Below are 144,179 nucleotides of genomic sequence, written 5' to 3' on the forward strand. Positions count from 1 at the left end.
ATATTGCTTTTACAAATTGCTCAGCTGGATTGAATGATTTGGATCTACATTGAGATGCCTTGTGACCATCTTTTTTGCATTTGTGACATTTACCTTCAAATTTTGGTTTCTCCTTGCATACATTGCCTTTGTGACCATGCTGATTACAATTGTAGCACTTTCCATTGAATTTTTCTTTTCCATTACTCCATTATTTGTCTGATGTATGACCAATTTTCCCACAATGATTGCATAAGGGTTTTTTATTCGTTTTTGAACATTGCTTAGAAGATTCACCTTGTTCTTCAGTGTATCCAAGTCCTACTTTACCTCTTTGCCTATGAAGATTCTGCTCATTTTGCTAATTCAACCAATTCATGTCTTCTTGTGATTTCAACATTCTCTCATTGATTTTCTTTTCAGCATTTAGGTCATTCTTCAATTTTTCAACTATTTTCTTTTCATATCTCAGTTCTCTCATTAGTCTTTCATTGATTTCCCTTTCATAATTTAGATCACTTCTTATTCTTTTATTCTATGCTTTGAGAATAATGATTTCTTCATTTTCTCCAGTGATTTGATCAATGAGGTATTCATGCTAATTGGGTTGATTATGTTCTTCATTGTTTCTTTCCTGAAAGTCTTCATTTTCCTTATTCCTTTGTTCCAAAATTTCACATAGCCTAATTGATTGGATTTTTTGAACTCTCTTTTGAGTTTCCTTACTTCTTCTTGTAGAGAGCCATTCTTTGCTAGGAGTTCCTTGATTGCCTCACTGGCTTCATTTGAGCTGCTTGATGAGAAAATGCATTTCAATCTTTTCTTCAACATACTGATGGTTATCCATTTGTCTTACAAGTTCCTTTCTTCTTTTTAGGGATTGGGAAAGATGCACCTTTGCTTCTTTGAGTTGAGTTATGGCCATCTCTAGATCTAGCTTTTCATTTTCAATTGCCTTGTCAAGTTTGAATATCTCCATTTTGATACCAATTGTTGGAAATATTCAAGATATGAAAAGTAACTGAGAGGAAAGGGGTGAATTAGTAACTTTAAATTTTTCCTTTTAAATTTTCCACAAATCAATCTATGCTACTACATTCATTAATACTAAGAGTTAAAACATTCTTCACACAAAAGAACATAATATTTTGGTGACCTAGAAACCTTCCAAATAGAAATTAAAAATAGGGTGGGTATGATACCCACAATACTTCAATAATATAGCATAAAGCTGGCCTATTAAAGCTTACATTGACCACTTTTGGTGATCTACCCTATTAGGAGCACAGAGGACTGCTCAGTCCACCTTGTTAGAGGATTTATAAGTATACAATGAAGTATGCACTTGGTTAAGAGATTTGTACAAAGATTGTTAAGTCTACCTTGTTAGAGGATTTAGAAACTAATTCACCTATTAAGATGAAGCAATGGATCTACTTACAACTGATTGCTGATAAGATCCTTTATGAACTGATCACCTTATGTGATGGATATAACCTTTCTACCTTTGTAATGACCTTGATGTATTCCTTGAATTGTTGCTGATAATATTTTGCATGTACTTCTCAAAAATATTTAATATTACTTCTCTATTGCTTCATACATATGATATCTTACAATACACCTTACATATATACCTTTCAAGTTTACAAAATTGCAACGTCAGCCAAAACACAAGTGAACAAATACATTACAAAGTCAGCTCAATAGTAAATAATTCAGGTTCACTAAACTGACTTGGTGACCTTCTAATACATGGCATCCACTGCATTACTTGGCATCATCATGTAGTCATTAGAAGTGAAGGTTCGGTCTATACTAATCACTCAATGTAGTTCTGAACTCAGTGACCACTAGTGACTCAGCAGATGTAGTGTCACTCGATAGATACTACACATTGAGTTTACCTTTCTTCACTCGGTAAACACTACTACTTCTAATGCTTAGTTTACACTGAATCTTCATGAAAAAAGCTTACTACTCAGTAGACACTACTTATCTTCACATTTCTTGTATTCACTTGGTAGCCACTATCTACTCAGTGTAAACTATTGAACTCTTCAAAGCTTGGTTAACACTAGAATGCTTGGTGAGTGTAGAAAATTAAGTGCTGAGCTTGGTAGCTATATTGATATGGATAAGTATTGTCACTAATGGAAACACTAACTTAATAAATGGTTGACCTATTTAATTGACTTGCAATTAAAATCATCAGTTGTTAACCCTTCACTCCATTCTTATGATATCCCTCTCATATGCCTAGAAGCCATATCAATTTATGGAATCATTTACTTAATTCCTTGAATTAAAAGAAATAATAAATTTGTTGGCATTAAGTTAGTGTTGCCATTAGTGACAATACTTATCCATATCAATATAGCTACCAAGCTCAGCACTTAATTTTCTACACTCACCAAGCATTCTAGTGTTAACCAAGCTTTGAAGAGTTCAATAGTTTACACTGAGTAGATAGTGGCTACCAAGTGAATACAACAAATTTATTATTTCTTTTAATTCAAGGAATTAAGTAAATGATTCCATAAATTGATATGGCTTCTAGGCATATGAGAGGGATATCATAAGAATGGAGTGAAGGGTTAACAACTGATGATTTTAATTGTAAGTCAATTAAATAGGTCAACCATTTACTGGTGTGACTTTGTATAGAAATGGATAAGGCATTGGTCATGAGTTAAGGTGAAAATTGATGTAATTATTTGGTTACACAAAATACATTTAAATCAAAATCAATATTTACTTTTTGCAATGAAGATATAAATTTCTAGTCATTAGTTATTTGTAATTATTTTCCTCTGAGTTATAGTTGGCTACTATAATCAAGGAATTAATTACAAGTCCACAAATATTGGTGACCATTTTCTACTATAGGGGATAGATATTTAAAGACGAGTATTTTTGAATGAGTTTTGAAGAAAATATCAAAGAATAAATCATTTCAATCCTTGAGGTGCACCCACCTTGGCCCTGTAGAGCCTAAACTGTAGAGTCTTTGTACTCTATTGAAGTTGGTTCAGATCTGAGATAGATTTGGTTGAATATGGGAATTAGCTAATCCTTAGACCTTGTTATATCTTCTCTATCCTAGTATTGTGTTTTTACAACATGGTAGTTTTAAAACACTAACAAAATGGTGAATATACTAGGGAACCCATGAAAAGAACTCATATCTAAAATACTGGAGTCTTTGCTTTGAGTCACATATTTGCGGTCATATATCTATTATTTTATAAGCCCACATTTTTGTATTGGTCACTTTGTAGTGAAAAACCTTGAGAATTTACAAAATGTCAGTACCATGGAAGCAATATGATATATGATGTGCTTGCATAGTGCCTTATTTTCCAAATATAGTTTGCATTTCCCTATGTATAATATAAAATCCTTTTTGGGTTAGACTTTTGTTGTTATATCTATTTCTAAAAGTTATTTCCCATGACCTTTTTCATCTTAAAATCCATTTTAAAAACATTTTTCTTTATAAGGTGGCAACCTAGTCTAGATTTTGTAACTAGTGCTATATTTTTCAAGTGATTCCAAAAATGTTAGATAAAAGAAAAGTTACATGAGCATTTATAAAGGCTAATCTAGAAGTACCATTGTACATAGATTTACCTCATGAAGGTAGGGAAAACTAAGAAAAAAAGAAGGTAGATCCTAATCCTACCTAGAAACCTAGAGTTAGTTTGTCATTATATTCTCAATACCATTATGTGGTAGAGAGAGAATCCTCTCCCTTAAATTCTAAATTAGAAACTACTAGACTTTTGGGATGGATATTTACCACCCCATTACAAGAAGAAAAGGTTTATCATGATAAGAATGTCTCTTTTGTAGAGGATGTTCCTTTTAGAATAGATGTGATAAAAGAAATGAACCATAGATTGGGATATAGGAATACTCTGAGTACTAGTTTTAATTGTAGAAAAATCCTGTATGTTGAAAGAAACCTTATAGATTTGGATGACCCAATTGATTTAAAGACCACCTCTATAGACCCAAAAGAATTATTTGTAGAGATTGAAGTCCTTAAGAAAAGGGTTGCTAAGGAAGAAGCCAAACTATCATGCCCAAAATATAGGGCAAAAACACACCAATATTTTTTTTTTAAAGATAATAAATTTACTATATAAATATATGCTATACTAATTAGGTTATGGAAAGATGAAAAAGGACTAAAGTGAGTTTCGAATACACGTAACTAAGATGTAGAGTTGACATCTCCACATATTGTATGGGTTTTCAAGTTCTTAGATTGACTATGATGCTATCTCATTCTCTAACACTAAACTAAATTAGTCCTTAGGAGAATCTAATTTTTCTTTTTCCACAAGTTTATCTAATAAATTAATACTTGATCCCCATTATTAAAATAACTATAGCCTAATTAAATCATTAATTCATTATTATTAAATTATTTACAACATTCATTTCATCTTCATACATAATCCAATTTCAATTAACCAAAAGATATCATACATTATCACTTTTATATACTTTTAAAATAATATACTCACAAAACAAAGCATATCGAGCTCTTTAGTAAATATAATCTTCAACTACTTTAAAACTTGTTAGCATTAATCATTAAATCCTCAATTAAGAAAAATATCAATTAACTTATACAATTAATTGGTTTGTTTGACCATTTAAATACTATAAATATAATTATTCAAAACATAAATAACAAGAACTTACTAACTAGTACTTTAACATTACATAATTTATACTAGATTTAATCTTAAACTTTTAAATTGAAACTAATTAATATCCTAAAAATAATTAATTTCCTACACTAATACTAAATTAAGCTTTAATATAATCTAATAAATAAATTTTATTAATCTAAAACCTTAACTTTATTAATGAAAGAAATTTAAAATATAACTAAACTAATAACACATAATAATTCTTACAAAGAAAAACTAACTATACTAATACTAAACTAAATTTATAAATCTTTAATTAAAGATACTACTAAAATCTTTCCTAATACTAAGAGCTAAACTAACAACTAATTGCTTAAAAAAAAATTCTAATATTAAACATATACTAATGTTAAAAGGCATACTTATTTAATTTTAAAACTTTATGTAACATACAAATTTGCCCACACCCTAAAATTACCAAATCCACAATTCTCACCTAACCTCACTTGACCACCCTACTAACTTCTAACTTTAACCTCTAACAATAAAAAATATTAAAAAGTAGCACTAACCTAAAACTGAATTCAAAAAAAATCTAACATCAAATCTAAAAGATCCCAAGCTGATCTAACTCACCTAAACACTAACCCATGCAACCATCCTAGGCCACTTGGACACTACCCAACACCCCTACCCAATACCTTGGGTGCACAACACAAGACTAGGTGCACATACCCAAGGAAACAACTTGCCATCCAAGCATACGTTGGCCAAGGCAGATCCTGACAAATCTCGCAATACGTGTTGCAAGAATGTTAGCAGAATTACTCTTCATGTTTGGGGCTCTCCAAGGCGATTGGGTGGAGGGAAGACTTTTTAAAAAAAACCTTTCATTACCTTGGTTGACGTGACCCTCCAATGGGAAAGTGTACAATTCGCATGGGAGGAAGGAAGATGCAGTGTTAAACAACTTTTGCAGGGTTCTCCACCAATCACATCAAGTGCCAGAGTTAGCTTTATGGAATTGCCTAAGGTCATAACTGTCTGCGCCCACATGGGAAAGGAGTTATGGTAAAAATTTAGTTGATGGTCAAGATAGGATAGGAGTGTATAGATTTGCTTAGATAAATATATATTTATAGATTTATCTTATATTTATTAATTAAATTTCTATTTTAAAATTGCAAGAAGAATATACTCTGTAATTTTCTTTTTCTTTGAGACTAGTTATTACTTGCGCATACATTTTCTAGAGAGTCAATATGCTCTCCCAAAAAAAAATGGAGTTTCATAATTCTTATTTTCTTATCTTGTTATCAACTTCCAATATAATGATTTAATTCATTTGAGTTGGGTCATGCATTAGAATGTTAATTAAAATAGTACTAATACCTAGGGAAAAAGTTCTTAAGGTGTTATATAGGATTACTAACTAATAGTCTATTATCTAATCCAATAAAACAATAGGATCAAATACCGAGCATTTTATCATACCCCAAAAGTGGGTTATTCCGAAGACTATGTTTGCAATCTAAGTTGCACTAAATCTCATATTAAAAAAAATTTCACCAACCATATATGTAGAGTAATATACCATCATTTCTTCATCATTTATTCAACTACAAAGGATTAACTTCTTACTCTTACTATAATGTAAATTACCAAATTAAATAGTCATGTCATTTAACTTTATTTACTAACAACTACCATAATGGAAGATCCTTAGAAACAATACAATAATCAATGAAATATTTCTCCTATTTAAGGGACTATCATTTTTTTGAAACAATAGTGAACGAGCCACTTCATACATATTTTACTCAATCTTCTGATTCAAGGACTCCCTCGGGAATGGACCAGGGAAGAAAACCCGAGATCGTTGCCATTATAACAAAACATTTTATAAAAAAAACACTTTACACAGGATTTCAATCCCAAACATAACTGAATTCCAACAATCAATTTAAATTTCCTTTCATGGCCCTTAACAAGGGATTCCTTTCATTTTATGCAATACGTCACTGAGATCGTGGAGAGAATGAAAACTAACTAGGTGACAAACAAACATAGCAAGGAGACAACATTAGACATTCATTCCTATACCAAGTTTTCAAAATAGGTTTGACATTAAATGAAAACTAGGGAGAAGTTGGATTTTCCAATAGGAGATGTTAGACACAACACCAAACTAGGTGCCCACTCGAGGCTCTAACTCAAGAACTTCTGTTCTTCCATTCTTACATGCCAAAACTCATACATGATTTTTGCTAACTGGTAGGGGCCAATAACACCCTACCCTCTCTCCCTCTTCTTATCCTGAGAAGAGACTCTACACTATTGGAGTCCAACTAAAGACCTTTCCCCAAAAATGGCCACTTCTACCCTATCTGAGGGTGAGTAATGCCAAACACCCATGAAAAAAAACTTCAAAATTCAAAACAAACACAAATGAAAAATGTTGAAGAAAAATTGTTTCCAATCCCTCCCAACATACTCAACACACATACAAACATACATAAGTAATAAAATTGAAACATGAAACACTACATAAAATCAAAATGAGATAACGTATTCCTACCTTCAAGAAAATAGGTTATGATAATGAACAAGTTTGAGAAGAGCTAGCTTTCCTCTCCTTCTCCTTCAATTCTCAAAATCCCTCTAAGACTAGAGATTGGGTGAAAACCCAAAAAACCCTCAAAAATGCCTCTAAATAAGATCCAAACTCAACCACCAAAAAAAAGCAATAACTTCCCCCACTTGCCTAAAAATCTAGAGGTTTCTAACTCAACTGAACTTGAGGCTAACCTCAAGGTGGGGTTAGGGTCTTTCAACCCATGGTGAAATAATTCTATTTTTTCACTAAAGGAAAAATGGACTTTTTGAGTGACCTCAAAAGTCAACAAAAGGGGCTAGTGGGGTAGAAAATGCCCCCAACCCATACCCATACCCCTTGGGTATTAAGATTTCATGATTTAAGGCCTTAGGAATTGATTTAGAACCAAACAAATGCTAGGATTTTTTAGGATTACCTGACAACTCCAAAAAAATGTAGATTAAGCACTAATCTAGACTAGGGGTAACTAAACTCGATTAAAATAGATTAGCAAAAAAGGGCACTAACTTAGTCTGACTTAGGTCCTTAGGTTAAATAGTTAACCCTTACTAGAATGCTAGAATGCCTAAACAATTCATGAGTATCAAGCGACACGATAAAAATACTATTACGAAATGTTAACATTAACTAAATTATAGAATGATACATTCATACATCTCACAATACAATTAAGATACGAATAACAAGGTTTCCACAAATGGCACATAGGGATCAGTTTTGTTTCTCCATTGGATTTCTCTGCTAAAATATCCTGCACACTCATTACACACATCAGTAGCATTAGAAAATCACATGCATATATGTATATAACATATTAGGGAAATTACATAAATTAAAACATCCATCTTTCAAATAAATTAACTGTTTAATTCATTTCTACTCACATTTAATCATTAGAAATCACATAATCAATATAACATAACTTATTCATTAATTTATATTAAAATGCTAGAAAAATCATCGTTAGGCATGAATATACCTAACATCATAACATTGCCATTTAAGGAATACTAAACTATCTAGAACATAAAACTTAATCATCGGGGTATCAAAATCAACACCCTTATCATCAAGTGAAAATAATTAGTGTCATCGTTAGTGAAATTTTAATGTTTAAATATTCAAGATAATGTAGTTTGTGCTTGAGTCACTGACTATTTAAACATGAACGTATTATGATATCAGTTCTTATTAGGACATTAAAACCATAAAACATTATTTCATATCCATTCTAATCTCCTACAACAATCTTAACAGAGAAATACATATTCAATAGGTACATGTGAGGAGGGACCTCACACAAACACATACATTTGGAGAAAGAAGAGGAACAAATTACTATGAATAATCTCATTGAGAGAGATAACCTACTTAGGAGAATGACTGCTTTGCAGGAGAAAAATAAAAAGTTAGAAGATAAATATTTTAAATTATGTCCAAATGTGTTTGGGGATTTAGAAGTATTGAGGTCCAAAGTGAAAAATCAAGAGCATCTTCTACAAGAGAAGGAAGGACTCGTCATCTCCTAAATACAACCCTACAAGCATATTGAACCTAAAGTCATAGACTTAACTATAAAAAAAACTTGATAACAAAAAGAAAAAGGTTGTAGGGATATAGATAAATAAGCCCCAAGTTCTTCTTAACAAATGTGCAAGTCTTGTCATGTCTAAACTAGATTTAGATTTAGAGAAAGCTAAGAAGGAAAGAGAAGAGTTGGCCAAATAACTTAAGAAAGTTAAAAATGAGGCCTAGGCAACTGAGACTAGAAGGAAAATACAATTTATCAAATCCAATTTTGCCTTTGCATCTTGGCCAAATCTATCCTCACAAGCCATGTCCTCTATTCCATCTTGTGGACCAATAGTGACTAACCAAAATACATCTCATAAAACACCTACTTCCTCCTCAATGACTACCACTAGCCAAAAATTTGTTGTTTAGCAACCTCAAATACCTATACAAACTCAAGGGGTTGGACCAAGCATATCAAATATTGTTGGTTTCCAGAGAAGACCAATTTATATGAAAATAATAAGCAAATGTCATTTGAGGGTATTCTTGTCTTTCCCCATCCCATTTCAAATGATCTAAGAGATAAGGGCATAAAAATTTTAGGCAACCATGCCATAACTAGTGAAGAGCACCTTAGAAAGTTTATTGACATGCTTAATGATTATCAAGTAGAGCACAAGGACACGATAATGAATTTTTTTGTACACTCATTAATTGAGGATGCTAGGGACTGGTTTAGAAGATTGGTTGATGACAATATCGGCTCATGGAATGATTTGGAGAAGCTATTCAAAGAGTTGTACGGTGACAAAACCAATTCTAGTTTTACGTTAAATAATTTTAACAACATTACAAAGAGCCCAAACGATTAAACCTTTGATTTCAATGTAAGCTTTCAAAAGGGAATGTAAATATTATTCCAAGTGATAAGACTTGGCAAAGATGTGTGTCTTACAACTTACTTCAATGCATTTGATAGTAAGATGGCTTATACTCTCAAAGATAAGGACCCTAGGACATTGAGAGATGCTTATAAGATAGTTGTAAATATTGAGAATAATAGAAAAGTCTCCAGTAAGTTAGGGAGAAGGGATGAGCCAAAATTATTTAATCCAAGGGAAAATAAGAAACAAGGGGACAAGCCTATTGTGACCAAGAAACCAGAAGAGGATACAATGGGTCAAGACTTGAGTCTTCTCAAAAATATGAATCTAACAAAAAATTATACTAATAAGCCAAATATTTTTGAGAAAACTCAATTTAATACCCATTCCAATAGGTTCAACCTATGATACATAATTATTCTTATGCAACACAATGGAAGGATGGGAAGTGTGTTGTTCCTCCTACTAAAAATACTGGTGAAAATAGTACACCTGATCCCTTACAAAAAACATCTATCACACAAGGTTGATGACCTTTAGTGGTGTATGATTTGTTAGTTACCTCATGGACCTAAATATTGTGTTGTTGCATTATCATTTGTTGGTAATTAGGATAGAAATGAAGAACAACCCAGTTATGATGGTGGTGTTGAAGATGTTGGATGCAATATGGTTGGGTCATATTGTGATGATATTTTTGAAGGTGATGATAGTGATAATGATGTTCATGATAGAAGAAAATTCAATAGTGAAATACATCAGCAAATCTTCTCACATGAAGATGAAGAGGACAAGACTTGTAATATGGTGTCATGAAAAAATGAAGTGACCTTTAGGATACATACTAAAGAAGAAATTGATCAGATTACTAAAAACATGATTTCTCAAGTGTAGATAAGAGGAATGATACACAAGACTGAAGGAAACAAGATGTTTGATATTTTTATCAAGAAGACTAATCGAAAGAAAATATAGATTAGTGAGCCAAAGGATAAAAGCAATATCAAGGTTAAAACTATTAGTAAAAATTGGGAAGCCAAGAAGGAAGATATTGCAAAGGGTGTTGAAGTTCAGGCCAACGACAATAGAAAAGAAAAGGGATCATTAGTAATCACTACTATGAGTGAGAAATAGAAAATTCAGATTACTCCAAGTTCATCTAACAAGCAAAAGGAGATAAAAGGTACGTCTATTGATAATTTCATCGTTCGTCTTATTGATATGTTGTCATTATTGTCACAACTCACAGTAAAAGTTCCTTTATCAAAAATTTTAAGAATCCCCAAGCACAAGAAAAAACTTATAGCATAGGTTAGGGGTGTAGAAAATAATGTCAATCATGATTGTAATACTAATCAAATTCATCTACATCTCAGTTCTTGTATTGCAGAAACTATAATAGCATAGATGGGCAGAAGTGTTCTCAAAAATTTTCTTACTATAGTATCATAATATATTATACCAAAAGGTCCTCTTATTGCATTAACAACATCTTTTATCCTAGAGAAAATTAATATTCTCACCTTCTTGCATTCTCATATCATTGAACTTACCTCTAAGACTTTCAACATTGCATCATAGAACATTATTGTCACCTCCATAGATAGTGTGTAGAGCATCCCACATTTTCTTTGGACTACCACAACCTTTGAAATCATCAAACTTGGCATAGCTTAGGGAAGAGGCAATCTCCAACATTGTCTGGATGTGTTATTTCTTCTTTTTTAGATCTTCAATAGTTAAGACTCTAGTAGGATCAACATGATCAACAACAATTATAGATTCTGCATGACCTTCAAGACCTCCTAGGTGTAGCTTTACCAGACTTTTCCATGCACAAAATTTATCCATATTAAGCTTGGGTGCCTATCTTTTTGACATCTTGATCTTGTTGCTTCTAGTACTTTCAAACTGGTCCTCTTAAGAAGATGGCTCTAATACCAATTGTTGGAATTCTCTAGAATAACTAAGAGGGGGGGTGAATTAGTTATCTAAGGTCTAGATGTACAATTAAAACTTTTTACAGCTTAGTGAACCCGTATCCATAAAATATTTTCACCATGGATGAATCCATTAAATTATGCAATCACTTGAACTTGTAGGTTACTATCAAATCAACTTTGTAGAAATGTAAACATGAAACATAACAGATTCAATAATACATTTGGAAAAATAATTTAACATGAAAAACCCAATTTGGGAAAAACCACCAGTGACATGCTACTCATTCTAACTCTTATGATATGATGCCCTTTGAAAGGCCAAGCCTATTAAAAGTTACAATGCACATTGTTAAATGTGACCTAGTTAAAGAATTTCAATCACCCTATTAGGAGTGAGCCTTGTTAGAGGACTTTAGATGATTCACTTGGAATTTCACCTAGTTAAAGGATTTAAAAATGACTATTAGGTACAATGATTAGAAAGTAACAATAAGGCTTGATCTGATAACAACTTACAACACACTTGCAGATTACATATCTTTGTTTTAGTCCTCCATTCTACTTGGCTTTCACACACTTCATCTTTGATAGCTTGTTCACCCTTCAAGCATCCATACCCTTAATCCTTCTTGCTTTTCTTTCCAATGTAGTCTCTTCTCTTAGGTCATTGAATGAAACAATACTTTAGACTCCTTGTCTTCCTTAGGTTCTCACACATGACAACATTTTCTTCTAACCAGCCATATCTATTAATAAAGAATTAAGATCTTTTTCCATTCATCCTCCATCATCCATTTTAGGGTTAGGTTAGATTAGGTAGGATTCAATAAATCTACCTATTATTTCATTTCATTCCCTTATAAAAATTTCTCCTTCAATCCTCTTTGAATTTGCCTCAAAATGGTTCACCATGAATTTGGTACCACTAGCTCATCAATCTTATCTTCTACATGGTTCACACAATTATAGAAATCAAACTTGTTAGCTGAAATTCATCAAATTCATGATCTTTCTCATAATGTTGACACTCAGCACTAACTGGCTTTTGATGCTCGACACATACTATGTTGCTTGCCATCCTCTATAAAATCACTCGACACAAACTAAAGCTTATTGGTGCTCAGCATCAACTAAAATTTTACTAGCTTACATTTAAATTGACTTTGCTTGGATCCAACTAATTTTCTACTCGGATTCCACTAACTTTTCTCGGCACCTACTATGCAGATTATTAAGCTTGGTAGACAAACTATGTTTAGCTTGTTTTTTTGAACTTAATCAATGTAACCAACCTTTGCAACCTTAAGTAGATTATCAATGCACTATAATATCACTATGTTAACTAAACCTTATACCCATTTTCCATATCATAACTTAACCTTTCCTCTAAGTGCTATTGTTACCTCATTTGATCAAATCTTCTTCATCAATCAAAAAAATTATAGTACTTAAATCATATAAGCAATTGTCTTACCAACAAGTAGTAGGTTTGACATCAGTGACAAAAAAATGATTGAAACACGTTTACCATACTTGTATCAATCTATTTTCAACAACTAACTGAGATCTACATGTATATATTTTACATTTTTCACATTTTGACATCCATTGATAAGTGTCTTTAAACATTTCAAGCTAGTAGTAGCATTGTCGAAATATTTTAAAACAAGTGACAAAGGATGAGAAATGTCTACCACATATTTCATTGTGAAATGTATTCAACAATTTCTTTTGCTATTGTTTGTCTATGCATCTAAGAAAAGTCTTGTCTATAGATCTTTTGCATAATCTGTCATCCTAGATCACATATTTGGAAGCTTTTAGCCTAAGATCTATCCTTTGTTTCACCATCAATCCTTTAGGGAATTATGCATATGTTAAGAGGAGACACATGATATTTTCAAACTAAGGATCTTGTAGTCTTATAGCCAAAACTAACCCTTTTTCCTTTGATTCTTTGTCATTTCCATTTTCTACTATGGCTTTACATAGTACATTATCTCTTACCAGTTTCATGGGTTTAATCTTAGTGTCATATTCTTGTGTCTTTTCTACCCATGTCCCTCTAGTATTGCACCCTTGTAGTGCCCCTCCCATTTGACTTCTGTAAGTCATCCTGATGGATGCAACCTTGCTGATCTTTTTTTGTGATGGATCATGATTCTGACCATGAGTGGTCTAAACCGTTGAGGTGTTTGGATTTATGTTTCTGTATTAGTTTCTTTGATTATGCTTTTGTCTGATCTATGAGATTATGATGTGATTTTTGGTTCACTGAGGTTTGTGCCAGTGGTTACCAGGATTGAGGTGGTATCATGAGGTTGTTCCATGATTACCCTGAGATGTGTTCAGAGATTGCACTGTGTACTTTTACCATGCTACATTGGACTAGGTTCCTATAGTAGTGGTTAGTCATGTTTATGACTATCATTTTTTATGTGTTTTTAATGCAAAGTAATTAATCATTATTAAATGGTTAAGTAATTAAATGGATTGTTCATGTTGGATTCTTTGGTTATGCATTGCTGACATTTACCTTGTTATGATCTTATTGCATGACGATGCCATTTTGAGATGACAGTGTGTTTTATGATGATATCTGGTTATTTGGTATTTAGACATACCTCTGATTATGTAATGTGATGGATTTAATGCTATGGTTATTTACTTCATTCCTGCGTTGTTATGTTTTATGTGAATGTGAGTGATGTAAATAGATTATTTTAATATAATTAAATAAATGGTTAAATTAGGTGATTTAATGCATTTATTGCTTCGACTATGTTATTATATGCAATTGCACTTGATCGTGCTTTTTAGTGTGCAAGATTTATATCCTTGGTAGTGGCACATGGAGTTAGTGATTTAGCCTTTCATATTTTACCAATGTCGTCCTTGTATAGTCGATGTATCCTTAATTAAATGTTTAATTTAAACCTTTCGGTGATTATTAAATCTGAACTCATTTGCATTATGTGATTAGACTAGTAAGCGTGTTTGTGCATTTAGAGGTTCACATTGTCGTAAAAGTTGTTAATTAGATTTATGTGTTTTTGCATTTTCGAGTTTTTTAATTGATTTATTTTATTTTATGGTAGCTTTGCCATAGATGAATTCCTATTTATAGGAATAGCCTATTTTTGTTTGAGATTTAATGTATCCTATTTATGTGTATGAGACACTTGAGCTAATCATTTTTGAGTCATCGATCAGTTATGCTTGGATTGCTTTCTAGTAGCCATGATGGGACTGAAATGTTGATTTATTTCTTGATGATGTCATGTTGTGACATGTTTGACTCAACCATTTTGGAGTCTTTGATCAGTATGATTTTGAGATATTCTTGGTTTCTTGTTGAGAACTAATGGATATTGTGATTTATTTTGAGATATATTTTGGTTATTGAGAACCAATGGATACTTATGATTATTAGTGATGCCTTCAATTGCCAATATAGAACTGTTGTGGTCATGATTTTCTATGAATGCTTTTAAGATGCTCATGGAGATTTGATGATTCTTATTGTGGAAATTTGATGCTTTTATCATGGATATTTGATGATTATTTTTAGGGATTATCTTTTGGATTTTCTTTCCAGTCACTTGTATAGGACTGGGGTGATTTTATGATTCCATGAGCCTAGGGTAGGTTATCTATTTGTATTGTCGGGAAGTGGCTTGCAATGGAGGCCGGGGCCCTAACTGGCTGCCAAGGTAACTCATTGTAAGTTTGGTTAATAAGTGATAACATTTACACACTAAATGGGGATTAAATGAACATAAAAAAGATAATTGTTTTGGTTCTCGCCCATGCCTCGAGTGCTTGTACAGACTAGGATGGGAGTAGAGAGAACACATGGTTGCGACCTTGCATTCCATAGTATGCCTCACCAGTATGAGAGGATACTAGTGGCCACATGAGGATCAATATAGACCCATAGAGTTTAGCTAACTACCAGGGTAACTTGTACATGATATATGTAATGACACTTCCCGCTTGCAGAGTAGGTTTCCTACATGTCATTTTTGTGCCTTTGGGAATTAGATGTCAGTTTTGTGTGATGGAACCTTTGAGTTAGTGTACTTTTAGGATTCTTGGACTTAGAGAGTATCTTGCTATGTGATTTTTGATAGCCTATTTGGGACTTGAGATTATCTCCTTAGCACGATGGGAGTGGACCATTTAGGTTCCACGCGGTCAGGTGGTAGTGTTTTTCCACTCTTATCATTTGAGATCCATCTGAGACACCATGGTTGGAGTATTCTTGGTTGGTATTTATCTTCATTCTATTCTTGGATCATTATGATAGATAATATACCTTATGATGGATATATTTACTGGTATGTTTCTTATATTGATGATTTTTATATGTTAGATGATGTTATCTTATGCTTATATTTAGATGTTAGATTTCCTTCTGCATATGATGTAGTATGATTTAGGAGTGACATTCCTACTATGTTAATAGTCAATGATATCTTTGGTGCTTTGGGATGTTATGCACGGAGAGATGGCTAGGATCCACAATGGTCTAATGATGCTATTTATGGTTGGGAGGAACCATGCACTTAATTATTTATGTTTTTGATGTATGGTTATCTCTTATGATGGATGTTTATATCTTTTGTGATGATGTATCATGTATGATATGTGGTTTCATTTACTTTAATTGCATCATGGATTAGAGATAGTATGATGATGTATTTTATTTCACACATGTATATTCTTTTAAGCTTTTCATACCCTATGACATATACAGTGGGTGATTGAGCAATCTAAAATGTAATTACAAAAGGACACTTGTATATTGTTTAACAACATTGGATGTATCATTGTTGTTTCATAATGATGTGATGAATAGTTATGATTAGATGTGATTCAACGTTCAAGGATTCTTTAAAGAATGTAATCTGTTATGTTATGTTATGTTTACCTTCATTTGAATTCTTGCTATTGCTTCTGCTATCATGTGGATGGTTTATCTTTCATGGTTAAAATTATTTTTTTGGCAAACTTAGTGAAATTTTAGATTAATTCTTTGGATCCTTTGGCGGGGCATTACACAATTACTTAGGATGAAGAGATAAAACCTACAACTATTAGGAAAGAGTGCACATGTACATAGACACAAAAATTTTGGATAGAGAAGTAACAAGTGATATAGAATTGTCTATGGAGCAATGTGAAGTGAAGCCTCAAATTGGCTAATTGGTAGGCAAAGAATCTAGTCATGCACTTCATTCCAGCACCACAAATGATTCAATTAGAAATGTCTATTCATCAATGGCCTTGTATTTATAGGACTTGGGGAGCTAGGATAATCAAGCTGGGAATGATCCCTCAAAGTTCTCATCGAAATATATAAATGATCTTAATAGAACAACAAAAATCTCATTGCCACCTTTAAATGGATACTTCAGTTTAAATGGAGATTGTCAATTCCCAAACATGTCCCAGTCAAGTAGATGACTGGTTTACAAAGAAACCAATAGGAAACGGGGTCATGGAAATGAACTAAATGCTCAGGAAGGTTCAACAACACTAAAATAACATATTTCCAAATGCTCAACCCTTCACCAATTCCCAAACTCATGCCATTCACAAATCACACGCTACAAGAAGTCAAATCCTTCATAGTACTTGACCTAGGGCTTGATCGAAAAAATCACAAAACACATCCTCTAGACTTGAAACCCTAGAATCTTAAAAATGACCATACTAACTACCATTTCCCAAGTGGCCATGAAATTTCAACCAAGAAAATTGCAGTTAGAGGCCCATTTTTGTTGTGTGCACCAAAATGTTGTCCTAAAAACCTAGTTTCACTAAAAATGCAATAACTTGAGTTAGAAAACATGTAGAATGATGAGACAAAAAGAAAAAGAAACCTGATTCAAAGAACTATCTCAAAAATCTATCATATCTAGTCTAAAAGTCCTTACATTTTGTACAACATGCAAACAACAGTAAAAATGGCTCCAAAACTAAAATTCTTTCTTTGCAACTTCTTCCAATCCATACATTAATTCCGTCCAAACCTAAAAAGTGAGGTATATATATCTCCTATGTCTATTTTAATGGTTACAACCAATATTTTAATATTTATAACCCTTTTCCCTCTAAGTTGCAGATTTGAGCAACTTTTACAACTTTCAACAATGCAAATTTGCACAAAAAGTGCAATTTTTACATTTTCCACTTGATTCCACTTCTAGGACTTGGAAAAGGTTCCAACATACCTAAAACCAACTAAAAAAAACTAATATTAAGATTTCTTGACCAAAAACATTAAAAATCCCAAATTTTCCTAATGAGCAACTTTTGCTTATAAATTGCATAAAGTGCCTTAAGAAAACAAAATGGTGTCTTTCTTTGACAACCATGGACTTATCATCCAAGGGTTGTTTATTCTAGCCTAAGTAGGTCAATTAAGACTCATCTAGGTAGTTAATATGCCTTTTAGGCTCTAAAATGTAAAAAATGCAATAAAAGTGCAAAAGTTGCTATGCAACTTTACTACTTTTTGTATAACTAAGCAAAATTGTTTGTAATCATTCCTCCAACGATCACAACCTTTTAGATTTGGTTGGATCAGTTAGAGAAGACCTTCATATAGCCCTTATAGGTGGTTTAAAGGTATAATGTAACGATTTGGAATTAAATTCAATAAAGACAACCCTATTTTCTGCATTTCTAGTGAGTTTTTTGAATGGTACAGATGTTTATGGATACCTAGGGATCTGTGCATAGTATGGTTTTATGTGTGCTAGAATAAAATTTCTAATGCAACTAGTTTGAGGTTTTGAGACATTGTAAAACTTAAGTTATACCTATTTTTGTGCAAACAACCCAAATTTTGAGGGTTTGTAGGGTTTTGAAGGAAACTGGGTTATAACTGTAGATTCCATCATAGGAAATTTATGGCCTTTGGTGGAATCCTTTTATTTCTAATGCACATTGAAATTATTTTGGTTTTAGGTTTTCATATGTAGGGACAAGGGAGAAAGGTGATGCCCTAGATACATATATCTTATATGCATTAGCACATAATCCTATTGTAGCAGCATTTTATGACTCCAAAACTTGTTCCTAAGACCTGTAACTCTAAACTTAAGCTATTTGAGATGTTTTCCATCTAACCTATTTTGTCTAAAGTTTTTACTATGTGTTTAATTAGTACTTCCTTTGAAAAAAATCCCTAATTAGCCTTTAGGCCTAATTGCTGATTTTAAGTGTTTGGGTAGTATCATTGATGATAGGGTCTTATCACTTGGAGATCCTTAAGTACCTTAGGAATAAAAATTGTTGGGTGGTTAGTTTCATTATTCCAATCCTAGGTTTTCAAGTTGTAGACCTTAATCCACTTTCTTGGGCTACTAGCAATCCATGGGAGTATTGAAGGAACTATGCATTATTTTTGTTTTGGACTCCTCAAACTTAGTAAACATGACCCTACTAGTGTAAGAAAAATATTTTTTGAGCCTGGTTTCATCACTCCATGTTGGTAATAGGTTTCATTCATCAAGCAATTTTGGTGATTAAGGTGCAAGGGTGGGGTCTTAAGCATTTTTTGGGCTATCAAACCTTGTGAAGGTGTTCTTGTGGTTGATCTCTCCCAACCTACGTTGTCAGTACCTTGACCATTTGCATCAACTACACAATCAAGGTCAACAAGACAATCAGAGGATAAGGAAAATTAATTGGGAAATACTAAAGCCTATAATGGCTTTTTGATTCCACAAATCCTAGAAATTGTTAAAAGTCCTAAAGGGACCAAATTTTCTTTCTAAGGGGGACCAATAGAGTCCTTGGGTTAAATTGGACTCTTTAGGATCTAGGAAAGTTTAATGATCATAAAAGATCAAAATGAGTAAGTTAGTGGTCTTTTTGTTTAAAAGAATTCAATAAATTGTATGTTGCAATTTTGAATTTTCAAAATCCAATGGCTAGTTTAGGATTTAGAGGGAAGTTGGAGTTGTTATTGTTTTAAAGCATTAAATTTTCAACCCAACTGATGAGAGTTGGTTGAAATAGTTTGAAGAAGTTATTTTGAAGTTTTAATATATGTGAAAATCAGGTGTATGGATAGATACTGTGAGATTAGTGAAATGTAACAATAAAACTCTTCGTGTTTGCAAGTTTGTTCATTCTTGAGAATCTCAGCTCAGCTTGTTTTGATATGCCAAAGAATCAATAAATTTATTCACTCAGCATCACTATTTCAAGTAATTTAGGGTCCAATATTCATGGGATGTCCAAACTGACTTATATTATTAAGTGCTAACTAAGCATATGCAGATTAAGACAAGTTTTAGGTCATTTCCTTGGAGCATTTAGATTGTCGATAGGCCCAAATGCCTAAACCATTGAAATTTCTAAAACTTATTGTATATTGAAGCCCACCACCCTAGCTTGTTGCATCATTTTGCCTTCAAATATCATGCTATAGCATGTTGACCATACACAATGATATTAACTTCTCTCATTTTAGGGTTTGGAAAGTCTTTATATCTCCTCCTAGGTCTTTCCCCTTCATCCTTATGGTTTGCATCGACCTCCTTCAAGTTTTAAAAAGAAAATCCACAATTTCTTGCAAAATTAGCATTTTACAAAAATTGCAAAATTGCAATATAGCAAATTTTGGATTTTTCTTGCTTGCTCAAGTCTTAACACTTCCAACTTCTCTCATTTTAGGGTTTGGAAAGTCTTTATATCTCCTCCTAGGTCTTTCCCCTTCATCTTTATGGTTTGCATCGGCCTCCTTTAAGTTTTAAAAGGAAAATCCACAATTTCTTTCAAAGTCAACATTTTGCAAAAATTGCAAAATTGCAATATAACAACTTTTGGATTTTTCTTGCTTGCTCAAGTCTCAACACTTCTAACTTGTTATTTAGGCTATCCCTTAGCAATTCCATGCTAGGGACCCTTCCCTAAGCTAATGAATCATCCCTTAGTTTACTCATTTCCCTATGGCAATGTATGCCTTGATTTTTAGGACAAAATAGTGACTCTTCTAAGGACATTAAATGACATCCAATACCCTAACTACCATACCTAGGTCCAATGACACTTATTCTACTTACAAGGCTCACTTGGAGCATAACACAACAAAAATGAAAAGGTGAGGGCCCTATGATTGGTGCAGGAACACCCCTCTTATGAAATCATGTAATCAAGTTGTTTGTGTCATTTATGACCTCTTTCTAGTTTTCTTTCCATGTTTTCAATAACGTCGTGATTTTAGACTGCTAGATTTTCCATTAACCCTTTTATGTGGTCAATTAGCAATATTGGTTGTTTTATAAGCCTGTTGCTCAATGAGGTCACAAGGGCACAATTTTTTATTTTGAATTTGTATGCTTGTCATCTAGGGTCTAATAGTTGTATTGAGTCAATTAGGTATCATTCACATAGTTAAAATGCCTTTTAGGCATAAAAATGCAAAAAAGCAATAAAAGTTGCAAAAGTTGCTATGCAACTTTACAACTTTTTGCATAACTAAGAAAATTTGTTTGTAATCATCCCCACAATGGTCACAACCTTTCAAATTTGGTTGGAATAGTTGGGGAAGACCTTCATATAGCCCTTTAAGGCTGGTGGAAGGTATAATGTAAAATTTTTCTTTGAAATCAATAAAATATAACCTATTTTGCTGCATTCTAGGCCATTTTTCTGCATGGTACTAACCTGTATGGATGAATAGGTGTCAAAGCTTGGTATGGTTGGATGCATATTTAAGTTACCCTTCTAATGCAACTAGTTTGAGGTCTTGAAATGCTGTATAACTCAAGTTATTCCTATTTTAGTGCTAATAGCCTAAAATGCAACTATTGTGAGGTCTCTCTCGCTCTCCCTCTCCCACTATCTACCTACTCTCCCTCTCCCATCCCCTACTCTCTCTCACACACTCCAATCCCCCCTCTCTGTCTCTCTCCCTCTCCCACTACCTACTCTCCCTCTCCCATACCCTACTCTCTCTCTCCCCTCCACCATCCCCTACTCTCTCTCACTCTCCCTCTCCCACCACCTACTCTCTCTCCCATCCCCTACTCTCTCTCACCCTCTCTCCTCTCCCATCCCCTACTCTCTCTCACACACTCCCATCCCCCCTTCTCTCTCTCTCCCACCACCTAATCTCTCTCTCCCATCCCCTACTCTCTCTCATCTCCCATCCCCTACTCTCTCTCACACACTCTCTCTCCTCTCTCATCCCCTACTTTCTCTCACTCTCTCCTCTCCCTTCCCCTACTCTCTCTCTCTATCCCTCTCCCTCTCCTACTCCCTCTCCCACTGCATACTCTCTCTCACTCTCTCACTCCCATCCCCTACTCTCTCTCTCTCTCCTCTCCCATCCCCTACTCTCTCTCACTCTCTCTCCTCTCCCGTCCCCTAATCTCTCTCTCTCACTCTCTCATCTCCCATTCTGATGCAGGAGTATCTAGAGGTATAAGGGCAATCCTGTGTCACCAAAAAAATATAATTAGACTTTGTTTCTGTTTCATGTGTTTTCATTTTTGGATACCCATTTGGGTCAAATAAAGGTTCCAACTCTCACAATTCCACTATCAGTGTGTTTGAAAATCCTGAAAAAATAGGAGCATGCAATTTGGCCATCATTTTGGTGACCTAGAAGGTGTGAATTTTCCAGATGAATGTAATTGTGATTTAGAGCATTCTAGAAAAAGAATCAGGTCAAAAGGCCCCACAGTTTGAAAGTTATTGTAGTTTTTTAGGTTTTGGAGACCTCCTAAGAATGCTTCAAAGTCAGGTTAGGGGCATTAAATGGCCTCAAAAAGGGCTGAAAAATAGGGAATGAGTAAAGCTGGTCCATAGGGCTATAGAGCACTTTGAGAGCTTTCCAAAAATATAAGCGGTTCGTCAATCGGAGCTACGATTCAAAAGTTATGCCTCCCAGAAGTTCGGTTACCGTTTTTGGATTCTTCTAGATTTGCACTGACCTCTAACGCAGCTTCTGAAACCTTCTATTTGGTTAGTGGATGCCTACTAGAACTTTCTAGAATGTACTCCTAGTCCTTAACCCTCTGAGGTCTATTTAAGGAGATTTTTGGCATTGTAAAAGGCAGTTCGAAGTGGAGTTTGAGAGGAGGTATTGAAAGGAGAAATTATCTCCAAATTTATGCTATTGTAAGCCCTTAGGGCATGTTTTGAATTTTATTTTCTTTGTACTATTTGTACTAGCTTATTTTCTTAGTTAATACAATTTCCCTTTTCTATTGTGTCCATTTTGTTCTTGGGTTGTGTCCCCATCAAGTGCTATCAGAGTTTGTTTTCCTGAGTGTGTAGATAGAGCACCGACTGTGAGGCAGTTTGCACCAGGACTGTGTGGTTGTGGGTTTGAGTTAAGAAGATGCCTTCACAAAGAGAGCATGGTGGAAGGGCCAGAGCTATCAATCCTGAGGAGGTTAGAGCCCTCCAAAGGTAGGTACAAGCATTGCAAGAGGAGCTCCGAAGAGGAGCAAATGTTGCCCCTGGTGACGACAGTGAGGATGAAAATGAAGAAGAAGTTATGGGACCAGAAAGGGAATTTGATGGGGAAGTTCTGAATCATGCAGAGGAAAGGATTTTTAGGGCCATCACTAAGTTTGGGAAAAGACCCACAATTGAAGTGGGTGTATTTTTAGGAAATTTGAAACTAGATGAGTTGATTGATTGGATCAATGAACTAGAAGGATACTTTGAGTATGAGGATATTAGGGACCCAGATAGGGTTAAGTTTGCAAAGGCCAAACTGAAAGGCCATGCCAAAATTTGGTGGCAAGAGGTTCAATTGGAAAGAAATAGAAGAGGAAAGGAGAAGATCACAAGATGGGATCGCATGGTGGACAAATTGAAGAAGCAGTTCATTCCTGTGGACTACGAGCTTGATTTGTTTAAGAAGATGCATGGGTTAAAGACAGTAGGAAGATCAGTCCAAGAATATATAGAGGAATTTTACCGACTCTTGATTAGAGTGGGGCATGCAGAAGAAAATAAGGAGAAGGTTGCTCATTATATTAGTGGGTTGCAACCTAGCATCCAGGAGGAATTAAGTCTAGTAAGAATTACCAAAATTGAAGAGGCATACCAATTTGCCCTACGAGTTGAAGAGAAGCTGAATAAAAGGTTTGAAGGAAGACAAAGAGGGCATGGTCAAGGAGGAATGGGAAGCGGTAGATCATCTGGAGGCCGCAATAAACCCAAAAGAAAAATGAAGATGTGGGTACTAGCAAGAACCAAAGGAATGAGGGTTTCAACCGCTCCCATTATCAAGACTTTGGAAATCAAAGAGGAAGAGGTAGAGGACGTGGACAAGGAAGAGGAGGCTTCCATGGTACCTATTTCCATTGCAATGAAGAAGGTCATCGTGCTTTTGAATGCCCTCAACGACAAGGAAGGACAGATAGGAGAGTTGAGGGCCAAGCTAGGGTTGCTCATGTGGATGAAGATGCACAATCATCACATTCAGAGGATGAAAAGAGAGGAGAGACCTTGGTAAATGAAAGAGTCCTACTAAGTGGAGAGATTGAACCAGGACAATGGAGGAGTCTATTCTGTACCAGATGCAAGTGTGAGGATAAATGTTGTGACGTGATCATTGATGGTGGTAGCACTGATAACTTGGTATTAGAAGAGATGGTCTCTAAGTTGAAGCTCAAGAGGGAGAAACATCCCCAGCCCTATCAGATTGCTTGGGTAAAAGATGATCGTAAGGTCCTGGTAAGTGAACAATGTTTAGTGAAATTCAAAATTGGGAGTTACCATGATGCAGTTCTCTATGATGTTATTTCGAGGGATGTTTGCCATCTATTGTTGGGTAGACCATGGCAGTTTGATAGACATGCAGTACATGATGGACATGCAAACACATACTCTCTGACAAAGGATGGAGTTCGCCACAAATTGAAGCCGATGAAAAAGGAAGGTAAAAAGGTATGTAGCAGTGCTAGGATTTGTCTTGTTGATGAAAGGAAGTTTTTAGATGGCGTGAAACATCAGCATATGTGTTATGCTTTGATTCCTAGGAAAGATAAAGAAGGTAGTAGTGAAATACCACTTGAAGTTTCAAATTTACTAGGGGAGTTTGGAGATATTATCTCTAATAATGTTCCAGATGGATTGCCACCAATAAGGCAAATCAATCATCAGATAGATTTGATTCTAGGAGCTAGTTTGCCTAAAAAGGCTACTCACAGGATGACTCCTACTAAAACAAAGGAGCTAAATAGTCAGGTTTAGCAGATGTTGAGGAAGGGCTTGATTCAAGAGAGCCTCAGTCCATGTGCAGTACCTGCAGTACTCACACCAAAGAAGGATGGAGAGTGGACGATGTGTACAAATTCTCAAGAAATAAATAGGATAACCATCAAGTACCGATTTCCTTTGCCAAGGATGAATGATCTTATGGACTGCTTGAGTGGAGCTCAGTACTTCACAAAGATAGATCTGAAGAGTGGTTATCATCAGATATAGATTCGAGAAGGAGATGAGTGGAAAATAGCCTTCAAGACCAAGGAGGGTCTTTATGAGTGGTTAGTCATGCCCTTTGGATTGACGAACGCCCCAAGCACCTTCATGCGGCTCATGAATGAGGTACTTAAGAAGTTCTTGGGAAAATTTGTTATTGTCTATTTAGATGATATTTTAATTTTCAGCAAGACTTTGGAAGAACATTTACTACATATTCGTAGTGTCCTTGGAAGGCTAAGGGAAGAGAAACTATTAATTAATCTGAAGAAGTGTATCTTTGCAAAAAGGGAGTTATTCTATTTGGGGTTTGTTATATCACCTAAAGGTCTCAAAATGGATCCAGAGAAGGTAAAAGCCATCTTGGAATGGCCTACTCCAAGGTCTGCTACTGAGGTAAGATCATTTCATGGTCTGGTTAGTTTTTACAGGAAGTTTATTAAGAATTTCAGTGGCATATGTGCACCCCTAACTGATACAATAAGAGGGGATAGAAAAGAGTTCAAATGGACTGCAGCAACTGCGAGAAGTTTTGAATTGCTGAAGAAGAAGTTAACAGAACAGCCTATGTTGGCACTTCCAAATTTTAGAAAGGTTTTCTAGGTGGATTGTGATGCCAGTGGCAGCACTATTGGGGCTATAATAAGCCAAGAAGGTAAGCCTATTGCATATTTTAGTGAAAAATTGAATGATGCAAAGAAGAAGTATTCTGTTTATGATCAAGAGTTCTATGCAATAGTTCAGGCCTTAAAGAAATGGAGGCATTATTTATTGCCAAAGGAATTTGTTTTTTATACTGATCATCAGGCATTACAGTACCTAAATAGACAAGGTAAATTGAATCAGAGGCATATGAAGTGGGTAGAGTTCTTGCAGAGTTATACATCTCTGTTGAAGCATAGAAGTGGAAAATCTAATAGGGTTGCAGATGCACTAAGTAGGAGATAGTTGTTGCTTACAGTAATGTAGGTTGAAGTAGTTGGGTTTGATGAACTCAAGAATTTGTAACCTAAGGACCCTAATTTTGCTGAAGCATGGAAATCTTGTAAAGAGCTTGTTGTTGTAGATAGAACCAAGTGGTTAGACTATTTGATTTAGGATGGCATGTTGTTCCAAGGTAGTTAATTGTGCATTCCAAGGAGTTCCATGAGGGAAAATATGATTAAGGAGAAACACAGTGGAGGGATGGCAAGAAATTTTGGTCGAGATAAGACCATTGCCATTCTTATAGAACATTATTTTTGGCCTCAAATTTCACAAGATGTGAAGAAGTTTGTACAGAGTTGCCAGGTTTGTCAAGTTTCCAAGGGGTTTAGTCACAATACTAGCCTATATCAGCCATTTCCTATTCCATCAAGGCCATGGGAGGACATAAGTATGGATTTTGTTCTTGGATTGCCAAGGACACAAAGGGGTAATGACTCAGTATTCATGGTGGTTGATAGGTTCTCCAAAATGGCACATTTCATTCCATGCCACTAAACTCTGATGCTATCCATATTGCAGACTTGTTTTTTAGAGAGGTGATGAGACTACATGGTCTCCCAAGGAGTATAGTTTCTAATAGAGATACTAAATTTGTGGGGTATTTCTGGAGGACATTGTGGAAAAAGTTGAGAACAGACTTGAAATTGAGTTCCACGCATCACCCACAAACTGACGGCCAAACAGAAGTGGTAAATAGAAGTCTAGGCAATTTGCTGAGATGTTTAGTTGGGAATAAGCCCAAGGGATGGGATTTGATTCTACCACAAGCAGAGTTTTCTTACAATAACTCTATAAATAGGAGTACCGGAAGATCACCATTTCAAATTTTAAATGGGAATAGCCCAAGGACTGCACTAGAATTGAGGAAGATAGAGCAAGGGGAGAGGACAAGTGTTGAAGCGGAAGAATTTGCTGAACATATCAAGCATCTACATGAGGAGGTTTAGGCACACATTACCAAGATGAATCAAGAGTATAAAGCTAGGGCTGATCAAAGGAGAAGACATAAGGAATTCCAAGTAGGGGATCTAGTCATGGTACACTTACAAAAAGAAAGATTTCCAGCCGGTACTTACAGCAAGCTGAAAATGAAGAAATTTGGCCCCTGCAAAATTCTGAAGAAACATAACTCAGGAAATGCATATGAGGTGGAGCTGCTAGATGGTATCCACATTTCTTCCATTTTCAACATTTCAGATTTAACAGAGTATCATGATGATGGTTCATATGAGGTGCTGGTGTTAGAGCCATGTCCAATTCCTACTTCTAAGAAGGAGGAGATAGAAGACATTCTAGATCATCATGTGGGTAGGAGTACCAGAAACAGGTAGTATGAAGAGTATTTGGTCAAATGGAAAGGATGACCGATCGAGGACTCAACTTGGATTTCAACAGCTGAGGTTTCCCATTTGGGATTTCCTCTACCATTCATAAAGTGACAGGGTCACTTTTCAATCTACCTTGGGTGTCTGTTGTAGGAGCATCTAGAGGTATAAGGGCAATCCTGTGTCACCAAAAAAATGTACTTAGACTTAGTTTCTGTTTCATGTGTTTTCATTTTTGGATACCCATTTGGGTCAAGTAAAGGTTCCAACTCTCACAGTTCCACTATCAGTGTGTTTGAAAATCCTAAAAAAATAGGAGCATGCAATTTGGCCATCATTTTGGTGACCTAGAAGGTGTGAATATTCTAGATAAATGTAATTGTGATTTATAGCATTCCAAAAAAAGAATCAGGTCAAAAGGCCCCACAGTTTGAAAGTTATTGCAATTTTTTGAGTTTTGGAGACCTCCTAAGAATGCTTCAAAGTCAGGTTAGGGGCATTAAATGACCTCAAAAAGGGCCAAAAAATGGGGGATGAGCAAGGCTGGTCCATAGGGCTATAGAGTGCTTCAAGAGATTTCCAAAAATGTAAATGGTTCATCAATCGGAGCTACGGTTCAAAAGTTATGCCTCCCAGAAGTTCGGTTACCGTTTTTGGATTCTTCTAGATTTGCACCGACTTCTAACGTAGCTTCTGGAACCTTCTATTTGGTTGGTGGATGCCTACTAGCACTTTCTAGAATGTACTCCTAGTCCTTAACCCTCTGAGGTCTATTTAAGGAGATTTCTAGCATTGTAAAAGGTACTTCGAAGTGGAGTTTGAGAGGAGGTATTGAAAGGAGAAATTATCTCCAGATTTATGCTATTGTAAGCCCTTAGGGCATGTTTTGAAGTTTATTTTTTCTGTACTGTTTGTACTAGCTTATTTTCTCAGTTAATACAATTTCCCTTTTCTATTGTGTCCATTCTATTCTTGGGTTGTGTCCCCATCACATTCCCTACTCTCTCTCTCTCACTCGCCCTCTCCTACTCTCTCTCCCCTCCCCTACTCTCTCTTACCCTCTCTCCTCTCCCATCCCCTAGTCTCTCTCACTCTCTCTCTCCTCTCCCATTCCCTACTCTCTCTCTCTTTCTCTCCCTCTCCTACTCCCTCTTGCACTGCCTACTCTCTCTCCCATCCCCTACTCTCTCTCTCACCCTCTCTCCTCTCCCATCCACTACTCTCTCTCTCTCTCACACACACACACTCCCATCCCCCCTCTCTCTCTCCCTCTCCCACCACCTAATCTCTCTCTCCCATGCCCCACTCTCTCTCTCAGGATACTCTCTCTCTCACCCCTCTCCAATCCCCTACTCTCTCACTCACACACTCTCATCCTCCTCTCTCTCTTTCTCTCCCTCTCCCACTCCCTCTCCCACTTCCTACTCTCTCTCTCCCATCTCTACTCTCACAATCTCTTTCCCATCCTATTTTCTCTCTCTACCACCCCCTACTCTTTCTCACACTCTCTCCCATCCCATACTCTCTCTCTTACACACAATCTCATCCCCCTCTCTATCTCTCCCTCTCCCACTCCCTCTGCCACCACCTACTCTCTCTCTCACACACACTCTCTCTCTCCCATTTGCTACTCTCTCTCTCTCTCTCTCTCTCGGGCTATTCTCTCTCCCCTCTCCCATCCCCTACTCTCTAGATCTCTCACACACACTCCCATCCCCCCCTCTCACTCTCTCCCTCTCCCACTACCTACAATTTCTCTCTCACTCTCTCTTCCTCTCTAATCTCTCTCTCTCCCATCCCCTACTCTCTCTTTGCTACCCCTAATCTCTCTCACACTCTCTCCTATCCCCTACTCTCTCTTACACACATTCCCACCCCCCCTCTCTCCCTCTCACACTCCATCTCCCACCACCTACTCTCTCTCTCTCTCTCCCCCCCATCTCCTACTCTCTCTCTCTCTCTCTCTCTCTCTCTCTCTCTCTCTCTCTCTCTCTCTCTCTCTCTCTCTCTCTCTCTCCCCCCCCCCCCCATACCCTACTCTCTATTTCACACACACACTCCCATCCCCCTCCTCTCTCTCTCTCTCTCTCCCACTCCCTCTCCCACCACCTACTATATCTCTCTCTCAATCTCTCCCTCTCTACTCTCTCTCTCTCACATCCCCTAATCTCACTCCCTCTCTCCCATCCCCTAATCTCTCTCTACCACCACTACTCTCTCTCACAATCTCACACTCTCTCCCATCCCCTACTCTCTCTTACACACACTCTCATCCCACCTCTCTCTCTCTCTCTCTCTCCTGCTCCCTCTCCCACCACCTACTCTCTCTCCCATCCCCTACTCTCTCACTCTTTCACACACACACACCCATCCCCCTTCTATTTCTCTCTCTCCTCTCTGATCCCCTACTCTCTCTCTCACTCATTCTTCGTCTCCCACTCCCTCTCCCACTACCTACTCTCTCACACTCTCACACTCTCCTTCTCTACTCTCTTTCTCTTTGCCACCCCCTACTCTCTCACACTCCCTCCCATCACCTACTCTCTCTCTTACACACATTCCCATCCCCCCTCTCTCTCCCTCTCCCACTCCCTCTCCCACTGCCTACTCTCTCTCTCCCATCCCTTACTCTCTCTCTCTCTCTCTCCCATCTCCCATCTCCTACTCTCTTTCACACACACACTCCCATCCTCCTCTCTCTCTCCTCTCCCATCCCCTACTCTCTCTCTCACTCATTCACTCTCATCCTCCTCTCTCTCTCCCTCTCCCTCTCCCACTCCCTCTCCCACCACCTACTCTCTCTCTCTATCTCTTCCATCCCCTACTCTCAATCTCTCTCTCCCATCCCCTACTCTCTCTCTGTCACCCCCTACTCTCTCTCTCACTCTCACACTCTCTCCCATCCCCTACTCACACACTCTCTCTCTCCCATCCCATACTCTCTCTCCCATCCCCTAATCTCTCTCTTACACACACTCCCATCCCCCCTCTCTCTATCCCCCTCCCCCACTCCCTCTCCCACCACCTAATCTCTCTCTCTCTCTCTCTCTCTCTCTCTCTCTCTCTCTCTCTCTCTCTCCATCCCCTACGCTTTATATCTCTCTAACACACTCCAATCCCCCCTTATCTCTCCTTCTCCCTCTCCCACCACCTACTCTCTCTCTCTCTCTCTCTCTCTCTCTCTCTCTCTCTCTCTCTCTCTCACTTTGCCACCCCTACTCTCTCTCTTACACACTCCCATCCCCCCTCTCTCTCTCCCTCTCTCACTCCCTTTCCCACCACCTGCTCTCTCTCTCTCTCTCTCTCTCTCTCAGGGTACTCTTACTCAACCCTCTCCCATCCCCTACTCTCTCTTTAATACACACACACTCTCTCTCTCTCTCTCTCCCATCCCCCTCTCTCTCTCCTCTCCCATCCCCTACTCTCTCTCTCTCACACACCCATGCTCCTCTCCTTCTCCCACCGCCTACTCTCTCTCCTCCCCTACTCTCAATCTCTCTCTCTCTCATCACATGCTCTCTCTATCACCCCTACTCTCTCTCTCTCTCACTTCCCCTACTCTCTCTCACATCTCCCATCCCCTACTTTCTCTCTCTCCCTCTCTCCCTCTCTCTCTCACACACACACACATCCCCCCTTCTCCTCTCTCTCTCTCTCTCTCTCTCTCTCTCTCTCTCTCTCTCTCTCTCACACACACACACACACACACACACACACACTCACTCTACCTCTCTCCTTCCCTCTCTATGCACTATTTAGGTCTTAATAGTGTGTGCACTAAAGTGCATATGCACTAAAGTGTGCATGTGCTATTAAGACTCAAATTTTATAAAGCTTTAAATAGTGTGCACTCTATAGTGCACATGTGCTATTTAAAGCTTTATGTTATACCAAGCCTAAGGCTTGGTTTTGTCTTGGGGATCCAACCCAAAGGTTTGGAGTCTATAAACTAGTCTAAGATGTGTTTTTCTCTAAACATACAAAAAATGATTGATTTTCTTATGTGCTTTCGTTCAAGTTTCCTCGTGGTTGAGCATCGATAAAATTAGGTTACATGACATTGTAGGTCTCTGTGTTAGCTATATAATCATATAATTTATTTTTTATTTGAACTATTTCAAGCCTTTCAATTATAGTTTCTTTTGAATGTATGTCCTTTTTTTTTTGTCAAAATCCAACATGTACTAATTGGGCTATAGATTTTAGCTCATTCATTGAATTTTGTAACAACTTAGTCCTTTAGAAACTAGACTCCATTCTACACACTTTAAAAAAAAGAAGTTTTTGATTTTAGATTAGTTTTCAATCATTTCTAGGGGGAGCACACAAATATTTCACGTTTTTGGGATTTGTCTAATTAAAAAATTTATTTTAAAAAAATACACATTATAAAATTACCCAAAAACTTTGGGATAAACTACATAATGTTAGGTAACTTTTGACTAGAGTGATTAAAGAATTTTAAAAAAGAAGCTAAAATGTTAGGGGTTTTTTTTTGGAATAAATAGTACCACTTTCTATGGCCCCCTTTTTTGAGGACCTAAAACTAAACCATTTTGAAATAAAATTAGTAGTTTAGAAACTAGATTCAAAGGACTATTACTTTTATTTTTGTCATATCTTAAAATTTTGAGCATAACTATCTTCACATTCTCATTGAAGTTCAGAAATTGCCGATTTCAAAAAAAAGGTGTCCACTTATACCCCCTTTTGGCACCACAACTTGGTGCACTTACCCTGTTTCTACTTTTAACAAGGGAAAGTCATCATGTGATGCATATTTTTATATATATAAAAACTATGTTGCATCATTCAGTGCAATTTACAGAGCCCATAATATCTTTCATGGGTGAAAACAATAAACACATAGAATACAACAACTGAGACCACCTTGTAATTCTTAGTGATTTATGAATATGATTGTACTAATTTTTTTTATTGTTTTCATTATCTTCATATCTTATAAAAAAATAAAATATTACTTAAATTTAATAATGGTAAAATAATTAAAATATATAATTTTATAAAATATAAATAAGATCATAAAATCAATATTTATTATATAAGATGAAATATAAAGAAGCATTAATGTAATTTATAAAACATGTTTGTGACATTACAACATCCATGTTATAAGTGTTAAGTTAGACCATGTTCTATATTAAAATTTATCTTTGGATTTGACCTTACTTATAGCATATGTATATATTAAATTGGTCAAAAAAATTATTTTATAAGTATATTTCTTTTTTTTCAAATATATTCTAAACACGAACTTTGTAAAGCTATAGTCCCACCTTGTGCAATAAAGGAGAAGTATAGACCATTTAAATAGTTGTTTGAATAGAAGAAAATTGATAAAATATTTGTCTAACAATAAAAAATAAAGTGACAAATAAAATTTCAAAAGTGATAATTGAAATTTCAATATTGAACGTTTTGTTAAATTAAAGGAAATATTGTAGAAGACAAAGTTTTATAGTCAGTATGTAGTAAATTTGAAAGGAGCAATTATAACAAATGTTAAAGCATATCTTGTATATAACATTATATTTTGGCATAATATTCTCCAAAATTGTGAGTACTTGTAATGTTTAAAGTTATACATTCTAATTATTTTTAATATACGATTCTTTCATAGATAATAGTTTTTTATTTAATTTATTTTGACATTATTTAAACATAAAATTCATTAGTAATAGTAATAAAAAAAATTTAAGTTAAAATAATGTATTATAAAGAAATCTATTATACTTATTATATTATAATAATTTGACATTTCAATAATAAAATCAACAAGGTGCATCTTTTTTCTTTTTTGAAGAATTTTCTATCTAACATTCATTCTAAGATTCATTACTTCCATGTTCTTATGTTTTAAAATTTAAAATATTTTTGATTAACTAATTTTAGTTATAAGCTTAAATTTTTGTTATATGTATATGTATATGTCTATGTATGTATATATATATATGTATACATACATATACATGTATATATATACATACATATATATATATATATATATATACATACATACATACATACATATATATATATGTATGTATATATATACATACATATATATATGTATACATATATGTATACATATACATATATAGATAGATATATGTATACATACATACATACACACATACATATATACATATATCTATATATATGTACATATATATAAATATATGTATATATATATATATATATATATATATATATGTACATATATATATATATATGTACATATATATATATATATATGTATATATATATATATATATATAGATATATATATCTATATATGTATATATATAAATATATATACATATATTTATACCTATATTTATACACACACACACACACACACACACAGATATATATATCTGTGTGTGTGTGTGTGTGTGTGTGTGTGTGTGTGTGAGAGAGAGAGAGAGAACATATATAAATTTTTAAAAAATTGTAATTTCCACAAATCATGAGCTAAGGTTAATTTATTTCATTTTGTGGTTTTTTAATTCTTGTTCTTTTAATTATTTGCATGATAAGTGCACATGCCTTGGGTTGATGGGAGGAAACTAGGTTGTAGATTAAATGTTTGACATTCTTTATGATAATCCATATCCCTTGTTAATATATTTTCATTTTGTATTCAAATATGAAGTGAAAGGCTAGTCATGCAAGGATAGTGAATAGGGAATGCTTTATTAATGTTAACATGTGCATTTTCATGGGTAATAGGAGGAATTCTAGATTTATTATTATTATTTTTTAAGGTTAATTATTTTTATGTGATCAAGTCACACTCAAAATAAGAGTCTAACAAATTACCATTGTGTTTGAGGCTCTTGCATTTATATACAATTAATTTTAACATAAATATTTTTTTTAGAAATTAATCTACATAACAAAAATTAATTATATTTTAATTTAAAATATATTTAAAATAATTTAAATAGAAATATTATATAATTTAAATTATATATTTGATAATTAAAAATTTCACATTTTAAACATATATATTTTAGTTAATGCATTTAATTGAGGATCCAATTATTCTTAACACAAAATTTTTAATTCATGACAATATTTAAGACAAATATTTAATGTGAAAATCAATCTAAGTTATAATTAAATCAAATTTTTAAATTAGACTAGTAAATTAAAATATTAATAAATTTTCATCATTTTAATGAAATATTTATTAAATATTGTAGAAAATAATTACAATTTCTAAATTCATCTTTATAATATTAGATCTTCTTAACCATGATTACCAGCTCTTAAATTTATTTTTCTCCTATTTTTTAAAAAGAAATTTTAAAATAATTATTCAATAATTTTTTAGATTAAAAACTTCTAGTTTTAGTTTCTAAATTTTTGCTACTTCTCTCTTCAAAATATTTTTAAAAAATTAAAAATAAGAATGAAAAATAACATATATATTTTACACTTTTATACAAAAGCATCTCTGAAAAATAATATATGAGTTGTTTCTAGCACTCATATGGCTTATTCTTTGTGCAATTAAACAAACTTAAATGAAAAAAGTAAAATAATCAGAGAAGTTGGTCTGTGACGCATGTCTTTTATTTTTCCTACACCTTGCATGGATCATGGATGTATCTACAAGTGCCTTTCTATGTTTTCACCATTTTTAATAATTGTACTGTAAATTTGATTTTTTATTGGAAAGACATACTTTTTAAAGATTATTATATATGCCTTGGTTTATTTATGTCATATGGACCAAAAGTTCAACATACTTGCTTTCATAGGAAGGTGAAGGGTAGCCAATAGATCCCACATGCTGGTTGTTGGGTTTTGATGAGGACACAATGAAGGTGAAGATGATTGGGCAAAACATCCTGATATTTAAGGATCTAGCTAGTGCTCCCAAAAGGTGGCTGATAACTACAATTGAAAGTTTTAGTGGATTCTGCATATGAATGGTGATATGAATTCAGAGCTATTGCATTATGATAATTTCATAAATTTCTACCATTAAACCTATAAAATATTTGTAGGGTTTCCACAAACTTCATTGATTAATAATTCTTTTAAATTTTGGAGTGCAAAAAAAAAAAACCAGCATAATTGTACAAGCCAATAAGAAAAAAAGAAATATTCTAAAAATAATTCAAAATAAAAATAAAAACTTTATCAAACATTAGAAAGCATTGGTAAATATTTCATAATGCACATTTTCCCATGCAAACTAATACAAAGGCATGTGATCAAAAACATTAGTCTCTGCCTAGATAGGTGGGACTAAAAAGTGTTTGGTACTTCTTTTTAGTCAATTTTAATAATAATATGAATGTAATTAGATTTTTCATATATTATTATCATTTTTTAACGATAAAAGAATGAAACCTCAAAATTGTACTTATTAATTTAAAATGATAAAATTGAACTTCATTTAGTGTATGTAGCATTAGAAAAGAACAAAATTAAAAACACTTCAAGTCCAAGACTTAATAGTACATAATACATATTTATTTATATAGTGCTTACCCATATAAGACCTACAATCAGAAATTGTTAAGTTTTTAGACTATCATTACACATCTAGAAGTGTCTCTATCTTTATAAAGGGTTTTTGAAGACCATATTATAGAAGCTATTGTCATGTCCCCTATTCAAATAATAAAAAAATAATAATCTTTGCTAAGGCAGGCAGGCCCAAGAAAGTGAAGTTTCAGAAAAAGGGGGTTAATGTTTGGAAACCGTTGGACTAATAAATGAAATTATTATTAAAATATGTTTCATTAACCTCTCTTTGACGTGAGTTACGTTTATGCCCTCTTTTAAGGGGTTTGGAGGCATTTTGGGCAGATTGGAGAACTTGATTTTTGCTCATTCTTTGTTATTCTTCAGAGGCTGCCAAACCTGTGGAGAAGGAGACCCAAGAATGGGAGTTTGCAGGTTTCCAGGGAGACCCAAGAATGGGAGTTTGTAGGTTTCCAAGAAGGCTAAGGATGGGAGTTTGAAGCCATTCCATGTGCATGCTCATACAGAGTTTGCCTTTGTGCTGAACAGTGCAGATTTGTGGGTTTTCAGGTGTGTTTTTTGTATGAGTTTGGTGTTTTCAGTTGAGTATTTCATATCAGTTTGGGTTACTGTTGTATTTCAGAATTTAAGATTTTAAAATAGAGCTGAATATATGTATTGGGACATGATTAAACTTTTGAGATATATTATTAGTGTTTTTGTGCTGTTTCCGAGCATTTTTGTGTTAATTTTGGGAGCCCGATAAGCATAGTTTTTGTCCTACATTTTTGAACTATTGTGTAAAGGCTATACGGATCTGGAAATGTCATTTTTTAGGCTGTTATGCTACTGAAATTTCTATAAAAATTTCCACTTCTAGATTTATTAATAATAGGTGAAGCTGTGAAACTTTTGGCACAATTTTTGGCATACCCAATTTGGGGTTTCTTGAGAAATTTGGTGGATCTTTGTGATATTAGTTGTTTGATTTTAAAGATCTGATTTGAAGCTTGAAATATCATATAAAATCAGAAAAGGGGACATTTCAGTGGTATCAGAGCCATGATCTTGCCAGCCTGAGGGTTTGTAAAAGTTGCATGTTAGTTTTGACAACTACCCAGATCTTGCATTTCAGTTTTTAGAACTACCCAAATCTTGCTTGTCATAATTTATGGTTGCATGTTGCTTCTAATTAGCTACAAGTCAAAATTTATGGTTGCATGCTACTTCTAATCATTTTCATGTTAGTTCTTGGTGAATTTGGTGGTTGTAGAAGTTTGTATGTCAGTTTTGACAACTACCCAAATCTTGCATGTCAGTTTTGACAAGTACCCAGATCTTGCATGTCAGTTTTGACAACTACCCAGATCTTGCATGTCATAATTTATTATTGCATGTTGCTTCTAATCAGCTACATGTCAAAATTTATGGTTGCATGCTACTTCTAATCATTTTCATGTTAGTTCTTGGTGAATTTGGTGGTTGCATGTTGCTTCTAATCAGTTGCATGTCAAAATCTATGGTTTCATGCTGCTTCTAATCATTTGCATGTTAGTTCCTGGTGTTTGAAGAAGTTATATCCTATTGGAGTTACACTCTACTTTATCTAGAATGGATAGGTATAGTACAGAGTCTCAGAGGACACGATCTTGGACAATTGATATCCAGAGTCAAAATAGTAGAAAGGATGGTTATTTAGACATTCGAGATAAACTTATGAAAATAAGCCATGACATGTCTGAACACTTGGTTGAGCACCACCGTCTAATGAATGACATGTTGTCTGACCTAGCTAAGGTGGATAAGTTGACTAGATTTCTATTTGGCAAATTTTCTCATAGGACAGATGACACAATTCCCAAGAACTTGCATGAGGAGTTTGAGAAACTAACTAATAGCTAGGTAGAGGTCTCAGATTCTACTTTGCCACAGGAGGCGATGGCAAAGGATATTACACAGATTGATAGTAATGGTCAACTTGATACTCAAATTGAGACAATTGTTTATAGGTCGTCAAAGGGTGATGCCACAGGTATTTAGGATGGTATAGTTACAATAGGCAGTGACTACAATGTAGTGGGTTCAGATGATGATTATGAGGATGTTGTTGTGCAAGATGGTGAGATACCTGGTAGAGATGAGCAGACATTGAGCATTCATGACTTTGCTAAGAAAGAGTACAAGGCACAGTTAGATGCTTCATCACATGAGGTTGAGGCTGATAGTACTTCACATGATTTGTCCAGCCAGCTGAAGGTGAACAAAGATAGTATTGTGACTTCATTATCTCATCATGACAGGTATGTGGAGTTAGTTGGTATTGGTCATATTACTCGGGTGAGGAGTTTTCTTGAGTTACCATTTGATTCTAGTTTATGGATATGGACTTGAGATTGTTATATTGGCATTTGGGATTCAATTGACTAGAGATCTTTAACACTTTTTGGTAGCAGTGTTTGTTTGGGTGCTATCATGGATTTGATTAGCAAATTATGTGGTGTTGTCTTTTCTTGTTCCAGTATCTTGTCTGATGTTGGTATTAGTTTTTATACACTGATGTTGGGCTTTGTTCATATATCCAGTCGACCATACTTGCTGGAATGTGTTGATGATATTTCATATTTGGCAGTGTGTATAGATGAGTCCCAGGATCATATTGGCATTGATGACATCTAGGAGGATGCAGTGGGCAATTTTGAAGACTTAGTTTCCTTGGGTATAGAGGAGTTGGACAGCAATGCTAATGTTTTTGATACTCTGTATGTTGATATGAGTTTTAGATTTGATTCACAGGATATGGATGGTAATACTCTAGAGACTAGTAACTTTGAGGATACTCCTTTAGACAGTGCATCAGAGGAGGTTTGCAGGAGACAGTCAAGCCAGTGCCATCGTGTGTCTAATCAGTTGAGAGTTAGTGACTGAGACATTGCTATCACTTGCCAGGATTTTGATGCTGCTTGTCAGTTGTTAGCAGTTTATGGATGGGGTTCTCTTACTAGTGATAAGCAGGGAGGCAGTTATCTTTCCTTGATAGAGTTCCACTCTTTATGGGAGGCTATTCAGATTCTGAGATAGGATTATATGCAGTTGGTAGCCGATAGAGATTATCTTATGAAGTGGGGTAGTACAGCATATGATGCATTGTTGGCCAAGGAAGATGAGGTGAGTGAGCTTACTGAGTAGCTTGAGGTGACTTCTGAGATTCTTGAGAGTACACAGTTGGCTTTCAAGGAGTCACAGTTTCATTTGGCTAAGGTGACCATGGAGTTAGAGCAACTACAGTCTTTACCTGATTCTATACAGTCACAAGTTGTGGTGTTTGGTGATCCGAGGATGTCCATGGCCGAGATTGTCAGAGACAGTGGAGATGGGGATGCATCCATTCTTGATACTAACATTGGCATATCAGGTTCATTCCCACTAGAGTCAGGTTCAGTTGAGTTGGGTGTTGTAGTAGATTGTTGTATGCCTAACATGGTGGTGGCCTCTAGTATTGATGTCATAGAGACTAGAGATGTATCAAAGATCATGTGTGATGTTGGTGAGTCGACAGTTGGCATGGTTCCTGCTAGTAATACTACTCCCTTGGTGATATCTTCGGAGGTAGTAGTCAGTTCCAACATGGTTAATGATCAATTGCAGTTAGTTTCATCTGGATTATAGTCTGAGCCACTAACTGAGATTGGCGCATTCTATCGGCATTACACTGTGAGGCACGCTCATCAATTTACCTTTGATGACCATGTTGATGAGATAATGATACAGAGATGTACTTTGGTTTCTAGTGCTTATCATCAGTTATGGGACAATTTGATGCCTCAAGATGAGAGTTGTGATGGGCATGACATGGTGATAGGTTCTGCAGTTGACAGCTTGATAATATGTGACTTAGAGCAAGAGTTTGGGAGTGATGCTTCAGTGGGTGTTGTTATTGATTCTACTCCTTTGGCTATGACATCTCCTGACTTAGGTAGTGATCAGTCACAGTGGGTTGTATCACTTGTTCATGGTGAGCTGTTGACTGAGGTTGTTTTTTTTAATCAACATTATATTGCAGGGTATGTACATCAGTTAGCATTTGATCCTTGTTTTGAGGAGTTGATGGCAGGCAAATTTGGTTTGGATTCCATTTCTTACTCTTTATCTTGTAATTTCTTTTCACCATCAGCAGTGCATGGGAGTTATGGTAATGAGATAGTGGCCGGTGATTTGCAGAGTTGTGTTGAATGCATGAGTTGTACAGTGTGTGGATTCTCCATACTTGGTATAGTTTCATTCGAGAGAGTTCACCATTGTTGCAGAGTTGGATTGTACATTCTGTATAGGCCAGTGGGATGTGTTGATGGTATTTACTATGTTGGTAGTTTGATTTGTCCACTTTACTTGGGTTCTAATGTTCTAAGAGTTTGTGTCTCATGGGTTTTTGACTATGGTGGTGGTGATTTTGGAGTTTGGTTGAGCTATAATTGTCAGTTTGATTATGGATTCCTCTTGGTCATATTGCAGAGGATATTGCAGGAGCCTGTGTTAATTGGTAGGAGTATAGTTCATGACTACATTTGGGATCCAGGCGGATTGATTGGTTTATTTTTCAGCCATTGCTTGAGGACAAAAAATTTTTGGGAGAGGAGGACTTGTCATGTCCCCTTTTCAAATAATAAAAAAATAATAATCTTTGCTAAGGCAGGCAGGCCCAAGAAAGTGAAGTTTCAGAAAAAGGGAGTTAATCTTTGGAAACTGTTCGACTAATAAATGAAATTATTATTAAAATATGTTTCATTAACCTCTCTTGGATGTGAGTTATGGTTATGGCCTCTTTTAAGGGGTTTGGAGGCATTTTGGGCAGATTGGAGAACTTGATTTTTGCTCATTCTTTGTTATTCTTCAGAGGCTGCCAAACCTATGGAGAAGGAGACCCAAGAATGGGAGTTTGCAGGTTTCCAAGAAGGCTAAGAATGGGAGTTTGAAGCCATTCCATGTGCATGCTCATACAGAGTTTGCCTTTGTGCTGAACAGTGCAGATTTGTGGGTTTTCAGGTGTGTTTTTTGTATGAGTTTGGTGTTTTCAGTTGAGTATTTCATATCAGTTTGGGTTGCTACTGTATTTCAGAATTTAAGATTTTAAAATAGAGCTGAATATATTTATTGGGACGTGATTAAACTTCTGATATATATTATTAGTGTTTTTGTGTTGTTTCCAAGCATTTTTGTGTTAATTTTGGGAGCCCGATAAGCATAGTTTTTGTCCTACATTTTTGAACTATTGTGTAAAGGCTATACGGATCTGGAAATGTCATTTTTTAGGCTGTTATGCTACTGAAATTTCTGTAAAAATTTCCACTTCTAGATTTATTAATAATAGGTGAAGCTGTGAAACTTTTGGCACAATTTTTGGCATACCCAATTTGGGGTTTCTTGAGAAATTTGGTGGATCTTTGTGATATTAGTTGTTTGATTTTAAAGATCTGATTTGAAGCTTGAAATATCATATAAAATCAGAAAAGGGGACATTTCAGTGGTATCAGAGCCATGATCTTGCCAGCCTGAGGGTTTGTAAAAGTTGCATGTTAGTTTTGACAACTACCCAGATCTTGCATTTCAGTTTTTAGAACTACCCAAATCTTGCATGTCATAATTTATGGTTGCATGTTGCTTCTAATTAGCTACAAGTCAAAATTTATGGTTGCATGCTACTTCTAATCATTTTCATGTTAGTTCTTGGTGAATTTGGTGGTTGTAGAAGTTTGCATGTCAGTTTTGACAACTACCCAAATCTTGCATGTCAGTTTTGACAAGTACCCAGATCTTGCATGTCAGTTTTGACAACTACCCAGATCTTGCATGTCATAATTTATTATTGCATGTTTCTTCTAATCAGCTACATGTCAAAATTTATGGTTTCATGCTACTTCTAATCATTTTCATGTTAGTTCTTGGTGAATTTGGTGGTTGCATGTTGCTTCTAATCAGTTGCATGTCAAAATCTATGGTTTCATGCTACTTCTAATCATTTGCATGTTAGTTCTTGGTGTTTGAAGAAGTTATATCCTATTGGAGTTACACTCTACTTTATCTAGAATGCACAGGTATAGTACAGAGTCTCAGAGGACACGATCTTGGACAATTGATATCCAGAGTCAAAATAGTAGAAAGGATGGTTATTTAGACATTCGAGATAAACTTATGAAAATAAGCCATGACATGTCTGAACAGTTGGTTGAGCACCACCATATAATGAATGACATTTTGTCTGACCTAGCTAAGGTGGATAAGTTGACTAGATTTCTATTTGGCAAATTTTCTCATAGGACAGATGACACAATTCCCAAGAACTTGCATGAGGAGTTTGAGAAACTAACTAATAGCCAGGTAGAGGTCTCAGATTCTACTTTGCCATAGGAGGCGATGGGAAAGGATATTACACAGATTGATAGTAATGGTCAACTTGATACTCAAATTGAGACAATTGTTTATAGGTCGTCAAAGGGTGATGCCACAGGTATTCAGGATGGTATAGTTACAATAGGCAGTGACTACAATGTAGTGGGTTCAGATGATGATTATGAGGACGTTGTTGTGCAAGATGGTGAGATACCTGGTAGAGATGAGCAGACATTGAGCATTCATGACTTTGCTAAGAAAGAGTACAAGGCACAGTTAGATGCTTCATCACATGAGGTTGAGGCTGATAGTACTTCACATGATTTGTCCAGCCAGCTGAAGGTGAACAAAGATAGTATTGTGACTTCATTATCTCATCATGACAGGTATGTGGAGTTAGTTGGTATTGGTCATATTACTCGGGTGAGGAGTTTTCTTGAGTTACCATTTGATTCTAGTTTATGGATATGGACTTGAGATTGTTATATTGGCATTTGGGATTCAATTGACTGGAGATCTTTAACACTTTTTGGTAGCAGTGTTTGTTTGGGTGCTATCATGGATTTGATTAGCAAATTATGTGGTGTTGTCTTTTCTTGTTCCAGTATCTTGTCTGATGTTGGTATTAGTTTTTATACACCGATGTTGGGCTTTGTTCATATATCCAGTCGACCATACTTGTTGGAATGTGTTGATGATATTTCATATTTGGCAGTGTGTATAGATGAGTCCCAAGATCATATTGGCATTGATGAAATCTAGGAGGATGCAGTGGGCAATTTTGAAGACTTAGTTTCCTTGGGTATAGAGGAGTTGGACAGCAATGCTAATGTTTTTGATACTCTGTATGTTGATATGAGTTTTAGATTTGATTCACAGGATATGGATGGTAATACTCTAGAGACTAGTAACTTTGAGGATACTCCTTTAGACAGTCCATCAGAGGAGGTTTGCAGGAGACAGTCAAGCCAGTGCCATCATGTGTCTAATCAGTTGAGAGTTAGTGACTGAGACATTGCTATCACTTGCCAGGATTTTGATGCTGCTTGTCAGTTGTTAGCAGTTTATGGATGGGGTTCTCTTACTAGTGATAAGCAGGGAGGCAGTTATCTTTCCTTGATAGAGTTGCACTCTTTATGGGAGGCTATTCAGATTCTAAGACAGGATTATATGCAGTTGGTAGCCGATAGAGATTATCTTATGAAGTGGGGTAGTACAGCATATGATGCATTGTTGGCCAAGGAAGATGAGGTGAGTGAGCTTACTGAGTAGCTTGAGGTGACTTCTGAGATTCTTGAGAGTACACAGTTGGCTTTCAAGGAGTCACAGTTTCATTTGGCTAAGGTGACCATGGAGTTAGAGCAACTACAGTCTTTACCTGATTCTATACAGTCACAAGTTGTGGTGTTTGGTGATTCCAGGATGTCCATTGCCGAGATTGTCAGAGACAGTGGAGATGGGGATGCATCCATTCTTGATACTAACATTGGCATATCAGGTTCATTCCCACTAGAGTCAGGTTCAGTTGAGTTGGGTGTTGTAGTAGATTGTTGTATGCCTAACATGGTGGTGGCCTCTAGTATTGATGTCATAGAGACTAGAGATGTATCAAAGATCATGTGTGATGTTGGTGAGTCGACAGTTGGCATGGTTCCTGCTAGTAATACTACTCCCTTGGTGATATCTTCGGAGGTAGTAGTCAGTTCCAACATGGTTAATGATCAATTGCAGTTAGTTTCATCTGGATTATAGTCTGAGCCACTAACTGAGATTGGCGCATTCTATCGGCATTACACTGTGAGGCACGCTCATCAATTTACCTTTGATGACCATGTTGATGAGATAATGATACAGAGATGTACTTTGGTTCCTAGTGCTTATCATCAGTTATGGGACAATTTGATGCCTCAAGATGAGAGTTGTGATGGGCATGACATGGTGATAGGTTCTGCAGTTGACAGCTTGATAATATGTGACTTAGAGCAAGAGTTTGGGAGTGATGCTTCAGTGGGTATTGTTATTGATTCTACTCCTTTGGCTATGACATCTCCTGACTTAGGTAGTGATCAATCAGAGTGGGTTGTATCACTTGTTCATGGTGAGCTGTTGACTGAGGTTGGTTTTTTTAATCAACATTATATTGCAGGGTATGTACATTAGTTAGCATTTGATCCTTGTTTTGAGGAGTTGATGGCAGGCAAATTTGGTTTGGATTCCATTTCTTACTCTTTATCTTGTAATTTCTTTTCACCATCAGCAGTGCATGGGAGTTATGGTAATGAGATAGTGGCCGGTGATTTGTAGAGTTGTGTTGACTGCATGAGTTGTACAGTGTGTGGATTCTCCATACTTGGTATAGTTTCATTCGAGAGAGTTCACCATTGTTGCAGAGTTGGATTGTACATTCTGTATAGGCCAGTGGGATGTGTTGATGGTATTTACTATGTTGGTAGTTTGATTTGTCCACTTTACTTGGGTTCTAATCTTCTAAGAGTTTGTGTCTCATGGGTTTTTGACTATGGTGGTGGTGATTTTGGAGTTTGGTTGAGCTATAATTGTCAGTTTGATTATGGATTCCTCTTGGTCATATTGCAGAGGATATTGCAGGAGCCTGTGTTAATTGGTAGGAGTATAGTTCATGACTACATTTGGGATCCAGGCGGATTGATTGGTTTATTGTTCAGCCATTTCTTGAGGACAATAAATTTTTGGGAGAGGAGGACTTGTCATGTCCCCTTTTCAAATAATAAAAAAATAATAATCTTTGCTAAGGCAGGCAGGCCCAAGAAAGTGAAGTTTCAGAAAAAGGGAGTTAATCTTTGGAAACTGTTCGACTAATAAATGAAATTATTATTAAAATATGTTTCATTAACCTCTCTTGGATGTGAGTTACGGTTATGGCCTCTTTTAAGGGGTTTGGAGGCATTTTGGGCAGATTGGAGAACTTGATTTTTGCTCATTCTTTGTTATTCTTCAGAGGCTGCCAAACCTGTGGAGAAGGAGACCCAAGAATGGGAGTTTGCAGGTTTCCAAGAAGGCTAAGGATGGGAGTTTGAAGCCATTCCATGTGCATGCTCATACATAGTTTGCCTTTGTGCTGAATAGTGCAGATTTGTGGGTTTTCAGGTGTGTTTTTTGTATGAGTTTGGTGTTTTCAGTTGAGTATTTCATATCAGTTTGGGTTGCTGCTGTATTTCAGAATTTAAGGTTTTAAAATAGAGCTGAATATATGTATTTGGATGTGATTAAACTTTTGAGATATATTATTAGTGTTTTTGTGCTGTTTCCGAGCATTATTGTGTTAATTTTGGGAGCCCGATAAGCATAGTTTTTTTCCTACATTTTTGAACTATTGTGTAAAGGCTATACGGATCTGGAAATGTCATTTTTTAGGCTGTTATGCTACTGAAATTTCTGTAAAAATTTCCTCTTCTAGATTTATTAATAATAGGTGAAGCTGTGAAACTTTTGGCACAATTTTTGGCATACCCAATTTGGGGTTTCTTGAGAAATTTGGTGGATCTTTGTGATATTAGTTGTTTGATTTTAAAGATCTGATTTGAAGCTTGAAATATCATATCAAATCAGAAAAGGGGACATTTCAGCTATAGTCCAAAATATAGAGGAATTGGAGCAAATTTGAGCAAATTATTGCAGAAATACTATTTCTACACAATTTATTGAGATCTACATATCCCTCACAACTTGCCAAATTGTAGTATAACTTGTATTCAAATTTTGAATACACAGTAGAGGAGCCTATGTTTCAAATCTTGGAGAAATTGTGGAAAAGATAAGCAAGTTATTACAAAATTAGGAAAATTCACTCTCGAGGTAGCAAATTTACTAAAATAGAATTCAATTTTTTATTAGTAAGGGTATCTTGGTTGTAGTAAGTTACAGTAAAAAATAAATAAATCAGAGAATTTACATTTCATTTGTGTGATTTATTTCAAAAGTATTGATTCCCGTCATGATGGGGCCTCCAACAAGAGGGAAAAAGAATGCTACCACACCAGGGAAATCCTTTGATCAGGATTGGGAAACAACAAAGGATAGTCATCCCAATGAGGAAATAAGTAAATTTAGGGGAGAGGGTAAGAGGGATATGTGTGACCTAAGAGGAGATATATAAAATTTATGAAGCATGTTAAGAAACTATACGAATGAAACAAGGAAGGAATTCTTAAACAATCAAGGTGAAACCTTCAAGTCAACTAATAATGACACAAATTTTATGGGATCTAGGAATTTTTTTTTAAAGGTGGATATGCACAAATTTGATGGCAAGGATCCTCTAACATGGATAAACCAAATGGAGATTTTTTTTGAAGTACATCAAACCCCATATGGACAAAAGGTCATGATGGCTTCCTTATATCTAGAACCAGAACAATTCATTTGGTATCATTGGCTTTGTACTCATAGGAGGGAAAAGGGTCTCACTATATCCTGGTCAACTTTTACAAAAGAACTCCAAGCACAATATAGCAATAGTGTGACCAACAACTTCTTTAGCCAACTTGCTAAGATTCAACAATCAAGGTCAATTAAGGATTATATTCAAAAATTCCAAAATCTATCCTTAAGAATGGATACAATTATAGCTCAGAGAACTTGAATGATTTATTCTTGGGTGGTCTCAAAGATCACATTCAATATGAGCTACACATGTTTAGTCCTAGCTTAGTAAATGAGTCTTTTATATTGGCACACAAGGTTGAGGAGAAGTTCTTGATTCCTAGAAAGCAAGGGGCTAATTTGACAAGAGAAAAAGGATATTCAACACCTTCTCTTCCTCAACCTACTTGGTTGACTCCACAATTAATTGAGGAAAAAAGAGAAAAATGTTTTTATTTTAATTACGATAGAAAATATAGTTGAGGACATAAATGTAGTGAAAATAAATTGTTTTATATTGAAGGTCCAAGTGAGGAAGAAGAGGATGAACCCATATTAGAGGAGGATAGAGAGTCAAGTGAGGAATCACATGATTCTCAACCAATCATTTCTAGTCATGCACTTTCAAGTTTCAGTGCACCACAAACTCTCAAGGTAGTCAGTTTCTTAAAGAAGAAAAAATTAATAGTGTTGATCGACTCAAGTAGTACTCATAATTTCATGAACAAAAAGTTGGCAACTCTTCTAAATTATTTTATATATTCAGCCCCATAGTTTTAAGTTTCGATTGCAAATGGGGGTACAATTAGTTTTTTAGGGAAGTGTTGAGTAGCATCAAATTATCCATGGGAGATTATCAACTTGATATCCTAATATATGCAATATCCATGGGTGTGATAGATATTGTTTTAGAAGTACAATGGCTTACTACATTGGGAACAATTGAGATGAACTTCCAAGAGCTATTCATGAGATTTCATTCAAAAGGAAAGGTAGTAGAGGTAAGGGGGTTGAAGGAAAAATCCCCACAGATGGTGGGCTCTCATCAAATGCAAAAGTTTCTTAAGAAAGGAGCAGGTGGATTTGTGGCCCAACTATGTTCATTGGAAGTTTCTCATTCTAATGCTCTATGATGCCTTGCCAAGTGACCCAAAAGAAATCAACCTAAAGTTTCACTAAGTTTGCCAAACATTTTCTTTTTTGAAAGATAATAACTTAACAACAACAGATATAATATAGCGAAAGCATTAACATTCAAATAAACGCATACCATAAAACATATTACAATTCTTAAGGGTCCCATGACATTGAATCACAATTTTAAGTTTTAATTAATACTGACTCCAATATATAACACATCCATATTAAAGAATAACTAGAAGTATGAATTATATTTAAATAATATAAAATTATAGGATGCCACTTGGCAATAAACATAATGCACAATCATCCACTATACATGTCATAGGGTATGGAAGTTTGAAATAATATACATCATGAAATAGATTACATCATCTCATAAGATCTATGAAATCAAATACAATACAATAGAGTACAACCATCCATCATAGAAATATAAGATTAGATAGAAAGGAACATCTACACAAACACATCTAGCAACAACATTCGATTACTGAATCTCAATGGTATTGTTCAAGGAATCACTTGAAAGGAAACTATCTCAAGGGTACTGAGACAATAGTATCAACTAAACCCAGAGGCAACACAGACATGTAGGAAATTTGCATTGCAAGTGGGAAAGTGTCATCATATGAGCCAACTCTAATGTTACCCTGATAGCCTCTCTAGATTTTGACCCCCTCGTGTCTCTATGCAGCATCAGTATCCTTTCATATAGACAAGGCATACTAACAAGTCAACTCTAAGGTTACCTTGGTAGTCTCTTAGGACTCCGTCCCCCTACTAACTTTATGTGGTACCATATCTTATTAATTTATTTTAAACCCATGTAATGAAATGTTTTCACTTATTAAAAAAACCTACAATAGGTTACCTAGACAACCTCTTTAGGGCTCCGACCTCCATTGCAAGCCACTTCCCAACATGACATATAGATAACCTAACCTAAGCTCAACAAAAGAAAAAAATCACAAATAACCATAAACCAAACATTAGTTCTTAAGCAAGCAACTAGAACATACTGAAAACATCACTAATCAAAATCACAGATTCCACCTAAATGACCATCCTAACAAGACTAATCCAAAATCAAGTACACATAAACCAAATCCATGTCATAACGTGACATCACCAAAAAAAAATCATTTAATCACCTTAGTCCTATACAAGTAATTGGGGAACAATCATAGATAACTGATCAAAGGCTCAAAAGGTTATATTAGAAAAGTCATACCATTCACTTCAGTTCTACACAAGAGAAACTGAAAGTAATACACAACATCTGATCAACTCATCATAGAGGACACACATGATACATCACCATGGTCAAGTATAAAAGATTGTAATCAAAACATCATCATGACATCACAAAAAAAATCCCAAGCCTCTAGTATTTACATCTTGACTAGTCAAAGCTAAGTCAAACCTTGATTTAACCCAACACCAGTAAAAAAACACATCACATAATGTACATAGAAAAATTATTTTCATAATTCCTAAGGTTTTGAAAACACCAAGGTTTAATTTTCCCATATAGGTTTTCAAGTTCTCATTTTCAATTTCAAACACAAGATTCGATGTTCAAAACAAGGGTTTCATTTTTCATTTCCAAGTATTACTATTTCTAGAGTTTTCAATTTTTAGACAAGGTTCACATTTCTATTTCCAAATATTATAGATTCGCTAAAGTTGTCAAATCCACATGAGTCACAACACTTAACAAAACATAACAAGTTGTTTAAGCATATTTTTCATAGTTCAATTCATTTCCAAATACAATATTCAATAAACAATTAGTTAACAAATTTTTTTGTCTTTTCAAAGTGTTATATTTTTTATAGGGTTTTCAAAACACAAGAACATTCAATGTACAAACAATGTTCTAGTTTTCTCATATACAAAGCATTACAATAATTAAAGTATTCGAGTTATCAAAAGATGTAATAAATTTCCTTTGATAGTAGAATTCATTTTCACAATTACATCATCAAGTAATTTATGAGTTTACTTAAAAATAATCATTTTTCCCAAAATTTACAACTTTCGAATCTACTTTACATAGACATTTCAATTTTCACTTATAGATTCATTCACCCAATTGCCACTAATTCACACCATCACGTCTTTGCTAGGATTATAAAATGAACTAAGTAATAAAAAATGAATTTTATTAAATTAATTTCATTCTAACATTCTTTTAACAAATTAATTAATTAATTGTTAATAACATAATCCTTCAATAAAACACATAGAAAATTGTAATAAGAAACTATAAATAATACATATATTAATAACTAAATTTTAATTAAATTAAAATTTATATTAATTAAAAATTAAATAACTATACAATTTAAATACAATCTAAATTAAATAAATTAAATTTAAATAGAATGTCGTTTAAGGCCCGTCGATGGACCTTTAAAAGGGTTGTTGTTGTAGCAGTCTACGATCACAGCAACAATGCAATGTACTGTTGTTGGTGCCGTAGCCAAACTGCCACTAGGAAGGTATGGAAATTGGGGGGAGAAAGGGGAGGGGAGGGTGGCTCTCACCTAACTAAAATTAAAGTTTTATTTTTATTTTATATATATTTTTAAAAATTCTGTTTAGTGAAACATAAAACAAAAGCCCCCCACAAACAATTAAATTCACATTCCCCTTTATTAATATTTAATAATGTAACTACATAGTAATTACAACCACTATGTAATTATATATATATATATTCTCCAATATAAATCTGGTATAGAAACCCAGAACAAATAGTCACAATTTATAAATCAAAATTGGTTTTTCTTTTCAAAACCTAATCTCGATTTCAAAACTAAAATTCATTCACAGATATTTTCAAGAAATAAAGAGTGATAGTTTCAATATGAGAGGGTTTCAAATTCTCAGAGCATAAACAAATATTTCTAAATCAAAGAACAATAAATTTCCATACAAGGGCTTCAACCCAAATAACATTCAGAAACCAAAATATGCAATAGACACTAAGAAGATAGAAGTTCAAAGAACAAAAACCACTGTACAAATAAACCATGAGATCCTACCTAGATCTTATACTAAAAAAAGACAATTGTATGGAGCATGCAAACATCCCCTTTTTTTTTGAAATGCTTCCTCTTGAAAAATTGCTCTTCCAAAACCTAGCCACTGAAGAAATGAACTCTAGATCTCTGATAAAGGATTCTCCCCTAAATTTAGGCCTCGGATTGTGCAATCATGTAAGGGAACTCATTGATCAATTATCTTTTATTATTTGATTACCTTTTTACATTTTCAATCACAAACTTTTAGATATTTAATTACAAAATATCTTTATCTAAATAATTAGCTCTCTCCCTTTAATTAATTTAATATATTTTAATTTCATGCATAAGCTTTATGTAATTTAATTAAAATAAACTTTATTAAATTTATGTTTTCGCTATTTAGTTAATCACGGGATATTTTAATAATATATTTATTAATTCAACTAATAATATTATTTAGAGTTTATTATTAAAAATAAAACTCTTAAAAAATAATTATTAAATTAAATAAATATAAATATGCCTAAATTAGAACTTTAACAAAATCTTTAAATTTAATTATTTTATTTAGTTAATTTCTCAATTAATTAAATATAATCAAATATTGAATTTTCTTTATAAAATTTCCTTTAAATTAAATCATTAAATTATATTTTAACTTGATTTAATTATAATAGAAAATCACAAGAGACCCACAAAACTAAATACGATAACTCAATTTCAATACAAAGAGCATAATCAAACTCTAGGGTCAAAGTCACGAATTCACGTCACTTGACAAATTTGGACGTGTAAAAAACTTAGATACTTATCCTACCTTTTAAGACAATTGGCTTAGGTTAGGATTTGGACTCAAGAGTTATCTCTGCACTTATACCATCGCAATATTGTAATAGGGTATGGTCATCTTGACAATTCAGGAAAGTTGATACATGGTACTTATAATCTGCATAAAATCCATGCATGTACAAACACATATATTCTAAACTAAATAGGAAATGGTAGAAAGTGGTGCATCATGTAGATCCCGACTAGCAAGTGACTATGACTCCCTTACTCAACCACATCAGAAATGTCACACATAAAGTAAAATAGATAAGTGCACCATATAATTGCAAGTATCAGGTAAGTAATCATATAAACTGCATATAAATCATTCCTCTAACTAACATCATGAAATAAATGAAATCACTCAATGAACATACACCAATCATTATCAAAATAATCATAAAATAACTAAAATAACTAAGTAACTCGTCACATATATAAACTGGGTATGAAATAAATCTAATCTAATCCGGTAACCAAGTGCCACTAATCATAAAATAGAATCATAATACTAGCCTAAAAGAATCTGACAATACAATAGAAAAGTCAACTAAGTGTAGGCATTACATCCTCTACTCATCCAGATTCACAAGCAATAATTGATCGTCACTCAGTAATTCTTGGAGATATTCCTAAAGGAATTCCTCCTAAGAGGGATCATGACCATGCCATACAACTAGTTCCAAGGAGCCAACCATGAAACATTGAGCCTTATAGGTACCCAAACATACAAAAAAGTGAGATAGAAAAAATTGTTGAGGAAATGATAGAAGCAGGAATCATCAGGCATAGCCAAAGTGCTTACTCCTCACCTATGGTGATGGTGCATAAGAAGGATGAAACATGGCACATGTGTCTAGATTATAAAGTTCTCAACAAGTACACCATTAAAGATAAGTTTCCTATTCTAGTCACTGATGATTTGCTAGATGAATTAAATGGAACTATGTATTTTACCAAGTTAGATCTTAGATTAGGTTATCATCAAATTTGGATTAAGGAGGAAGATATTTGCAAGATGACATTTTGAATTAATGAGGGTCACTATGGATTTTTGGTGATGCCATTTGATCTTACCAATGCACCGTCTACATTCCAAAGTTTGAAGAATTCAAATTTTATGTAGTTCTTGAGAAAGTTTGTGTTAGTAATTTTTGATGATATATTGATCTATAGAAAGACTTGGGAAGAATATTAGCAACATGTAGATCAAGAATTACAATTACTCAAAGATCGTCAACTCTATGCCAAGCCATCCAAGTGTGCTTTTGGTCTTAAGGAGGAGGAGTATTTGGAACACAGTGTTTCACATGAAGGAGTAAAGGTGGACCTTAACAAAATTAAGGCTATCATGCAATGGCCTATTACAAAAATCATTAAGAAGTTGAGGGGTTTCTGTGGATTGAGAAGGTACTATAGAAGATTTGTGAAGAATTATGATCATATAACAACACCCGTCACCACTCTATTGAAGAAGGATTCTTTTCATTGAAATGAATATACTAATATAGCATTTGAGCAATTGAAGAATATTATGTGTACAACTCTAGTGCTTTCCACTCTAGACTTCACCAAGGAATTCATTGTAGAATGTGATGCTTCTAAAGATGGGATAGGAGAAATTCTCGTGCAAGAAGATTGACCAATTTCTTTTGAGAGTCATCAATTGAAAGGTAAAAATCAACTGAAACCTATTTATGAGAAGGAAATGCTAGCAATCCTTCATGTAGTTAAACAATGAAGGCCTTATTTAATGGGTCAACACTTCAAGCTTAAGATAGACCATGATAACTTGAAATATTTTTTGGAACAAAGACTATCTTTGGAAGAACAACAAAAATGGGTCACTAAGATGTTGGGATATGACTATGAAATTGTATACAAGAAAGGGAAGGAAAATATTGTGGCTAGTGCACTTTCCAGGAATGATGAAAAAGATGAAGCCTTATTGTGTTCTCTTTCAATATTGCAAGTGAATTAGGCAGTAGGAGCCAAAGAAGAGTGGTAAAATGATGTTGCAACAAGTAATCTCATCCAAAAATTAAAAAGTGATCCTAGTAGTTCAGATAAGTTTTTTCTAAGGGGATATTCATTGGTATAAGAGCACTTGTATCTCTGTAAGAATTCCTCTCTTAAACACAAGATTCTCACAAAACTACATGAGTCCCGAGTTCGTGGTCATTAAGGATTTTTGAAGACATATCAACGGGTCAAGCAAGATTTTTTTTAATGGGAAGGGCTAAAAGATGATGTCCAAAAATTTGTAGCTGAATGTATGGTTTGTCAAAGAAATAAGGGGGAAACAATTAAGACACCAGGTGTCTTGCAGCCTATAGCTATTCCTAGCCAGCGTTGGGAAGAGGTATCTATGGACTTCATCATAGGGATTCCCAAATCTAAAGGTCATAATATCATCATGGTAGTAGTTGATCACCTCACTAAATATGTGCATATTATTGCATTATCACATCCTTTTACATTAAGTATAGTGGAAAAAGTTCTCTTGGAGAATATTTAAAGCTACATGGTACACCAAAGGTTATTGTTAGTGATCGTGATCCTATCTTTACTAGTCACTTTTGGAAAGATTTATTCTCATGTTTGGGTACTCAATTGGATCATAGTTTTTCATACCATCCTCAATCAGATGGGAAAACTAAGGTTGTTAATAAATGTTTGGAAGGATATCTATGTTTTTGCACTTCAAAAAAAAAATCTCAATGGGTAGATTGGCTACCTCTTGCAGAATGGTGGTATAGTACTTCTTTTCATAGCTCATAAAAAATATCTCCATTTTTGGCACTTTATGGATATTATCCTCCTTTGATCACATCATCATTAAAGGTTTCACCAAGAGTTCAAGTAGTAGAGGACTACTTGCTTCATCAACAATAGGTACTTTTAGGACTCAAGGAGAATTTAGCTATGGCACAAAATCGAATGAAATAAAAAATAGACCAATATTGTAGTGAAAGAAATTTTGAAGTTGGGGATTGGTTCTTCTTGAGATTGTAGCCTTATAAACAAATCTCAATGAAGCAGCCAAAAAAGAATAATAAGTTGTCTCCATTATCTTATGGACCATACCAAATCATGTAAAAGATTGGTAGTGTTGTCTACAAGCTAGAGTTGCCACCAACAAAAAAGATACATTTATTTTTTGATGTTTCTTGTTGGAAGAAGGTAATTGGGTAGATTATTCCTACTCAAACAGTACTACTAGAGCTTGATGAAGAAGGAAGAATAATTTTGGAACTGGAGTGCATTCTTCAAACACACACAAAGAAGCTAAGGAATAGAACACTCATCTAGTATCTCATCTAATGGAAGAATTTATTAGTTGAAGAGGCCACATGGGAAGATTAAGAGTTCATTCAAAAGAATTCACACTTGGTTAGCATTGAAGAAAATGCTTCTTTTAACAGAGGGGGCATGCTATGCCCTTAGTATTGGTGTGTATAGGGTTATGAATAGTCAATTTGTGGCTATCTTAATCCTTAATTAATTTATGTTATCATTATTATATTATTATTTAGATAGGTAGGTTAGCCTAGATGTTGTGTAGGGTTGTATCTAGTCAACCTAAGCATAATTAGGTATATATATAGTAGGTTGTGAGTCTTATTTCAATATCATATTGTGAAGTGTGTTCTCATTAAAGATATTTGGAGGTTTCCCCCTCGAAGTGGCCTATTAAGATCAATTATTTATAGAATATTTTATATTATCTCTTCCATTGTGCAAGATATTTCATTACACTTCATTTAGTTGCTAGGGTAAGAAACTAATTGCATGATAGTAGTAAGGATGGAAAGGTGGAATTTTTTAGTGAATTACAAACATATGTCTTCTTTCTTGTACTATAGACATAGGATAAGTGTCTTTAATATTGGTATTATGAAATTATTGCATTTTTGTAATATCTATCAAATTATCAACATCAACTTGGCGATGGTGCTCTGGACAACATCAGCTTTAGGCTCGTATTATCACCCATTAATATTTTTGTAGTGCTGATCCTTGCTCTATTTCAAAACTTCCTCTTGAAGGCCATGGCTCTATGGTCTAGCATTCTCTAAAGACTAGTGTTGTGTTAGTCAAGAGAGGTTTGTTTTGGATATGTAAGGGAGGCTTTGAGTGTTTTTTTGGGTTTAATTCTTGGGATGGATTCCCATCCATATTATCCATGCACCCTCATCTTCAAACTCTTTGTGATTCTTTTCATGATGCTAGATGGGATAAAGTGGCATTTTAGAAGACTCATTATCAATTGGGACCTATTGTTGGTTACAGATGGAAGCACTCTTCTGATTGGCCTCCTAGAGGCACAAAGATGGATTGTCAGGAGCTTTCTCAAATTTTAGCCTTTAGGGAGTGTTCCTCTTTGCTAGGACTAAATGTTTTGGCTTGGGGAGGTACCTTGTCTGGTAAATATCATGTCTCTACTAGGTATCAGGAGATGACAATTATTTCAAGATGCTGAGGTCTCATGGTGGAAGCGAGTTTGGAATAAAGTTTCTTGGCCTAAGTACATTTTTTTCATGTGGCTACTAGCTCACAACCACTATCTTACATGTGATAATATTTGTAAACGTGGATTTTAGGGCCCCTCTTATTTTTTTGTGTGTGGTAATGGGGAGGAGTCTATCTCTCATCTATTCTTCCATTGCTCCTTTTCTACTTAGCTATGGCACCTTTAGTGGAGTGCTTGGGTGGAAGATCTCACATTCTTTTCAGGAAACTATTCAAGTGAAGTGTGTACTAGATGGGGGTATGGCTCAGGTTGATCTTGTTATATGCAATTGCCTGAATTTTCATCTTCAGGATGGGGTTATAGCTCAAATATTTTAAAGAGTGCCCAGGAAACCTTGGCAACAAAGTAAAAGATGGGTGAATCAAGATGGGCATTGGAATCCTCCTTCCCATGGAGTTCTAAAAATTAATGCTAATGGTTCTTCATGGGGGAATCTAGGCCGTGTTGGTATTAGGGGAGTGGCTCATTGTAGTTCTGGTGATGTTAAATTCTTTTTCTTAGTGCATAAGGGTTATTACACTAACAATCTCATGGAGGCTCAGGGCATTTTACATGTTGTGGAACAATGTTGTTTGCGGGGATGGCACAAGATTATCTGTGACTCTGACTCCCAAGTGGTCATGAACTTGCTTTCCTTTTAGGAGTTTGAGGATGTTAGTTGGTAGTTGGAAACTATTGTTAATCAAATTCTTCTTTCTTGTACCTCTCTTGAGTTCATTAAGTTTACTTACATTCCTCGTGAATGGAATAGAGTTGGTGTTTTTTTGGCCAAATGGGCTTCTAGTCATGCTTCGGGCTAAAATATTATGGATAGGGGGAAAATTTCCTTTGAGATGGTGCAAGAATTTGATGAACTTGTTGCTTAGGATAGAGCTCCTTGTTGAGCTCTCCTTGTTGTTATCCTTTCCGTCTTAATAAATTTTTACCCCCTTTTCAAAAAATTATAAATATTAATTTAAAATATTTTGTGAAAAATTTCTATATGTTTGTAATAATCATTATATACAATATAAAATCAAGTGAAAGAAGACAATATGAGACCATAATTACATTACCCTAGGAGATGAGGGACGATGGAATGGGGGGACAAGTTTTTGAGATGGGGGATAGAGGGACCTTAATTTGGTGATGACACAAGGATGCTAAGGGGATAGTGGTGGGAGGAAAGGGGTTGTATATATTATATATGTGGCACTTAAAATGCTATTTATGAAAATATGTACTGCAATATTAGATATAAAGATGTAAAAGAGTAAAATGCTTGAAAATTGCATTGAATTGAGACATCAAACACTAAACATTGAATATGAATAGTCAAATTAGCAAATAGTAGATTTGGGACATCCTCCTCCCCTAGGCAAGGTGGAGAATCTAGTGGCATCACTGGGGATGGGGAGATGAAACCCCTCAAGTCCTCGAAGCGTACCTCATCTCTGAAACATGGGACAAATAGAGGGGGATGCATCTTTTTGTTACTATGTATGAGAATATAAAGAAAAAACACAATAATCATGACATAAATCATATAAAAGAGTAATTAAAATAAAGATATTAAAAAACTAACACAGTAGAGATAGTTTGGGGATTAATCAATTTATGTTTTCTCTCTGTCAAGGCCAATCTTACTTACAACTTGATGGAGGCAATCTGAGGCAACTGCTATTTTGTATGGTGTGGAAAATGCATGTTCTTTTGGCTGGAATAAACATTACCTGTGAGATGGGATTCGTAGGTGGTTGTGCACTTGTTAACTTGGCAACATTTTGAGAATGGTTCTTGGCAGTTGACTTCAGATTCTTGAGATGTTTATTTTATTGCATTTGATTACTTTTAGTCATTATCTCTAGGGAGTGGAATGATGTAGCAAATTGTCTTGTTAAATGAGCTACAAAACATATGCAATATTGGAAAATTGAAATATTGTGGATAAGAGACATTTATGTTTAGATTTGCATCAACATGTCAGCCACTTGGTGAATCTTGATAGGGTTGTGTGATGCCCTTATTCTGTACTTTTGCTAAACTTAAGTAAATTTTAACCCCTCTTTTATAGAAGAATATAACTTAAACACTTATGTGAGAAAATTAGTATATAATCAAAACATTCCAAAATACCATCTATTTAAAGAATTGTATCTACATGTAAAATTTAAAATCTTAGCCTAGTTCTTTCAATTTTTCCAAATTAAAAAAATTTTTTCTAACTCAAACACAATCTTTGTTTTACGACTTTACAATGAAATGAATTTTACCAAATTAAATCAATATATCAGAGGGCTTCTCTCATTATGTAACAATCAAATGACATAAAACAAACTATTGATTATAATCTTCAACCCAGTGAAAACATAAATTTTTAAAATGAATGTTTGTGGATCCGATCTTTTATAGACTCAGTCATCAATAGTGACAAGCCATATTTAATTTATTCTTCAAATATCTGATCTGGTGAGCAACATCATGAACAGCACCAGGACCATGAGGTATGAACAATGCTGATGACTTTGAATGTGCTCCAATCTCCTTCATTGTGTCAAAATACTATGTCATCAACACCATGTCCACCACATCCTTTGCACTTGTGCCAGGTGCATTCTCTGAGAATGCAAGAACACTCTCTCTCAGCCCATCCACAATTGCTTGCCTTTGCCTTGCAATGCCAAGTCCTACCAGATACTTTGACACTACTTTCCCCTCTGCTCTCTTTATTTGTAATATCTTCTTGTGTTGCCACCCACATTCTTGTAGCTATTATGAAATGGTAGAACATTCAATGAACCATCATAGAACACAAATAGTACTTGGATGAACAAACAATAATGAAATAAAGCTAAAATATGAGCAAAGTTGAAGATAATTCCCCTAAAATCAGCTATAAGAGTGTGAAGAAACAACTGGTTATGGATTTTGGGATGGGTAGTAGCTAAGTTAAATTTAGATACAAGCAGAGAATTGTTTCAAATTTTTAAGGGAAATAAGGATTTCCTACTTGGGAAAAGTCTAATGAATCAATTATGGAAAAGATAGTGGAATTGTAAGCTTATAAAAACAATAAAAGTTAATACTAGGCACCTGGCTTATCAAAGCAAAATAAAAAATCATAACAAATCATGTTCATAACTGAGTGTGAAATTCCAATTTGACTACTTGCCTGCATTTATTTCATTCATTGCTCTCTTTACAAGCATGTCAAGTTCAATATCTACAATAAGTGTCTGCACTATCTTAAATCCATAATTTGACATTGCCCGTAATCACAAACAAGTAAGATTCAATCATACATCATTCAAAATTCTCTTAATACTTGCTCCTTTTTAAAAAAATATGAAAATAAAATCAGAGCACACAAATTTCAGAAACATATTTTTAAAAAAATGATTCATCATTGTATGATATTTGGTTATAGTGCCCAGTTGACAACATATAATTCAAAAATGAAATTAAATGGACTTGAAACTTTCCCAACCTTTCCAAGTTCATCTTCAACAGCTTTAGCAATCTCACTCTTTTGCTCAAAAGCATCATCCAAATTCATCAGTGGAACACTTGAATGGATAACTGTAGATCAAACATGGAAACATGTTAATGGGCTCAAATCATGCTTCTTTAGATCATGTATATAAAACAACTATTATATAACAGATGTGGGTCACATATTTCATATTAATTCTAAAAATCACTAAGCAATTTCATAACATATTCATTTACAATTATACTCTGAACAAACAAAAATTCAAAACACTACCATCAAACACGTAGGCCTGAATCTGTCTCCCTTTATCACTTAGCTTATAAAAAGCATCACAGGAATTTTATGCAAGGGCATAGTATTGAATAGAGGCCACCACTATCACAAAAACATTATCCTGCAACAAATTTTTTTTAAAAATTACTCTCAATATCCCCACAAATTGCTTAATCATATCTCAATATTTCATAAAAAGTTTCAATTTGCAACAAACCAAAAGAGATTTCAAACATTGAGATATCAGATCTCGAAAATCTATGGAGATTAGTATAAAATTTTCAAAGTAAATTGTATTAGAAGTTTTTTCATCAAAATTTTCTGATCTATGTATTATTAAAATAATGATGCAAGAGATTATTTGAAAGGAATACCTTGGTCTTTGTTTCACAATGAACATCCAGTTTCTGTAATCTTAAGGAAAGATGACCTCTTATCCAAGTTCCAAGAATCCAAGGCACACAGTGCAACCCCGACTCAAACACTTGCTCAAACCTTCCAAATCTCTCCACCATGGCAACTATTGATTGGTCCACCTTTGTGCAACAAAATAGCTGACCCATTTTCTTTTTCCCTGCAACAATCAAGTGAAAAATAAAATCTCTAACATAACAGCAAAAGTTCTAGCAACCTCTACAAGTAAACAATCAAAAGGGGTCATGAGAAAGCCTATGACAACTTTCAACACATTTCATCACAACATATGTCTCGAGGGTTCCTAGGATCCCTAGGGACATATTATAATCATTCCCTTTCAACATATTTCATGGCAACATTTTTCTCTATGTGTCCCAGGACCCTAGGAACATGTATTATAATAATTTATATGGGTCAAAATGTATCATAGGATAACCTATAACCCCTTTTAACATATCTCATCACAACATATGTCTCTAGGGGTCCTAGGACCCATAGGGACATATTAGAATCATTTGAATGGATCAAAAGGCGAAATAGGATATAATATTACCCCTTTTGACACTTTTCATTACAACATATGTCTCTAGGGGTCCAAAGTCTCTTAGGGACATATTATAATTGTTTATATGGGTTGAAAGGGGTCATAGGATAACTTATGACTCCTTTCAACATATTTCATTACTACATATGTCTTTAGGGGTTGTAGGACCCCTAGGGACATATTATAATAATTTATATAGGTCGAAATGGGCTATAGGATGTCCTATGACCCCTTTCAACATATTTTATTACAACATATGTCGCTAGGGGTCCGAGGACCCCTAGGGACATATTATATTCATTTATATGAGTCAAAAAGGGTCATAGGATAATGTATGACCCCTTTTGACACATTTCATTAAAACATGACTTTAGGGGTCCTGGGACCCCTAGGGACATATTATAAGCATTTCTATGGTTTAAAGGGGGTCATTGTATAACTTATGACCCATTTCGACACATTTAATTACAAAATATATCTTTAAGGGTCTCAAGACCCTTAGGAACACATTATAATTATTTATATGGGTCCAAAGTGGTCACAGGATAACTTATGAATCTTTTCGACACATTTCATTACAACATATGTCTCTAGGGTTCCCAAGACCCCTATAGATATATTATAATAATTTATATGGGTCAAAAGGCCCTTTCGACACATCTCATGACAAAATATGTCTCTAAAAGTCCCAAGACCCTAAGAACATATTATAATCATTTATATGGGTCAAAAGGAGTCATAGGATAAACTACAAGCTCTTTCAACACATCTCATGAAAACATATATAGCTAGGGGTCTTAGGACCCCTAAGAACATATTATAATCATTTATATAGGTTGAAAGGGGTCATTGGATAACCTATGACTCCTTTCAACAGATTTCATTACAACATATGTGTCTAGAGGTCCCAGGGCCCTAAGAACATGTATTATAATAATTTATATGGGTCAAAATGTGTCATAGGATAACCTATGACCCCTTTTAACACATCTTATCACAACATATGTCTCTAGGGGTCCCAAGACCCCTAGGGACATATTAGAATAATTTCTATGGGTTAAAATGGGACATAAGATATTCTATGACCCCTTTTGACACTTTTCATTACAACATATGTCTCTAGGGGTCTAAAGTCTCCTAGAGACACATTATAATAATTTATATGAGACGAAATGGGCTATAGGAATTCCTATGGCCCTTTTTGACACATTTTATTACAACATATGTCTCTAAGGGTTTTAGGACCCCTAAGGACATATTATAATCATTTTTATTCGTCAAAAAGGGTCTAGGATAACATATGACCCATTTTAGATATTTCATTAAAACATATGTCATTAGGGGTCGTTGGACCCCTAGGGACATATTATAATCATTTATATGGGTTGAAAGGGGTCACAGGATAACCTATGAGCCCTTTTGACATATTTCATTAGAACATATGTCTCTAGGGGTCATAGGACCCCTAGGGACATATTACAATCATTTCTATAGTTTAAAGGGTGTCATTGTATAACCTATGACCCCTTTCGACACATTTCATTACAACATATATCTTTAAGAGTTTTAGGACCCCTAGGGACATATTATAATTATTTATATGGGATGAAAGGGGTCATAGAATAACCTATGACTCCTTTCAACACATTTCATTATAACATGTCTCTAGGGGTCCCAATACTGTAGGGATATATTATAATAAATTATATGGGTCAAAAGGGGTCATAGGATAACTTACGACCCCTTTCAAAACATCTCAATACAAAATATGTCTCTAATGTTTCTAAGACCCTAGGAACATATTTTAATCATTTATATGGGTTAAAAGGGGTCATAGGATAAACTATAACCTCTTCCGATACATTTCATTATAACATATGTTGCTAGGGATCTTAGGACACCTAGGGACATATTATAATCATTTATATAGGTTGAAAGGAGTCACAGGATAACTTATGAACCCTTTCAACACATTTCATTACAACATGTCTCTAGGGGTCCCAAGATACCTAGGGAGATATTATAATCATTTATATGCATCATAAGGGGTCATATGATAACCTATGACCCATTTTGATACATTTCATGACAACATATGTCTATAGGTGTCCCAAAACCTCTAGGGACATATTATAATCATTTATATGGGTGAAAAGAGGTCATCAAAAAGCCTATAATAACTTTCAACACATTTAATTGCAACATATGTCTCTAGGGGTTCCACGACCCATAGGGACGTATTATAATTGTTTATATAGGTCAAAAGGGGTCATATGATAACCTATGACCCATTTTGACACATTTCATGACAACATATGTCTCTAGGGGTCCTAAGACCCAATCAACATATTATAATCATTTATGTGGGTCAAAAGAGCCCATTTGATGACTTGTGACCTCTTTTGACACATTTCAATATAATCATTTATATTGGTTGAAAGAGGTCATAGGATAACCTATGATCCCTTTTGACACATTTCATGACAATATATGTCGCTAGGGGTCCTAGGAACCCTAGTGACATATTAAAAGTATTTATATGGGTCAAAAGTGGTCATAGAATAACCTATGAGCTCTTTCGACATATTTCATTACAAAATATGTCTCTAGGGGTCATAGGACCCCTATAGACATATTACAAATTTTTCTAATACCTATGACCCCTTTTGACAGATCTCATGGCAACATATGTCTCTAGGGGTCTCAAGACCCATAGGGACATGTTAAAATCTTTTATATGGGTTGAAAGGGGTCATAGGATAACTTATGACCCCTTTCAACACATTTCATTACAACATATGTCTCTAAGGGTCTCAAGACCCCTATGGACATATTATCGTCATTTATATGGGTTGAAAGGTGTCAAAGGATAACCTATGACCCCTTTCAACACTTTTCATTACAACATACATCTTTGAGGGTCGTAGGACCCTTAGGGACATATTAAAGTCATTTATATCGATCAAAATGGGCCATAAGATGTCTTCTGACCTCTTTTGACACATTTCATTACAACATAGGTCTCTAGGGGTCCTAGAACCCCTAGGGACATATTATATGTTTATATGGGTTGAAAGGGTTCATATACTAACTTATAACCTCTTTCAACACATTTCATCACAACATAGATGTCTAGGGGTCCTAGGACCCTTAGGGAGATATTATAATCATTTATATGTGTCGAAAGGAGTCATAGGATAACCTTATGACCCCTTTCAACATGTTTCATTACAAAATATGTCCTTCGGGGTCCTAGGACTCTTAGGAACATATTATAATCATTTATTTGGGATGAAAGAGGTCATAGAAAATCCTATGACCCCTTTCAACATATTTAATTATAACATGTGTCTCTAGGGTTCTAAGGACCCCTAGGGATATATCATAATCATTTATATGGGTCAAAAGGGGTCATAGAATAACCTATGACCCCTTTCAACACATTTTATGACAACATTTGTCTCTAAGGGTGCTAGGATCTTAAGAACATATTATAATTATTTATATGGGTTGAAAGGGGCAATAGGATGACCTATGACCCCTTTTGACACATCTCTCGACAACGTATGTCTCTAGTGGTCCTAAGACCCCTACGTACATAATATAATCATTTATATGAGTAAAAAAGTGTCATAGGATAACCTATGACCCATTTTGACATATTTAATTATAATATATGTCTCTAGGGGTCCAAGGACCCCTAAGGACATATTATAATTGTTATATGGATTGAAAGGGGTCATAGGATAACCTATGAACCCTTTCAACACTTTTCATTACAACATATGTCTCTAAGGGTCCCAATACCCCTAGGGACATATTATAATTATTTATATGGGTTAAAAGGGGTCATAGGATTACTTATGACCCCTTTCAACATATTTCATTACAACATATGTCTCTAGGGTTTATAGGATAGCCTATGACCCTATCTTGACATATTTTGTTATAACATATGTCTCTAGGGGTACTAGGACCCTAAAAATATATTATAATCATTTATATGGGTCAAAATGGGTCATAGGAGAACCTATGACTCCTTTCGACACATTTCATCAAAATATATGTCTCTATGTGTCCTATGACTCCTAGGGACATATTATACTCATTTATATAGGTATAAATGGGTAGGACCACATATTTTATTAGGGGTCCTAGGACCCCTAGGGACATACGTTATGTGTTTGAATGCATTGAATGGGATTATAAAGTTTCTTATGACCCCTTCTAACTCATTAAATAAAAAAATACATTCTTAGGGGTCCAAGAAATATATATTATGTGTACGAATGAGTCAAAAGGGGTAATAGTGTATCTTATGACCCCTAAGCACACTTCATGTTATTGAATGGGTCAAAAAGGTTCATAGGATATTTGAAGCCTATTTTGAGTCATTAGATCACATCATTTATGTGGTTAGGAGTCCTAGGATCATAAGCACACATATTATGACTTAATGGGTTAAAATGTGTCAAAAGGTACTCTATGACCCCTTTTGATCCTTTGGAACCATTATATGTATGGCTAAGGGTCCTAAATACTTTAAAAATAAAATTAAGTATCCTAAAAGGGGTTATACTATTATAAAAGAATTTTAAAAAATTAAAATTAAAAAAAAAATTAAAAATTAAAATTTAAAAGTGGGTATCTGATTGTGAATGTGTATTCGATTCGGGAATGGATACCTGATTTGGGAATGGGTACTCAATTAGGCTTGGTTTTTCTTTGGATGCCAACCATCCATGGTCAATGCCAAAAACATCTCAAAAACACATTTTTGGTGTGTTGTGTATTTCTAACTTCAACGATGTAGCTGACGAGTTTTTTCATCCAAATTTGATGAAACGAAAAGGGTTTCTTGAGAATGTTCTCTGTCACAAGGGGAGAATTTATTTGTTTCCCATAAAAAAACCAGAGAGTATTTTTACTCTAAGAATTTTTATTTTTTTTCTAAGTGTTATAATTGCTAATGCTAAAAATTGCCAAGGGGAATATAATTTTTTTTTTAAAGTTAGATTAATCAAAGAGTGTAATGGCTTGCTATCATAATAAAGCAAGAGCAAGTTTTTTTCTCCTAATAAGCACAAAGCCAAATCAAGTTCCCAAAATAAAATAAAAAATTGTCTTAACATTTTAAAAAGTGAATTTTTGCATAATTCAACCTCATCCTTTATCTCATTTTGATATTCATTCCTAAAACTGAAAGAAAATACGAAAATCTCATGCGAAGCGATATTACTCAATCACTATTTTATTGACAACCTGATTCAAAGCCTCGGCTGGGAAAGAACCAAGAAGAAAACTCAATGTCATTTCCATTACAAAAAAGCTTTTAAATACAATTTACATAGGATTCCAATCCAAAAATTACAACAATCAAATTAAATTTCTTTCATGGCCCTTAACAAGAGACCCATTTCATTTTCTGTAATACATTGCTGAGGTTGTGGAGGGAACAAAATCTGACCAGGTGACAAACAAACATAACAAGGAGACAAAAAAAAACATTCATATCCATACTAGGCTTAAACAACAGTATTCAACATTGAATCAAAACTAGGGAAAGCTGGATTTTTCCAATAGGAGATGTTAGACACAACACCAAAATAGATGCCCAATCAGGGCTATAACTCAAGAACTTTCATTCTTCCATTCTTATATGCCAAAACTCATAGATGGTTTGAGCTAATAGGTAGGGGCCCATAACACCCTACCCTCTCTCCCTCTTCTCGTCCTGAGAAGAGACTCTACATTGTTAGAGTCTAACTAAATACCTTTCCTAAAATTGGCCACTTCTGCCCTATCTAAGGGTGAGTAATGCCAAAAAACCCATACAAGAAAATTTTGAAATTCAAACAAAAACATGAAAGAAAAGAATTCAAGAAAAACATGGTTTCAATCCTTCCCAAGCATATCCAACACACATACAAGCATATCATTAAACAACACAATAGCATAAGCATGAACCAAGTATGAAACATCATGAGAAACATGAACAACATGAACAAGGAGATGAAGAACTCCTACCTTTACAAAGAGGTTATCGTAAAATGAACAAATTGAGAAGAGCTTTCCCTTCCTTGCCTTCAATCTTCCAAGACTCCTCTCTAAAATTAGAGATTGGGTAACAACCAAAACTACTTCAAAAAGGGCCTCTAAATAAGATCCAAACTCAACCACCAAAAGAGAAATAACTTCTCCCACTCACCTAAAAATCTAGAAGTTCCTAACTCAACTAAACCTAAGGTTAACCCTTTAAGTAGAGTTGAGGTTATTCAACTCATGGTAACAACTTTCAATTTTTGCACTAAGGTAAAAATAGACTTTTTGAGTGACCTCAAAAGTCAACAAAAGGGGCTTAGGGGGTGGAAAACGCCCCCAACCCATACCCATACCTATACCCCTTGGGTATAAAGATTTCATGATTTAAGGCCTTAAGAATTGATTTGGGACCAAAGAAATGCTAGGAATATTTAGGACCATCTAACAACTTCAAAATGCAGATTAAGCACTAATTCAAATTAGGGGTAACTAAACTTGATTAAGAAACAAATTAGCGAAAAGGTCACTAACTTAGTCTGACTTAGGTCCATAGGTTACAAAGTAAGCCCTAACAAGCATGTTGGAATTCATATATAATTCACGAGTGTCAAGTGACACTATAAGAACACAGTTACAAAACATTAACATTTACTGATCTTAGAAAGATACATTCATATATCTTACAATACAATTAAGTTACGAACAACAAGGTTTCCACAAATGACACATAGGGATTAGTTCCATTCCTTTTTTAGGTTCCTTGGCTAAAATATCCTACACACTCATTGCACACATCAGTAGTCCCATAAAATCAAATGCACATATGTATATAGGTATCAGGGAATCACATAAATTAAAACATACATCCTTCAAATCAATCTAGGTTTCTCTCATCCTACTCATATTCTTAATCATTACAATTTCACAATCAAAGTGTTAATCCTACATTTACTTATTTCATCAACATACATATTCATAAAGCATTAAATAAAAAACTCAAATATCTAAAAGTAAATATCACACAACATGAAATAATATAATATGTTCCAAGCATCAGATAGTGTCTCGACATCTTGAGTCAAGAGTATCAAAATAATAATGTATCACTACGCTACGATGGGTCAGGGCGAGGCCTCACATCCTCCCCCACTAGGCATGAACTTCCTCCTATAGCTCATCAAAAAGATAAGGGTACTGAGATTGCATCTGTGTTGCATCCTCCCATGAAATCGTGATCTCATCGTAACAATCCCACTAGACCCAAACCTAGTCTAGCTCTTGACCTTGAATTGTTAGGGTCCGTCAGGAAATAATATGGATAGGCTTTAGTACTAGCTACCTATCTGACTCCAGCCATAGCCTTGATAACTATAGCCTGATGCTCAGCTTGGTGGTTATCAACTGCTACAAAAACTTTGTGGGACCTATCGATGTCTCCAACTGTCGCCTCTAAAAAAACCCCTCTCTAACCACTAGATGACTATCCCTACGGACACTCTCTAGCTATATGACCCATGCCACCACAAGTATACCATGGTATTCAAGTATAATATCGTGCATCTTGTGATCCTAACTATTGTGGGCCTCTTGACTTACTAGACCCAGTGTATCCACCCCTAGAAGACTATTGAGTCTTCTCTGGCTGTGGTTGTAGGGCATGTACTTGTTGATCCTGTTTGGGACTCTAGGACTGCCACTGCTTGGGCTTGGAGTCTTGATAACCCTGTGAGGGTTCTTGTTGATACTGTTGTTGAGATTGTTGGCCCTTAGAGGACCCTAGTGTATAGTTCTAATTCCCTTTCCAAGGGGGTTTCTGTTGGGCAGAGTTTTAGTTCTAAGACCGATCCTGTGACTCCTATCTACCTTAAGTATCCTCAGCAACTAGTGCTATCTGCACTACCTATCTGAAGGTGTTAGGGAAGACCATACAAACTAGACCCTGAAGTGAGAAATTCAAACCCATGATAAAGCGATGCACTCCCAATTTCTCATCCTTAATGTACTCAACATAAGGAAGGAGCTCAAGAAACCTACTCTCATACTAAGCTACTGTAAGATGCCTCTGATATAGAGAATGAAACTCCTCTATCAACTTTTTTCTGAAATGCTTTGACAAGGACATCTCTTAGAATCTCTCTAAGAATGAATCCCATGTGAGGGTATCCATCCTCACTCCTCCTATGGTCTTCTCCTAATGCCACCAATTAGTGACATCTCCTCTTAGCTGATGGACTGCTAGACATGCCTTTAGATTACTTCCATAATGACATAATCCAAAACACCACTATAGGCTCTATAACCATGCCTCTGCTACTGTCCCCTCAATGGAACTTGTAAATAATGGTGGCCCGAGTCAAGTCAATTCCCTAATATCATCTCCTATATGCCTAGGAGGTCTTTCAAGTGGGGGTCCTCTCTGGTGTATTGACTCATCATCATGCTCACCCTATCCCTCTAACTATCTCAGTGGGGAACTCCTAGTCCTCTCTTTGCCTCTGAGCCCGCCTCCTCCAGGTACCTTTGCTTCCACTACGGCAATCTGCTGACCTGGATGAACTACAAGTACTACCCTTTTTTGAGCTACACTGATCAATGTCTGAAAGGCATCTATAATTTTTTGGTTTGGGTTTCATGGTGGTGAAGGTGGTGGAGGTGGTGATGGTGGACGTTGTCCATCCTCCTATCTCACTCTACCACCTCTCGCCCTACGACCTCTGCCTTGCTGATTGCTTTGAGTAACAGGAGGCATCCTTCAAAATTTAAAGTTTAGTTTTAAGTTTTACAAGCATAATGGTTTTAGGTTCCTAGTGTTGAAACTAAGCTCTGATACAAAAATTTCATGCCCAAAATACGAGGGCAAAAACACAATTTTTTTTTTTCAAAATAAACTTACTAGGTTCACTAGGGTTTAAGAATTGATTCACAACAATAGATTTACTACGTTCATCTTAAATTTATAATCATGAGAAGAAATACATTGATAAAGTTAAATTCTTGTTATTAAATTTGTATCAACATTTAGTTCATTATTACATTAATATTTCAATGATATACTGAAATTATTTGAACAACAATATAAATTAGTCTTAAATTTAACTACGCAAAACAAATTACATTACCTTAGTATTCTGACATAACTTGTTATGTTTATAAACATAATGATTAACTTTCTTAACATCTAAACTAAATTTATGTTTAACCAAATTTTTACTAACCATTAATTAAGAGTGTAACATGTATGAATTGCAAAAAGAATATCACTACCCATATTTTACTAATCTAATCAAAACTAATTAATATTTATAAACTAAAACTAAACTAAGTAACTTACATAACTTTTAAACTAATTAACTTTCTATTGATTAAATCTGCTAAGCATTTTAAATTGATAATAATTACTAACTAATATTAAGGAAAACATATAAATTTATTTACTTAACAAAGCTCTTAACTATAATTCAAAAAACTTTATTACTAACATACCAACACTAAACATATTAATATTTAACATCATTAAAATTGAATACTACTGATTTCCTAATTTTAACTAAATAACATAATACTAACATTTAAGATGACAACTAAATTAAATTAAAAACTTTAACTAATTTAAATCTTGATAACAAAACTAACTTATAAACTTTAATAAAAATAAACTAACAACAACTAAATCTTAAACTATCCTAACAACTAAGCTAACATTAAATTAAACTAAACTATCCTAAATCTTCCCACGTGATTCCCATCCCCTACACAACTCAACATACCTCAACCCTCAAACTAATCTTAAACCTAAACTTTTCTACCCTCACTCCCTTCAAGTGGCACCCAATTATCAAATAACTCTCATGCACTTCCCAAGGCTGAGGCGCACTGCCTAAAGCAATCAACACAAAACTTACTCCTTAGTACCCATGTGAACAGTCTCCTATGCTAGGCACTCAAGGCAAGAGATGGAATTTAGTTAAAAAGTTTTGTTTGGAAAGTTGCTAGGTGACTTCTAAACTTGTTTATTTTTTTTAAACCTAAAAGTTAGCGCCAACAACACATGCTAAAGTCTGCTCCACTTGCTAGACTTATCCCAAGTGGTGACCAAGGTAAAAGAAAAAGGTAGGTTCAGATATAAATAATACATTCTCCAAAAGACATAGGAAACTCTAGCGCATCCTCCAAAGAGATTGACTACTACAAGGAAGGATGGGGAAAGTATAGGGGTGATGTCACCCAAAGCATGCTTATTTTGACTTTTTTTTAAAACTTTCTCAAGCCCATTCCAAGAGGTGGCACCAAAGTAAGGAGGAGTTAATGCAAAAGTTATTTTGGTAGAAAATGGATATTTGTTATATGCTTTCATATTGATTTATTTATTTATTTTGTCTATTTAGTTATTGAAATTAAGTTTATTTATTCACTTCAAGGATATAAAATATTCCTCTAAGATTCTCTATCACAAGGGGAGAATTTATTTGTTTCCCATAGAAAAACTAGAGAGTATTTTTACTCTAAGATTTTTTAATTTTTTTTAAGTGTTAGAATTGCTAATGCTAAAAATTGCCAAGGGGAATATAATTTTTTTTTTTTAAAGTTAGATTAATCAAAGAGTGTAATGGCTTGCTATCATAATAAAGCAAGAGCAAGTTTTTTCTCCTAATAAGCTCGAAGCCAAATCGAGTTCCCAACATAACAAAAAATTTGTCTTAACATTTTGAAAAGTGAATTTTTTCATACTTCAACCTTGTCCTTTATCTCATTTTGATATTCATTCCTTAAATGAAAAGAAAATACGAAAATCTCATGAGAAGCGATATTACTCAATCATTATTTTATTAACAACCTGATTCAAAGGCTCAATCAAGGAAGAACCAGGAAGAAAACTCAGCGTCATTTCCATTACAAAAATGTTTTTAAATACAATTTACATACGATTCCAATCCCAAAATTACAACAATCAAATTAAATTTCTTTCATGGCCCTTAACAAGAGACCCATTTCATTTTCTATAATACATTTTTGAAGTCGTGTAGGGAACAAAATCTAACTAGGTGACAAACAAACATAACAAGGAGACAAAAACAAACATTCATATCCATACTAGGCTTAAACAACAGGATTCAACATTGAATCAAAACTAGGGAAAGGTAGATTTTTCCAACAGGAGATGTCAGACACAACACCAAAATAGATGCCCAATCGGGGCTATAACTCAAGAACTTTCATTCTTCCATTCTTACATGCCAAAACTCATAAGTGGTTTGTGCGAATAGGTAGGGGCCCATAACACCCTACCCTCTCTCCCTCTTCTTGGCTTGAGAAGAGAATCTACACTGTTGGAGTCCAACTAAATACCTTTCTTGAAATTGGCCACTTTTTCCCTATCCAAGGGTGAGTAATGCCAAAACACCCATACAAGAAAACTTCAAAATTCAAACAAAAACATGAAAGAAAAGCATTCAAGAAAAACATGGTGTCAATCCTTCCCAAGCATACCCAACACACATACAAGCATACCATTAAACAACACAATAGCATAAGCATGAATCAAGCATGAAACATCATGAGAAACATGAACAACATGAACAAGGAGATGAAGAACTCCTACCTTCACAAAGTGGTTATGGTAACAAAACAATAGCATAAGCATGAACCATGCATGAAACATCATGAGAAACATGAACAACATGAACAAGGAGATGAAGAACTCCTAACTTCAAAAAGAGGTTATGGTAAAATGAACAAATTGAGAAGAGCATTTCCTTCCTTTCCTTCAATCTTCCAAGACTCCTCTCTAAAAGTAGAGATTGGGTAACAACCAAAACTACTCCAAAAAGGGCCTCTAAATAAGATCCAAACTCAACCACCAAAAGGTCACTAACTTCCCCCACTCACCTAAAAATCTAGAAGTTCCTAACTCAACCAAACCTAAGGTTAACCCTCTAAGTGGAGTTGAGGTTATTCAACTCATGGTAACAACTTTCAATTTTCGCACTAAGGCAAAAGTAGACTTTTTGAGTGACCTCAAAAGTCAACAAAAGGGGCTTAGGGGGTGGAAAATGCCCCCAACCCATACCCATACCCCTTGGGTATAAATATTTTATGATTTAAGGCCTTAGGAATTGATTTGGGACCAAAGAAATGCTAGGAATATTTAGGACCATCTAACAACTCCAAAATGCAGATTAAGCACTAATTCAGATTAGGGGTAACTAAACTTGATTAAGAAAGAAATTAATGAAAAGGTCACTAACTTAGTCTAACTTAGGTCCATAGGTTACAAAGTTAACCCTAACTAGCATGCTCGAATGCATATACAATTCATGAGTGTCAAGTGACACTATAAGAACACAGTTATGAAACATTGACATTTACTAATCACGGAAAGATACATTCATACATCTTACAATACAATTAAGTTACGAACAACAAGGTTTTCACAAATGGCACATAGGGATCAATTCCATTCCTTTGTTGGGTTCTTTAGCTAAAATATCCTGCACACTCATTGCACACATAAATTAAAACATACATCCTTCAAATCAATCTAGGTTTCTCTCGTCCTACTCATATTCTTAATCATTACAATTTCATAATCAAAGTGTTAATTCTGCATTTACTTATTTCATCAACATACATGTTCATAAAGCATTAAATGAAAAACTCAAATATCTGAAAGTAAACATCACACAACATGAAATAATATAATATGTTCAAACCATCAGATAGTGTCTCGACATCTCAAGTCAAGAGTATCAAAATAATAATGAATCACTATGCTATGATGGATCGAGGTGAAGCCTCATAGGAGATCTCACCTCCCATTTTAGTCCTTAAAAGGCCACCCATCGAGCTAGGAGAACTAGTAACTAACTAGGTGACATTCAAAATCCAACAAAATGACATAAAACAAGATACAATTCCCATCTAAGGTATGAATAACTTGTTTCATAATGAACCTATGACTATGGAGAAGCTGGATTTTTCTAGGTAGGAGATGTCAATGAAGAACACAAATCATATACCTCGTCCAAGGCTACCAAATCACATAAACTTCCATTTCTTTCTCTCCTTATTTCCCCAGAACAAACTCAATTTTGCAATGATAAACAAGGGCCAATAACACCTTGCTTACTTTTTCTTCTCATCATGAGAAGAAACTCTACATTGACCTAGAGTCCAACTAATCCCTTTTCCTATACATGGCCAGTTCTTCTCTATCTAAGGGTGAGTAATTCCAACACACCCTTCACAATTTCCCCAACAAAACAAGGAGAAAAAAACATGAAATGAAGCAAGTAAAATCCCACAATACCCATCCCTCATATGATAAAAAATACAACATGTTGCAATATGCAAGAAATTTACACATACAAGCAATGAACAAATGAACATAACCATGACAATGGAGAACCTACCTTCACAAAGGTTATGATGAGTTTGAGTTTTGAGATGAGATAAATCCTCTCCTTGTTGCAGTTCCAAACTTGAGTTCTCTAAATATAGAGAATGGGTGAAAAATCTTCAACATTTCTAAGGGACTCTAAATAGCATCTAAACTTATATTCCCAAAATAGCAATAACTTGAATCTTGACTTAATGTCTCCTATGGTCTTCCCAGTTGCCCCTATTGTAAAGGCAACCTTTTGGAAGAGTAAAAACTTGGGTAACCTTGTGGAGATGGTCCATTTTCGTAACAAAGAGAAATTGGGATATTTTAGGGGTCATAAATGTTGTTAAGAAGTTCTAGAAGGGTGGAAAAGGTTCCTAACCCATACACATACCACTTGGACACTTGAATTACATTGAATTTCACTTCTAGGGTCAATTTATGACCTATACAAGTGGCTTGAAATCTTTGATCTTCAAAACCCTAATGATGCAACCTTTCCACTAAACTCTAATTAAGGAAAACTAATTTAGGTTACTACTAAATCAATCTTAGGTTAATGGGTTACATTGACAACCTTGATTGACATGTCAGTACACATATGCATATAGTGAGTGTCAAGTGGCACTATACAATTTACTTTAACATAACATTTGACATGTTAAAAATTATAGAATGATATGCATACATTCAAATTATGATACAAATTAGACACTTGACTACAAGGTTTGAATTACTTTATTTGATTCAACCTTGGTCTCATAATTTGCACATAGAGTCAATTACTGGTTCTCCTATCAATTCCATGGTTAATTATCCTGCACACTCAATTTGAATATTAGTAGTTCAATAACATCACATTCATATATTTAAAAAAAATTTACATACTCACATTGATAAAAATATTAAAATTTTCATCTAAATGACCTTTCTCATTTCTGCACACATATTTAATCATCACTAATCTCATAATTGAATCATCATAACATATTCATCAGTTTGAATTAAAATACTGAAATAATAATCATAATGCATACATATACCCAAAACATCATAAAAATCATCAAAAAAGAATAATGAATATCTAAATGCATATATCCTAATCATCAAGGTGCCATAATTAACATCATCATCATAAGGTGAAACACCGCATATCATCATTAGTAAAAATAAATGTTTAAACAGTCAAACAATATAGTAACTCTTTAATCACAAAGTATCAAAACATGAACATATCAACTAATCTCAATTTCCATTAGGACACCTAAACCATAAAATATTAATTCATATCCATCATCATAATTATTATACATAAGATAGCCATAATTTATCATGGTGTCTTCTACATGGTTTCTAGCAAGAACAACAATATTTCCCCATACCATTGTCTTGCCATGCGCATCTATTCATTCAAATCTTCTATAAATAATTTCACAGAGAAACTCATTTAAATAAGTACTTATGAGGAGGGGTCTTATAGAGAGAAAATGCAATCACAATCATCAAGCTATTGTGGTTCCTTTTCTCATTCATATCTTCTATAGTTAGGGGACCAACAAGAGTAACATATTCATGTTTTGACCGATGTGTGACATTATATCCAATGCTAGAAAGATGTGGCTTCATTTTGTATTTCCATGAGGAAAAGTTCTCCTTATTTTTCTGCGGTACCAATCTTTTATACATCTTTGATCTTTAGCACAACTTGCTTTAAAATTCTTTCTCCAAGCATAGTTCTCTTATACCAATTGTTAGATAATTGAGAGGCATGGGGGCAAGAGGTTGAATCAGTTATGTACAATTACCATATAATACTTTCAAAAAAAATTAGTACTATTGGTTAAAGGTTTGCCTTGCTATTATATTTTATAAGCTAACTCTTTGATTCCCAATTTTTTGGAGAGAGAAAAGGGTTTTTACCAACAAATGGGTTAGTGTATGTATTCTATCACTGCTCTCTAAATTACTAGGTATAGCTCCTTATGATTTGCAATAATATGCAATGAATATGTTTCTATGAGATAGGAAGTTTTGACATTATAAGCTCTTAACTTGAGAACAGTAAATGATAACCAAATTGTTTGTACATACAGACAATTCAAGAAAGATGAATTTGAATAACCTATCAAACTCAATGGGATGATTGTAGTAGATAATCTTGATATTCTAACCCTTACTTCTATTCTAAATATAGATTAACCATCTAAATTTAGAAGAGGAATGAAGGAGATCTGTACATGAGGGAAAATGGAATTGCTTTCAATATCAGCCTTTAATGAAATGGAGTCCAACCAATAACTAATAGACTCATGCATATTTATCTTCCATTTCCTAATGAAACTATCTAACATGTTATGAAACTAACAAGAGAAGAAACAAAACCATATATTAAGAAAGTAAATGAAATCACTATACTACAAACCTCAGAGTGAAATGAAATTCATCTGACTATTCATAGAATCATACATGATTGTCTTTCAACTTTTAATGCAAAACTACTCTATGCATGGGCCACAAAACATGACAAAGAAATAGATCCCACTTGTTCCCTACGTCACATCACCATTATGTCACCTTGAATAATGGTTGAGAAACTTTTTTATAATGATATAGCAGACAACCGTGGATGCCCTTTTGATCTAATGACTTAACTCACTAATATCCTTTTTTGTATGAGTCCATCTATTCCATGTGTCACATTGTCATTATGTTGCTTTGTACAATGATCAAGCAACTTTTTATAGTGACATAATGATGACTATGGATCTTTGTGAGATTTGATAGCTGAGGAAATGCCTCATTGAGTACTTATAATTCTATTTAAAAGTATCATCTAATAATTTGGTCTTTGTCTAACGATTTGGATTTAATGCTTGAGCCATTTGACTTGTCAACTTAGCTATATAGATGTATAGATTAAATATAATTTATTTATTGGATTATAAAAAGATTCATACCACCTTTGACTTGGTCCTTTCACCATCTTTGCATCTTTCAATGCTCACTTTGTATCAAATTCAATTATTCTTGCTTCTAGCTTGTTTCTACAATTCACATATCATCTTTAAGTATCAGTCCTCAATGTTATCCACCATATTTTTTTCTAAATATGCCTGTGATCTCTCCATTCTACCCATATTATGCCCTTATAGAACACTTGATCATAGAGTTAGGGTTTCTTATTAATAGAACATATTCTCTCTCTCTCGCTCTCTCTCTCTCTCTCTCTCTCTCTCTCTCTCTCTCTCTCTCTCTCTCTCTCTCTCTCTCTCTCAGCTAGGGTATGCAAAAACTTACCCTCACAAATCCTAGTCATTTAACTTGATTGATTCCATTACATTGTTCTTGTATTCCCACCTAGGTAACTCAAAGATAAAGATGAGAGAGAAAACCTTAATGGAAACCTAGACTAGACATAAACAAAAACTATTGAAACAACCCTAATCTTGAAAATTATATGGGACTAAAATCATGGCAACAAATACTAATAAAACTTCAAAAGCTTTAAAAATAATCACTCGATGTACTTATTCAACTTATTATTTAACTCTATGAATCACTCTATCCCAACTATTAACTTACTATTCTTTGCATTACCAAGAGTTAGTAAAGTAACTGAGTTATTACCTTACAATTACTTAGTTGTTACAGAATTTTAGTAAACTATCAAAACATGAAAAATAACTTGGAACACAAATAACATTTACAAATTTAAAACCATGATTTTAAAGTGGAAACCTTGTGAAGGGAAAAACCACTTAGGATTGACAACCTAAAAATATTCACTCTTCTAAAGTAAGCTCTACTAGGAGCCAAACTTGTTAAAGGTTACATACACGTTGTAAATGTGACCTTGTTAGAGGATTTCACCAAAATATCATCTAGACACTACTAATCCTTAATCTTATCCAAAGAGTAGCCTTCTTTAAAGGACTTACAAACACCACTAATTGATATTACCATATAGTATTTCACATACTTTTTAGGTCCACTTGAATTTGTGATTTTTTTGGTACAATGTTAAAACTAACAGTAGAAATTATTTGTTAAGAACAACAACTACCTTTTCTTGTTCATATCTTTATTCCTTACTCTTTATTATGTCTGGTTTCTCTTTTTGATCTCCATTCTCTCTATACTTTTGACTGGCTAATTTACACCTTCTCTTTCCCTTTCCTTTTGTCAGTTCACCTTGCTTAACTATCTTCTTTCAACTTCTTCAACTTCACACTTTGATCTCCTCTCTTTCATTCGATCAAAAATATCAATATCATAACTGTTGAAGTTGATGAAAGATCAACCCCACAACTCTATAAAATCACCTACATGCAAATACCTATCACAAAAAGAGATAAGAAAAAGATATGGAGGCTAGAATTCCTAGATCTACAGATGAGACACTCTTGATGAGCAAAATTAGAAATCACTATTATCAAAAGTGAATGAATTATTACAAAGAGATCAATCCTTATAAAGGATATCAAAACCCTAAAAAGTAAAACCTATGTTGCATGATAATAATTAATAAAAGAATCAATTATTATATGCCTAAAGTTTAGCTTAAGTAAACTAGAGATAATAAGTGACTTAATAATTAAATTAGTATGATTTAATTAATAAGAAAATACTTTATTACTCTAACACCCCCTTAAGATAAACTTAAGGAGTAGCTAAAAACTTAGAAACTACTACTAAAAGTAAATTTGGGACTTGACAACAAAGGCCAAATGACGTAGCCAAGCACAAACTAATTTTTACAAAGAGGAAATATTAGAAAACCACACGAGAAAAATCCTACCCCAAAAAATGATCGAAAGAACACTGAAAGAACTATCAAAGAACTGAAGAATCCTCCAAACTAGTGAATGTCCTAGAAGATAGGAACAAAAGGTGATCATGTAGAACACCACCGAAGCATGTAGAGGCTACAAAATTCTATCAAAATTAATTTTTGATATAAAGAACCTCAACTAAAATAGAACTTGACAAGGTAGAGATGACTATAATATACACAAGTACTCTAAGAAGATAGTACTCAAATTACAAGGCACACAAAGGAAAAAAACTTAACTTTAAGATACAAATTGCATAAAATACCACATCTTGAAGAGTTGATCAATTTAGCATGGAAGGCTAGAAAAAAAGTAGGAATAAAAGAAAGAGTATTTATATGGTAAATGATCCATCTCACTAAAATGCATAGGTACCTAGTCACTGCACCTACCTAGTACATAAGAACTGTTGGAATTACAATAGGAAAGTTAAACTCTAAGGGAGGTGGTGGGGGGTGAATCAGTGCTTTAAATTTTAACCTATAAAAATATTCACTGCACATCCATCTCACATATTCAATAAGTAAACTAAACTACCATGTAAAGCATATACATTTAAAGTATGTAAACTAGTAAGCATTCACACATATATGAAACAAGATATGGTTACCCAAAAACCCTCCAATGATAAAGTAAAACTAGAGTGTGGATGAAACCCATAGATCTTCACTACTATAGTAATAAAGTGTATCCAGTGAAGGTTACAATATTTGATCATAAAACATGAGTTACCCTGTGAAAGTTTTTCCCTATTGAAGCTTACAAAGATTATTAGGTCTCACCCTATTAAAGGATTTCAACACCCTATTAGAAGTGTGCCTTGTTAAAGGACTTCAACTCACAATTAAGTAAGCACCTTGTTAGAGGATTTCAATATAGCCTATTAGGACTACTGGGTTAAGAGATTTAACTAATATACCTGTTAGAGTTTCTAAGCAATGATCCTGTGATTAGCACTCTGATGCTTGGTGACATATCACCCCTATACTACTGTGTACTTGATTTGTCTTGATCATATGTCTCTCTATTGTTCATTGTTTCCTTCCTATGTTCTCCTTTAACTGATTCTACAATTCAATTCATATCATAATGCCTTGGTTACCATGAATGTCTTGGCTTGTGCTTTCAAAACTCTACTTGATCATTTATTCATTCCCTTCCACACTCATAAGAATTTTAGGGTTTTTCCTCCCTAAGAGGACCTAGGTGACTTCAGGTTAGGTATGAATCAACGATTGTGATTCATCCATATTGCCACTTAAACCTTCCCTTTACCTAATTGTGTATATGTGATACATAGAGATTCCAACTTAAGATTCATCCTTATCACCAAAATATCATAATTCAATCCTTAAGTCTACCCAAAAATAGTTTGCATAGTAGTTTGTGCCAATACAAAAAACTATGACAAAACTGTGTTACTCAAAATTTGAAGTCCCTAGTGCTCAACACATACTATGGCTTCAATGCTATCACTCGGCATATAAATCACTTGGCATGCACTACTTGCTTAGCTCTTGAATCACTTGACACATACTATCTGATCCACACTTGAGTGACTTGGCAAATAAGTGACTTGTCACTCACTATTTACTCAACATGCTCTAACTTATATGTTGTGCTTAACATATATTACTTGTTCAGGATGGACTATGTAAATGAATTAAGTGCATAGACACTCGCTTGTTAAAACCAATCTGAGATTAACAATCTTCTCCTTTGACATGAGTGTCAAAAACACTTGGTCATACATTAATACTCTTATTCTTATGAGCATAACATAAATGACTATTCGACTTCTATACAAAATTTCAAAATTTTGCAACATGACTTATACCTCAAAATCTCATAACTCCCCCTAAGTTGTTTGATCTATTTTGTATTGTACTCTATATCAAAATCTTTCTCGTGCTAAGTATATTGGCCTCGACTGATACTCTTTCTCTTGTTTCTACTTTCTTGCTCTCCTACTTGATCTTACTCCCCCATTCTTGCTGCCCCCTAGCTCTTACTCCCCCTTTTTGACATTGATGTCAATGGGTTATACACTAATAGTGTATTTGTCCAAATAGGATTTATGAAACTCAAGTATAATTTTAAGAGTTGCATTCCAATTATCACAAGCTACCTCCAAAGACTTAATTTTGATGGCTAGTTTGGCAACAAGGTGTACTAAGCCATCTAATGTAGAAAGATTGGGGTCTTTCTTCATAAGTATTTTTGCATAGGCTAGCTCCTTGTGTAAAATCCCTATGTGAGGAGCCAATGTACACTAGGTGCTAATTATTTTAGCCCTTATGTTGGCTTCATCTACTTGTAGTGTTGCTAACTAAATTTGGGATTGCAAAAGGATCCTAAAATGTTTCTCACTTTGACTTGGAGTCATGGGAAATTTTGCACTAGATGATTGCACTTGACTTTCCAAACTCAGGATGTGATTTCTTATCTCCTATGTGAAAAGTGTAGGATTACATAATTTGGTTTATAGTGAGAAAATGTTCTCTAGTACCTTCTTCACACTTTCTATCTTAGTTGCCAATGTAACTTGTGTTAGTGCAATATCACTAGATACCTTCTCATTCACTTTTTTTGAAACTTCTTCTCAGACCATTCTAATAATTTGGCATTAGTATCCAAGTCTGTGTCACTTACTCTTTCCACTATATTGGTCAGTTGTTCAATGATTGGCTTTGTTTCATCTAGAGTAGGTAGACTAAATGTATCTAAGAAAATTTCTTTGATCTCAATCAAATCTTGCTTCTGCCTATGCTCCCTTCTAAGCAGTTCTTGATGTTTCTTCCTTGCTATGGCCTCTTGTAGTATACACATTTTCTCAATTGTTATTGCTACATAATTAAACTTGGGTAATACAATTTCTTCAACTAGGCTAACATCTCCATAAGTAATTACCTCTTTTACCTTAGATGATCTAGGACTTGGCACTAAGAATCGCAATTGTGTTGCATCTGTGCTCGACCTCTAAAGGTGACTAGAAGGAGTGTGATTTTGGTAATGTTACCAATGCTTAAATTTCTACTAGCTCCTTCAACTTGGGTTTCAAGTGTGTCTCTTCAATAAACTTGTCTCTTTCTACCTCTTTAATTTCAGTTGCACCTTGAGCTTGTACCAAAGGTGCAGGTACATCTTCTTGACCTATTTTACTTTGTGTCTATTCATTTACTAGTTTTAGGTTCTTGAACATTTTTTGAGACTAGAGTTCCTTTCATGAGTGTACTGACAATACCACCTATTGTCTCCTTCCTTTGATATAAAACTAGGAGTTGTGAAGGTTGTACACTTGTGACTTGAGAAGTGACTAGAGATGTTTCTTGTGTTTTCCCTTCATCCCCCATAGTCATAATCTCTAACTTTTGAATTTCATCAAAACTTAACAATACAAGGTTTTCATATAAGTTGGCCTATAGTATAGATTGGATAAGTATCTATTTTATATCTTCCTCTAGTAGGGGATTGATGTTCTGATTAGTAGGATTAGAAACATCCTTTACAATGATAGTTTTAGTACTTGCACTTATCACCTATGAAGGACTTGCACTTGGCATTTGTGTATCTTATATACTATGTTCTGGTTGCTGCTCTTCCTCAGCAATTTTCTTATCATCAATATTCATATTAGTACCTACCTCAACTTTTCCTTCTTCATTATTTTCCTGTTCATCATCTTTTACCTCGATAGGTTCTTGTACATCATCTTTGGTTGTGGCTAGTCCATGTGTAATCTTCCACATTTTTTTGGTCTTATGAAAAACATCCTCTGTGTTGCTCTATAATATACTAAATTTCCTCTACATAGGTACAAATCTCACAACATATTTCTTTATGGCTTTATACATTTGTGCCTTGCTAAGTTCTAACATAACTTGAGCAAGGCTATTTCCCTAATTTTCTTCTCTATGTTTAAATAGTTCTTCCATTTTTGTTTAACTCTATCATATAAACTCTTAGGTATGAATTTGAAAATTTCTAGAGGAGCTTTCTTAGAAGTAGCCATCATGGCATATATTGCCTCCTCTACTTGATTCTTCTCAATCTTTCCAAGGTTATTGAATTACTTGTGAGAGAAACCTAGAAAATCAACATTGTTTCTAATGTTCTCATATAAATAATCTAGGTCTAAGAAGGGACTATGACTCACCACTTGGAATTGGCTATTGTCATCAAATTTAGTCCTGTCCTCATCAGATTTAGCCTAAGCAACATACTTTATTCTTGGCCTTTTTTGTGCTGCACCTTCCTACTCTTTAGGCTTGGCTACCTCTTTGGCCTTCTGTGTAGTGACTCTTGTACTAGCCCTTGTGGTAGGTGCTATGGGATTAGGTTGGCTTGGTTTTGAAACCTTATTTGGTTTTTCTACTACTTGTGTCTTTGCTTTTGTTTTCTTCTTGTCAGTAGAAATAGGTGTTTCCTTAACTTCATCTTCCTCAACACCTTCTGTAGTTTCTAATTCCTCTTCTTATTGATCCTGACCTTGACCTTGTGTTAGAGCCAATGGTTCTTGAGCTTGTGTGTCTTCTTCTTCTTCTTCTTCCTCTTCTTCCTCTTCCTTGACTCCTTCACCAATTTTTTCTTCCAATTTCTTCACCAATTTGTTCTTTTTCTTGATTATAGAGGTAGTCTTCAACTCTATAGTGATTTTTGATTTGGCCAATTCATAACTTCCAAATACTTTGGCTTCTTTGTCCACTTCTTTTGCAAGTAATGTTGTGATTTCTATAGAGGCCACATCAACATTTATCTCATAACCTAATGGCCTTAGCCATCTCACTTTAGGAATCACTACTTGAACATATGTGTGATCAGTATCAACTAGGAAACAAACATCATCATTATATTTCTCCATAAGTGAGATTGGTATCCTTAATCTCTTCTTCATAGATTTTTTGAAATCTTCAAAATAACTAGTCATTAATAACTCAAATTTATCACCTAATTGTTCAATGAATTCTCCTATATGTATTGCAATTAATCTACTTGTCTTCCATTCAACCTTATGAAATGTAGGAAATGTATTATGCAAATAGAAGAAAATGCATACCATAATAGATTCAAATTTACACTAAGCACTCTTTTTTTTCCTTATTGCTCCTAGAGTTTCAATCGATTGTTGCAAAAAAAACTTGGCAAGATCATAAGTATGATCTTTCTTCACAATTTTATAGCCCATATCCACTGAAATGCAAGGTACACTATTTAATCTACTTGACTAATAAAACTTGTGTGCTATTACCCTCACTACAAAAGCTATCAGGGGATATGTGACAGTGTTAATTGTCATTCCCCTTTTGTTCCATATATCCCTTGTGTTCTTCTTAATGACTTCCTTTGACACACTTCTCATAGTATTTGGTTGATCTAGGGTTGGATACCTTGTTACCTTATGAACAATTTTCTTTGAAATTTTAATTGGCCCATCATCTAACCATATTGAACTATCATGAATTCTACTTAAGCTAATCCTAATCCACTTAGTTTTGAAGACATTTAGAAAATCTAGGGCACAAGTTAACCTATTCTTCTTGACAATATTCTATTTTCACATAGTCTTCCATAATCTTCTCTAATTTCCATGTCACATATACTTCCAATCTTGCAAGTATAATAATTCCTAACATCTTGAATCATCAAGACTTGTGGTGGTATCATAGACAACGCACTAGAGGGATCCTACTTATATGCTATATCTAGAATAGCTTTGAAAATAGGTTGTTTAATCTCATTTCTAATTAACTAAACATTTAAAACCTCTTTTCCCTCTACATCTTTCACTTTGGAAGAACTACATTCCATTACATATATCTAGGGTTTTTGAAATTTGGAACTGCATAGCTTGGCATATAGTAAATACCGTACAAATCCTAATGAAATGGTGTCAAACAACCATTCAAATCTCTTAGAAGCACTCAGATGAAATTCTCCAAATCTCCTTTAGCTCTTCTTCTTCTTTCTCACATTCAAATGATGTTAAATTAGTATAAATCAATCAATTTGTCCTTAAAACACTACAATTAATGCTAACTACTTACACAATTGTAAGCTTGGCATGAAGTAATTTTTGGCTCACTCAACATCCACATGTCTTTCAATCTGCTTGACAACCATTATGAGCTTGGCCTCAACCAACCAATTTCATTAGCTTGGCATCCACTAACATTTCACTCGATAACCATAAGAAAATTTTCATGCTTGGTATTAACATAAAAAGGATGACAAAACTTTAAATATTTTTTCTTGATTTCTAATAACACTTTGCATCTTTATTCATGCACATGTAATCTTTTCAAAACCAAATCCTTGGAACTGATATATGGCATAACTTTTAAATATCAGTCCCACATACCTCTTGATTGCTTAGTTTGATGAGGTGCAATCACCTAACCCATTGGGTGAAGTGATCCCATCTGCACTTAATGTGTTGCAATCCTCCTTTCTTTTCCATGGCTTGTTCATCTCATTTCTAACATTTTTGATATTTTTCTTGCCTTTGCTGAACTCACAACTTGGCGCCTTTGACCTTGTTGGACAATATTGACTGATGTGACTAGTCTTCAAATAGCTAAAACATGTGGTTTGACTCAACCACCTTTTGTACTCACTCCTAAAGTGTATTTTAATACAATTCATGAGAACATGTCCATACTCTTGATAGTAATGACAACTATACCTTGTGTTATAATCCTAGTTATAAAAGTTTCCATTTTTCTTTACCATTTTTTTCTTGTTTGATGACAACATGGGTTTGGATTTGCACTCAAAAGTTCTATGTCCATAATTCTGATTGTTATAACAATATCCTTCAAATCTTTGAGTGTGCATGGTCTTGGTTCTACATTCATGTGCTCGATGACCTTATTTGTTACACTTATAGAAATGACCCATGCTCTTTTTCTTCAAATTTTGATTTGCAGTCTTGCTCTTGCACACATTAGCAGTATGTCCTTTCTTACCACAATTATAACAAGAAGGTTTTGAGTTCTTACTTTTGTTACTTCTATCTTGAGAACTTTTGGATGATTTTCCTTCTTCAATACTTGTGTATCCTAGTCCATATGTATCGTTGTTAGATCTAGGAGATCTCATCAATTGTTAAAAGTTCTTGATAGCTTCATTTGGTTTATTAAATTTTTTAGCAAACTTCTTTTCCTTTTTAAGATCATTGCTCAATTTTTCATTCTACAAATTCAGTGTTGTTATCTCAATGTCTTTACTATTTATTTCATGACTAGCAATCATGACTTGATTCATTGTTTCCAATTCCATGTGAGCAATTATGTTTACTTCTGATTGATTTCTCCTCCAATCTGTTAGTCAAAACTCTTTTTCCATCTTCAACCATGACTTTTTCTTCCATAGCTTTCTGCTTTTTTTAAGTCACCTCACATAGTAATATGGCTTGTGATTCTTGCTCTATTTTAAGTTTTGTGATCTCTTTAGCTAGGATTCTATTCTTTTCCATTAGATTTGCAATTGTTGCACCAAATTCATTAGAGTTTCCATTTGCAAATAGCTTATTAGTGTCCATCTCTTGGTATTATGTGTCATTCTCCTCAATAGAAATTTCCTTTCTCACTAGTACATTAGGCCCCCATTTTCGACCAAAATTTTTGACCAAAATTTTTGACCAAAGACCTATTTGGGTTGTTAAATTCATTTTTTTTTTTAAATGGGCTAGATATGGTTGAAATTTTGACCAAATTTTGACTATGATAAAATTGTTGAAATTTTGACCTTCAGAACATAAGAAAAAAGGTCACGACAGTGTTAATTTTGTTTTGGGGTGCACCGTGACTGCAATGGGTGGGAGTTTGGTGCAGGGTCAACAGGAGAGGAGAAAGGAGGTAAGAATCTAGTCATTAGATATCATTCCAAGTTTGTTAGCTATCAAAAAGTTGCAGAGGTGGATTCCAAAGCTATTCAATGCTTTTACATTTTATCTTTCTCTTCTACTCATCGCAATTTAAAAAAGAAAGCCACTATTAATTTGTTAATTCTTTCAGGTCACAAAGTTGTTTTATAAATGATGTTTAGGTTCAGGTTTAGCATATATTTAAGTGCAAGGATAAAGCTGTGCAAAATTTATATTTCTGATATAATGCACTATTCATTTTTTGTATTTCTTTTGCATGCAGGGAATCTCGAGATGTCTTGGTATTGGAAAACTCTAGATCGGAAAAAAAGAATATAATATGCCATAGCTGCTCCCATTTGCTTTTTCACTCAAATTAGCAACATTACCTTTGACAAAATTTGATCTAGACCCATTCACACAGGTTTGTGGCCATTTTACTATAGATTTTTTTGCAAGACATTAAACAAGAACTCATTCTTTTGGAGGATTGATATATTGTAGAACATTTGTATCTGCATTCCTTTCCTCTTCATTCCAATAGTTTATTTTCATCTTTCTGAATGGCTTGCATCCACAACATGGCCTTGTTGAGTTAGGAGTCTTTTTCACTACTTTATTTAAAGAAGAAAGGAAGTTTAGCTTGCAAGTTTTCAAAAGAACTTCATTGCAGAGTTTGGAGCCCCAACAATGTAAATACTATGAGGAAACTATACGAGATGCATTGTTATAAGTTATACAAGCTTTCCTGGTGCAATCTAGAAGTACCATTTTAAGGAACTATTTCTCCAAAATAGAAAATGTAATGTAATGATTCTAGAAAATGACGTGCAGATGGGTATGCTTGTGTGGGAGAAAAAAGAAGAAGAAAAGAAGCAATTTGCTTTATCATCTCTGGCTAAAGACGCAGCTCATACTCTTGAAGCTGTGTTATATTCTCTCACAAATAGTCCTGCTATAAATAATTATTCATTTTTTCCCTCATGCTTGTGTTTTGAATGATTAGGAGTAGTGTGTATCTTGTTGGTGTTTTAGATTGCTGAAACTATCAAGCAACAAAATGCTTAATATCACAGTGAAATGACTCACACAATATAGGGATTAGTCGATTCCCAATATCAACTATATGAATGAATCACTATAACCCAACTTCAACAAAACCAAACGATGGTTTCCTACTCTCCTGGCTCTGCTAAACCAAGGTGGGTATACCTAGGGATAATCCTAATACAACTGTGTATGAAATTATCTTAGTTTCATTCTAATTCTCATATGTTACCTTCACATACATACACGACTCACTTCAATTCTTCAATGCTCTCAAACTTATACACATCCCTTATCAGTAGATCTGGTCATAATTCTCGTAAAATTTACAAATATTCCTGGAAATAACAACTACCTAAGACTCAGGAATTAGATATAAATGAGTTGAGACCAGCATTTATAATTCTTGAATAGGATTGAAATAATTTTGATTTTATAAGATGACTTGATATGCAATAGCAGAATTCATCCTTGTTTACTTCTATTTTATAGGATTAGTGCCTTATCCATTGGGCAAGAAATTGACTATTGGCGAGAGATCTAATTTAATCCTTGTTTACTTTAATCGTGTGGTAGATAATTGAAACAACCTTTAAGAACACAATGGTGGGTCCCTTGCTCGTTAACTCGCTATAGTTATTTATTGTACATCTCCTCATAGCGAGTTAATGAACATTGTCGATCTAGATTTGATCTTGCGGTCAGCAATTTACTGCAACAGTGGTGGGCCACCACTTGCCAACTCGCTATACATAACTTCCAAGCACTTCTTCATAGCAAGCTAATGATGGCCTTTGATCTTGGCTCGATCTCATGATCAGAAATCTTTGTACTTTATACACGAGAAGTGGGTCCATGATACCGCTATAGTTAAGCTGGCTCAACACATTGGCACATCTATATATTTTTTAATCTCTTGATAACAATCTAACTAGCGACATGGCGAGCTCTGACGAATCAAAGTTTTTTGGCTCAAAGATATTTCAACAGGACACCACCATGTAATTTGATCTACATAGCTCAGCCTTATCACATCACTCATTCGAGGCCCACCTTTGACAATTTTTCAGTTACATTACCATTTGTTGAGCAATCGCTACATCACTACTAGCATAAAAACCACAAATCTGGCTAGTGATATGGCGAGTTTCGGTAAGCACTTTAAAAAAAACACCCGAAAAAAGAAACTACAAAAGACAATAACCTGTAGAGGGACAAAAGTGGAACATGCAGCATATCTTCCTTGAGATCCTCAAAATTACTTCTGATCTCAAAAAGACACCATCTTTGGAAAATTTGAACATTTTCTATATTGCCACCGGCAAGTCGCAAGTTTTTTCAGTTAGCTACTTGGTAAATTGCCAGATAAAATTAAACTCTGGTGACACCACTTGCAAATATTTCCATGTGCCTTTCTTCTTGAAACTAACTGGTCTGGGACATAGTACATGGTCAATAGATCTTCCTGCCAACACATTTCATGGCACCAGACTCCACTTTTCAATGTCACAAATAATTCTCCGATGGTTGCTACCTCGCTATGCGTAACATACAAGCATCTTGCCATAGCGAACATGCACAAGCGTAGATTCAAATCAAATTAGACGGCAAGATTAAAACCCCTTTTTCAAAAGACTTAACAACGGCGATGAATCAGGCAAGAAAAGAATATTCGCTCCTTGTTGTTTGTTTTTTTCTTTTTTTTAAAAAAAATTCATGCTAGGAAAAAGTTAAAAGGACAAACCTAAGGCTTTTCATAGATTTTTCAAAGGTATTGAAATATACTATGCCAAAACCTAAAGCCCTATGACTTATCAGAAACTTCTCATCTGATTCTTTTATGATCCTAAGAAAATTTGATTCACAAAAAATCAGACCAACATATCTAATGTACTCATTAAAAGATACTTTGTCCTCAATTGAGGGATCATTTTTGTACAATTTAATGTGAATAGCACACAAATTGTATTGCACATTTATCTACTAGATGTTGGGTACGTTGATTTGACATAATAAATTTTTTAGAGGATATAGAAACTTACTGACTCTAAACAACAGGTATGTTCTTAAAAAAAAAATCCATACTCATTGTAAACAACATGTATGGACTTAATGCATATTTCATGAGTTGTGGTTCATAAAAACCCATACTCATCAGCTTGATTTTTTGTTTAATACCCAATGCATTGAGGTGACTCTTACAATTTTAATTCATAACAACTATTTCTCATCAACTTAAATTGTTTGTTTAGTACCCATTGCATTGACATGACACTTACAAGGTTGAAGTATTGCAACTTCCTAGAAGGTATGCCTACTCAATTCCATGATGATCCAACTTTCCTTGATCCTTGGGAGAATGATGCAGGAGCATCAAGGTCAAGGTTGAAGGCATGAGAATACATTAACATCTCAAGATAACCAACATGACCATGTTAGAACAGTTGATGTAATAAGACCCTGTGAAAGTCCTTTTTGATATGTTTGTAATCATTTTAGTTACATTTGAGAACATTAATTAACAAAAACCATATGTGCAGATATAAACATTAATCACAACATGTCCAATTTATTTGTAGGTATATTTTCCTGTGAAGAAAGACCATGCCTAACAATATGAACCCAGAACAAAATAATGAGACAATGGCTACATTATGGGCTTAGTTCTGAAGAAAACTTGATAAATGTTATTGTCCTTGCAAAAAGTGTAAGGGCTTAAAGAATCAAAGAATTCTAATCACAATAACCCAAAGTCATTGTAGGCAATATGGTTATGTTGAAGGGGGCCACGATTTTTGTCCATTTCTGAATGTGGATTTCCTACTAGAGGAACATGGAGATGTGAATATCCAAGCTGAGGATAACACTCCCATGGAAGAAGATGATAATGTGCCAAAGGACATGATTGAAGAAGATGGTATTGAGGCAAGTGATGAAGAGGCTCACAATGATGGTACTAGCGAATCTGATTATAATGATGAAGATGGTCTTGATATACCTTTACTTGAGAAGGCACACGAGCCCTTATATGAAGGCTCCCAAACAACTCTGTTGTCGGCTATAGTGTTGTTGGTGAACTTAAAGGTTATGAATAGTATATCCAATGTAGCAATGTCACGTATGCTAAGGTATGTAATTTTTTTCATCTTCATTGTTAGCATACAATTACTATTCATTATATTAACAATGCATATTTGTTGTTGTAGGTTGACTAGTGATTTTTTGTTACCACCATCAAAAATTTTGCCTCATTCGTACTAAGAATTATCTAACATTATGGATCAGATTGGAATAAAGTATCAGACAATACATGCATGTCCCAATGATCACATTCTATATCATAAACAACATGAATTTTCAATAGAATTCCCTGATTGTCATGTTAGTAGATATCGATCAGATCAAATAACAAAAAAAGTGCCTCACAAGGTTCTTCGGTACATTCCCATTATTCCACATCTTGAATGATTATTCAGGTGCACTAACTTGGCATAATTTATGAATTACCATGCACACAATAGAAGTCAGGATGACATTATGCGAATGCCTGCCAATGGTTCTGCATTTAAAGAGATAGAAGAAACATGGTCACACTTTAAAGAAGAACCTCATAATTTGAAACTTTCATTAGCGGCGGATGGTGCCAATCCATATGGAGATATGAGATCTATTACCTAGTATGGCCTATTTTTGTTATTAACAATAACATTCCTCCTTGGATGTCCATAAAGAGGGAGCACATAATGTTGTCAATGATTGTGCTAGGTATTTTTTTATTTTATAGTTATCTAAATTAATTTATAAATAGTGCATGAAAATTTTTATAATAATTATGCAATGTTTATGTTCATTCAATTTCTAGGTAAATACCAAGTTAAAGATATGAACGTGTATATTGAGCCCCTAATTGATGAGTTGTTGAAGTTATAGAATGACATCACTATGTATGACATCTCTAGACTGATATGACATCGACAATTTCAATTCCATGCAATGCTTGTATGGACAATACATGATGCCCTTGGGCTAACTCATTTTTGCGGTATGTTATATTGTTAAGATTACATATTTTTGGTATGTTATAGTGGTTACACATTACTATCGAATGCTTAAGTTGTGCATGATCATTGTATTTGATCCAATTATACATGATCTTTTAGGTCTTCAAACAAAATAAAAATTTGCATGTCGAGTTTGTGGTCTGAAGATGAAATGTCGTCATTCGAGAAGTTTAGGAAAGCAGGTGTTTGATGAATTTAGACACTTTCTCCACCATAATCATAAGTATCAAATTGCCGAAAAACATCTTTTCAATGGGAAAGAAGAGACATCATCAAGGCCACAAAGAATGACACCTCATTTATGGAAGTTGAAATACGATCGACTAAATTGTCAAGGTAATATCCAATTGGTTGTCCGAAGTTTACAATTTGTATTTCGATATTGTCTTATATTTACTAATGCTACAACTGATGCTCATGAAGGTTGTCAAGGCATCAATGACCAACTTCCTAGAGGAATGAAAAGTTATCCTACTCAATTTAGTAGGTTACCTTACTACAAGGATCTCCCAATCGCGCATTTGTTTGATGCTATGCATATTGGAAAAAATGTAACAGAGACACTATGAAAAATGTTGGATGGAAGGCATGATAGAGAACACATTGCTAAAATTTTTACTAACATTGATGAATCTAATCATGCACTAAAAGTTTTCATTGAATCAAATAGGAATGGAGACCGCATAAATACAAGTGCCTTCCTTGGTTATTAACGGAGAAACAAAGTGATGCATTAAAAGAAGTCATAAAAAAAATAAAATTTCCAACAGGATTTGCTGCAAATATAAGCACTCTTCTATCAAAGAAAGGTGATTTTGGGCTAGGGTTGAAGACACATGATTGGCATACCTTCCTCAAGGTAAGTCATGTTTTTTATTTATAGTATATTTGTATGATTAAATGTAGTACCAGTGGCATTATTTAATAATATATTAAAATGATCATTTTTTAATGATTGCAGTTTGTCCTACTTCTATCCCTTCCACAATAGTTTGACAACAGTATTAAACAAGTTATATATGATCTTGGAAAATACATGAGGTTAGAAGAGTGTTTTTTCTTAGATTTGTAGCTTTTTATTTTAAATCTATTTTATAATTTTATTTGAAATCTCCTCTATGTGTTTTTGTGTGTTGAATCTCTTTTAGGTGGTTATCATCTAAAGAAATTGATAAAAAAAGATATAAAATATTGGAAGAGAAAAATTCCACAACTTATGTGTGAAATGCAAAAGTGTTTACCTCCAACATTTTTCAATGCTCAAGAACACTACCTCATACATCAAGTTGAGGAGATTGAATTGTGTGGACCTGTACAAGCTAGATCAATGTGGATGGTTGAGAGGTACTTGAAATTTATGAAGGGCTTGGTTCGACAAAGAGCACGTCCTAAGGGTTCTATGATAAAGGGATATATGATATACCAGACCATGGTGTATATCAGTGAATATCTTCCAAAGTTTGTAGCAGGTATCCATGTAGATTGCATTTGGGATCCCAACTGTAATGAAAAATTCAAAGGGGAGTACCTGACAGGGAAAGGTAGATTGAGGAGGGTGACAGGTAATTATAAGTTTTTTTTTTTGTAATTTAACAATTCTTATCCATCATCAATATATATAAGTTGTTTCTAACTAGTGTAATTGTCTTCTTTATAGTTGGTCATGAGTGGGATGCACTATACTTGTACATTGCAAACAATCTTGATTAGATGACAATGTGGATTGAACAATCTCAAGAAAATGGTCGCTCATTAAGATGGGATGGTGTTGCATCGTTGGTTAAAGAAGCTCATCATAATGGAGATCTCAATGTTACACCAATGGTACTTGATCTAATATATGGCTTAAGAGATACAAAGGTATGCATAAGATTACTAATCATGAGACATAAGTTTAATATCAACTCACAGATCAATGAGAAGATTCTTGACATGTTTGAATAATTTTAGGTCAAACACAAAAAAGCTATGTACTATCATGGCTATAAATTCTGCATAAAAAAGTTAGATGAAACGAAGAAAACGTGTGATTTCGGGATAAGTGTTGTCTTCATGGTCACGAATATTTCATCTAGAACTGACATACATCTTCAATAATCTAAAAATTGATACTATGGCATTTTGGATGATATACTTGAGTGAAAATTTGATTCATTCAAAATAGTTCTATTTGTTATCAAATGGTTTAGGTTACAATTGAATTGAAATGATCTCGATAGGACTGTTATTGAACACGACAGTGGATTTACTATGATTAATACAAGGTCATTTAAGATAGTCAGAGATGAGCCCTATGTTCTTCCAAGTCAATTCAAGCAAGTGTTTTAATTTGGTGTTCCAGATAAACTAGGTTGGTCATTTTTTATTAGACATGACCCAAGAGGAAGGCCAATAAAGTATAATGTGATCGAAGAAGAAGATATTGAAGAAGCACAAGAGGAAGTAAATGATTATCAGGAATGACAATTACCCAGTGATGAAGAAGAAGAAGATGGTGATGATTTTGGTCATGCTAATGATAATGGCGATAATGATGATGATGATGCTGATGATGATCATGATCATGGTGATGAAGATGGTGATGATCATGGCGATGATGGCCATGATGATGATAGTGATCAAGAGGATGATGATGGTGATGAAGATGGTCGTGGTGACGATGACAATCAAAGTGACAAGTTTGATGATGATGATGATGATGATGATGACATGGATGAAGATCATGATGATCAATGAAATCTTCAGATACGATCAAGTCAACTATGATAGGGTCTTGTATGACCAAATATTTCTTTCCAAACCATATGTGCACATATCAACATTAAGTAGAACATGTCAAATATTTTTTTAGATATAAACATTAGTTATGCTAAATTTTTAAATTAAGAAAAATGATTTACATATACAATCTACTTTATTATTAATATTTTTTTTGGTAAGTCTATTACTTTAATTTCACTGCTGATTTCTAAGACTTACTAATTTTTTCCACAGAGCGATATGGATGCACCATCTCAGACACCTTCAATAGAGGTAAACATTAATTATTGTAAATTTTAATGTTAATATAGAAATAAATATCCTATTCTTATGTTCTTTTCTTTATGGCTTTGGAGTTATTTTGATGAAAGTATATGAATATTTGATGTCACAAATGATAGGAAAAAGCTACAATGATCGCTGATCAAATGTAATCTGAAATATGAGCATCATATCTACATGAAATTGGCCTTATTATTGACCCTATATTCATCACCCAACAAATTACACAAAGATACACTGATGAGCTTGTTAGAATTATCATCAAGGGTGACAAAAGTTAGGAGAAAGAGGCACTAAGAATAGAATTGGACCACAGAATCTAATCTTTGAAAGTAAGCAGTAATAGAAGTTCAATAGATATTAATCTTTTATAGTATCTTATGGATCATGATCTCTAATTTTATGTGTTCTTGTATAGACATATGTGCCAGTTGCGAGGTCACATGGTGAACATGGTCAACATTGTTGCACAGTACCTTTGTGTAAGTAACACTTTGTTTGTTTTGATCAACATTATAACACTTACCTTTTTTTTTGTGGATGTTTCTCGCTAGTATCCCATTTGATATTTATCCATTGAAAATTTCTTTGCTAACAATATTCTATTCTTCAACTCATGATGAAGTGCAGACTCCTCCTTTAGTTGGCGATCCACTATTGTCTGTTGCATTGTCGGCAACAAGGACCATGCAAACATCATCGTGTATGCCCAAAAGAACTGGTAAAATCTTATTTTGTTATATTTTGTAGTGTGTTATATTTTTTAATGTCTTTCTACAAGTTGATGAACAATAAAGTAGCATATTAGTGCTTAAATGATGTCTACAGAAGCTTGCATACACATAAACACATGCATACACACGCCACGCATACATACATACATACATACATATATATATAGCCACACATAGAGAGACATGGACATAGGTAGGGAGGTAGACCAATAGAGAGAAATACTAAAATTGTCATTTAATTGTATGATGTTTCAGTTGATAGAGCAACAGAGAGCAGTACTATTGAAGATGATCCATTTCCTAGAGCAGTTCATGTGATTAGTACTGGTTCGTATGGAGGGACATTGTTGCTGAATAAGAAAACTATGTTTCCATTAAGAGAATGAAAGCTTCCAGGTACTTTAAATTTGATATTATTTAAAGTGTAAATTTAGTTTACTTTTACATTACTCATTTTGGACTGATAAATCCTTTATATTTTTGTAGGTAATAATGCTTTCTTTGAACACCATGTTAGAAGTATGTCTAATTAAAGGACTTCTACTCACAACTAAGTAAGCACCTTGTTAGATGATTTCAATATAGCCTATTAGGACTACTATGTTAAGAGATTTAACTAATATACATGTTAGAATATCTTAGCAATGATCTTGTGATTAGTACTCTGATGCTTGATGACATATCACCCCTATGTTGATGTGTACTTGATCCTTCTTGATTAGATGTCTCTTTGTTGTTCATTATTTCCTTCCTATGTTCTCCTTTAACTAATTCTACAATTCAATTCAAATCATAATGCCTTGATCACCATGAATATCCTAGTTTGTGCTTGCAAAACTCTCCTTGATCATTATTTCATTCCCTTCCACACTCATAAGAATTTTAGGTTTTGTCTTCCTTAAGAAGACCTAGGTGACTTAGGGTTAGGTATGAATCAACAGTTGTGATTCATCCATATTACCACTTAAGCCTTCCTTTTACTTGATTGGGTGCATGTAATACATAGGGATTTCAACTTAAGGTTTCTATTTATCACCAAAATATCATAATTCAATCCTTAAGTTGGCCCAAAAATGGTTTGCATAGTAGTTTGTGCCAATACAAACAACTATGACAAAATTGTGTTACTCAACATCTAAAGTCCCTGATGCTCAGCACATAATGTGACTTTAATGTTGTCACTCAACATCTGAATGACTTATCATGTACTACTGATTGGCTCTTGAATCACTTGGCACATACTGTTTGCTTGGCACTTTAGTGACTCAGTATATGAGTGACTTGACACTCACTATTTACTCAACATGCTCTAACTTATATGTTTTACTTGACATATATTATTTATTTAGCATGAACTAAGTAAATGACTTAAGTGTCATTCATGCCTTAAGTATATAGACACTCACTTCTCAAAACCAATCTAAGATTAATAGGAACAAAAAGTTAATACATAGCTAACTCTATCAAACCAAGGAAGCATCATCAGAAACAACAGAAGAACACCCCTATATGTAGACAAGGGTGAGGTGACATGCAACTAGAAAAGTAGGCCAAAAGAAGTGCATGTCAAGGATCCATGATCAAGATGCACAAAATAATACATATGTGTTTATTAAGGTAATCAATCCTAGATAAGTCATGAGGCTAATGTCATAGAAGGGACACTCGATGGACAAAGGAATATGTCAAACAAAAGAAAAACATCAACCCCCTAGGGTACTTTAATTAGAGTAGTGCATGTATAATAAAGAACAAGATATGGTGAATTTCAAGAATGCAATAATTTGTATGAGTTCCCTTAGATGAAATTTCTTGAATCATAAGGCAAAACAAGAAAAAATAACTGAATCAAAAAATGTAGATGAAATATGGCACTTTATCTCAGTGCATATTTTAGAATGCATTTGTACATAGACCAGAATAGACATAGGGACAATACAATAGATAGTTAAAATCATAAGGAATCATTTAAAGCAACAAAATTGATCCCCATGCCTAAAACAACCACGATATCCACCATAATTTAAAAAGGAAAAAAATATAATTGAATGTGCCTAGAGAAAATATGGAAAAAAAATTCAGCATCAATGTAAAGAATACAAAAAGACCTTTCCAATGATATTAATAATTCCAAATCAAAGATTATATTCTCGAGATATGTCTCCCAAAGTGTGTGAAAGAACCCCTCACTTTGACAAAAGGACATGTACCATTCTTTAAAAAATACCACTAAAACCTACACCACTACATCTGACTTAGAATTAGCTTTTTGATGATATCTCATTTGCAAAACATGGAGTCAGTATGCCTAAGATATGTACAAAAATGTGAAGATAGGTCCAAATAAAATTAGAACAACAAGTAGATCACCTTTGGATTTTGTGCCAACATGTCTCAATTTCTATGCCAAAGTGCACTAGTTTCTTGTACCTGATAGCCCTTATTTTCACTGTCCCAAATTTGTGGAACTTTATTATGAAAATATCTTGAAATATGTTGTACTAATTAGGGTTTGTTCTATATTATTTTCAATTTTCTAGTGAAAATCCTAACCTAATAAATTTTTGCCCTAACCCAGTTTGAAAATTTTGCACTAGTAGGATATTTTGATGTCCTAAGGATTATGTCTCAACCTTATCATTGAGAAATTTCTTAAATCTGTGATCAAGCATGGTAACGTGCAATTTTCATATTTTCCATCTTACTTTATGATCTTATTATTAGGGTTTTAAGAATATGGTCATAATCCTAAGCTTTCCCTATTCTAATGTTACGAAGTAAAGGCTAGCAAAGGATTGTAAAATTAAGTGTTGGGTCTCCCAATGTTATGATATCCAATGTAATCATAGCATCTTGGGTGTGTGTTTTGAAGTTTTTGGTATTACGTGTATATGAGAAATATGTTAGCAAGAAACACTAATCTATTAAAAGAACAAAGCATTAACTAGCATAAAAATCATAACATATGAGATAGACAAAGTGAAAACCCTCAAATGAGAATATGAGCCATGGAATGGCTCTCCCAATGATGATGGTCACTTGATTTAGGGATGAGTCTATTATGTGGATGTGGGATGTATGCTCAAGATACTCAAACTATGCTTCAATGGAGATGGAAAATGGAAAATTGGTAGCTTTGTGAGCTCTCAATTTGGCATTATAAGGGTATGGTTAAAGGCTTTGTTTCTCAAACTAGCATTATAACTTTGGCTTAAAGATTGTGATGAAATGGCTTGGGAGGGGATTCAATTTATAGGAAAGAGGCTTGAGGGATGGAGGGCTAAGATGGAAGGAAAGGAAAAAGCTTATAGAGGGCTTAGATTGCATGAGAGGAGAGCACATGGATTATGCTTCTTTATAGCCAATCAGGGAGTGACACATGTCACAGGGTGAGTGGATGGAAGAAAGGGCAAGGATGAGTCAACAAAGGACGCTCAAGGGATAATATCTTCATAAAGACCCTTCATAAATGGCTTGTAAGAGCAATGAATGGGCTTGTAAGAGTCTTTATGGCCTTGTAAGAGCATTGAAGGCTTAGTGGTTGGGATATTTTGGAGGGAGTTGGGATTGTTGACTTTGCTTGGCTTAGAAAAGTCTTAAGCTTGCTTAGGGAATGTGACAAGGTTAGGGGGTGGGATTAGGCTTGGATTTAGGATTAGATTAAGTGTGTTAGAGACATACAAGTGGATGGCATTCAATGAGGGTGGGTGAGTTAGTGGCTAAGCTTGGTTAGTATGGGTGGATGGGGTGGATTAGGCTAAAAAGGGGGTTTAGGGATTGGCTTAGGATGAGGGTAAATAAAATTTATTTACCTCATAGGTTTGGGTTTGAGGAGATATTTATTAAAACATTTTTAATAAATATGAGGATTAATATTTAGCCTTAATTAAATATTTTGAGTTGGGATTAAGGGGTAGGAAATGATGAGATTAGCCTTTAATTGAAATTAAAGAAGGATTAGAAGATTTTGGAAGAGGTTAGTGGTCTTAAGGAAATTGGACAAGTTTTGGGCAAAAAATAAATTAAATATTTATTTTGGGATTTTTTGTCAATTTATTAATTAAATAATTAATAAATAAGAAAAATAATGTTTAAAATAAGATTTAAACATTTTTGGGAGGGATTCCTTAATTAAATATTTTTAATTAAGATAAAGGGATTTAATGACATAAAAATAAATTAATTAATTAATTAATAAATGATGATGTCATTAGGGACTTTTTTCAGAAAATAAAAATATTTTATTTTCTAAAAGATTTTAGGTGTCTACATTAAGATCATCCCATTATCATGTCATAGTAAGTGTTTTATGGTAAATAAAAAGTGATATTATGTTACTATAAGATGAATAGCATATAAGTGTAAAGGCTGAAAAGGGAACCCTTGATCATACAAAAGAAGAATTATTGAAAGATTGTAGGGCATAAAATACTAAGGTTATGGAGGGTTATGATCTTGTGATGATTGTAAAATTGTAAAAGCGTAAAAGTTTTTAAAGATAATTTTGAAGCTACAAAGGTAGGAGATAGTAAGTAAGGAAAATCCAAAGTTAAGTGATAAGTTGTTGCGAAGTGGGGCTAGGAGCATAAGCATAAAGAAATTGAACCGTGTGGAAATTGAATCTTCTGAAGATACGAAGAGCAGTAACATGTAAGATCACAGGAACAACTAATGAGGGTTTCTGAAGCCACAAAATACATGTGAGTGTATGGTCATATGGGATAGCATAAAGTGAATCCAAAAGCCTTTAAAGTTATGAAAAAGGGGAGGTAACAACAAGAATAATTAGGAGTTAAAAACAACAGTTGAAGGAAAGCTCCCAAACTCACAATAAGTGTTAGTTGACTATAATTGAGAGATTGTAGGACAAGAAAAGATAAGGCCTGATGCTACAAAAAGTTGTGATTGTATGATAATAAAGGTTTATATGAAAGGGAACAAAGCTCTAAAAAGGTTTATCAATCATTTTTCTTAATATCATAGTTGTGGAGAAGGTATTGCATTCAATGTTGTGATCTTATGATTTATCTATCAATTGTAAGATTGTAAGAGACTTGAAAGGGTTCATTGCTAATATGATGAAGACTTGATCGTCGGATCATAAAGGCCAAATTCCTTACTTACAAGGATATGAAGAGTTTGAATTTTAAAGGAAATGATAAGATCACAAGCCCTAAAATAATATTTGAAAGTACATTCTCCCCTTTTTTTGAGCTAGAAAAGTGACATAGGTTCTTGATCAATGAAGTTTAAGTAAAGTACAAGGAATTCTGAGTTGGATAGTTATGTCAATAAAGGTGACAGAAAAAATTGAGTTTAAGGCTTGTGTATGTGAAAATCAATGCATAGATATGGTTGATGAAGTACACATAGCATAAAACACTCTATAGCCAGTTGCAGATTATTGTTTACAAAAAGAAAAGATTTCCAGCAATTATAGAGTTTTTAGTGTGAAGGATTCATAGTTTTTACCGCTAGTTAAAAACTTTTCAGATTTTTTAATACACATTCAAAGATGTTGGATAAAGATGTAGAAGAGATTCAAGCAGTAGATATGGAAGTTACTGATACTTCTACTTCCAAAGGAGGGTAAACTAGGTAGAGGAAACCAAATAAATTTGCAGATGAATGGATAAAGTTGTTCCCAAACTCATCAAATGCTATCTCTACAAATGATCATGATTTCAGAGATTAGTATGCAATTTGCAGGGATGCTACTTTCCCTATCATTGATGGTTATGAGTGGTTCAGATGTTTCTACAACATCAGATTTGATAAGATTACTATGTGTAATCTATGGAAGAAGAATTTGGAAAATCTCATTTTCCTAGAGGTATTCATAGATGTTGATCTTGTAAAAGCTCTAATCACATCTTACAACCTAGTCACTAAATCTTTTCATAGGCATGATGGGACTACTTTGTGCATACCTGATCATGCTTCTTTCATTGAAGCTTTTGGGTTAGATGGCACAATAGGTGAACCATTGGACATAGAATAACTTCAAGGGAAGTTTGAGAGAAATACAAAAGCCTACATTGGAAAATATATGATGCAACACAACCCAATGGACCTTTGGAAGGCATGGGATTATCCAAAGAAGGTACATAATGTGATGCCCCTAGACAAATTCAAGAATTACTTTGTTAAGATTGTGTATGGTATCCACAAAGTAGTAGGCATAAATGGTTTTGATATGGTATATGGATCAATAGACATTATGGCCAGAGATGTACAAGATGCATATCATGGTGTAGAATATGATTATGTAGATTTTATCCTAGAGAAAATTAAAGCTAATATTGAGTTGGAACAAAAAGGAGAAATGGGGAAATTTTAGATTTAACCATTATTCATTACTTATGCATCTAATTTTGTATAAGAATGTTCAGTATATTAGCCCAAATTTTGTCGATCAAACATCGGATTCCAATGGAGAGCTACCAGTTCAATTATGGACATCTGTATGGGATAGATTGTTTCACTACTTTGATTGTGTTTCTTTTTTCAATAACTTTAGTTATGTGATTACAAGAATGCTAGACCCTAGTTTCTTTAGGGCTCCTAAGATCTTGAAAATTTTATTGAGACTAGCCCTTCTGCCTAAAAGTAAAAGGCTAGATCATAATTAGGGAGACATTTTCTTGTTCCCAAATTTTTCACTCATGAGAGTATATGGTTTTCCTTAGACACCCCACATATTTCCCAATATATCCCTCCTAGATTGGTCATCATTAAATTCATGTGGTGATTGCTTTTGGTAAATAAGAAATACTTAAGTCCTAAGGTGCATAGAGGAACATTTCTTTGTAGATGCTTTAAAGTAGGAGATATTTCAATTGGAAAAGAATCCTTGGACTAGATTCGTTCTTTCACTCACCACTATAATTTTTCAACTGATCCTTATAGGATGTATGACCTAAATGGGTACATGAGGAACACCTTGAAAGAAAATAGGAATTATTTTTTTCCAAGTAGAAAGGAATTACCACATGATGGATTGATTCCAAACATTGTAGCTCAAGGGGAAGCTATTGACAAATTAGCTAAATTTGATGATGTTTTGAGGGTAGAGAATGAGTTGAAGAAAGAAGACCCAAATTTTAGGGGTTTTTATATGGATATCCCTTATCTAAAAATAATAAGGAATATGGTTAATGATCATGTTGAGATCATGGAACAAATGCATGTAGGGCCAATTGGAGAGAAAGAAGGGGTAAATCCTAATAGACTGGAGCCAGATGTAACTTTGGAAAATGAAAAGGATGAGCCTATTGAAGCATCATGAGTTACCAAGGGTAACAAAAGGAAGAAAGTGCTTCATCTACTTGAAAAGTTTAAACAGAGGACACTTAAGATCATGCTTGGAAGAAATCATTATTTTGTTGATCTGAGGTAGAGTTGCATATATGATAGAGTGCAGCAGAGAATTCTCTGATTGATGAAGAGTTAACAACAACAAGATTGGATGATAGGATCATTCAAGCTCAATAATTTATAGAGGATAATGAGTTCATCAAATCTATTGAGTTTAAAAGTTTCCTCTACATAGTAAAGCATAGTGAACTAGTATTGAAACTTAAACTAGGAGAATTTGATGAAAAGAAACAAGAATTAGTTGATAAGCTTCATGCCTATGACCTAGAGAGTGAGGTGGTCACTCCTATAGGGGCTAGAGACCTAGTACAAAGAATAGGAATGATTCTAATCTTTGGCTGAGATCTAGAACAAGCTTCCATTCTTTACTAGATAAGAGACAAGAAAACACTATATCTTATGAAGCATTTGGAGTTGATGGAATTTAGAAGGGATCAAGATTCAATATTGATTCCATGTCTCTAGTAGTATGGAGCATGAAATAAGCCTAAGTTAATGATTGTGCAGAGAACTAACCAAGGAAAAATGATAGTTTTGACTCTGTAGGGTACTTTAGGTACATAAATTTCTAAGGGAATGAAACACTTCTCATTCATGAATGAGGCTAAAGTGCAAGAAATAGAGATAAAACTAGCTAGAGCATTCCATGACTACATAGATGTCAGGAAAGTCTATGAAGAAGAGCTCATGAAGAGCCATGTTTGTGAATAGAGGATAAAAGAACATGTTGGGCTAACCAGCAATGTTCCCCTTTAGGATTCATCACATGGTTAAACCACCTCCTAGGTTCTATAATTCTAGTGGTTTTATCAAGCATTAACAGGTTGATCTTTTTGTGCAATGACAACTCTAGCTTGTAACAAGTGGTATCAATTTTGGTCATAGGTTCAAATCTCCTTGAGTAACACTAAGGGGGGGATTGTTTGAGTAACCACAACATTCTCCTTTAGGATTTGTGACATGGCTTAACTACCTCCTATGTTCTATAAGTCTAGTGGTTGTATCAGGCATTAACAAGTTGATCTTTTGGTGCAATGACAACTCTAGCTTGTAATAGAATAGGATGCCAAATCTCAAGGGTTAGAAGTTAAAGTTGCATCCTTGAGGGAGAAACTAAATGATGCAAAAAAATATAGGGCATAGAGTAGCTAGAAACAACTAGTTAGGGTGACCATGGAAATTCCCACTTAGACTGCAAAGTTAGAGCAAGAAGAAGTAGAGCCTAGAAGGATGAAGATGATGCTCAAATCCCACAATAAGCTAATGAGGTAAGGACAACTATCCTAAGAAATATGATAGGCCATAGAGTAGAAACTCTAAAGAAGATTTATCAATAGGCTCATGCTTTCTTTATTTCTTTACAAGATGTTGAGTATGTTTGTAATGAAGCACTTGCATGGCTATCACAAAAGTTTCAGTCTATGAGGGCCATTTACACAATCCTTAGAAAGGCTAATCATGTTAATGGAAAAGAAGCCAAATTTACCAAATAAGATCATCACGGTAAAAGAAGGCCTAGAGATAGTGAAATAATTAATAGGATTCTTTACATGTAAGTTGCATACAATACAAGGAAAAATGAGAATCATGTCACAAGGGATTAAGCCTTATATACCATCAATTTTGGATGTTGATGGTAAACTGAATGACTAGAAAGAGTGGTAAGATTCTTTTGGATCAATATTAGCTCAAGTAGGCACAACATCAATTTTTGGAGATGATAGTGACATCTCATTTAATAATTTGTTTGATTCATTATTCAATATTGAAATATAATTGAATAAATTTTCATTATAAGCAAAAGCCATCATAGATGCCAGGTGCAATAAGGCAACAAAAGACTTAGATGAAGTTAAAGGCACTAAATGGCCCACAAAAAGGAAGATATATGTTTGGGAGGTAGTTGGAGAAATCAAGGCTCTCCCAATAGGTAGTAGTTGAGATACTAAAACAAAGTGCAAGAACAGACAAAGTAAAGAAAAGGCAAGGAAAGTGACACAAATGTGCTAAAGAAGCCTACAGTAATTGCCACCAGCTATTTTTATAACCACATCCTAGTGTTGATAAAAGTACATAGAATGTTTGTAAAAGTAATATGTGAAATATCTTTTTATTTTCTTTCCAATAAAATTTTGACATATGTCCTTCCATCTAAAGCTTGATGCAGTTGTTGTATAAAAGGATTTCAAAGATTTGGAGTGAGGGTTCGAGTTTTGTAGAGTTTTAGTGATTATGCTATTTATAGATAGTCCAATTTTTGTGTCAATTGTATGTTGTTTCAAATTTGCATACTAAAGACATAATAAAAATAAAATGACAAAAAAATTCATATTTTGAGCTATATTCTAACTATTACACCAATGATGTATTATTTTCAAAGAATATTAATACAAAAAGGGAGTTCTGGGTATCTTTGTCTCTGAGTTTTGTCTCCATTTTCATATCTTGTTATTTTCGGATTGAATGAGAAAAGTTCATGCAATTCAATGTAGTTAAGATAGGTTGTATGTCAATTTTTTTGGAAATATTCAAGATATGACAAGTTACTGAGAGGGGAGGGGTGAATCAATAATTTTAAATTCTTCCTTTTAAATTTGCCACAAATCAATCTATGCTACTACATGCATTAATAATGAAAGTTAAAACATTCATCACAAATAGAACACAATATTTTGTTGACCTAGAAACCTTCCAAATAGAAATTAAAATTGGGGTGGGGATGATACCCACAATACTTCAATATTGCAGCATAAAGTTGGCTGAGATCTAGCACAAAGGGCTACATATACTATCTATATAGTTACACCAAAATGAGAGAGAAATTATTGATTTACCTTGACAATGAGGGTGAATGAGGTATCCCAATTCTCTTGCAAAATTTGATAGGTGGAGAGAGCAATCTAAACTTTTGCTAATAATTTGATCATGTGATTAGCCATTGGATCAATGTTTTGCAATGAGCAATATGTTTCTGCATTGTATCCATTATTGCCAAGATCATGTTCTGAATATCAATCAAGGTTTCTCTTGTTCTTTCTTCTTCTCTTAGAATTTTTGCCTAAACTTCTACTAGATATTTCACCTTGGTGTGATGAGAGGAGCCGGAAGAGGGGTCAGCCTACAACTTTGATGCACTAGATTTCATGTTAGCATCAATCTTATTTAGCTTCTCCTTTATTTCATTGGTAAAACTAGACATATCACAAAGTTTGGAAAAAAGTGATGTGGGATTATTAAAAGAGTTTTCAAAATTACCCAAAAATGTGGACAACTCCACTTGTTTGATTGTAATCTACTAAGCAATATTCTCTAGCACCTTTTTATCAAACTTCCTTTCAGCCTTTTCAATTAGTTTCTGTTGTCTAGAGGAGTCCTCATTATATTTCTATACAACCTCTTCTAACTGAATCAAAATATGTTAAGTGGAATGCACTTCAATACCTACAGCATTTGTAATTATATTCTTGGTATTTTCAATTATTCTATACTCATTATCCCTTTTAGACCTTAGTTGCTTATGTGTAGCTTTCTTCTCTATGAGTTGACTGGATAACCTCATTTCTTCAATAGTAGCAGTCTCATAGTCAATCTTAGGTATTATTATCTCTGTGTCTAAGTCAATGTCTTCTTTAATTTACTTTCTAGTGATCAGAAGTTTCACTGGTTTCCTTTGTTTTACTTCAGTGATGACTGGTTTGACTTTTGGGATTGACACAATAGTAGAGATAGAAGGGATAGCAGTGAAAAATGGAATAGGGATTAAGGATTGAATGCCAATAGGAGTACTAACCAAATCAAAAACTAAAACACTTCCCAAAAATGGTGCCATACTTGGCAGAATACCCATAGAAGTGTTTGAACTTACTAGAATTGAAGTAGATGTAGATACTGCTGATGAAAATGAAACTATAGAGCTTACTAGAATTGATGAAGAAAAAATTGTAGAACTTATTGATGCACTAACCGAAGATATAGAAGTAGAGGGAACTAACTTAGTAGTTGAAGAAGCAACAATCAACTCAGTAGACGAAGTGCTTGACACTTCTATTGTAGACACTTGGAGCTGGGAGGTGGCTAGTGAAGATTGAGCAATTGATGTTGCTACTGTGCTCACAATCTCACTAGTAGAAGCTATCTCCATAGATGTGATAGTATGTGGTGGAGTGTGAGGAAGAGATGCAATTTCTTCTGCTATAATTTTGACCAGATCATCTTCATCCTTTTCTTCCTCTTTTGCTTCTTCCTCCTTTCCTTCTTCATTGATTTCTTCTACTTCCTCCTCCTCTTCTTCCTTCTCTTCTTCTTCCGTCTCCTCCATTAGAGCATGAAATTCACCTTTAGTAACTATGATGGAAGGACTGTTGTCATCATCATCATCATCATCATCATCACTATCATCATCTTTAATTATAACAATTTCATCTGATGGCTTGTTAAGATGATATATATCTCTCCAAATGTTTGAGGCATGCTTAACCACTAATTCTACGTTATTCATTAATATAAAACATGATTTAAGCTTTAGAATAATTCTGTCTTCGTGCTCTTTTATTGCCTTCTTTACTTCTGCATTAGTTAGATTAGGTACTAACTGTCTCAACTATTTTTCAAAGATGTCTTTTACAGTTTGCACTGTGTTATCCCATCTGACTTGGATTTTGGCAAAAAGATATGCATGGATTTGAGGTTGAATTTGAGCAAAGGAGTATTTCCAAATACCCATCTTCTGCATGACTAAGACCTCAATCTCCTTTTGCTCAACTAGAGTCTGTATCTCATATTTGAGTACTTTGAAGTTAGATATTCCTACTCCAACTCTTAGCTGTTTCATCCTTTCTTCAAATGTAGGTGGAGAGAGAATGATTATTGGTTCACTTTTATCTTTCCTATCTCTCCTGGAGAATAATACAGTTGGTTTCTTCAGAGGTCTAGTGATAATCACTCTACCTTTCTTCCTTGCTAGTTCCTCTTTCTCTAATTCTTCTTCTTCTTCTTCTTCATATTCCTCTTCTGCATCCTCACTCTTGCCCTTGGTAAGCATCAGAGGACCTTCAGCTATCTTAAATTTGGCAATTCTCTTCTTGCCTCTGCTAAGAGCTTGAGAAATCTTGATACTGAGCTCTATCCTCTTCTTGGCTTCCTCATAAGTACCAAATGTAGGAAGATTTGGATTCATTGGCTCATTTACTAGAGCCTCAATCATGTCTCTAGCTTCATCAATGTTAATTTTATAAGGCAATGGTTTTAGCCATGCCAGTCTTGGTATGACTACTTGAATGTACACTCTATCATAGTCGATCATAAAGCATATGTCATCCTTGTAGTCTTCCACAAGTTTGAGTGGGATTCAAATTTTTTGTTCATTTTCTCCTTGAATACCTCAAAATAATTATCCAACACTCTTTCAAAATTTTCACCCATTTCTTCAATAAATTCATTTATCTGATAAAGAATAGGGGTGTATTTCCTCCATACTACTGTGCCCTTAGATGGAAAGAATTTTTTAACATAAAAGAATAAATAGGTAGGCAGTGAACTGAACTTGAGGGAATTTTTCTTGGAAGTCTTCACATTTTCAATGTTTTTGTTCAATTGCTTCAGTAATAAATCTGACAAATCAAATTCAAGGTTCTTCTTTATAACCTTGTATGCTAGGTCAACTACCTCATAGGGAATGTTGTTTGACTAACTCAAGCTATAGATCTTATGTGCAATGATATGGATGCCAAACCTAAGCTCTATGTCAGTGACATTGTTTAATTTCAAACCTCTACCATCCCACTCGGCTAGGGTTTTCTTTTGTAGTTCCTCCCAACCTACAATTTTGGTTGACTTGGCTTTTCTTAGTATTTGCAAACTTGTAACCTTATGTATCATCTTCTTTGTAATCAGAATGGGTTCCTCCAACCATAATTGACCATTTTGAAATTAAATCAATATGTATCTTATCCATTTCACTTGGAAATTTTGAGGCATGTGAGGGATACGAGTTAATCCTTTTTCTTCCAAATGTTTATTCTCAAGTTTCAAAACTTTGTCAACACACATTTCAACTAGGTAGTATCTATTTCTAATGTCCCTAATTCTTGAAAAAATCATTTAAAATGAGTCCTTATATTGTTAATTAGGAGTACCTTTGGTGGGATTTTCTACTGAGCTCTCTAATAATGAGCTTTGTAAGGATCAAGTGATTTAGCAATGGCTGGAATAATTTTGAAGTTAGGTGCTTTCCATTTGACGCCCTTAACTAGCATTTCAGAACCCTTCTTTAGTTTAGTGGTACTTCTACTGGTAGACACCATCACTACATGGTAGATGATGAAATTCATGAAGATATGCCCTAGTAGGAGTATAGAGGATTGCTCGGTCCACCTTGTTAGAGGATTTATAAATATACAATGAAGTATGCACTTGGTTAAGAGATTTGTACAAAGATTGTTAAGTCTACCTTGTTAGAGGATTTAGAAACTAATTCACCTATTAAGATGAAGCAATTGATCTACTTACAACTAATTTCTAATAAGATCCTTTATGCATTGATCACCTTATGTGATGGATATAACCTTTCTGCCTTTGTAATGACCTTGATGTATTCCTTGAATTGTTGCTAATAATATTTTGCATGTACTTCTTATAAATATTTCATATTACTTCTCTATTGCTTCATACATATGGTATCTTATAATACACCTTACATATATACCTTTCAAATTTACAAAATTGCAAGGTCAGCCAAAACACAAGTGAACAAATACATTAGAAAGTTGGCCCAATAGTAAATAATTTGAATTCACTGAACTGACTTGGTGACCTTCTAATAGATGGCATCCACTGCATTAATTGGCATCATCATGCACTCATTAGAAGTGAAGGCTTGGTCCATACTAATCACTCAATGTAGTTTTAAACTTGGTGTGTAATGCCCCGCCTAAAGATCCTTGGAAACAAGGATTCAAATAAAACCAAGATATTTTTTTTTTTTACAAGTATGAATGCACATGACAACATCATTCAGGGATCACAAAGATCGCAATAGAAGACTTCACCACAATCTCAGCAATCAACAAATCTCCAAATGCCACTACCAAACTAACACACCCAAACAAAAGCCAACAACCACCACAACAAGATGAGGGCACAAGACACAACCACTCATCAAAAAAACACCAAGCTGGGGTAAAATGCAAAATCCCAAAATGTGGCTAAGCCTGAAATCCTGAAGCCTTGAAAATTTCTTAGAATCTATAACTTATCTCCGAGTGGTCTGAAACCTATCTCAAAAGATTCGTCGCATATATTAAAATATATCTTAAGTCTTAAACGATATATTTTAAACCCCAAGAGACAACAATAGAACACGAAAAACTGTATTGAACGAAAACCACCAAAATTCAAAATGCAACAACATAAGGTTGAAGAATGCCCAAAAGGGTATCCAAAACAACTCTCAAAAAGATCAAATCATGAAGAAAAGTGCCCGCTGATGGCATGCACAGGTTTTTCCCAAAAATTGTGCGACACTTTTTACTATGGGAGGGCAACACTTCTCCTTAAGGTGTGTGACACTCTTCTAGTGTCATATGACATTTCTTAAGAAGGCATGCGACACTTTTCAGCATCGAATGACATTTTCTCAAGAAGGCGTGCGATACTTTACAGTGTCGTATGACATAGTTTTCATGGGTGTGCGATACTTTTTAAAGTGTCGCACCATGTTGAACAAATGTTGCCCATAAAAAACAAAGACACTTCCAGATCTTAGAAAGGCGAAGAACAAACCAAAGAGCCTCCACACTAGGGAGTACCGGATCCACATCTCAAGGCACGAACACTCCAGTGAAACAACAACACAAAATGAAGAACATCTATCCAACTAAACTACAACAGCAAAGAACACACTGAAATAAACATCGTAGTGAACTGAACAACCAAACTAAGTGTGCAGTTCCTCCCAATCGTCAATAGCATCATGACCATCATGGGTCCTAGCCATCCTCTGCGCGTAACATCCCAAGCCACCAACCAGATCATCAGTATTGTCGTAATAGGGATGTCACTACTAAAACATGCAAGAATATAAGCATAAGAAAATCTAACATGCTAGTAGTAAAGCATAAGATAATCCTACAAGTAGATAACATCTCCTACTACATGCTAAACAACAATAAGCAACAGATATACTACTAAATCAAATAACATCATCTAATCATATGCTAAACATCATAATATGGAATGCATCAAATAAACTAACATCATCTAAACATGATATACAAGCATCCCAATGAAAGCATAAATCACAAGAAAGCATACTTTGAAACTCGAAGTACCAAGTGAAAACATCCAGCAACGGTCACACTAGGACAAAACGGTCTCTATACACCGGTCCCTAGCAGTGGTGAAGGTAGCTACGCCTCCCAACCATGTGGCACCCGTAGGTCCACACCTACCATGTTGATGGAGATAATGATCCAACCACAAACACACAAAAGAACATCCATGGCTAGCACTCACGCTAGACAGTATGATGGATGCAACCAAGAACCTAAGACAATGCAATGAGTACAGGTCCTGGTCAGACACTCAAAAGGCTACTAAGTAGGGGCTAACATCATGGAGAGTCACTTGGCATCGAAAAGGCCAAGCTTGGATCGTGTGGATTTAGCATCCCTCAACGGAATGGCTCGGCACAGCATTTTATTATCTTAATTTTTATTACCAGTCACACATTTTCTTTAATTATCACTTATTTAAAACTTCGTATCCTCCGCTAACCCTTGGGGCACAATGATCACCAGGCTATGAGATAGAAGCCCCCTCCATATGCTACCCTACCCTACCCATGCTCATCCTATAACAAGTGCCCATGGGCATGCATACTCCCATCCCAACCCCAATGATCAAAACTTCCAGAAAAGACATGGAAGGTTGAGACTCGCAAGTTCTCTGAAAAATGTACGTGCACGTACTTGTGTGTGGCGCACCACCATCACGAAGATCATAACTCAAGGACGGGATGAGAACACAATGCAAAAAAAAACACCCAACCGAAAGCAACTCAAGAGGGTGGATTCTACACGAATCCCAAAGCCAATAAAATCATACATCATGAAATCACTCAATCGGCCTCAATCCGAGAGTATGGATTCTACACGAATCCCAATGATGCAACAAGACCAAAGGTCATGAACTTACTCCATCGGCCTCAATCCGAGAGTGTGGATTCTTACACAAATCTTAGCATCCATGAAACAAAGAAAAGGTCTAAAAGAAACAATAACAACTGGTATAAAATCACTCAACTGAACATAATGTCGGGAGTACGAATGCAACATGCATTTCAATGCAACATAAAAGTGCAAAAGTGGTCTGACTGATATCCAAACGGATCATGAAGGTCCATGACCCACATTGTGCCAAGAAAACTCAAGAAAATAGGGTGACACACAAAACGAGGTAAAAACTTCAAATTTTTGAAAAATTTCAAAATTAAAACCCATTTGGCCTTTAGGCACAAAAACCCCAAAAATCAAAAAATAAATGAAATCGAACACCATATGCAAAAATGGCCAGCATAATGGTGCAAAATCTCAAACCCTCATCTCGAAAGATAAGGAAATGTTCGTACCCGCCCAACTGGGTAGAACTAGCATACAGAAACGGAGGGAAACACTAGTTCTCAACCTCCAAACAAATAGCTACCAAAAATAGAAGCAGAAATGAAGCAGAAACAATAAAATGGGAAAGCCCTACCTCACAATCAAAAGGGCAAAATGGGAATCTAAACCATAAAATAAATAGCTCACAGAAGTAGCTAAAAATCATGGCAATCCAAAGTTTCCCCGAGCTGGATCCAACGAGCTCAACCTTGTGATAACCCCACAACCGTAGCTCCCACAATGAACAAAAAAGTAAATCCTCATGAAGAGGATTTTGGGTTTTACCATCCAACTTTTCAATCTGAAAGTGAGAAGTGAGGAATTAAATTCCTCTTTGGATACTTATTCACTTTTCGAGTGAATAATCGATTAGGGAAAATAACTAGCCAACTTAGTTAAACCCCGAATTGACCCAAATGAAAACAAGCTATTCTTATAAATAGGAATTCATCTATGGCAAAGCTGCCAAAAATTAAAATAAATCAATTAAAAAGCCCGAAAACCCAAAAACACAAAAAATCACCTTAACAACTTTCGTGACAATGCGAACCTCTAAATGCACAGACACGCTTACTAGTCTAATCACATAATGCAATGAGTTCAGATTTAATAATCACCAAAAGGTTTAAATTAAACATTTAATTAAGGATATGTCGACCATATAAGGACAACATTGGTAAAATATGAACGGCTGAATCACTAACTCCATGTGCCACTACTAGGGATATAAATCCTGCACACTAAACAACACGATCAAGTGCAATTGCATATAATAACATAGTCGAAGCAATAAATGCATTAAATCACCTAATTTAACCATTTATTTAATTATATTAAAATAATCTATTTACATCACTCATGTTCGCACAAAGCATAACAACGCAGGAATGAAGTAAATAATCATAGCATTAAATCCATCACATAACATAATCAGAGGTATGTCCAAATACCAGATAGCCAGACATCATCATAAAACACATTGTCATCTCAAAATGGCATCATCATGCAATATGATTAACTGAACAACATAGTAGTATAATATCTATGATACTGAAATCAAGGTGTAACATCTGACTCTCAAGTCATCTCAAATGTAAACATAACATGAGTAAAAAATATCTCTCTAATCAAAATATGACAAGGTAAATGTCTACAACACAAAACCAAATAATCCAACATGAACAATCCATTCTAATTACTTAAACATTTAATAATGATTGATTACTCAACATTAAAAAGGAACTTAAAATGCATAAGCAAACACAGTAATAAACATGACAAATCTCTGCTACAGGAACCTAGTCCAGTGTAGCATGGTAATAGTACATAGTGCAATCTCTGCACACATCTCAAGGTAATCATAGAACAACCTCATGATACCACATTGATCATGGTAACCACTGGTACAAACCTCAGTGAACCATAAATCACATCATAATCTCATCGATCAGTCAAAAGCATAAACAAAGCAACAAACACATAAACATAAATCCAAACACCTCAACGTCATAGACCACTCATAGTCACAATCATGATCCATCACAACAAAAGATCATCAAGGTTGCATCCATTAGGATGACTTGCAAAAGTAAAATGGGAGAGGCACTACACGGTGACCACTGGTGACTCGATAGATGTAGTGTCACTCAGTAGATACTACACATTGAGTTTACCTTGCTTCACTCGGTAAACACTACTGCTTCCAATGCTCAGTTTACACTGAATCTTCATGACACAAGCTTATTTCTTAGTAGACACTGTTGATCTTCACATTTCTTGTATTCTCTTGGTAGCCACTATTTTCTCATTGTAAACTGCTAAACTCTTCAAAGCTTGGTTAACATTGGAATGCTTGGTGAGTGTAGAAAATTAAGTGTTGAGCTTGGTAGCTATATTGATATGGATAAGTGTTGTCACTAATGGTAACACTAACTTAATGCCAACAAATTTATTATTCCTTTTAATTCAAGGAATTAATTAAATGATTCCATAAATTGATAGGGCTTCTAGGCATATGAGAGGAATATCATAAGAATGGAGTGAAGGGTTAACAATTGATGATTGTAATTGTAAGTCAATTAAATAGGTCAATTATTTACTGGTGTGACTTTGTATACAAATGGATAAAGCATTGGTCATAAGTTATGGTGAAAATTGATGTAATTATTTGGTTACACAAAATACATTTAAATCAAAATCAATATTTACTTTTTGTAATGAAGAGATAAATTTCTAGTCATTACTTATTTGTAATTGTTTTCCTCTAGGTTATAGTTGGCTACAATAATCAAGGAGTTAATTACAAGTCCACAAATATTGGTGACCATTTTCTACTATAGGGGATAGATATTTAAAGAGGAGTATTTTTGAATGAGTTTTGAAGAAAATATCAAAGAATAAATCATTTCAATCCTTGAGGTGCACCCACCTTGGCCCTGTAGAGCCTAAAGCGTAGAGTCTTTGTACTCTATTGAAGTTGGTTTAGATCTGAGATAGATTTGGTTGAATATGGGAATTAGCTAATCCTTAGACCTTGTTATATCTTCTCTATCCTAATATTGTGTTTTTGCAACATGGTAGTTTTAAAACACCAACAAAATGGCAAATATACTAGGGAACCCATGAAAAGAACTCATATCTAAAATACTGGAGTCTTTTCTTTGAGTCACATATTTGCAGTCATATACCTATTATTTTATAAGCCCGCATTTTGGTATTGGTCACTTTTGAGTGACAAACCTTGAGAATTTACAAAATATTAGTACCATGGAAGTAGTATGACGTATGATGTGCTTGCATAGTGCCTTATTTTCCAAATATAGTTTGCATTTCCCTAAGTATAATATAAAAGTATTTGTGGGTTAGACTTTTGTTGTCAAATCTATTTCTAAAAGTTATTTCCCATGACCTTTTTCATCTTAAAATCCATTTAAAAAATATTTTTCTTTATAAGGTGGCAACCTAGTCTAGATTTTGTAGCTAGTGCTATATTTTTCAAATGATTCCAAAAATGATAGATAAGAGAAAAGTTACATGAGCATTTATAAAGGTTAATCTAGAAGTACCATTATACATAGATTTACCTCATGAAGGTACAAAAAACTAAGCAAAAAAGAAGGTAGATCCTAATCCTACCTAGAAACCTAGAGTTAGTTTGTCATTATATTCTCAATACCAATCTGTGGTAGAGAGAGAATCCTCTCCCTTAAATTCTGAACTAGAAACCACTAGACTTTTCAGATGGATATTTACCACCCCATTACAAGAAGAAAAGGTTTATCATGATAAGAATGTCTCTTTTGTAGAGGATGTTCCTTTTAGAATAGATGTCATAAAAGAAATGAACCATAGATTGGGATATAGGAATACTCTGAGTACTAGTTTTAATTGTAGAAAAATCCCATATGTTGAAAGAAACCTTATAGATTTGGATGACCCAATTGATTTAGAGACCACCTCTATAGACCCAAAAGAATTATTCTTAGAGATTGAAGTCCTTAAGAAAAGGGTTGCTAAGGAAGAAGCCAAACTGTCATGCCCAAAATACAGGGCAAAAACACACCAATATTTTTTTTTAAAGATAATAAATTTACTATATAAATATATGCTATAATAATTAGGTTATGGAAAGATGACAAAGGAAAAAAGTAAGTTTCAAATACATGTCACTAAGATGAAAAGTTGACATCTCCACATATTGTATGGGTTTTCAAGTTCTTAGATTGACTATGATGCTATCCCATTCTCTAACACTAAACTAAATTAGTCCTTAGGAGAATCTGATTTTTCTTTTTCCACAAGTTTGTCTAATACATTAATACTTGACCCCCATTATTAAAATAACTATAGACTAATTAAAAACATTAATTCATTATTATTAAATCATTTACAACATTCATTTCATCTTCATAATAAATCCAATTTCAATTAACCAAAAGATATCATACATTATCACTTTTATATACTTTTAAAATAATATACTCATAAAACAAAGTATACCAAGCTCTTTAGTAAACATAATCTTCAACTACTTTAAAACCTATTAGCATTAATCATTAAATCCTCAATTAAGCAAAATATCAATTAACTTATACAATTAATTGGTTTTTTTGACCATTTAAATACTATAAATCCAATTATTCGAAACATAAATAAAAAGAACTTACTAACTAGTACTTTTACATTATGTAATTTATACTAGATTTAATCTTAAACTTTTAAATTGAAACTAATTAATATCCTAAAATTAATTAATTTCCTACACTAATACTAACTTAAGCTTTAATATAATCTAATAAATAAATTTTATTAATCTAAAACCTTAACTTTATTAATGAAAGAAATTTAAAATATAACTAAACTAAAAACACATAATAATGCTTACAAAGAAAAACTAACTATACTAATACTAAACTAAATTTATAAATCTTTAATTAAAGATACTACTAAAATCTTTCCTAATACTAAGAGCTAAACTAACAACTGATTACTTAAAACAAAATTCTAATATTTAACATATACTAATGTTAAAAGGCATACTTATTTAATTTTAAAACTTTATGTAACATACAAATTTACCCACACCCTAAAATTACCTAATCCACAATTCTCACCTAACCTCACTTGACCACCGTACTAACTTCTAACTTTAACATCTAACAATAAAAAATATTAAAAAGTAGCACTAACCTAAAACTGAATTCAAAAAAAATCTAACATCAAATCTAAATGATCCTAAGCTGATCTAACTCACCTAAACACTAACCCATGCAACCATCCTAGGCCATTTGGACACTACCCAACACCCCTACCCAATACCTTGGGCACACAACACAAGACTAGGCACACATACCCAAGGAAAGAACCTGTCATTCAAGCATATGTTGGCCAAGACAGATCCTGACAAATCTCGCAATACATGCTATAGGAATGTCACCAGAATTACTCTTCATGTTTGGGGCTCTCCAAGGCGATTGGGTGGAGGGAAGACTTTTTTTAAAAAAACCTTTCATTACCTTGGTTGACGTGACCCTCTAGTGGGAAAGTGTGCAATTCACATGGGAGGAAGGAATATGCAGTGCTAAACAACTTTTGCAGGGTTCTCCACCAATCACATCAAGCGCCAGAGTCAGCTTTATGGAATTGCCTGAGGTCATAACTGTTTGCACCCACATGGGAAAGGAGTTATGGTACAAGTTTACTTTATGGTCAAGATAGGATAGGAGTGTATAGATTTTCTTAAATAAATATATATTTATATATTTATCTTATATTTATTAATTAAATTTCTATTTTAAACTTGCAAGAAGAATATACTCTGTGATTTTCTTTTTCTTTGAGAGTAATCATTACTTGCCCATACATTTTCTAGAGAGTAAATATGCTCTCCTAGAAAAAAATATTGAGTTTCATAATTCTTATTTTCTAATCTTGTCATTTGAGTTGGGTCATGCATTAGAATGTTAATTAAAATAGTACTAATACCTAGGGAAAAAGTTCCTAAAGTTTTATATAGGATTACTAACTAATAGTCTATTATTTAATCCAATAAAACATTAGGGTCAAATATTGAGCATTTTATCATACCCTAAAAGTGGGTTATTCTTAAGACTATGTTCGCAATCTAAGTTGCACTAAATCTCATATTAAAAAAAAAAATTCACCAATCATATATGTAGAGTAATATACCATCATTTCTTCATCATTTATTCAATCACAAAGGATTAACTTCTTACTCTTACTATAATGTAAATTACCAATTAAATAGTCATGTCCTTTAACTTTATTTACTAACAATTACCGTAACAGAAGAGCCTTAGAAACAATACAATAATCAATGAAATATTTCTCCTATTTAAGGGACTATCATTTTTTTGAAACAACAGTGAACGAGCCACTTCATACTTATTTTATTCAATCTTCTGATTCAAGGACTCCCTCAGGAAAGAACCAGGGAAGAAAATGCGAGATCATTGCCATTACAACAAAACGTTTAAAAAAAAACACTTTATACAGGATTTCAATCTCGAACATAACTAAATTCCAACAACCAAATTAAATTTCCTTTCATGGCCCTTAACAAGGGATTCCTTTCATTTTCTACAATACATCACTGAGATCCTGGAGAGAATAAAAACTGACCAAGTGACAAACAAACATAGCAAGGAGAAAACATCAGACATTCATTCCCATACTGATTTTTCACAACATGTTCAACATTAAATCAAAACTAGGGAGAAGGTGGATTTTTCCAATAGGAGATGTCGGACACAACACCAAACCAGGTGCCGACTCAAGGCTATAACTCAAGAACTTCTGTTCTTCCATTCTTACATGCCAAAACTCATATGTGGTTTGTGTTGATAGGTAGGGGCCCATGACACCCTACCCTCTATCCTTCTTCTCATCCTGAGAAGAGAATCTACACTGTTGGAGTCCAACTAAAGACCTTTCCCCAAAAATGGCCACTTCTACCCTATCCAAGGGTGAGTAATGCCAAACATCCATGAAAGAAAGCTTTGAAATTCAAAACAAACACAAATGAAAAACATTGAAGAAAAAAATTTTACAATCCCTCCCAAAATACTCAACACACATACAAACATACATAAGTAATAAAACTGAAACATGAAACACTACATAAAACCAAAATGAGGTAAAGGATTCCTACCTTCAAGAAAATAGGTTATGGTAATGAACAAGTTTGAGAAGAGCTAGCTTTCCTCTCCTTCTCCTTCAATTCTCAAAATCCCTCTAAGACTAGAGGTTGGGTGAACACCCAAAACCCCCTCAAAAATGCCTTTAAATAAGATCCAAACTCAACCACCAAAAAAAGCAATAACTTTCCCCACTTGCCTAAAACTCTAGAGGTTTCTAACTCAACTAAACCTGAGGCTAACCTTAAGGTGGGGTTAGGGTCTTTCAACCTATGGTGAAATCATTCTATTTTCGCACTAAAGAAAAAATGGACTTTTTGAGTGACCTCAAAAGTCAACAAAATGGGCTAAGAGGGTGGAAAATGCCCCCAACCCATACCCATACCCCTTGGGTATTAATATTTCATGATTTAAGGCCTTAGGAATTGATTTGGGACCAAACAAATGCTAGGAATTTTTAGGACTATCTAACAACTCTAAAAAAATGAAAATTAAGCACTAATCCAAACTAGGGGTAACTAAACTCGATTAAAATAGATTAGCAAAAAAGGGCACTAACTTAGTCTGACTTAGGTCTGTAGGTTACACTATTAACCCTAACTAGCATGCTAGAATGCCTAAACAATTCACGAGTGTCAAGCGACACGATAAAAATACTATTGTGAAATGTTAACATTAACTAAATTATAGAATGATACATTCATACATCTCACAATATAATTAATATATGAACAACAAGGTTTTCACAAATGGCACATAGGGATCAGTTTCGTTTCTCCATCAAATTTCTCAGCTAAAATATCCTGCACACTCATTGCACACATTAGTAGCACCAAAAAATCACATGCATATATGTATATAACATATCAAGGAAATTACATAAATTAAAACATCCATCTTTCAAATAAATTAACTCTCTAATTCATTTCTATTCACATTTAATCATCAGAAATCACATAATCAATATAACATAACTTATTCATTAATTTAGATTAAAATGCTAGAAAAATCATCATTAGGCATGAATATATCTAACATCATAACATCGCCATTTAAGAAATACTAAACTATCTAGAACATAAAACTTAATCATCGGGGTATCAGAATCAACACCCTTATCATCAGGTGAAAATGCCTAGTGTCATCGTTAGTGAAATTTTAATGTTTAAACAGGTAAGATAATGTAGTTTGTGCTTGAATCACTGACTATTTAAACATGAATGTATTAGGATCTTAGTTCTTATTAGGACATCAAAGCTAGAAAATATTATTTCATATCCATTCTAATCTCCTACAAAAGTCTTAACAGAGAAATAAATATTCAATAAGTACATGTGAGGAGGGACCTCACACAAACACATACATTTGGAGAAAGAGAAGGAACAAATTACTATGAATAATCTCATCGAGAGGGATATCCTACTTAGGAGAATGATTGCTTTGTAGGAGAAAAACAAAAGGTTAGAAGATAAATATTTTAAATTACATCCAAATGTGTTTGGGGATTCAGAAGTATTGAGGTCCAAAGTGAAAAATCAAGAGCATCTTCTACAAGAGAAGGAAGGACTTGTCATCTCCTAAATACAACTCTACAATCCTATTGAACTTAAAGTCATAGACTTAACTATAAAAAAACCCTGATAAAGGAAAGCAAAAGGTTGTAGAGATACAGATAAATAAGCCCCAAGTTCTTCTTAACAAATATGCAAGTCTTGTCATGTCTAAAGTAGATTTAGATTTAAAGAAAGCTAAGAAGGAAAGAGAAGAGTTGGCCAAAGAACTTGAAAAAGTTGAAAATGAGGCCCAAGCAGCTGAGACTAGAAGGAAAATACAATTTATCAAATCCAATTTTGCCTTTGCATCTTGGCCAAATCTATCCTCACAAGCCATGCCCTCTATTCCATCTTGTGGACCAATAGTGACTAACCAAAATACATCTTGTAATGCCCGACCAAGGGATCCAAAAGAATTAACCTAAAATTTTACTAAGTTTTCCAAACAATTTTTTTTTTTTTTACAAGAAAGATAAACCATTCATATCAAACACATAGTAGTGGAAGTAATAACATACAATCAACTATAAGCATACATAACAGGTTACATTCCTTAAGGATCCCAAGACATTGAGTCACATTTAATCTAATTAATACTAAGTCTAGCAACTACCACATCCACATGAAAGAATAATGAAAAGTCCAATGTACATAATATACATTTGTTTCGAATGCCTCTTGGTAATTAAATTCAGAATGCTCAATCATCCACTATACATGTCACAAGGTATGAAAAGCTTAAAAGATTAAACATATGTTTAAGTAAAGATACATCATCCTCATCAAATCTATGATGCAAGTGCATTAAAGTAAATGAAACCAATAACATACATGATACATCCATCCCTCAATAAAGATATAAAAATCATCGTAAAAGATAGCCATCCATCATAAAACATAACTGACTAAGTGCACGGTTCCTCCCAACCCTCAATGGGATCATTAGACCATCGTGGGCCCTAGCCATCCCCCGCATGTAACATCCCAAGCCATCGAAGAGATCATCAATATTATCATAGTAGGAATGTCGCTCCTAAAACATACTACATTATATGTAGAAAGAAATCTAACATGCTACAACATATGCATAAGAAATCTAATCATGAAAAATAAAACATAAGATATGATAATAACATCATCTCTCATATGCTAATCATCAATATAAGGATACATGTCCATCATCATAATCCAAGAATAGAATGAAGATAAGTGACAACAAAGAATGCTTCAGCCATGGTGTCTCAGATAGATCCCAAATGGTAAGAGTGAAAAAGCACAACCACCTAATCGTCTGGAACATAAATGGCCCACTCCCACTGCACTGAGGAGGTAGTCTCAAGTCCCAAGTAGGATATCAAATCACATAGCACAAATACTCTCTAAGTCTAGGAATCCTAAAAGTATACTAACTCAAAGGTTCCAACATAAAGGGTCGACATCTATACCCAAAGGCACACAAGACACATAGGAAACCTACTATGTAAGCAAAAAAGTGTCATCACATGGATCATGCTAGAGTTACCCTTGTAGTCTCTCAATAGACCCCGACCCCCTAGTGATCCCTATGTGGTCACTAGTATCCTCTCTTACTGACGAGGCATACTACGAAATGCAGGGTCACAACCAAGTGTTCTCTCTACTCCCATCCTAGTCCATTCCAGCACTCAAGGCATGGGCAAGAAAATACAATTATCTTATTAGGTTCATTTAATCTCCATTTAGTGTAATGTTTTCACTTATTAATACAACTTACAATGAGTTACCCTGGTAGCCACTTAGGGCCCCCGCCCCCATTGCAAGCCACTTCTCGACACTACAAGTAGATAACCTACCCTAGGCTCATAATATCATAAATTGCAAAATCACCTTAGTCTTATACAAGTGATTGGAAAAATATCAAAAGATAATCCACAATAAAAACATCAAATCTTCATGAGCAACTAAAAAGCATCCATTGATAATCATGACCACATTAGTTCTCTATTGGCAATTGAAGGTATTAATGATAATCATGATATCTATCAGTTCTCAACAAGCAACTATAAAGGATCTCAAGATAAATCATAGTATCCATTGGTTCTCAACAAGAAACCAAAAAGACATCTCAATGCAAATAATATTGATCAAAGACTCCAAAATGGTCAAGTCAAAACATGTCACAACATGACATCATCAAGATCAAAACAAACACTTCAATCCCACTAAGGTGACTGGAAAGTAACCCAAGTATAACTAATCAATGAATCAAAAATGGTTAAATCAAGTATCTCAAATACATACACCTCATCTTCACACAAGAAGACTAGAAAGTAATAACAATTAGTAAATACAAACATATCATAGAGCATGTCATCACATTACCATGGTTGGGTTTAGAAAGATCGAGATCAAATAACATCAACATGCCATCACATTCACATAACTCCCAAGCCTCTGGTAGACATCCTAACTGGTCAACACTCTAGGACCACCCAAACCCCAAAATCCCAAAACACAAACAATATACATACAACAATGAAAGTTCCATGTTTGGGTTTAGCTCTGAACACACAATGTTAGTTCACCACAAAGTTCCAATTTCTATTTCAGTGTGAGTTTTCAAATTTAAAGAGGCACATCTTACTCGATATGGTTTAACTCATTCGATTGCTCAAATAGAATACAAAATTACCCCACTCAATTTTCAACGATAATCAACATGCAAATACATGGTTATGCCAAGTAAGAGGTTTCAATTTTCATTTCAAAGTATATTCTAGGTAAAAGTATTCTTTGTTCACCCCAATAATTAAGCCCATCCAGATATTCAAATAACAAACATCATAGAGGAACAAGATACAAGCACATATTTTAGTTTTCTTTTGTAATCACATGGTTAAACCAAATATTAGGTTTTAGTTTTTTGTTTTCATGTACATTTCAAGTGTATAAGATTCTTCATTTAATCTACAACTCAACCCATTTATATTTTGAATAAAACAATTCTCTAAAATAATCATAAGATAATTATTTACTTATTTAAATAATTGAACTAGTTCCCATTGACTTTTAATAAAATCATTCACATTATTACTTATCACTTTCAAATAATTAGTTTACGATTTCCTCAAGGACAATCATTCATTTAAAATATTCTTCATTGGTTTAAAGTAAAATCAATCTCATTAATAATTCAATTATTTAATTCCACTAAACACTTATTAATATTTCTTTTAATTTGCTCTCATTTAAAAATCCATTTACTTAAATTGACTAATAATTAATTACACTTCTTCTACTATTAACTAATCTTAATTAAATTTAATTTAATTAGATTAGTTAATAAATCATATAAAACTAATGCATAATAATAAAATTCTATTTCAATTCGAATCCAAATCGAATCAATTTTCAAACCTTGATTCTACTAAGGAAAGATTGCAATAATATTTTAATTCCTTAATCCAAATGAAACAACATGCATACCCAAATTTCCAAAATATAGAACATTCATCACAAGAATTTTCCAAACAGTCATCTAGCAAACATGATGAAGACAGGAAGAGAGAAAGCATAATAGAGTATGCAAAATAATCATGAGTTCCTACTTGGACACTGATGCTAATTCACTATGCCTCAAAAAATCGTAAAGAAGCTCCTCCCTTCAAAACCTTCTCCTTTCTGAAAATTCCTTCCTTCTCCAGCATTCACAATTTCTCCAAGAACTGAAACCCCCTCCAAGTGACTAGGAGTGCTTATAGAAGATGAGGATATAGAAGCATACGAGCTTCTCTATACACACTAAGAGAGCTTTTTTATAAAGGCCTCTAAGATGCATCTAAAATGTGTCTAGAAAGAACTAGGAGATAAGCATGACAACTAAGCACACAACTTCCATGATAAGAAGATAAAGATGGTGATGTGTCTAGAATGTTGTACACATCATGTAATCAAATAATGTGCTAACTCCTAAGTGTAGACAACATGTGCATAATTAGAGAGCAAACTCCTGTGTTGTCAACATGACAATTCACAAGAGTTTGCATACTCCTATGTGAATAAATATTAAAATAATGCACATTAATTTATTTAATATTCACTTTACTCTTATTAAATTAATTTATTAATTTTAAATCTCATGCACTCACTTTATTAAATCCACTTGTATTATCTTAATATATTTTAATCACATGGATGCATCATGCGATCTAGAAACTTTTAATAAATTCAATATCTTTTCCACTTTTAAATTTATTTTTGAAACTTAATTGATAAAATATTTATTAACTTAAATAATAATATTATTATTTAGCATTTATTTAAAAATGAACTATAAATATATTATTATTAAATTAAATTAATATTATCACATTCCAACTTTAAAATTATAACTTTTAGATTCAAATTTAATTCTTTTATTTAATTAATTTCTCAATTAATTAAGTAAAATAAATATTAAAATATCATATCAGGGTATAATATAGTGGCAAATTTTCGTATTTTGGTGAATTTGACATTTTGCCAATGTTATTTTTTGGTGATTTCTGAGCCCTTCCATGGTTTCCTGGTCGCCAAACTTTGTTGGGTTTACCTGGTTGCCTAGCATTGTAATCGCCAAGGCAAATGTTACGTTTGAGTTTTTCCCTGGCAGTATCGCCTTTCACGCAACTGACCAGGTAACGCTTATCATGGAATGTTCGTCGGGTTTCAAGTTTCTGTTTCATGCCGTATGGGAGAATTCACCATCCTAGTTTCATTTTACCATGGAGGAGTCGGCTCATTTCACGTTATGGGAAGTCGAGGAGTTGGCTCATTTCACCAACACTCTTTCATTTTGTCGTGGAGGAGTCGGCTCGTTTGGCGTGGTAAATTGGTAATTGTATTGATTTGTAATGTGTATAAATCCAAATTTTCCCAAGCAATGAGACATTCACTAAATACCGCTGGCACTCCATCAAATTTCTGGCAGCGCAGGACACATCGCGGGCACGACTCAGACTCCAGAGATAGCTTCCATAAGTGGTGGTACACTGGTATATGCAGCTGTGCTGTAAAATACTCTCCTTGAGCTTATGTAGTTTAATTTAATCAAAAGCTTATCTACAGTTTCCTTTCTTATCTCATTTTCATTAGAAATTTTTCAAAAAGTGGACGCAATGCTAAAAGTTGCTGGCGATGTTAATGGTTTTTAAAGCTTGCATGCATGGATTCATGAAAATGTGAAGTCTATTTTCCTACCAACTTTCTACTGAGATTCGTGAAAGATTGCCTCAAAGTCATTTCCCTTTAGCCTCTGCGAACATGCGAAATCCTTGCCATCGCATTCTTGTGGCTGCTGGAAGTCTTTGCCCTTTAACCGCTGCGAACATGCAAAATCCTTGCCATCGCGGTCTCGTGGCTGTTGGAAGTCTTTCTTTTAAACCGCTGTGAACATGCGAAATCCTTGCCATCGCGGTATCGTGGCTTCTAGAAGTCTTCCCTTTAACCGCTACAAACATGCAAAATCTTTGTCATCGCGGTCTCGCGGCTGCTGGAAGTCTTTTCCCTTTAACCGCTGGGAACATGTGAAATCATTGCCATCGCGGTCTCGTGACTTCTGGAAGTCTTTTCCCTTTAATTGCTGTGAAGTGCTAACATCCGATGGTGTGATCTCCCTTTTTTGTGACTTCGCGACATAAAATTTCACCATCATTTAAACCGGCGATGATGCGATATCTAGCATCCTCGCGGTTTCGCAACACAATCTCCTTTATCTTTTCAACTGGCAATGATGCGATCTCTGCCCTCCTCGCAGTTTCGCAACACAAAACTATTAACTTTGACAACGACATTGCGATAGACCTGTTAAAGCCTTTCTCACAGTTTTGCAACTGCCAAGTTGCCAACTTCAAACTGATAAAACTATCATACCACTCCTTTGTACCAATTCCCTAGCCCTTCCATGGTATGTTTTTTTTAACCTTGAATACAATAAAATTATTCGCCCAAAAGAATTAAAATTTTACTATGATTATTATTTTTTTGTTCGTCAATGTATAAATATTTTGTGGTTTTAAACGGATACTAAAGGTAATACTGCTTATTCTCAGGGAAGTAAAGTTTAAACGAATTATCAGTGGATTGAGATGTTAGGGGAGGGTGAGTCTGTAACTAATATTGCTCAGTCTCAGGGAAGTGACAAGGGAAAGACCCGCAAGGGCAGTGAAGGGATTAATCTTACATCAAAATGCTGAAAACTTAGAGATACTACCATAAAGGCTTTCTTTGGAATTGACAATGTTTCTGGTCCACCAACTTTGGCAAGTACAAGTGCAGAAGGAAATCACAATACCTCACCACCACTAGAAGAGCAGGTTGTTATTCAATTAAATCAAAATGCATCAAATGAGGATAACAATGTTCGAACAACAGAAGATGTTGTAATAGAAGATAATATTGATGTTGGTAGGAAGAAAAGAAAAAGGAATGTAAAAATGGGGCGGGAGTGGGAAATGAAAAGGACTTTCCAGGTTGATTGGGTAGCAAAGTACTGGTTTATTGAACCAATCACAAACAATGATGAACCACCAACAAAATGCAAGTGTACGATTTGTACCTGGAAAACTAAAAGAGAGAAAAAGTTGCAGTTAAAGCTCGACACTATAGAAAAACATATTGGTAAGGTTTATGGAAAACAAATCATAGATGGAAAGGAAGTAGCGGCAGTGAGATGGAAATCAAAGGAAGAATGCCTTCATGTTAAGTATGCCATAGAATATGAAGAGCATTTCAAGAAAATAGCGGTAATTGGTAGTGGCAGTAGTGGCAATCCAATCAACGATGGGCTTCAACATGCAGCCAATGATGCAAACTTGGCAAAGACCATTCAGATGAGTGTTATTTTTCATATTCTATCTAGAGGGCATCCTATGAGAGACTTTTTAGAATATGGTAATTTATTATCTTTTTTGAGAGTTCCTCACTATCCTATGTCACATTGGTCAATATACGCTGGATGGGAAATGGCAAGCTATCTTGTTGAGGTGGAAAAGCAAAATGTACAGGAGAGAGTAAAAGAATCCAAGTTCATTTCATTATCCTTAGATGAAGTCATTGCGGTAGATAACACTGCTTGGGTCTGTATGCATGTATATACTGTAAAAGATCATGTCCGTCAAGCTAATCTACTTTGTGTTCGTAAAATGAGGGCCAATTCAACTACAGAAAATTTATATTTAGAAGTTAAGAAAGCTTTGAATGAAATTGCTGGTATGGATGACTTGACAATTGCAAAGAAGTTAGTGTGTGTCAGAGTTGATGGAGCTGTAGTAATGCAAGGGCAAAGGACTAGTCTTTGTGCAAGATTACAAACTAGTATTGCACCTTATATGCTTGGCATACACTGCATGGCCCACCGAATGAATTTAACATATAAGATTGTAAGTACTTTTCCTACAGTGTCAAAAGTTGAAGATCTAATCCGTGAGCTCCACTCGTACTTTTGCAAAAGTCCTAAATGCTTTGTAGAATTTAAGATTTTTTCTAAGGGAGTAACAACAGGAAATAATATTCTCAAGGATGTTGAGACCAGATGGATATCTTTGCATGGACCAGTAGAACGAGTTCTAGCAGAATATCAATCCTTGATTGGAGTTCTATATGAGCAACGCCTTACAGTGGACAGAGCTCCTGATTTGTTAAATAAGTTAAGTGATATAGAGAACCTATTAACTTTAGCCAATCTTCTCCTCATGTTGGATTTAATGAACAAACTTGTTAAGAAAGCCCAAGACAGAACTATGTATATTCATGAGTATTCTAATTTACGTAAAATGACATGCATGGCTTTGGATTCTTTGTATTAAGATCTCTCAGGTCATAGCCCAATTTTTTCAAGGTGGGAGATAATTACAGATTTGAATCATGCTGAGAATTTTTTACAATTCAATGGGAAAAATGAGCTATGTGTGTTTGTGAAAGGATTTCAAATACCAATGCACCAATCTAAAACAACCAAGAGAGGTAGAGTACTACCAGTTAGAAAGGATGATTTTGACAAGATTGTTAAATCTGTTAGTGAAAATCTAAAGTCTATTTCCTACCAACTTTCAAGTGAGATTCGTGAAAGATTCCCTCAAGAAGAAATTCTTGAAGCCATGAGTTGTGTGTTTCCTCAATTTTGGAAACACTTTGGACATAATCCAACTGATGCAAAGTTGTTTCATAATAAACTTGATGAATTGATAACACAGTTTTCAAAGCATACATATTGCAATGGACAACTAATACAAGGAATCTTAGATTCAAATAATCTTAAAAATCAATGTAAACTTTTTGCATTGTGTATGAAAAACCAGATGGAAAACTTTGAGAATCCATTCGATCCTGGTGCAATAACAAGGCTCTAGAAAAGGATAAGTCAGAGTGAAGTATTACGTACTTCAATATCAAAATATTTCAAACTTGCTGATTTATGTCAAACAATGATATTAGGGTCGGTGGAAGATGAGAGAGTTTTCAGTGCATTGGGGTTTTTGAAATCAAATGTCAGAAACAAACTAGACGAAAATTTGGAAACTTGTTTGAGGTTGTTTGTTACTCAATACAATGTTAGAGATTTTCCTTATGATAGGTCATTGGCCATTTGGAATTCCACACATGAAAGATGAGGCCTTTGCAACACTTTAAAAGATGGTGGTTCTACTTCTACTGCTGACTCCAACATAAATGATGAATTTAGGTCTCAAAGTCAAAATGAAGATGAAGATTTTACGGATTTTGAATACCCGATTTAGAATGAAGAGGAACCTATTAGTACTAGTCAGACTTCAGTTTCATTTTTGAGACTGAGTCAATGAAGTGAATTGTGATTTAGTAATGTAGCATTCAGTTCTAAGGAATTTATAGGTCTACTTCAGTTCTTCCATATTCATTATTCAGTCATATTGCAATTACAATTTACAAAAATTGACTTCAAGATTTTTGTTACTCTATTGTTGACATAATGTTATTTTTGTACCTTTCTCTTGATTTGAGTTCAAGATTTGTGTTACTTGTTACTCTATTCATATTGTTGACACAATGTTATTTTTGTATCTTTCTCTTGATTTAGTTGTTTGATAATAAAAAAAGAGATAATAGAGACGTGTGCAAAGCCCATAACATCACAGAGAACTATTGACTAAAAAACATAATGGAAAATTGAAATACATAGAGTTGGAACAATATCTGCTCAATTATACTTCAGTCTTAATCTAAAAAATAACAACAGATCGGACCATTTGTAAGCCTTGGGAACTCATATTTATATCACTTGAGTTGCAACAAGCTTCAGGCTTACAAAGGTTACATAATGATTCATTAAAAAAGATAAAAGATAACAACAATTAAGATAATCATTACAATTTGTTGAAACCTTTTGTGACATATTTTAACAGAAAAAGGGGAAACAATTACAAAATGTGACAAGTGGCAAGTGATCATTAAGCCTGTCTTCCAGTTCTAACTGTAGCATTACCCACAGCGGATGCACCGCAAAGGTAAGGTAATCTATTATGATGAATAGCTTCTCTTTGATATTCTACTGCAACACTTGTCCTCCAATTGATTCCCTGAGGCCACCATCTTTTGTGCTAATCATCTTCTACTGAAGGGATTGCTTTGATATCTGCTCTAATGTTGAAACCTTTTGTGACATATTTTAACAGAAAAAGGGGAAACAATTACAAAATGTGACAAGTGGCAAGTGATCATTAAGCTTGTCTTCCAGTTCTAACTGCAGCATTACCCACAGCAGATGTACCGCAAAGGTAAGGTAATCTGTTATGATGAACAGCTTCTCTTTGATATTCTTCTGTAACACTTGTCCTCCAATTGATTCCCCGGGGCCACCATCTTTTGTGCTAATCATCTTCTACTGAAGGGATTGCTTTGATATTTGCTATAACCTCCCAGATGGCAATATCTGTATCCACAACAGGCCATGCTGTATTTCTAACTGCCTCTAATTCACTGATGTTTTTAGTCCATTTTGCATCTGTGATGGCTTTACCCTCTCCACTAATTTTGTTCATATCTGCTTCAATTTTGTATGTCATATCAATCATATCATATACAACTTGATCACTTGATTCACCTCTTGAAAATGCTATAAATCTTGGATGGTCTAATATTAGATCAAAAGATTCAGACCACTCTTGCCAAGATTTGACATACCCTTCATTGTTCAAAATTGTTGGAATGAAATCTGGGGTACCCAATGCTATGCTTTTCAATTTTCCCCTTACTGCTTCGATCTTACCAATGAAGAATGAATTCAATTCTTTAACTTGATGTATCATTTTCCTTATAGGAACAATGATCTCCTTAGGTAGTTCCTTTTTCTGTGTGAGTAAAGGAACTAACCTATCAAAGAATTGAATGTATGGCCCCCACTGGGCATACAATGGAGATAATAGTGATAAAGCCTCAGAGCATTGGTATACATTACTCTGCAGAGTAATGTACATACTATGTACATTTACAGAGGCTCTCTTTAAAGTAGTGATTCTATGAATCAAAAACTATTTCATTGTCCTGATCTTTGCATCATTGCTAATCTCAAACTCATCCACATCCATATGTGTTACTGGATGTGGTTCTTCTGCTATCTGGTCAGTTTGAATATTCTGGTCTTGTACCTCCCTTACTCTTAGTGACCTTTCTTCTCTTTTCAAATCTTCATTCTCCTTTTTTGATTCCTCCAAAGCGTGTTGCAGAACATATGTTTTTCTCATTTCCTCTTCATACTTCTTCCTAGCGTCAAGGTACTTTTCATATGTCTGCACCAGTTATTCTTGAAGAATATCAATCTTGTTCTTGCCTAGCATAGCAGCAGTGTTTTAGAGGTTATAAATTTGATCTGAAGAAGTTGAATGTGCATTCCAAAAAATTGCAATACCTGTCGGTGTTGCTTTAATTTCCATCAGGGTAGGCTTCTGTGATTCTGGAGCTACACTCCAAATAGCCATTGTCTTAGTATCTATATTAAATCCTGCCCCCTGCAATTCACCAAATGGATTAATCTCCTCATAAGAGATTGATTTTTCTTGTCTCCTCATTTGATCAAGCAGAAATGATGAACTAATATCCCATCTTGGGAAAACTATCATACCACTCCTTCATGAATTCTTGAGCCTGTATAATTCTGTCATCCAGCATCATGGACTGCAGTTCTAAACTACTGGGTCTCATCTCCTCTTTAGTAGCTTGATCAATTAAGAACTTTTTTCTGGCATCATCAAAATACCTAGTTCCTTTTGGAATCACTTGTAAGGCTTTCTCTCTAGCCTTTTCTGGAACCTCAATCAATTTTTGTTTCTTCTTGCCCCCTTTATCCCAGTCTGAAGGGCTACGCTAATCTTCTTCGTCACTAATTTACAATACAACATCTACCTCTGGAGAAGAAGGGTTTACCCTATCTCTAGCATTTAGAGGAACTTGAGCCATAATGTTATCAAACTCCTCAATACACTTATCAATTTGTTTAAAATAGAGTAAATCAGAATAGAAGCCCTAGAAATTAGGATCTACTTTCTTCATTTCTTCCTCTACTGAGAGGATTTCTCTCCACTTCCACATCCTATCAGCATAGACATCTTCATACAATACATCCCTAATGACATCCTCTTCCCAAATTTTCCTTCCAATGACGACATTATAACCCCTCATTTGTTTAAGAGCACTTGTAACAATGTTATATGGGTCATAAACCCTAGTGGGGGCAGTGGGGAAATTTAACTCTCTTAGGAAGGCATCAACTTCCTCAATGGCCTCTTTACCAATTTCAAAATCCCCTACTTTGAAATTTCTACACACAAAAGACCCCTTTTTAATGGTTGGCCCTAGATATTCTCTATTCATGGATAACAACTGCCAGAAAATTTCCACTACACCCACCCTCTCTGGTACATATCTTGGCGAGAAATGAGGGGGTTGGGAACAACCAAAAATTCTAATCAATGTACAGTTTTCTAACAAAAAGGCACTGCCCCAATCATGATCAATTGGTCCCTCATCATCAAAACACAAATTTGGTCTAACAATCTTCCTGATTAACCTAGGTAATCTTTCCAATTTTGAACCTAACATCCTATGAATAGTTGCAACAAAATCATTATAAAAAGAGAGGGAATTAGAAAAAGAGTAGAACCTCTGCCATAATCTTGTCCATCTTTGAACAGGTAATGCCTCTCCAAAATTGTCCAAACCTTCAATGAAACTGGAATCCACATGGCCCACGTTGTAGAAGAGGATGAGATGCATAAGCACCGAGTAATGTAGAAATTTGAAATTGTCAAGATCACCTTACTGAGTTGTCACCATCTGCTGATGAATACTATCAGCAATGAATGTTCCAAAATCATACCCCACATTAGTATGTGGGTCCTGAATGTCTAGAGCTATCACATACAATGTTGGGGAGGCATCCATGGATCCATCTACTCCCAATAGTTTGTTCAATCCGAAAACTGTTTTCTAAAAGTATGCACACAAATATGACAAGGGTATAAAATCAGTAACCATTTTCAAGAATTCTCCTTTCATCTTGTTTTGATTTTCCCTCAAGATATGTCACAACATTGCATGTGTTGTATAGAAATCTCTCTGTTTCTCAAATGTTGCTGCCAATTTTTCCAGGTTAATAGGAACTAACATGGGACCCTACAAATCAAATGCTTCAACAAAAGCAGCCTTACTTAACGTACAGAGAACGCTCATATCCTTTTTATGAAAGGACCAAGTGGTTGGATTATATGCATTTACCAGTGCCTTGATAAGGTCAACATCCACGTATACCTTTGGCATTATCAACTTTCCTAGGTTCCTCGTCCATGGATTTGAGACAGGAACCTTCTGCACCCTATTCTTGTAAAAGTACAAGAACAATTCAGTTCCATTGGTGTACGGTACTTGAGCATCTCTACAGAAGTTGTAAGCATCTCTAAACGCGTGGACATTAGCACTTTGAGCATTGGAAGATTTAGGGAGAATCTTCAACCATTATTCTAGAAATTTGGTAGATAATGAAACCTTGCTGCCCTCTCCAGTGCCCTTCTTTACTGATGATTCTGCTTGTGCCATTCTGATCTTACTGCAAATTCTTGAATCTTTTTGCTCTGTTAGCTATAGATACCTGAGAATTCTAGTTTTCTGCAACTTCCTGATGGGCCACAGTGTTAAATTGTTAAATTTTAATGGTTTTAAAGTTTGAAAGCTTGCACGTGCATGGATATCTATTATCAATCACTACCAGTAGTAACTACTGCCTTTATTATCGATCAACTCATCAGCTATCCAGAATCAGATAATAGATTTGAAAACCTGATCTTTTGTACTTTCAAAATTTCAAGCTTCAAAAATACATTATCATTGAGAATTTTACAATCTTATGAGTTGTGAAACCCTTTGTTCTACGCTTTGTCGCAATCGGTTCAACTTAACCTTGAAATCTTTTCGTGAAACTGCGAAACCCTTCTTTTTCTTTTCTCGGGCTATCGCAACAGTTAAATCAAATATTCGCTTTATCCTTGCGACCTTGCGATTAGCCTTATATCCTCTTCTAATGAGATTCCCCTTTTGTCATAGCTTCAGAACTTAACACGTTTCACATCGCGTTGTCGCAGTTGTGAAAACCCATTTCCTTCTAACCGATGCGAAGTGGTGAACACTGCTTCATCTTAACTTTTCGCGAGTTCGCAGGATGACATATCTTTCCCCTTTCACCGCTGCGAACATGAGAAAACTACCTGAATTAACATTTCGCAGTCTCACAACCAACAGACTAACTGCCTGCATAAAACCTCCGACCTTGCAATCTCCCTTTTCACGACTGGCGGAAGTCCTTTCCCTTTAACCGCTGCGAACATGCAAAAATTGCTTGAATTAACATTTCGCGATCTCGCAACCAATAGACTAACTGCCTGAATAAAACTTCCGATGATGCGATTTCCTTTTCGTGACTTCGTAACATAAAAGCTCAAACTAATGAAACCCTTTGCGAACCTCCGATGCCATCGACTTCGCATATATTTTTTTTAACCTTGAATACAATGAATTGATTCACCCAAAAACTTAAAATTTTAATGTGATTATTATTTTTTGTTCGCCAATGTATAATTTTTTTCTGGTTTTAAAATAACACAATTCGCCCAGATTTTACACATTGTTTGAGATACTATGAATGATTCGCCAATGGAGATTATTATTTTTTCTTTGTAAACTATTTTTTCGCCACAAAAAATAAATTTTTTTGTCAGGTGTTTTACACCTTTCGCCAATTTTTTACACCTTTTCTAAAGGAGGGGTTTCTTAAAGTATACCCTGTATCATATTAATTTTCCATTAAATTAAACCATTAATTAAATCTTTTAATTTGACTTAACTAATAGAAAATTCACCAAGAAAGAGTCCGGCAATGATAAAAAAAAATGCGACCTAGGGCAGGCACTACACATCTCATAAAACACCTACTTCCTCCTCAATGACTACCACTAGCCAAAAATTTGTTGTTTAGCAACCTCAAATACCTATACAACTCAAGGGGTTGGACCAAGCACATCAAATGTTGTTGGTTTTCAGAGAAGACCAATTTATATGAAAATAATAAGCAAATGTCATTTGTGGGTATTCTTGTCTTCCCCATCCCATTTAAAATGATCTAAGAGATAAGGGCATAAAAATGTTAGGCAACAACTCCATTACTGGTGAAGAGCATCTTAGAAAGTTTATTGACATGCTTAATGATTATCAAGTAGAGCACAAGCACACAATAATGAAATTTTTTTTACACTCATTAATTGAGGATGCTAGGGACTGGTTGATGACAATATCAGCTCATGGAATGATTTGGAGAAGCTATTCAAAGAGTTATATGGTGACAACACCAATTCTAGTTTTATGTTAAATGATTTTAACAACATAAAAAAGAGCCCAAATGATTCAACCTTTGATTTCAATGTAATGTTTCAAAAGGGAATGTGAATATTATTCCAAGTGATAAGACTTGGCAAAGATGTGTGTCTTACAACTTACTTCAATGCATTTGATAGTAAGATGGCTTATACTCTCACAAACAAAGACCCTAGGACATTGAGAGATGCTTATAAGATGGTTGTAAATATTTAGAATAATAAAAAAGTCTCTAGTACGTTAGGGAGAAGGGATGAGCCAAAATTATTTAATCCAAGGGAAAATAAGAAACAAGGGGACAAGCCTATTGTGAAAAAGAAACCTAAAGAGGATACAATGGGTCAAGACTTGAGTCTTCTCAAAAATATGAATCTAACAAAAAATCATACTAATAAGCCAAATATTTGTTAGAAACCTCAGTTTAATACCCATTCCAATAGGTTCAACCTATGATACATAATTATTCTTATGCCACACAATGGAAGGATGGGAAGCCTATTGTTCCTCCTACTAAAAATACTGGTGAAAAGAGTACACCTAAACCCTTACAAAAAACATCTATCACACAAAGTTGATGACCTTTAGTGGTGTATGATTTGTTAGTTACCTCATAGACCTGAATATTGTGTTTTTGTATTATCATTTGTTGCTAATTAGGATAGAAATGAAGAACAACCCAATTATGATGGTGGTGTTGAAGATGTTGGATGCAATATGGTTGGGTCATATTGTGATGATACTTTTGAAGGTGATGATAATGATAATTATGTTCATGATAGAAGAAAATTCAATAGTGCAATACATTAGCAAATCTTCTCACATGAAGATGAAGAGGAAAATACTTGTAATATGGTGTCATAAAAAAATGAAGTGACCTTTAGGATACCTACTAAAGAAAAAATTGATCAGATTAATAAAAGAATGATTTCTCAAGTGTAGACAAGAGGTATGATACACAAGACTAAAGGAAACAAGATGTTTGGTGTTTTTATCAAGAAGACTAATCTAAAGAAAATATAGATTAGTGAGCCAAAGGATAAAAGTAATATCAAGGTTAAAACTATTAGTAAAAAATGGGAAGCCAAGAAGGAAGATATTGCAAAGGGTCCTGAAGTTCAGGCCAATGACAATAAAAAAGAAAAGGGATCATTAGTGATCACTACTGTGAGTGAGAAATAGAAAAATCATATTACTCCAAGTTCATCCAACAAGCAAAAGGAGATAAAAGGTATGTCTATTAATAATTCCATCGTTCTTCCTATTGATATGTTGTCATTATTGTCACAACTCACAGTAAAAGTTCCTTTATCAAAATTTTTAAGAATCCCAAAGCACAAGAAAAAACCTATAGCATAGGTTAGGGGTGCAGAAAATAAGGTCAATCACGATTGTAATACTAATCAAATTCATCTACATCTCAGTTCTTGCATTGCAGAAACTATAATAGCATAGATGGGTAGAAGTGTTCTCAAAACTTTTCTTACTATAGTATCATCATCTATTATACCAATAGGTCCTCTTATTGCATTAACAACATCTTTTATCCTAGAGAAGAGTAATATTCTCACCTTCTTGCATTCTCATATCATTGAACTTACCTCTAAGACTTTCAACATTGCATCATAGAACATTATTGTCACCTCCATAGATAGTATGTAGAGAATCCCACATTTTCTTTATACTACCACAACCTTTGACATCATCAAACTTGGCATAGCTTAGGGAAGAGGCAATCTCTAATGTTGTCTAGATGTGTTATTTCTTCTTTTTCAACTCTTCAATAGTTAAGACTCTAGTAGGATCAACATGCTCAGCAACAATTATAGATTGTGCATGACCTTCAAGACCTCCTAGGTGTAGCTTTATCAGACTTTTCCATGCACAAAAGTTATCTATATTAAGCTTGGGTACCTCTCTTTTTGACATCTTGATCTTGTTGCTTGTAGTACCTTCAAATTAGTCCTCTTAAGAAGATGGCTCTAATACCAATTGTTGGAATTCTTTAAAATAACTAAGAGGGGGAGTGAATTAGTTATCTAAGGTCTAGATGTATAATTAAAACTTTTCATAGCTTAGTGAACCCATATCCATAAAATATTTTCATCATGGATGCATCCATTAAATTATGCAATCACTTAAACTTGTAATTTACTGTTAAATCAACTTTGTAGAAATGTAAACATGAAACATAACAAATTCAATAATACATTTGAAAAAATGATTTAACATGAAAAACCCAATTTGGGAAAAACCACCAGTGACATGCTACTCATTCTCACTCTTATGAAATGATGCCCTTTGAAAGGCCAAGCCTATTAAAAGTTACAATTCACACTATTAAATGTGACCCAATTAAAGAATTTCAATCACCCTGTTAGGATTGATCCTTGTTAGAGGACTTTAGATGATTCACTTGGAATTTCACCTAGTTAAAGGATTTAAAAATGATTATTAGGTACAATGATTAGAAAGTAACATTAAGGCTTGATCTAATAACAACTTACAACACACTTGTAGATTATAGATCTTTTTTTTAGTCCTCCACTCTACTTGGCTTTCACACACTTCATCTTTGATAGCTTGTTCACCCTTCAAGCATCCATACCCTTAATCCTTATTTATTTTCTTTTCAATGTAGTCTCTTCTCTTAGGTCATTGAATGAAGCAATACTTTAGACTCCTTGTCTTCCTTAGGTTCTCACACATGACAAGATTTTCTTCTAACCAGCCATATCTATTAATAAAGAATTAAGATCTTTTTCCATTCATCATCCATCATACATTTTAGGGTTAGGTTAGATTAGGTAGGATTCAATAAATCTACCTATTATTTCATTTCATTCCCTTATAGAAACTTCTCCTTCAATCCTCTTTGAATTTGCCTCAAAATGGTTCACCATGAATTTGGTACCACTAGCTCATCAATCTTATCTTCCATATGGTTCACACAATTATAGAAATCAAACTTGTTAGCTGAAATTCATCAAATTCATGATCTTTCTCATAATGTTGACACTCAGTACTAACTAGTTTTTTATGCTTGACACATACTGTGTTGCTTGACATCCTCTATAAAATCACTCGACACAAACTAAAGCTTATTGGTGCTCAGCATCAACTAAACTTTTCCTAGCTTACACTAAAATTGACTTTTCTTGGATCCAACTAATTTTATACTTGGCTTCCACTAACTTTTCTCGGCACCTACTATGCATATTATCAAGCTTGGTATACAAACTTTGTTTAAATTGTTTTTTTGAACTTAATCAGTGTAACCAACCTTTGCAACCTTAAGTAGATTATCAATGCACTATAATATCACTATGTTAACTAAACCTTATACCCATTTTCCATATCATAACTCAACCTTTCCTCTAGGTGCTATTGTTACCTCATTTGATCAAATCGTCTTCATCAATCAAAAAAATGATAGTACTTAAATCATATAAGCAATTGTCTTAGCAACAAGTAGCAAGTTTGACATCAGTAACAAAACAATGATTGAAAAAAATTTACCATACTTGTATCAATTTGTTTTCAACAACTAACTGAGATCTACATGTATATATTTTACATTTTTCACATTTTTACATCCATTGATAAGTGTCTTTAAACATTTCAAGCTAGTAGTAGCATTGTCGCAATATTTTAAAACAAGTGACAAAGGATGAGAAATGTCTAGCACATATTTCATTGTGAAATGTATTCAACAATTTATTTTGCTATTGTTTGTCTATGCATCTAGGAAAAGTCTTTTCTATAGATCTTTTGCATAATCTCTCATCCCAGATCACATACTTGGAACCTTTCAGCCTAAGATCTCTCCTTTGTTTCACCATCAATCCTTTAGGGAATTATGCATATGTTAAGAAGAGACACATGATATTTTCAAACTAAGGGTCTTGTAGCCTTATAGTCAAAACTAACCCTTTTTCCTTTGATTGTTTGCCATTTGCATTTTCTACTACGGCTTTACGTAGTGCATTATCTCTTACCAGTTTCATGGGTTTAATCTCAGTGTCACATTCTTGTGTCTTTTCTACCCATGTCCCTCTATTATTGCACCCTACATCTCGTTAAGTCAACACACTCTTCACCATGATGTTACGTACGCAAACTATGGAATGAGAGTGCAAGATATAAAATCTGAAATTATTTAACGTTTTACCATGGGGAAAGCATGTTTCTCAATTTGAGAATATTTTAGCTCATGGTTCTTCAAGGGTACGCTCATGAAGGCAATAGGGTCTTGCAGTCATTCTTTGTTATCTTGCATGAGAATTGCTAATAAGGTATGCTCAGAGGTATAACAGTAGATTGTGATGTCTTTCTTATAATCCAGATGTGATAAAATAAGAGTGTGAGATATAGCTTTTTTAATGTCTTTAAAAGCTTCTTTTCTGGAATCACTCCACTTAAAAGTTGGATTTCCTTTCATCATATCTATGATACATTTGGTGACTTCAAAAAACTCTAGAATAAATCTCCTAAGGAAGTTTACTTGACCAAACAAGGATTTGACTCCAGTCTTATTCATGGGTAAACTTAATCTTGGTATAGCTTTGACTCATTTTGGATCAATCCTATACCTTCTTTAGACAATATGTGGGCAAGAAGTTTTCCTTCAGTGACACAAAAGACTATCTTCTTAAGGTTCAAAGAGATCACGTGATCTCTTCATTTTTGTAATACTTCCCTTAAATCTCCCATATGATCTTTTCTCTTTTTTGAAAACACTAGTAAGTCATCTAAATATATGATAATAATCTTCCTCTTCATGTCTTTGAAAGAAAGTTTCATACCTCATTAAAAAGTGGCATTGGCATTTATCAGGTTGAAAGGCATTTTGTGATACATGAAAGTTCCCCATGGGGTGGTGAAAGTGATTTTATGTTGATCTTTCTTCTCCACCTCAACCTGATTGTAGCCCAAGAAGTTATCAAGAATAGACATCATATCTGCACCCACCACCGTCTGTAATAGATAGTCCATATTGGGGAGTGCATAATTATCTTTAAGTGATCCTTGATTCAAATTTTGAAAATCTACACATATCCTTATCCCTCCATTTTTCTTCGTAACTAGCACTATGTTAGCTATCTAGATGGAATGATGAATTGGATATATGCTTCTTACTTTGATTATTTTATCTACTTATCTAAATATGGCATCAATGACCTTTGGACTATAGCTTCTCTATTTCTGTCTAAAAAGAGCAGTGTCTAGTTTTAAGGGGATTTCATGCTTGAATTCTTCATTCATTAAACTTTTCAAGTTCTCATAACTCCATGCAAATACATCTCAATATTCAAAAAAAAGTTTCTTAGCTTATTTATTTTCTTTAGGTGTGTAGCATTTCCCAATATTGATCATTTTGGGACTTTGTATGCATATGATGTTTATCCCTTCATATTTGCCAATGGTAGGCCCTTTTTCTACTCTTTTATTCTTGATATAAGTATCATGGTGATAAAATAATTTCTCCAATGATATGACGTAGGGAGGAATGATATTACCTTGCAAATAGATTTTGTCAAATTCTTTTTTCTTCCATTTTCTAGGATGATCTTCTTGACAATCACTTGAATCATATTCCTTAACACTTTTAGCATTCTCTAGGAATACATGCAAAGCTTTATCGTCTTTGAATACTTTCTAGGCTTCTATGTTTTTAGGCACAAAAGTTTTGTATACAATTTCCACTTGATACTTCTTATCTTTGAAATTTGGGTGAGGAAGGAGTAGGGAGGCAGAGACTACCAATGAATTGTCTTTGGAATTCATTTCCCTTGGTATAGGTTTGATGGAGAACACATCTATTTCTTCTATCTCATCCCATACCCTATTCCTATAATTTTTCAACTTATGGTTTTTAACATGTTATTGTCCTTTAATTTGTCACACGATAAGTTTTGCATCACCTTGAGGGTTCAATATTTTTATTCATTTTTCTTTTGTGGCTATTATTCTCAGTAGTAGGTCTTCATATTCAGCTCTATTTTTCATGTTTCTAAATTATAATTTGAAGACCATGTATTTGGGTTCTCCCTCGGGTGATATCAATACCACCCCTATACTGGACCCAAATGAGGAACAACTCGCTTCAAATTCCAATGTCCAAATCAAAAATGTTTCTTCTTCTTCAATTGGAGTTTGGTTTTTCTTTTCTTTGACCTCTTGGTCATCCACAACACCTTTAATGAATAACATGTAATTACTAAATTCTAATTCTTGGTAAAGAATTTGATCTTTAGGATCATTTGACTTTAGAATTGTAAACTTAGCTTTCTCCTCATGTTTCAATTTCTCTTTCTTGCTCCCTATGGGTATCACAAGCTAAGACCAATCCAATTTTATTTCTCCTTCAAAGTATCTACAAAACCCTTTACTCAAAAGTAAACCATATCTGGTTGGAATGTCCATGACTAAGATAGTTAGTAGTAACTTCTTTTCTAGGTGAGAGGCCAATGCTACTTGTTCATCTTTGATTTTTCCAAGCATCAGAACTTGCTTGGCATCCATGGAGTAACACCTATCATTAACTTTAGTGAGAATAAGGCCTAGAGCCTTAGCCACCAGGTAGGGAATTATGTTATCTAAAGCATCCAAATCAATTGTATAGTTTCTTAATTTGCACTCATTTATGTATAGTGGAACATAAAATGGGTCAGGCTTCTGACCAAGAAAGGTTACCAAAACTGTAGATTCTTCTTGATCAAAAAATTAGATGTTAAGGATTCATCTTCTTCTTTAGTCATGACATTATGATTCAAGTTTATATCATCTCCTTTGTAATAATCTTCCAATCTTTTTAATTTTGAGGGATGAGATTTTAAGTAATCTATAGTGGAAATTTTAATCCTAGAATCTTTACATAATTGAATGAAATCAAAAGAGATCTGTTCCTTTCTTGACAGAGAAATCTTGGCTCCTTGATCAATATTACCAACATTTGAAGTAGAAGCCTCATTACCACCTAGATGATGACCCAAAATCTGATTCTTATTTTTTTGGCTTTTGGTCAACATTGTATACGAGGTCCCATAAATAGTAGCATAGCATTCACTTGGTCCTTCTGAATTTGACTTATACTCTAAAAATAAATTTCTAGAGTTGCCATTCAAGTATGAGTCTGACTCAGGACTAGAATTTGAAACATTCATCTCATTAGTTGATAGTAAGTACATCATATGGGTTATCTCAAGACAATGTTTTTTATCATGATCTATGGTTAAGTGGAAGACACACATATTTTCCTTTTTGAGTGTGGCTTCAATAACTAGTCTTTGTGGTGGACTAGTAAGCTATAAAGTTTTACCATCAATATTCGTCCTAGGTTAATTTTGAATTTTCTTTTTTTGGTAAGTATTATTTAATTTGAGGAGTTACCTCTTCATAGCAACTAGTTCATATGATAATTTTTGCAACATCTCATCAGATGAAGTGGTGTTACTAGTACTTGCCTTGGTAGGAAACTCTTGTTTCCACTTTCTAGCAAAGATCAAGTCATCTTCTAATTCAACTACTTTCTTCTAGGCATCTGCCAAGTCAATGGGATAAGATTTCCTCAAATCATAGTCAATATCTGATGGCATCCCACTTAAAAAGAATATTTTTAAATTACCCATAGTAGGTTCGTCAGTAGCAAGGATTCTATTAGTGATCTTATTGAAATTAGCAAAAGAATCCCTCATACTTATAGAAGCTTATTTTTTGATAGATGTCAACTAGGCCAATAGGGTGTGTTCATATTTTGTAGTTTTGAATCTTGTTTCAAAATTCATTCTCATCATAGCCCAACTTGTAATTGAGACATCATCTAAGTGATAAATCCAATCCATTGTGCTTTTAGATAGAGTTTCAACAAATAGTCTCACATCTATGTTTTCATGTGCTACTCCCAAGATATGAGTTGCTACAAAGAAGGCCTTGATGTGTTCATCGATAGTAAACTTCCCATCACCTAAAAACTTGGGGAAGTTCTTTCTTTACCCAGAAGGGAGTGGATGATATGTTGTGAAGTCTAGTAGACAAGTCGATGTAGCCAAGGGAGCAGCCATAATTATCCTAGCAAGGTACGACAGAAAAAATGACAACTGGAGATCAACTACTC

General features: G+C 34.3%; 1 pseudogene; it reads right to left on the reverse strand.

Annotated features, from left to right (window-relative positions):
- Positions 1-58,608: 58,608 nt before the first annotated feature.
- LOC149552814 (hypersensitive-induced response protein-like protein 1) lies at positions 58,609-60,516 on the reverse strand (annotated as a pseudogene).
- Positions 60,517-144,179: the final 83,663 nt, after the last annotated feature.

The sequence above is a fragment of the Cupressus sempervirens genome, chromosome 6 (assembly GCF_028749045.1).
Source record: "Cupressus sempervirens isolate cs-2001-9-10 chromosome 6, ASM2874904v1, whole genome shotgun sequence".
Classification (NCBI taxonomy): domain Eukaryota; kingdom Viridiplantae; phylum Streptophyta; class Pinopsida; order Cupressales; family Cupressaceae; genus Cupressus; species Cupressus sempervirens.